Here is a 137,626-nt window from a genome sequence, read left to right on the forward strand (position 1 = left end):
CAGAGATTTTACCCAAGTCACAAATGATTGAAGCTGAGCAAGAACAAAATGAACCTACCAAGTCACGAATAGTGCAACCTGAGTCACAAATAATTCAACCCCAAGTTGCAGTCAGGTTAGACATAGAAACCTAAGTCATAGGCAAAGGAACCTAAGTCACAAAAAAGGAACCCGAGTCATAGACAGAGGAACCTGAGCAAATGGCAAAAGATCACAAGCATGGAGAACCAAGTGAACCTAGTTTAGAAACAAGAAGGAAAGAGCCTAACCTTGCAAAATATGTTAGAAGACATCATGTGCTTGAACAAATAATTGGAGGAGAGATAGATGGAATGCTAACAAGGAACATGCTTGCTTAGTGAGTTCGAACCTAGATCTATAAAATATGCTTTATAAAATGAAGGTTGAATAGAGGCAATGAATGAAAAAATTGAGCAAATAGAAAAGAATAATACATGGTCTCTTGTACCTAGACCTAAGGATAAGAATGTGATTGGTATAAAATGGATAGTTAAAAATAAATTAAATGAGAAAGGAGCAATAACAAGGAACAAGGCAAGGCTAGTATGCAAAGGATATGCACAAGAAGAAGGTATTGACTATGGAAAAACATTTTCCACTGTTGGGAGGATTGAAGGAAACAAAATACTACTACCATATATTGCACATAATGGATTCAAAGCATATCAGATGGATGTAAAATCAACTTTCTTAAATGGAATCCTGGAAGAAAAAGTCTACATTGAATAGCCTAAAGGTTTCATCGATCCAAACAAAAGAGACATGGTATGTAAACTACAAAAAATACTATATGGACTTAAACAAGCTCCTAGAGCATGGTATGAAAGGCTGCATGGATATGTGGAAAGAATTGGTTTTGAAAGAATAAATGATAATAGTAATTTGTATATAAAAGAAGGACCACATGACAAGATATTGCTAGCTGAAATATTTGTGGATGATATCATATTTAGAGGTCATGAGATGTTATGCAAGACATTTGCTGAAGAAATGAGAAAAGAATTTGAAATGTCTATGTTTGGAGAGATATAATTCTTTGTTGGCCTTCAAGTTCATCAAATAAAGGATGACATATACATCACTCAATCAAAATACATAAAAGAAACATTGAAAGCATTTGGAATGGAAGATTCCAAACCAGTTGGAACACCTATGTCTATTGGACATAAACTGTCAAATAATGATGATTCAAAGGAGGTAAATCAGACTACCTACATATCAATGATTGGAAGCTTCAGTTTGTGGTACACACCAAACTTGATATTGCATTAGCAATCGACATAGTTGCAAGGTTTTTTGCAAATCCTAAAGAAAATCACATGATGGTAGTAAAAAGGATTATGAGGTACCTTTAAAATGAATTGAAGAATATGGTTTATGATATAAGAAAGGAGGAAATCTTGTCTTAAGAACCTTTACTAATGTAGATTGGGCAGAAAGCATTTATGACAGAAAGAGGACCAGTGGAGTAGCTGTTAGAAATTTGTTCAGCACTCCCCTTAGGATTCATGACAAGGGCTTAACTACCTCCTTGTACTATAAATTGAGTGTTTGTATTAGGCATTGATAGATCTATTAGCATGAATGTTGATGCTATGGGGGAGCAGTGCAGAATAGTGTTATGACTGTGTTTGTCATTGATGACAACATAGTAAAATTGACAGAGCAATAGACTGAGATTTGTGAATTAAGGACACCAAATTGCATATTTTCCTATGCACAGTTAACAAAAGGTACTACAACATGTATTTGACATGTGGTCAAGTACGTAGAACCTGAATCAACATTGTACAAAAGATATCAGTGATTTACAGAGAATAGTAGGAAATAGAGCATTAGGGAAGCCGTTTCTATTGTATGATCAATATAATACTATATGTTTGGAATGAAAAGTTCTGTAGTTAACTAGAGGAAGAATACTAACAATTAATGACATTAGCAAATGTGCAGGTACAGAAGCTACACGTGTGAAAGTTTGTGAACAACCGAGAGCTGACAACGTTAATTAAATGTGTATTTCGTTTAATTAAATATGGAGCTGACTCAAAATAAAGTTAAGTATGTGGAGCCAACTCAAAGGGTTAATAATTCAGTATGGTATAAAGGAAAAGTGTTTTCCAAGTTCTAAAAAAAATATCAAGGATGAAAAAGAAGCAGAGAAAACTTGCAAATTGCTAAGGAGGAAAGCAAAGTAATTTGTTGTGTGTGTAAGTGACCTTAAGGGTTACTAATGAGTTCCAGATCTATTTGAATGATCTGAAGGAGAAGAGGTTTGATGTACTGGATAGAGAAAAAGGAAAGAGATTGTTTATTCTGACTGAATACACCAAAATCAATTAGATAGTAGGTTCGTTGGTCTGATCCTAAAACTATTTGGACAGTGGGTTTAGCTACCTTCCTCAACTCCTAATAGGGTTGGAATCTCCTAACAGGGATTCAAAGTCTCCTAATAGGGACTTTTTTTACTAAACATTGTAACAAACTCCTAATAGGGTCTTTCTTCTAAAAAGAAAAATTCATATTAGTACAATATTCTGTGGGCATCATTCCCACCAGAGTGTTCGCTCTAATCAAGGGTTTCCCTAGTCAACATATATGGTGTATTTGAGTGTGTGTGCATGTATGTCTGCTATTTACTTTGGTTGATAAAGTAAGAATTGAATTGAGATTGTTATATAGCTAATTCACCCCTGCCCCCCTTAGTTATATTGGTGAACTATTACTTCTAACAATTGGTATCAGAGTATCAGGTCCTTAAAAGAAAGTTTAACAACTTTGGGAGATCCATGGTGAATATGTTCAAAAAGGTCAAAAGTCCTAGATTTGATGGCACAAACTACGATGGTTGGAAGGATAAAATGAAGACTCATCTCTTGTGCATGGGACTAGGATATTGGCTTGTGACCAAGACATCCAAAAATATTGCAGAAGAAGACAATCTTGAAACTTGCACCGAAGAACAAAGAGAAGTGTTAGTGCAACATAAGGGCAAGAGAAGCAATACTATCAACATTACCTAAAAGTGAGTACAATCAGGTAAAACTACTTAAAACATCTCATGAAATTTGGAAAACTTTAGAAGCTAATTATGAAGGTGATACACATGCAAAAAGAGTTAGATTACAAAACTTGTATTGTGCATTTCAAGATGCTAAAATGATGGAAGATAAATCTGTAAGAAGCTATGTTGGGAGAATATCTGAGATTGTTGCAAGAATCACATCTCATGATGGAAAGAAATCTGATGATGAAGTAATATAGAAGATCTTGAAAATTTTGACACCACCTTTCAAGTTAGTAGCACAAATGATTCAACTAATGATACTTGCACTACTAATTTCACCAAAGAGACATTGCTTGGTAGATTGGAACCTACAGAATTTGATTTGAAACAGTCTAGAGAATTGGCAAAAGTTGAGACAACATTCAGTGCATTAAACATCAAACCTGGTTTAGAAAGGAGCATAAAAACACAGGGAGACATTGCTAGCAGTAGCAAATCCATTGAAGAAAAGATCCAAGAAGGAGTGGCTCTTCTCGTGGAAAGAGAAAAGGATGGTAAGAGTATCTTTAAATGTTGGACTTGTAATGAATATGGTCATTATGCATCTAAGTGTCCTAAAAGAGAAAGGAAGTTTAAGGGTAGATTCAAATCTAGAAGATCTAGAAATTGTTTATACACTAATGAAGAAGAAAATGAGGAAGAATCTGATCAAAGAAAAAGTGAAGATGAATTAGGATTTGTAGCTATAAAAGAGGATGATCTTGACAGAGAAATCAGAGGAGAAAGTGCGCTGATTTCACAAGTTGAAAAGAAAGATTGGATCATTGATAGTGGTTGTTCACATCACATGACTGGTGATATGAGCAAGTTTGTCAAATTCAAAAGTTATGATGGAGGAATCGTCAAAGTAGGGAATAATGCAGTCTATCATATTACAAGAATTGGATCTATAACACTTGATGGTAAAACATATACTGATGATGTTTATTTTGTTGATGGACTTAAGCATAACTTGTTGAGTGTTGGATAGCTTATGGACAAAGGCTATCAACTAAAATTTGGTAATGGTACATGCATTATCAAGAACAAGGAAGGAAAACTACTTGGTACTGGCACAAAAACTAGAGGTAATGTACTTCAGTTAAACTCCACTGAAATAACATGTTTAGTAGCAAGGATTGACAACATTTGGTTATGGTACAAAAGATTTTGTCACATTAACTTTGATAACATTGTGAAGGCCAGTAATACACTTGCTATGAGAGATTTGCCCAAAATCTCTAAGCCCACTGACACTATTTGTAAGGAATGCATTTTGGCTAAGCAGAAAAGAGTCTTATTTCCTAGCAAGTAGTTTTGTACTACACAAAAGTTGGAATTGGTACATACAAATCTGAGTGGTCCTACAAGAACAAGAGGATTCTATGGAGAAAGGTACTTTATGATTTTTGTTGATGATTTCACTAGGATGATGTGGGTAGCTTTTCTTAAAGAGAAATTCAAGATATTTAAGAATAAAGTTGAGAATGAATCTGGATTTACGATCAAAAGCTTAAGATCAGACAGAGGAGGAGAATTCACCTCTAGAGAATTCAATATCTATTGTGAAGAACATGGCATCAAGAGACAATTATCATCACCCCATACACCTGAGTAGAATGAGATTGCTGAAAGGAGAAACAAATCAATTGTTGAAGCAATAAGAGCCATGCTATTTGAGAATGATGTACCAAAGACCTTTTGGAGAGAATCAATCAATACAGTAGTATAAACACTAAATAGAGTACATATTAGAAAAGGTATGGACAAAACACCCTATGAATTATGGTTTGGTCATTCACCATCAGTCAAATACTTCAAGATATTTGGAAGCAAATGTTACATTAGAAGAGATGATGATATTGGTAAGTTTGATCCAAGGAGCGATGAAGGTATGTTTCTTGGGTATTCATTAAAAAGTAAAGCCTACAGATGTTTTAACTATAGAACAAAAACTATAGTAGAGTGCATAAATGTTAAAATTGATGAAAAGTTTGGTACCAAGGAAAAGATAATGGACTATAACTCTAATGGAGATGATTACTCTGGAATGGCTAAGAGAAGTAATGAGTTACCTTTTAAGACTAACAATGACTTGCAGAATAATGTGCAATTTGAAAATTTGAGAGAAGAACAGAGCGCAATACCTGAGATAAGAATTGAAGTAGCAAATCCTACCCCAAATAGGAACTTGATAAAGAATCATCCTCCAGATCAGATAATAGGTAGTAAGGAAAAAAGGGTGATGATAAGGAGAAGAATTAATGAAGAACTATGTCTGATATCTCAAGTAGAACCAACAAGCACAGATGTAGCAATCAAAGATGATCACTAGATAAAAGCAATGGAGGAAGAACTCCAGCAGATAATCAAGAATGACACATGGGAATTGGTTCCTAGACCAAAGGACAAAAATGTGATTGGCACAAAATATGTATTCAAAAATAAAATGAATGAACTAGGAGAAGTGATAAGAAACAAAGCAAGACTTGTATGCAAAGGTTATTCTCAGCAAGAAGGAATTGATTATGATGAGGCGTATGCACCTGTAGCAAGAATGGAAGCAATCATAATGTTCCTAGCATATGTAGCAAACAATAATTTTAAGGTATATTAGATGGATGTTAAGTTAGCATTCTTAAATGGAGAACTTGAAGAAGAAGTTTACATTGAGCAACCAGAGGATTTTCCTTTAACAGAAGAAAAGGATATGGTTTGCAGATTAAAGAAAGCATTGTATGGATTAAAACAAGCAGCAAGAACTTGTTATGCAAGGTTGCGCAAATACTTAGAAAAGCTTGGATTTACTAAAGGAATAGCAGATGGTAACTTGTACTTAAGAAAATAGAAGATTGTTTGCTAATAATCATTGTATTTGTTGATGACATCATTTTTGGTGGAAATGATGAAACCAGTAACAAATTCTTAGAAGACATGAAGAATGAGTTTGAAATGAGCATGATAGGTGAAATGAAATTTTTCTTGGGATTGCAGATTGTTCAAAACAAAGAAGGTATCTTTATTTCTCAAACCAAGTATTTAAAGGATTTACTGAAAAGATTTGGTTTAGAAAGTTGTAAACCTGTTGGAACTCCTATGGTAACTGGTCATAAATTATCTAGCAAAGATGAGACGCCTACTGTTGAACAAAAGAAGTACAGATCTATGATTCGAGGATTGCAGTATCTGACTCATAGTAGACCAAATATAGCCAATGCAGTTGGAATTGTGGCAATATTTCAAGTTGATCCTAAGGAATATCACTATACAACAGTGAAAAGAATATTTATATATCTGAAAGGAACATTAGATTATGGTAATTGGTATGACAAAAATAGTGACTTTACTCTCTACACGTATACAAATGTTGATTGGGCAGGAGATGGGTATGGTAGTAAAAGCACTAGTGGAGGAGCATTTTTTCTTGGAGTAAGATTAGTTTTTTGGCTTAGCAAGAAGCAAGATTGTACCTCACAAACTACTATAGAGGCAAAGTATGTTGTAGTAGCAAACAACTGTAATTAAGTCATATGGATGAAGCAGATGATGAAGGACATTGGAATCATATTCACAGAACCTGTTATTATTTATTGTGATAACAGAAGTATAGTCAACATGTCTAAGAGCCTTGTTTTGCATTCTAAGACTAAGCACATTGCTATAAAATATCATGTGCTGAAAGAAAAAGTTGCAGAGAAAGAAATCAGATTGGAATACATCAATACTAAGGAACAGATTGCAGACATTTTCACAAAGGCCTTACCAAAGGATACATTTGAGTACCTGAGAGGTATGCTTGGCGTTATGCCCCTACCTAGCTTAGAGTAGGAGATGCAGAAGTGCATCAGTCCAAGGTACACAACACCATTGTTAGACTAGATTGAATGCTGATGCTTCTCCAATGGGAGAGTATCTAAGATGAACAGAGTCAGTCAAGGACTCTTGGAATAGGTAATTGGTATACAACAGTATCTTTAGATACTAGTAGTGTTTATAAAAGAATTGTAAAGCAACAGACTGACTTGTGGTCATGCTAATAGGTTGATTTTTGTACTACCTTTGACATTGATGTCAATGGGGGAGAGTGATTGATATGAAAAACATTAAAATGGGAGAGAGAGTAAACATTAGAATAGAGTGATTACATTAAAGTGAACTTGCATTATGGGGGAGCAGTAAGCAAGATTTGATTGATTGGTATTCTTGGAACTAGATGTTTTTCATCTATGTTGCCATCAATGCCAAAGGAGGAGATTGTTAGCATGAATGCTGATGCTATGGGGGAGCAGTGCAGAATAGTGTTATGACTGTATTTTTCATTGATGACAACATAGTAAAACTGACAGAGTAGCAGACTGAGATTTGTGAATTAAGGACACCACATTGCATATCTACCTATGTGCAGTTAACAGAAGGTACTATAGCATGTATTTGACATGTGGTCAAGTGCGCAGAACCTAAATTGACATCGTACGAAAGATATCAATGATTTACAGAGAATCACAAGAAATAAAGCATTAGGGAAACAATTTCTATTGTATGATCAATATAATACTATATGTTTGGAATGAAGAGTTACACAATTAACTGGAGGAAGAATACTAACAACTGATGACATCAGCAAGTGCACAGGTATAGAAGCCACACATGTGAAAGTTTGTGAACAACTGAGAGCCGACAGTGTTAATTAAATGTGTATTTCATTTAATTAAATATGGAAACAAATCAAAATAATGTTAAGTATGTGGAGCTTACTCAAAGGGTTAATAATTCAGTATGGTATAAAGGAAACATGTTTTCCAAGTTCTAAAAAAAATCAAGGATGAAAAAGAAGCAGAGAAAACTTGAGAATTGCTAAGGAGGAAAGCAGAGTAATCTGCTATGCGTGTAAGTGACCTTAAGGGTTACTGATGAGTTCCAGATCTGTTTGAATGATCTAAAGGAGAAGAGGTCTGACATACTGGATAGAGAAAAAGGAAAGAGATTGTTTATTCTGATTGAATAACACCAAGATCAATTGGATAGTGGATTCGTTGGTCTGATCCTGAAACTTTTTGGACAGTGGGTTCAACTGTCTTCCTCAACTCCTAACAGGGTTGGAATCTCCTAATAGGGATTCAAAGTCTCCTAAAAAGAACTCCTTGTACTAAACATTGTAACAAACTCCTAACAGGGTCTTTCCTCTAACAAGGAATATTTAGATTAGGACATTATTCTATGGGCATCATTCCCATTGGGGTTTTCCCTCTGATCAAGGGTTTCCCTAGTCAACATATCTAGTGTATTTGTGTGTGTGCATTTATTTTTTCTATTTACTTTGGTTGATAAAGTAAGAATTGAATTGAGATTGTTATATAACAGATTCAACACCCCCCCCCCCCCCCCCCCCTCTCAGTTATATTGGTGAGCTATTACTTCTAACAAGATCATTATTTTGGTGCAATGGCAACCCAACTCTAACAAGTGGTATCAGAGCTTGGTCACAAGTTCAAATCCTCATACCCTCGAGTAATGTTGAGGGGGAGATTATTAGAAATTTGTTTAGCGCTCCCCTCAGGATTTGTAACATGGGCTTAACCACCTCCTGTGTACTATAAGTTGAGTGGTTGTATTAGGAATTGACAGATTAGTCTTTTGGTACAATGACAACCCCACTCTAATAGGAGAATTGTTTCTTGGAAAGAGATTAGTATCCTAGACAAACAAGAAGCAAAATTGTATTTCTCAGTCAACAATAGAGGCATAATATGTTGCTACAACACTTAACTATTATAACATAATATGGATCAAGCAATTATTGTCAGGAATGAAGGAGGAAATCAATGAACTAGTGGTTATATATTGTGATAACACAAGTGAATTCAATATATCCAAAAACTTTGTGATAAACACAAAGACAAAACACACTGCAATCGAGTATCATTACCTAAGGGAATTGGTTCAAGACAAAGAAGCAAGATTGGAATATGTGAACACTAAGGAGTAGATAGAAGACATATTCACTAAGGCATTACCTAAGGATGCATTTATGTATCTAAGAGGTAAACTGGGGTTATTCCCCTTGTTAGAGTTTTTTTTGGTAAGGAACATATTAGGTAGATTTAAACCCAATACCAGGATGTACAAGACAAAGACCAAGCCTAAGGAATAGCTAAAACCTATATTTAGCTAGGTTTGTCTTAACAATGGGCCAACTTCAAAAGAGTCATCAGGACTCCCTTCACTTTAGGCTCTATAGGGCCAATGTGGGAAAACCTTAGGGATTGATATGACAAATTGTATGATATTCTTCTCCTCCAAATTATCCCCTATAGAAAAAAATGGTCAATGTACTTTTGTAATTTGCTTATAAACTTCCTGATCACAGTAGCTAACTATAACCAAAAGGTAGATGCAAATAAGTAACGACCAGCAGTTTTAGTTCTTCATTACATAAAGTGGTAAATTAATTTTGATTGATAAATATATATTTTGCAACTGTATAAACCATCAACTTGCAACTGAAATTAATTGATTTATGCCTTATCCGTTGTTATATAGAGTCAAAACCAACAATCTTTAGACCTATTTAATTGACTTGCAATTAAATTTGTCAATAGTGGACTATGAATCTCATTCTTATCATATCCTCCTTATATACCCAGCACCCTACTAATTACTTAAAGAAATTACTTAATTCTTTGAACCAAGAGCAATCAATAAGAGATATACAACTTATATGAATTGTATTAAACTGAAAGAACATTGCTCATTTCAATCTCAAGATAACATATATGCAAGGGAGGAGACAAAATTCAAATACACCGATATACATAATTTCCTTTTGTATTATTTTCTTTGAAAATGAACACAACTATGATATAGACTCACAATATAACTAAAAACTTGGCAATTTGATCAGTCATATTCATTGTATTCTTAAGTATACAAGACTAAACACATTCATAAAATCACAAAATTGGATGGACTGTAAAATAACATAAGACTGAAAATTATATAGACTTCCAACTTCAACTACAAGTCCTGGAAATCCTTATATAGGATTGTAACAAGCCATAAATGAGTGGAGGACACATGTCAAAACCTTAGTGGAAAAGAAAAGCAAGAAAAGACATAAACAAAAAGATATTCAAAAAAATTCCTATGTGCTTGATCCAAAATTAGGAAGGTAGTTGAAAAGTCAGCAAGTGGCACTTTATTGCAACAACTTTAACTTTACTCTACTTTGTCTTCTTATGCCCTCTGTTTCCTCAAAAGTCTCAAAATTTTATAAGCATATTTATGAGAGATATATCCTTCTGATGAATGGTTCAGTATATTTGATCTTATCCTTTAATCTCTTATTACCTTTAACCTTAATTATTTCTCAGTTGCTTCCTACTGGTAAGGCCTTTATTTCTCCCACTGCTTCCCAAACATAAATTTCTCTCTTGGTGGGCTGCTCTGTGGTTTTGACCTCTTCTAGGTCCTTCATGGCTTTTTTCCACTTGGCATCCATTATGGCTTTAGAATCCACTGTGAATTTTTTCAAGTCTATTTCTGCTTTAAACAGGGAGTCAATCAAATTATGGAAAGGGGCATCACTGATGTCTTCAAAATTTTCCACTGTTTCCTCTTGAGTCAATATTGCACTGAAGGCCTCAGACCAACTATCTCATTCTTTTAATACATTACTATCATCCAAAATTGGTGGTATACAGGGCTCAATTCCTTGAGATAAAACCTTTAGCTTACCTTGTATGATTTGCAATTTCCTAGTGAAGATACTAATTGAATCTTTAACTACTTCCAAGCTCTCCTTCATTGTGATTATCTTATCAGGAAAAATTTTCTTTTTAGCCATCATCATAATAAGCCTCTCTAAAAACTGAGCATATGGCCCCCACAAATTGAATGTAGGTGATAGCCATGAAAGTGCCTCATTGTAAAATTGCTCAGCACCTTGTAAAAAACATAGAATGTATGAACCTGTTGTGATATACTCTTTAGAGTTTTAACCCTATGGCCAATGATACACCTATGGATAGATGTCCTTACCTTATCTCCTTGCTAAGTTGGTGAAGCATCAATGCTCATTCTACTAGGCTTTGTTATATCCTCTGCCTCCAACTCATCTATTTGTGTTGTGTCCTTAGATTGTTGCTCTTGATTGTCTTGTTCTTTGCTCTATTTTGCACTAACCACTTGTTCTGCATTTGTAAGTTTCTCTCTAAGAGATGCAACCTCAACCTCTAGTACTTGGACCTTGGCCTCAAGCTCTTCAATCTTCTCCTTGTAGACATGGCTTTTCCTAAGCTCATCCTCATAGAGCTTCCTCACATCAATTTAGTCATGCACAGACTTGGAAAGCCTTGTCTCTATCTCCTCTACCTTGGCCTCATTCATGAATTAAAAATGTTTCATGGTCTTTGAGATCTATGTACCTAAATTTCCTTACAAAGTCCACACAACCATGTTACCCTATTAAATGCTCTGCACATCCATCAGCTTAGGTTTATTTGATACAAGATCCATGTTCCAAACTACCAGAGACTTGGTGTTAATGATGAACCTTTGTAGTCCATCAGCACCATATTCTTCATATGAAATGGAACCTTCATGTGTTCTGATCTGATCAAGCATAAATGCTTGCTCCAAATCCCACTCAGGTACCAACAACATCCCACTCCTCTATACAAGATATCTTGCCTCCTCCAAAGCCATGACTTCACTCTTAGGATCATAGGCTTGCAACTTCTCAACCAGTTCTAGCTTTTTCTCATCTGATTCTCCCAGTTTCATCTTGAGCATCAATTCACTCTGTTTTATTTTATACAAAAACTTTTGATCTCTACTAACTTAATGAAGTCATCATCCTCCATAAACTGTTGGGCTTGGACGATCCTATCATCCAACCTTGTTCTAGCTAGTTCTAAGTCAATGAGTGTGCTCTCAAGTGCATTGATCATGTCTTGTAGATAACTTTGCCTTAAGTTAGCAAAGTACTGACTCTTACCGGGTAGTATTTGTAGTATCCTCTTTTTTACCTGTATAGGGATATGGACAACCCTTTATCTCCTATTTCCCCTGGTGACCCATGATGTCTTAGCATGCTCATCTTCCTCTTCTTCATCATCTAGAGTCACATAAGGTTCAAGGCTATCAAGACACACCCTCTCTTCTTCTCCTATGGGTCCCTCTGGCATTTGGGCCATAATTTTAGCATGGTCAGTGACCATCTTCCTAATCCTATGAGGATAGGGGATATCCATATAAAATCCCATGAAACTAGGATCTACTCTCTTCATTTTCCTCTCTAACCTCAATACATCATCAAGCTTGGCCACTTTCTTAGTTTCCTCCCCCTCTACAACAATATTAGGGATAACATCCTCATGGGGTAGCTCATTGGTGTTAGGAAACATATAATTCCTTATTTCTTTGAGGGTTTTCTTCACCCAATTATCAAGATCATACATCTTGTAAGGACCAGTTGATAGGTTGAAGTGGTGGAGGAAAGAATGAATTTGATCTAGGGCCTCTTCTCCAATTGAAAATTCCCCAACCCTGAAACATCTACACAAAAATGTTCCCCTATGAACCTTAGGCCCTAGATACTCCCTATTAACCATAAATAATTTCCACATAAATTCAATGATGGCCAGTCTGGGAGGGATGAATTTTGACAATATGTGGGGTGGCTGGGAAAAACCATATAGTCTCATCAAAGAAAAGATTAGAAACAGGAAGATATCTCCCCATTAATGGTCTAATCTCTTGCTCTCTAGGAGCAGGGTTGGTCTCAAAAGACTCTTTAGGGTTTCAAGTGCCCTAAAGTAACCTGGGTCTAGCATTTTTATAATAACAACACTAAAATTATTGAAGAAAGAAATAGAATTAGAAAGATGATATGAACTATCCCATACCCATGTCCACAACTAAACTAGCAACTCTCCATTTGCATCAATGGTATGATCAATGAAATTAGGGCTTATGTACCCCACATTCTTGTATAAGATTAGGTGCATCAGCAGTGAGTAGTAATGGAACTTGGAATCTTTCATTTCTCCACTCTGAGCCAATGCAATGTTTTCCTTCATCACCTCCAAGATATAATCATATTCCCCTCCATGGTATGAGTCTTGCACATCTCTAGCTATGATAAACTCTACACCCTACACCATATATGTTCCATTTTTGCCAACCACCTTGTAGACACCATACACTATTTTTACAAAATAATTCTTAAATTTATCTGAGGGCATCATTTTATCCACTTTCTTAGGGTAATTGTAGAAGTTTTGAAAACCAACTTCATAGATCACCAAGAACACCTGCATGCAAATAACCTGTGCTGAAGAGAAACCAGAGAAGTAAAAAAGTAGAGCTTGGAAAATTTTGATGGTATGAGAGAAAAATGTATTCCAATAATAATTGATGTAATTGATATCCAAATACACTAGGAGTGTCTGTATATAAAGCCCTCTAGACTGATTAGGAATCAGTACACTGATAAGTCTTACAACTAGGAACATGTCCACTAAGAGTGGATTATCCTCCATTGAGCACAGAAGTTAGTGAGATAATGAGAGGATAAGCTAACAAAGGTGTGTCACGTAAAATTATGTTGTAGACACCATGTGCTTAATTAAGAGTGTGAATAAATGTGTTGTCAACATGACAATTTAGTTAATAATGCAAACTCCAATGTTGTAGACACCATGTGCTAAATTAGAGTTTCTAACTCTTGTGTTGTCAACATGACAACTCATATGAGTATGCAAACTCCTATGTGTCTAACTAATAAATAATAAAATAAAGCATTAACCTAAGTAAACTTCAGTAAAGTGTAAATAATAATTATTTACACTAACACCCCCCCCTTAAATGCAACTTAGGGGAATGCACTTAAGCTCACAAAAGCTATGAAAGCAGGAAAAATAGGTCCCAACAACAAGGCCTGATCAGGTACCCAAGACAAGGAAATCTCTTTAAACCGGAGACAAAGGAGAAAACCTAGTGGGAAAAACCCCTCTCCAAAAAGAGATAGAACAAACATGTTGAAAAACCATGAAGGAAGGAAGGCCTCAACAAGACTCCCAAAGGACAACTTCCATAACCCCAAGCATAGACCACAACTGAAGATATCATGGTGATGCAAAAGGTTTGGTGAAGATGTCAACAACCTGCACTTTAGTGGGAATGTACTCCAAAGAGAGAACACCATCCTGGATCAGCTGACGGATGAAATGCATATGAAGCTCAATGTGTTTAGTGTGTTGATGCTCCATTGGGTTGTGAGAAATATGAATAGCACTTTGATTATCGCACCACAGAACAGTGGGATGATCAAGAGGAAAACCAAACTCAGTCATCAACTACCGAAGCCATAAAATTTACTAACTAGCAAGCACTGCTGCTCTGTACTCAGCCTTTGTAGATGAAAGTGTACAAGCATGTTACTTATTGCATGACCAAGTGATAGGACAAAAGCCAAGAAAAAAAACAAAGCCAGAAGTAGACTTTTGATCATCAACATCACCGACCCAATCTAAGTCAGTGTAGCCAACAATGTGAGGAGTCCCTTATGTGTAATGAATGTCATACATAAGTGTGCCATGAATGTATCTCAAAATATGCTTGGCAGCTTGCCAATGACTCTCATGAGGCTCATGTGAAAACCAAGAGACAAGACCAACTACAAAGTAGAGATTAGGACGCGTGTGTGTCAGGTACAACAAGCTACCAACCAACTACCAATACAAAGTGGGATCCACTGAAGGTGAAGTGCAAGAGGTAGAAAAGGTTACACCTAACTGAAAAGGTGTAGGAGAAGGCTTGCAATCAAGCATGTCAAGAGCATACTTCTACTAATAAACAAAGATCCTAGAAGAGAACTGAACAATCTGGAGACCAAGAAAGTAGTGTAACAGACCAAGATCAATCATCTCAAAATGTTCCATCAATGCACGTTGAACATCCTAAAGCATAGAGGATGAGCTATCTATGAGGATAAGATCATCAACATATAGGACAAGGATCAAAACCTCGGTCTCAAGACATTGAATGTAGTCTGTAGGATCAAAATGGTAGCGTGTGAAGCCTGTAGAAAGCAGAAAGGAGTCCATCTTCTCATACCAAGCCCGAGGGGCCTATTTTAGACCATACAATGAGAGTCAAATTATGCAAACCAAGGAGGAATCCTACACAAATCCCTGAGGCTGCTCCATGTAAATCTCCTCAGTAAGATCACCATGCAAGAATGCACTCTTTACATCCATCTGAAAAATGGGTCATTCCTATGAAGCTGTGAGGGATAAGACAAGGTGAAGAGAGTTCATCTTGGTGATAGGGGAAAATGTCTCAGTGTAGTCAATACCCTCAACCTGTGAAAAACCCTTTGCAACAAGACGTGCCTTATACTTATCAATCAAACCATTAGTAGCAAACTTAGTATGATATAACCATTTGCATCACACTAACTTTCTTCCCTTAGGAACAGAGCAAAGATCCCAAGTATGATTCTTCATCAAAGAAGAATACTCCTCCTTTATTAAACTATCTCACTTAGAATGTCCCATTGTAGCTGCAAATGTTTAAGGATCATCACAAATAGCATGACTGAGAAGACTAGAACCCGTAGCATGAGATTGGGTGCGACAGGAAATGAAAGGGTCACCAGCTATAGATCCTGCAGCCTCAACTGTAGCTCAAGCCCATTTAGGCATTTGTGGAGGATCTTGTGGTGAAGGTAAGTGGGGATCACCAAGATTATAATCCTTATCATTCAGAAAAGAGACTGGAAAGGATAAGGGAGTAGTGGTAAGTAAAGTAGACTCTGGATGCAAGGTATCGGCTATAGGAAGGCTCTCATCAAACTGGACATTCCGTCGAAATAGGACCTCTCTGGAATGAGGATCAGACAACCTATATGCCTTAACATCCTCACAATAGCAAAAAAAAATGAGATGTCAGCTCTTCTGCTTCATTGCTCTCCTCTGAGCATTGGGTACAAATGCCCATACTGAACTACCAAAAATTTGAAATAAAGATACATCAGGCTTGACATGAGACCAAGGCTCCTTAAGAGTCATATGTCAAATTGCCTTGTGAGGCATCCAATTCTGAATATAGTTGGCACAATTGACTGCCTCTGCCCAAAAAGATGAATCCATGGACCTAGACTGAATCATACAATTAGCCATCTCCCAAATTGTTTTGTTCTTTCTCTCTACCACACCATTCTGTTGAGGAGTGTAGGGCACTGAAAACTTATGTTGAAGACCATGTTTAAAGAAAAAATCCCTAAAAGCTTGGTTCACATACTCCCCCCCCATTATCTATGTGTATTTTCTGAATAGAAAGACTAGACTACTTCTCCACAAATGTCTTACGAACTTGATATGAATCAAAGACATCAGACTTGTACTTCAAAAAGTACACCCATGTGTGTCTGGAGAAGTCATCAATGAAAGTAAGCACATATCTGGTGTATACACTGATCTAATATGCTAAAAAAATAGTAATTTAATGAAAACAAAAGCATTTACACATTAAACTACCATAACAAATAAGAGAGACTAAGACAAGTCCTCAATTGAGAATATGAACCATTAAGAGGTTCTCTCAATGAGGCCTTTCTTGTTTTGGGGATGAGTCTATTTGATAGATTTAGGATGTATGCTCAAATTTTCTCTATGCTTCAATGGAGATGGATTTGGGATTTTTGGTGTGGATGTATGTAAAAGCTATGGAGTTTGTTCTCAAAATGGCATGGTAACTTTAGCTTAAGGATTGTGTTAAAATGGCTTGGGAGGGGATCCAATTTATAGGCTAAGGGCTTGAGGGTTTGAGGGCTAAGATGCAAGGATGGGAAAAATCTCATGGAGGGCTCAGATTGCATGAGAGGAGAGCACATGGATTGTGTTTCCTTATAGCCAATCAGGGAGTGACACATGTCACAGGGTCATTGGTTAGAGCAAGAGGAGTTGAGGGGTCAACAAAGGAGGCTCGAACTCCGTTGATGCTTCAAAGTCGGTGAAGATGGTGGATGGGATGCCGAAGTAGCAAATAATGTGGTACAAGATGAACTTGGAGACCTGAACTCTTGTAGCTGAGACTAGGGGAACTGCTTCCACCCATTTAGTGAAATAGTCTGTAGCTGTTATTATCCATTTATGTCCATCAGATGAGAAAGGTGTGATAGTTCCAACTAGATCAAGGCCCCAACATGCAAAGGGCCAAGGTGGTGCAATAGGTTGTAGATCTTGTGCTGGAGTGTGCACAAGATTTGCGTGCTACTTACATGGGAGACACTTTCTGACAAAGTCACAAGGGTCTTCTTCGATGGTAGGCCAATAGTAGCCTGCTCTAAGGATTTGTTGCGCTAGGACAATACCACTCGTGTGGGCACCGCAAAGTCCAGAGTGTACTTCTTTTAATGCCATCGCAGCCTCATTTTGGTCTAAACACCTAGAGAGAGTATCGTGATAACCCTGACGATATAGGGTATTGGCTATGATGACATAGCAGGATGACTTTCGGATGAGGTTTTGGCATTGGGTTCGTGTGAGGTGAGGGGATATGATACCATCTTTAAGGTAAGCATGGATTTCATGGTACCAAGGGGGTTGGGGACCAACCAAGATGCAAACACGATTTGAATCCTCATTCGCATAGGCGGGTGTGAGGAGCTACTTGACTAAAAATTCATACTGCGTAGCCGCTTGGGGAATTTCCAAGAGCGAGCCAATAGTAGCCATAGCATCCGCTACTTTGTTCTGCATTCGAGGCACTTGTGTAAACTGAAGCTTTGTAAAATGTTGGGTTAACTGATCAACTAGCTCTTTTTAGGGTAATAGCTTTTCATCTTTGGTTTGATATTCATTTAGGACTTGCTTGATGATGAGCTAAGAATCGCCAAAGATTTGTAACTCAGTGATGTTCCATTCTATGGCTATCTTTAATCCTACTATGAGAGCCTCATATTCAGCTATATTGTTGGTGTTAGGGAATTGTAGCTTGAAGGCTTTTGGAATGTAATCTCCCTAAGATGTGACCAACAATATTCCTGCCCCTGATCCATGAGATGTGTATGAGCCATCAAAATAAAGTTTCCATGGGGGCTGTTCTTCAATTAGACAAATATGCTCATATGGAAATTCTGTGATCAAAGGATATGTATCTACCAGAGGCACATCAACGAGGTGATTTGCTATAGCTTACCCTTTGATTGCCTTTCTGTCCACATATTGGATGTCAAATTCACTAAGGAACATAACCCATTTGGCCAAACGGCCTGTAAGTGCTGTTCTAGAGAGCATATACTTGAGAGGATCAATTTTGGAGACTAGTTGGATGCTATGACTTAGCATGTAGTGGCGAAGCTTTTGAGTTGAGAAAACAACTACCAAACAAGTTTTTTCCATAGGAATGTAATTGAGTTCATAACCAACTAGGGTTCTACTAATATAGTAGATGGCTCTTTCTCTGCCATAGTCATAGTGTTGTGCTAGAAGTGCCCCTAGAGCAGTAGGCATTGCTGATATGTACAAGATCAAGGGACGACCAGGAACTAGTGGAACCAAGATAGGGGGATTTGCGAGATACTGCTTGAGATGATCGAAGCTGCGTTGACATAAAGGATCCCACTTGAAGTTTTCATCCTTCTTTAGTAAATGTGCAAATGGCGTACACTTATCTGCAAGCTGGGAGATGAAACGACGGATGGATTGAAACTTTCCCTGAAGAGTGTGAAGTTGTTGCAGTGTCTGGGGAGGAGGCATGTCTAAGATAGCCTTGACCTTCTTGGGGTTGATCTATATACCTCATTTAGAAATTATAAAGCCTAGAAGCTTGCCAGATGTGACCCCAAAGACACACTTCTTGGGATTCAACATGAGATGATATTTGGCTAACATATCAAAGACTTTCTCTAGGTCAGCAAGATGATCCATGAAGGTATGAGATTTGACCAAGATATCATCCCCATAATCCTCCAAAATGCTATGGATAAGATCATGGAAAATGGCTGTCATAGCTCATTGATAGGTAGCCCCAGCATTCTTTAGGCCAAAAGGCATCATGTTGTAGAAAAAGGTTCCCCAAGGAGTAGTGAATGTTGTCTTATGTTGATCTTCTGCTGCAATCTTGATTTGATTATACCCAAAAAATCCACCCATAAGGGACAGAATTTCATGTCCAGTTGTAAGATCTACAATCATATCTATGTTGGGTAAGGGAAAATCATCTTTTGGACAAGCTTTGTTAAGATCTCTGAAATCAGTGCAGATTTTGATGTCACCGGAAGGCTTAGTGACGGGGACCATGTTGGAGATCCACTCTGAGTAGTCGATAGGTCGGATAACCTTAGCAGCTAACATTCTTTCTAACTCAGCTTTGACTAGTAATGCCACCTTGGGGTGCATTTTTCTAAGCTTTTGTCTAACGGGCTTGATCTTTGGATCGACTACAAGATGATGAACTACAAGCTTTGGATCAAGTCCTCGCGTGTCCTGATATGACCATGCAAATTGGCCAATGTTCTCTCTTAAGACCTCAAAGAGGAGGTCAGCTTGGTCTTGTGATAGGGATGCAGCAATGTGAACAAGTCTGGGGATCTCTGAAGAACCGATGTTGACTTCTCTAGTATCCTCAATTAGAATAGAAGACACCTCTAGTCGATTATCTTGAGGAGGTAATGCTAAATCCTCATGTTCTACTTGTGACTCTGTATTTTCTTGCTGAGGGGCTCTCTTCGCTGCCTTAGCTAGTCTTGGATTCACCTTAGTTCCAATTTTGGGTGTATCGGAACTAGGTTGGGCATTTTCTCCAAAATATGCTTTTGGATCCAACTTGTAGATATAGGCCAAGTCTGGCTTTGTTTGCTTGTGAGGTGTTTCAGCTCCCATGAATCTCAGAAGCACTTCCTCTGATGTGAACTCATCAATGTGTATGATGCTTGGTTGGTCCCAATCTATGAGTTGTGGATGGGCAAGTGGTAGGTCAATGAAATGGATGGATAGTTCTTGGAGGATAGAGTCCCTTAAGAAGATTTGGTCTGGGATATCGTCGTAGGCTCTCTTTTCAACTTCCTCAGGAATGTCTTCAATTTCGACAAGGTCGTAGTGAATGTTCAAAAAAGCATGCCCGTTCTCATTGGTGCCCCTAGTTATGGGTATGCCAAAGCCAAGACCTGACTTCGTTTCCCACTTGTGTGCTTCGATGGGGCATTGCATGCCTCTTTCCTCTGGTCCTAGACCACCACCTTAATAGTTCCATTTGTCAGTGATGAGCTTATGTTCTTGGGGATACTTCTGGCTGAAGTGATCAAGGCATGCTTGATTTCTTGGAGGTGCATCCTTATGTAACCAATTGTTGATATCTGGAGTGAGCTCCTCATGAAGAGGGTTTTGCCGAGATACAAAGGTTGTTGGGCCAAGTTATTTGTATCGAAGAGGTGGAATCTCCTTAGCTTCGTGATATGTCAGTTGTCCATGGGTGTGTGGATCAAGTGGGAGTGCTCCGACAGTAAATGCATCTGACAGACTATACTCTCCACAGCCTTTGTTATTGATCTTAATGGTAGACAGGGTGGAGGCGAGAATGGTTTCTGGGTCATTACAAGTGTGGGATGAGCTGGCGATGGCTGTACAAATATCAATTCCAGGGCAATGGTTTGCATATGAAGCTTCAATTGCATTGCAGTAAGCAAAGGGTTTTGGATCGGTATGGATGGTTACCTCAGTGCCCTGATGCGAGAATTTGACGCACTGATGGTAAGTGGATGGAATGGCTTTCATGGCATGAATCCATGGGTGATCAAGGAGGATGTTAAATGGTAGGTTTAGATCAATAACATGGCAAAGTGTTTCTTGGACGACTGGCCCAACCTTGATTGGCAGCAAAATAGTTCCTTCTGTGGTTCTTTCCAAGTTGTCATAAGCTTTGATGGTGATAACCTCACTGATGATATCTGCCTCAGTATACCCAGCTTGTTTTATGAATTTTAGGGTGCAAATATTCACGGCTGATCCATTATCTATCATTACTCTTTTTACGGCAAAATTGGATACCATGATGGCTATGCGAGGCGAAAGGGTGTGATCTGGCTCGACCACGAGTATGTCGGTGGGTTTGAATGATAAGGCACATGAGGAGGATAGGTGTCCAACGAGATTACAAAAATCAGTAGCATTGATATCTAAAGGGACACAGAATTTTATGAGAGCACTGTCAAGGATGTCTTTATACAGAGGACTGGTATGGAGAAGGTCTAAAATGGAGATTTGGGTTGGCATGTTCCCAAGGTGTTCCAAGATATTGTATTGGCTTTTGGACGGAGCTAATGATATTGTTGGGGTTGATAGTGCTGATGGGACTGATGGGGCTACGATGTTCAATTACGCCCTTCTAGTGGTGACTGCACACTCATTGTTTGGGCCTTGGATATAGACAACATTGACAGAAGGCTCTTTTTCAGATATACAAGCAATGAGGCTACCATAGTCTATGTAGGATGAAGTGTGGTCATTTTTCTTCTCATGTTGTTGGTTTGGCTGGCAGTTGTTGGTGTTGTTGTTATTGGTTTGGATAGGTGCTTTTCTAGGATTTTGGTTGTTGTGAGGAGGAAAAGCATTTTGATAGATCTACAAGCCTGCATTGGGAGAGGTTTAGGCACCAATGGTGATTTCTTTCCGATCAATGAGGTCCTGCACATAATCTTTCAGTTTCATGCATCTAAGGGTGTTGTGACCTTTTACCCTATGAAATTTGTAGTACTCATTGTCTTTGTACCATGCAGCTTTGGATTTGCTTGGGTCAATTTGCTGGGTAGGAGGAAATTTGATGAGGTTTTCCTTAGTCAATTTCTCAAAAATGACGTCCAATGGCTCACCAAGGGGTGTATAGTTTCTAGGTGCAGGTTGGAACTTGGACTTTAGTCCTGTAGCTACATTGATGGCATTAGCTTCATTGCTAGACCTTTGAAATTTGGGCCCTGGATTGTGGCTTTGATAACTTTGGTGATTCTGCTGTTGGTAGTTGATAGCTTGTTGATTGTTTGGTTGATACGGTGGGTTGGGTTGACTATGGAAAGGACCAACAATATTCATGTCTTGTATCGATAACCCCATCGGTTGCAACGTGCTTATTTTTGTTCCAATACCTAGACTTGTCATTGGAATGTGATTGATTTTGGTTCGCCTCCTTGTAAATCTTGACCACACCATCTTTAATGAGTCCTTGCTCAAGGATCATTCCTTTCTCTTTGATATCCTTATAGGTATGCAAACAGTTCATGGTCATGTGGTGAGCCAAGCTGGGATGGGCATTATCAATAAACATTTTCACTAAATGGTGCTCTAGCAAGGTGTAGGATATGTGGGTGCTAAGGGTTTGCCATCTTTGCAGGTATTTGGGAAGGCTTTCTTCACCTTTTTGCTTAGTGTGGACAAGATCAACTACTGATAGTCCTGTTTCAACAAGATGGGCATATTGGGCTACAAATGCCTCAGATAATTCAGCAAAGTTTTTGATTGTACCATATGGGATTCTATAAAACCATTCAAGAGCTGGTCCGACCAAGCTTTTGGGAAAGAGGTGCAAGAGGAAGACGTCATTGTATGCCACTTCTTGGCAATGCATATAGAATTCTTTGATGTGGGTGACTGAATCTCCTTTTCCTCTGAATTTGTCAAACTTGGGTATCTCAAAATGCTTGGGGAATGGAGTCATAGTAATGGCTCTATCAAATGGATAAGGACACACAGTCTCAAACTTGAATGTCTTGGGATCATTCCCTTCTTGGATGGCTTTCAGAGTTGTCTTCATTTCTTCCCATTCTGAATTAATAGGTGATGGCTGGGGTGCCCCCAATGTAGGAGTGCCCTGAGGTAGGTATGTGCTAGATGGGGCTACTGAATATGGATGGTTGTGAGGGATTTGCTGATAGGGATTGTACATTGCTTGGGCAACTGAATGGTGGATGATGGGTTGCTGAGGTGGAGGTGGCACATATTGCTGCATGTGTTGCGAGGCTTGTTGCTGATATTGGATTTGAGGTTGGGATTGAGGAACATAAGCTGGTTGTGGGATAAATGGATTGCTTTGTGGAGGTAAGGTATAAGATGGTTGTGAAGCTTGGGGGAAGGATCGGGGAGCTTGTGGAATGTGACTTTGGATTTGAGGAGTTTGACCAACATATGTGGGTTGTGCCCCCATTTGGGAAGGTATCTGCATGGAAAAAGAGGCCAAGTATTTGGTGGTTGGTGGTGGTGGATTTCCTCCTAGAAGTGGCATAGAAAAATAGTTGGTAATAGGAGGCAATGGATTAGTTGGTGGTGGAGGTGGTGGGAATTGAAAGCTTGGGAATGGAACTGATGGGGTTTGATAACTTGGTGGCTGGATTTGAAAGCTTGGTAGAGTGGTGGCAGGAGCTTGGGTCACTTGAGAGCTTGGCAGAACATTGGTAGTAGCTTGTGGGGTTTGATAGCTTTGTAGAGTGAGGGTAGTAGCTTGTGGATTTGTGGTTGATGGCACTGAGCTCCAAGGACCTAGTGGAAATGATGGAATTGTGTTCTGAGCTGAGGTAAACAAGCTGGGGGTGATGAAAGGTTGATTACTTGGCCCCATGGGTGGCATCCTGGTTGTATATTGCTGAGGTTGACCAAAGATGCTAGCATTGATTTGGTAGATGGGTGGATTTGGAAGGCTAGGTTGGAGAGTAGTAGCAGCAATAGTGAAGGGAGTTAATGGTGAGGTGTTTTGGGCAAAGATAGTTTGGAGTGGAGTGGTATGGACCAATGGTGGAGTGGTGGTGGTTGGATTGGCTTGCAAAATGGAGATTTCAACTTGGGTGGAGGATGGTATGTTTGGGTGTGTTGGATCAAAAAGATTGGCTTGAGGCTCTTCTTTTGGCACATATTGAGGATAATTTGAATCATAAGAGCCTATTGGGAGTGGTAGTTGCCCATACAACAGGCGAGATGGATCTAATAAGGGAGGAGGTCTTCCAAAGTCGAAGGCTCCTATATTGTCCCTTTGAAAGTTAGCCATGATTGTTTCTTTGTTCTTGTCTATAATGGCGTTCACCAATACTGCATTTCCTGGTTGGTTCATGAAAGCTTCAATGTCAGTAGGTGATGGTATAGCTTTCTCTAGGCTGAAAGATGGTTGAGTGCTCAAGGGGAGCAATGTTGTTTGATCCAAATGATAGGGCTTCATTTTTTCCTTCTTCTTCTTGGCTAAGTGAGTGACGGGTGGCATGAAAATGTCCCTAGGGATGAGATGCAACAATGTTGATGGATGCAAAGGGGGAAGACTTTTCTATGCAAATGATTTCCTAGGTTGAGGCAAAGCTATATTACAAACCTAAGGAGGATTGGGTTGGGGATTCTAACTTCAAAGATATGTTGCCAAAGCATGAAAGGTCCATTGTCCTATGTGCAAGCTTGGTGGTGATTGTGTCAACTTAAGGATAGACTGAGGATCCTTTAGGAAAAACATGAGATTGACCACTTGTGGATCCCAAGCTTTAGCTCAAGGTGATGAGGGATGACAAGTGACAAGGCTAGATTACCCTAGACAAAGCTCTATCAAAGGGATAACCTCGGTGAGACTGGTGGATTTGCAAGATGGTAGGAATGGCAGAATTTTGGCAAGGTGACAACAATTCTGAAGACTTGGATGTGAATTTTTTGATTGTTGGCTAAATGGTTTGGTTCTAAAGAAAAGAACTAAATGAGATGGATGAGCTAAAATGCATAAAGGGATAACCTAGAATGGCTAGCTTTCCTACAATGATGACTCTAAAGTGAAACTTATGCAAGAAGATGTGGAGAAACAAGGGGGCCTAATCATAAAAATCATGCCTAGTTGGTAAGACATAAGCAGGGTTAACTCTTGGATGCTTGATAAATCTAATAGTGCAATCTAACCAGGCGTCTTGACAGGTTTCGTTGGCAGCTTTGTCTTCTGCTTTGTGGAGTTTGGCAATTCGAGGGCTTGGTGTTACTTCCTTTCTCTTGGCTGGAATTTCTTGGTATGCCTGAGATGGCTTAAGTTTGGCTTTGTGAAACTTCTATTTGGGTTTGGGTTGTTCTGACATAAATTCCTGAATCTGCTTGGCTTTGAGAGATCTTGGTTGTTTTGCTTCAACGTGTTCAACTTCTTAAACAGGCAGTGACTACGCTAAGTGTGCCCTAAGCTAGGATTGACCAAGTTCGGAAAACATTCATTCAACAAGTAAAAGATCAAGCAATAGATAAGAACAACCAGATAGAATTTTTGATTTTCAGAATGTGATACTTGCACCAAGGAGTGTGTATGTTTTTACAAATGTTTCAAGCAATCACTTCAAGCACATGAATATCCTAAATGGTTGGCTACAAAGCTGACATTTGGTTTATCTAAGGAGTCCTCAATATACCCAAGGTATGTGAGGCCCAAATTCATAGATGAAACCAAAACAATGTCACACAGCCGAGAGGAGCGGTAACCCACTTCTCCTCTTTCACTTCTCAAGGGTATAAAGTTCCTTGAGGCTTAGCCTGAGTGACAAAATCTTGATCCCAAGAGAGGTGTCTTTGGATTCACCTCTCAATCTTTATACTTCGCTGGAATGCTTGAGTTGAGGTCATCCCAAGGGGTGATGAAATCTCCAAGCAGGCCTCCTAAAAAGAAACAAAGTTTTGGATCCTAGTCTTATGCACCCAAGATAGCCTCGAAAGATGACAAGGGGAGAGAAGATTTAGATGACCTTGGGCTAAAAAACATGTTTGTTCTTTTACCAACTAATTCTTATGTGTGCTGATTTAGACTTTGCAAGCACTCATGTTTAGGATGCAAATGTTCAATTCCAACTTGAAGCGTCAACAAAAGTAAAATCGATCGAAGAATGCAAGCAAGAAGAAGAGTTAGGGTCAACAAGAAAATAAACACGCTCGCCCGAAGGCCCTCCACGTCAAATATCGATTGATTTTCTTTAAGGCATTCAAGAGTGAGTGTTTGTTCGTTTTAAAGCCAAAACAAAGATGTGTGTAAAGCTCAATTTCAAGCGCACGCCCAGAGGCCCTCCAGATCAAGATTTGTTTAATTTTTATGCCCAAGTGAAGTGTTAGCAAGACTAATGTTTATTCAAAAAAAATTCTAACTTAGAAAAACCAATAAAAACTCAAGTGAGTGGAGTTTGATTTTTGTGGAGCACTTAACACCTTCTTAGGTAGACCCATCCCCATATATGACATTGATATTGCAACCAATGGTTAGAATGATGGGTGATTAAAGAGGGTGAGTCCAACAACAAACTCACTCAAAAGTATCTTTATTTGTTTTTATAACTTAGAAAGTTTCTAAAATGTGGATTCTTTTTATGCCCCAAAAGATGAAGTGTGAGATATTGTAATGATGAATTGATCCTTTGCATTCAAGATTGTGTTTGTTGTTTTAAGCATGCATTCCAGAAAGAACTTGATTTTAATCCATGGCATTCAAGATTGATTTAAGCGACATACATTCAAAGACAAGTGTTTAAACATTCAAGTTCATTTTAGCAACATGCATTCAAAGACAAGTGTTTAAACATTCAAGTTCATTTTTCAAGAGCATTAAACCATGTAAGGAGAACCTGCAAGAAACATGGTTAGTGGTTTCATAGATGCTCCAATCTGCAAAGCTACAAAAAGTCAATTTGATTAGTCACCCAAAAATCTCAAAAATTGAAGCTTAAGTATGGAGAAATTAAAATCAACTTTTTTTGTTCTTTTTCATAGGCGTAAAAATGCTTAGAAAAACCTCTACTCTATGGAACCACCAAAAGTTAAAATTTGATTTATACTTTTTTTTTTTTTTTAAAAAAAAAAATTGCAAGGATCACTAAGCCACAGAGATGCTAAAACAGAAATGATGATGGTGCAGAGAGGCAAAAATAACCAGGCAGAGACAACAGTTAACTAGGTGGAGACGTTAAACTGCGGAGACGACAGTTAACCAGGTGAAGACGATAGTTAACCAAGCGAAGATGCTAAACTGCGGAGACGACCCTATGCGTAAATAGAACTGATGGGCGTGGTTTTTTTTCAAAAAATTTGTTTTTTTGGTTTTTTTTCTTTTAATATTTGAGGATATGTTTTCTTCCCAAATGCATCCTTCAACCTACAAAAACAAGAAAAACACCTTGCAACCCACTCAAACAAAACAAACGTTAGATGGTTAGTTTATAAGAACAAAATATGGATTGAAATAGATGAATGAATGACCCATAGTGGGATCCCACCGAGCATGCCAAAATGTATACACTAATCTAATATGCTAAAAAAATACTAATTTAATGAAAACAAAAGCATTTACACATTAAACTACCATAACGTATAAGAGAGACTAAGACAAGTCCTCAATTGAGAATATGAACCATTAAGAGGTTCTCTCAATGAGGCCTTTCTTGTTTTGGGGATGAGTATATTTGATAGATTTAGGATATGTGCTCAAATTTTCTCTATGCTTCAATGGAGATGGATTTGAGATTTTTGGTGTGGATGTATGTAAAAGCTATGGAGTTTGTTCTCAAAATGGCATGGTAACTTTAGCTTAAGGATTGTGTTAAAATGGCTTGGGAGGGGATCCAAATTATAGGCTAAAGGCTTGAGGGTTTGAGGGCTAAGTTGCAAGGATGGGGAAAAGCTCATGGAGGGCTCAGATTGCATGAGAGGAGAGCACATGGATTGTACATCCTTACAGCCAATCAGGGAGTGACACATGTCACAGGGTCATTGGTTAGAGCAAGAGGAGTTGAGGGGTCAACAAAGGAGGCTCAAGGGATAAAATCCTCATAAAGACCCTTCATAAGTGCTTGTAAGATCATTGAAGGCTTGTAAGAGTCATTTATGGCTTTGTGGGCTTCATAAAGTTTTATAGTTGGGATATTTTGAGGGGATAGACTTTGGCTTGAATTAGGAAAGTCTTAAGCTTGTTTAGGATTGTGCAAATGATTAAGAGTATGATTAGAGATGGTTTAGGATTAGATTAGGGATATTAGAGATGGGCAAGTGGATGGCATTTAATGAGGGTGGGTGAGTTAGTAGCTAAGCTTGGTTAGTATGGGTGGATGGGGTGGATTAGGCTAAATGGGGGATTAGAGATAGGCTTAGGATGAGGATGAAGACTTTCTAGAAGAGTCTAGAACTTCCTAGGATGAGGATGAATAAGGTTTTTAGGAAATAAATAAAAATTTATTTATTTCAAGAGTTTGGGTTGACGAGATATTTATTAAAATATTTTTAATAAACATGAGGATTAATATTTAATCTTAATTAAATATTTTGAGTTGGGATTAGGGGTAGGAAATGATGGGATTAGCCTTTAATCAAAATTAAAGAAGGATTTAGAAGATTTTGGAAGAGGTTAGTGGTCTTAAGGAAATTGGCCAAGTTTTGGGCAAAAAATAAATAAATTATTTATTTTGGAATTTTTGGTCAATTTATTAATTAAATAATTAATAAATAAAGAAATAATGTTTAAATAAGATTTAAACATTTTTGGGAGGGATTCCTTAATTAAATCTTTTTAATTAAGATAAAGGCATTTAATGGCATAAAAATAAATGAATTAAATAATTAATTAATGATGATGTCATCAGGAACTTTTTCAGAAAATAAAAATACTTTATTTTCTAAAAGATTTTAGGTGTCTACATCTGGCACTAGAAAAATGAGTGGGAAATGACATGAGGTCACTATGTATCAACTCCAATGGTGCCAAAGCATGAGTAGCTCGTCCATGTGGAAAAGGATCCCTATGTTTTTTGCCAAGAGCACAACCTTGACAAACACCATCTGTGCAAGAAATCTGGGGAAGCCTAAGAACAAGTGCCTGTGTGCTCATCTGCTAAAGATATATGTAATTGACATGGCCCAAATGCTCATGCCAAAGTCTGTTTACTGAATCTAAATGTGCTATAAGATAGGAACCTATGTCATCAAAAGACTCAAATCCATCAAATCTATAGAGGTGAGATGTAGAGTCAACACTCCTAGTAGCCACAATCAACTCAGAATTGTGTAAGTTTTGAATAACCGCATCATGTGGTGAGAACTCAACTGTCTTACTAGAGCCAGAGTGGAAAATATAATAAATAAACAATAGGTTCGTCGAGATGTTAGGGACAAAAAAGAACATTCTGAAGAGAACCTCCAGCTAATGCAACAGAACTAGAACCCAAGATGCAAAGATATGATGAGTTCCCAACAACAATCTGTGAAGTAGCACAAGGAGGAAGTGAGGTGACCAACTGTTGAGTGTTTGTCATATGGTGAGAGGCACCGGAATCAAGAATCCAGGTAGGCCTAGAAGTCATAGCTTGTGCAGTAAGAGTGTGACCTTTCCATGCAGGGGGGATGATGACTTAGGAGCTAAAATTTAATGCTCCTACATGGCATCCTCTAAAGCCTCCAAACATTTCCAACACCTAGAAATGGGATGTCCATCCTTTTCACAAAAACTACAGGTCTCAATTGATTTCTTCTTAGTCTTGGAGGTAGACTTAGTAGACTTTGAAGAAGATTTACCCTTGGAAGGGTTAGTTGGAGGTTTGGAATCAGTTTTTGGTGTATCTTTCTTCGGTTTGGCTTTCTATTTTGGTTTCCTTGGAGAAGACTAAGCAACCAATGCTTGGCTACAAGAGCCAAAGGCATCCACCTGTTGGATCTTTGTCTATTCCTATTTCAACTAATCATAAAATGTCACAAAAGAAGGCATCTGATGTCTGGTATTCAAGGCATTCATAGTGGAGTAGAAAGTGAAAGAAAATATCTGATACTATCCTCACAACTTTGAGAGTATTAAAAAAAATACACTCATCATCTATTTTGTTTTTTCCACATCCTTGCAAAATTGTATGTAGAGATTTGAACTTCATCAAGAAGTCCTCAATGGTGGGAAAGCTAATAGGTGTCAAAGAAGTCAACTCTACATCAAGCTGTAGTGCCCAGAACTCATTCACTATGCCAAACAAGTTGTGAAACTTGGTCCAAATAGCCTGAGGAGTGGTCAAACCATCCAGGTGAAACAAGAGACTATCAGAGATGTTTAGTGCAATCAATCCCATGGCTTCATCCATTTTGTTTCTATGTTGAAGAACCTCAAAAGGGCATTGCAGGAAAGGTTAGTTCTCATCTAGACATGACCATAAGCCACATGACATAAGAAGTCGAGTAATGTATGCTTTCCAATTGTGGTAGTTGTGTGGCATCAACTAGGTCACAGAGGGGTCCGACATTGAGAGAAGAAGACATAAGTAGAAGGGTCAATTCTGAAGTAAATTACAGAAAGGAAAATGCACCCCCCCATAATGTATAAATATATCTCTCATAAACTAAAGAAACAACTATTGAAAGCACAAAAATTAAGAAAAAAATATGGACGCTAGATGTCGAGAGGGAGGAAACTAAAGCCTATACTTCAACACCAAAAATAGGAGCTCAAATGGCCTCATAACAAAATGAAACCTACATCATCATCTTCGGCTTGGAACCAACTTTTCGGTGCTTCTTTCAGATCAAAAAAATACCTCTATATGCTCAAGTTATGGCCAAAAAATGAACTGCTTCTCCAAAATTAAGCTCTCTGGTAAAATACAATCATGGGAAAAAATTTGATGCCCATGTGACCGTCAAATGGCCATTTGTTGGAAAAAAATTTAGTGGTCGTAAAGTGACATCAGCAACCAGAGAAGTGATGTCAACCTATCGAAAAGTGACGTCAGCAATTGAAAATGTCCCTGGCTAGAATGTTAATGTTAGCTTGTCGAAAAGTGATGTCACTTATCATAAAGGTGACATCAACTTGTTGGGTGGCAAGAGGTCATTAGAAGAAATCATCAAGCGCAGCTTCACCGACAGCGATAGTCACTAGGCGGTGTTGCGCTAGAGGGCAGCCCGTCGATGGCAGCTAGGTGCGGGCTGCACCGCTAGTAGTATGTCGGCTGTGGCGAGGCGTAGGTCAGGCGTAGGCAACGTGCCAGCAATGGCGGGGTGGCACCCTGGTGGCTACCAGGTGGAGCGGTCGAAAATGAAGATTTTTAAATTTTTAAATTTTTTTCTTAGTTTTTGTGTTCATATGGCCCCTAGGAGGCCAAAACTTTTTTCCAGAGGCTACAGTGGCCAAAAATCACAAATTTTATATGAATTTTGACTATACCAAGCCTTCTGAGTGCAATGGCAGCATCCGTTTTTGCCCAAAATGCACCCAAAAAAGTGCCTCCTCTTAATAAAAAAAAAAACCTTGAAAAAACTAGGGTTTCTGTCTCCGAATCGCAACTTCAAAATCTCCAAACCAGGAAGCAATAGGGATGCTCTGATACCATGTAGAAGTTGTGAAAACCAACTTCACAAATCGCGAAGAACACTTATATGCAAATAACCTGTGTTGAAGAGAAACCAGAGAAGGAAAAAAATAAAGCTTGGAAAATCTCAACGGTGTGAGAGAAAAATGTATTCCAATAATAATTGATGTAATTGATATCCAAATACACTAGGAGTGCCTATATATTAAGGCCTCTAGACTGACTAGGAGTCAGCACACTAATAAGTTTTACAACCAGACACATGGCCACTAAGAGTGGATTATCCTCCATTGAGCACAGAAGTTAGTGTGATAATGAGAGGATAAGCTAACAAAGGTGTGTCACATAAAATTATGTTGTAGACACCATGTGCTTAATTAAGAGTGTGAATAATTGTGTTGTCAACATGACAACTTAGTTAATTATGAAAACTCTAGAGTTGTAGACACCATGTGCTAAATTAGAGTTGTTAAATCTTGTGTTGTCAACATGACAACTCGTATGAGTATGCAAACTCCTATGTGTCTAACTAGTAAATAATAAAATAAAGCATTAACCTAAGTAAACTTAAGTAAAGTGTAAATAATAATTATTTACACTATCAATAATCACCCACACTCTTTAAGTCCATGGGAATATGTTGTAGCATAGACTTCCTTGTATAAGCTTTTGTATTTCTCTCAAATTTCTTGTGCAGATCCTCCAAGTCTATAGGCTAGCCCATGACACCATCCAATCCAAAGGCTTTAATGAATGAAGCACGATCTAGTGTACAAAGAATGGTTCCATCTCTCCTATGGAATGATTTGGTGGTCGATATGTACGACTTGATTAGGGCTTTTACCAAATCAACATTAACAAAAACCTCTGGAAATTTTATTTTTGCCAAGTTCTTCTTCCGTAGATTACACATCAAGATCTTCTTCTCTTTGTTATGGTAAAATTACTTGAAAAGCTTAGAACTTGTGACCCCAAGGCACATAGCATCTCTGCATAGAGCATATGGGTCCATGAAAGCATGGTCATCTACAACATTGGCATTTGAGGATCCTGGGAAAATTTTAATCCATTCTTCAAAAAATCGATTAGGTTTCTTTTGTCTTGTTTTTCCTCTCTTAAAAGTCGAGGTCTTTGCAACTTCCATGTCTGTTGCTTGAATCTCTTCAACCTCCTTGTCAAACATTTTGAAAATAGCTTAAAAGCACTGGGCAAAACTATATCTAGGCACTGAAAGTAATAATTTGCATGCACTGGAGACTATACGATTGCTTAGATTTTCTTCTCTTTGTGATTGGTAAACTAAAACTAATCAACAGAATGTCTTTATAACTCAATGTACATCATCATTGTCCCTTTGCATTGATTTTCAACATGCTTGAGCCTTAAAACTTAGGTTATTGTTTCACCTTGGGGGAGTGTCATCATTACTATCCAACGTTATACTTTCTATATATTGCTTGAATCTGATTGGTTGAGAGCCCTTTGTCATTTCTAGCTTAGAAAATGGAAAACATATTTTCAAGTCAACTTAGGGTTTACAATCTTATGATCGACCTAGGAGTCAAACCCTTTGTAATATCTTAGGCAGGGACCATTTGTTCTACAATCTTATGATCTCATGAAATTAAAACCCTTATCGCATCATCGTAAACCTTGAAAAAAGTCTCTATGATCTTACGATACACTAGTTACTACGGCATCAAAGCTTTCCTTTAAATTACTTATGATCTTATGATAGGAAACTTACACTCACTAGCATAGCATCTTATCTCATTTTTCTTTGGCTTACAATCCTATGATCATGGTTTCAACTGACCATTTCGTGACTTCGGCAATCATCTTTCTCACCCCTATGATGTTATGAGAAACAACTATTGTTCTTTATCATAGCATCACTGGCATCTACTTTCACCTTTATGGTCTCCAAATACACTGCCTATCATAGCATTGTAACACCTTTTCATTGCCCTTCAGATATTACAAAACACTGTTTGTTGTAAGATCAGAGAATGGGATCTGTTATATTGCCATAACTTATGCAAAGACATTTTTGGCCCCACTAGCCTGATGTGGCATCCACCCTTTATGCGATGTAGTTCTGACCAATCATGATAGAACACATGTCATTTTTCTAACATTGAACTGTCACCTTGCTCTATCGTTGTTAACTTACGATCTTACGATCGTCATCCCCATAACATCATGAGCTTCAAATTCTTCTTCCCCAATCTTATGACTAGGGCCTTAGCATAACATCGAAAGACCTTACACATACTGTTATGATGCCTCGATCACACCCTTATCATAGGATCGACACCTTTAGCTTCTTCCTTACATTTTCACACTTCTATGATCCTATGACAAGCCACTTATCGCATGGTCGTGATCCTTCCTTTCTGCATCTACAATCCCATGACTACCTATTTGTTGTAACACCATAGACCATGATTTAAAACCTTCCATCAAAGCTCATGATGACACAAAACAAAGGGAAATCGTAAGATCATAGAACGTTTTCTTTTTCATTTATGATACTATGACCATATCATATCTTAAGATCAGGGAACATAATACACCACTTTATGATCCTTTGCTAGCCCTTATGTCATAACATTGAGAGAAAGAAAATGTGAGCTTGCAACTAGACGCCATAGCCATGATCATAAGATTGGAGCTCTGTGATTTGAAAGATATACAAATCTCTTGCTTGAAAATACTTAGGATAAGGGCAAAAAAGGTTGTAGTCTTAACGAAAAAAATAAAATGGCATGATAAAAACACCACCTTAGGATACCAAAATAATCCCCTAAGGAAATATTTTCATTGTTTGAACTAAGGTAAAAATATTTGGCTAGGGTTCTTTTGAAAACTGAAAATAAAAGAGACACAAAACCCTAACAATACAAAACAATTTTAGATGATTTTCACAATGAGAATCAAAAATTTAGTATAGTGAAAATGAGGGCTATCACCCCTATCTAATGCTCACTAAAGCACAAGATAGTGATACATCAACCAAGTACATAGTAAATTAAAAGTATGTACCCTTTGGAATTTGATGTCAAAGAGGGAGAGTTTAGTATCTCAAGAGGGAAAGTATAGAGATCATGAGAATATACAACAAAGAGGGAGAATAATGACAAAGTACAAAGCAAAGTGATGATAGATGTAAAGGGAGAATTCATTTGGAAACTGCTAAAACAAATCTAGGTAGAATCATAAAGGGAGTTGGTATGGATGAGAATTAGAATCAAACTAAGGATATTATCTAGTTTCTCATACTTTTATCATTATATGTTGATATGTTGTGTTGCCATCACTGTAAAAGAGTGAGATTGTTGGAAATAATTCTTCAAATTGTATGTTTTCATTGATGTTACACAAATGTTAGTGATAACTAAGCATAGTCAATATCATCTGAGCATAGTCAGTATTAACTAAGAATAGTCAGTATTAACCAAGCACAGTCGGGAAATGAAGGAACTTTAGTGTTAACCGAGCAGTCAGGCAATGAAGGAATCATAATGTTAACCAAGTAGTTGGGCAATGAAGGAATCACAGTGTTAACCAAGTGGTTAATCCTAGTATTAACCGAGTATCAGTGGATTACACTTGTTAATTACTTATTTATTTAAGGCCGACTAATTGGATGTTTATTGATTATTTGAAAAGGTATTCAAGCCAACTTGGAAAATCTTATAATATATAAGAAAGGTCAAGAGGTGTAATGAAAAGTGTGAAAGTGTGAAACAAGATGGATATGTGATTGAAGAAAAAGGAAAGAGCATAAAAGTGTGGAAGTTAAACAACAAATAATATTATGATCATCAAGGATCCAGAGGTCAAGCCAAAACAAAGATCTGAATCTACAAAACAAGTTGCTTCATAACTCAGGTCAAATTATTGTTATCTTCTAACCATTGTAGCAGTGAAGAAATCTTCTAATAGAGTTGACTTAACAGCCATATTGTAAATCCTCTAACAAGGTGACATTTCAAGATTTATGTGTTTGAAGACCTCTAACTAGGCCACTCCTAACAAGGTGAACTAAATACTCTAACAAGGTCATACTTAACAATATTTATTGTAATTTTTAACAAAGTTGGCTCGTAATAAGGTTCACTTCAAAAGAGTGAAAATATTGTAACTAGTTGCCTGGTGGTTTCTCCAAATTGGGTTTCCAAGTTAAATCTTGGTGTCATCTGTGTTCATATTATTTGCTTCATGCTTTATGTTCCTACAACTAAGTTACTAAAGGTTAAAACAGATTTATAATCATAAGATTGCTTTGTTAACAGAGTTATAACAAGAACTTAGTTTTAACCAAGTTGGATAATGAATTACATTATTAGTGAAAATTTTGATTTGGCATCTAGGGACTGAGAATTGTTTTGTGCTAACTAATTCACCCCTCCCCTCTTAGTTACTCTCTTCATTTCCAACATGTATTGTGCCTTTCCTTTCAAACAATTTTTGGTTCGTGCATTTTCATTAAGTTTTGAATAAATTATGATATTTTTTCTATTGGTTGACCTAACTCAAAACTAGAGTTTCTAGTGAGCAAGAAAACTAATTATGAGAGTTTCCACCATGGAAAAAAATAAAGAATTGGTGGAAAGCTTTGCACCAAAACTACCCACAATCCTTCAAAAGGAGAGATCTTGATTCATTCCTTTGTGAAAGTTTTTTTATTAAGAAAACAAGTTTTGAAGGGTTGTTGAAACCCTTTATAACGAAACCTTAAATATTAAGCATTGATCCCAGTAGTCAAAACAAGACAAAAAAAGATAGAGCCAACAAACGAACAAGAGCCAGCCAAAAAGGGAAACACCCCAACCAAATAACATAAAATACAAAAAAAAACACAAATAACACCAAGACACCAGGAGGAACCTAACCCATATTCTTTAGGAGCTTTGCAACTTGCATCTCGAGTTGATCCATTTTCTCTACAACATCTTTAATTTGATGAACATTAGTAGAGGCAGTTGTAGCCATCATCCTAGTACTTTCTCTGGACCTTTTACCAAGCTCATCTGTTAGGAACCTGTGTGTTCCTTCTGTTTATTTTGTTAGAGTAGTGTTGTTGGACGCATATGCTTTGTAAGTCGTCCCGTGAGTATATTTTATTATCCCACATGCATAGGTAGTATTACTTTTCTAGATCGTACTCAGTATATAAGAATAGGTTGAGGCCCTTGATGGGCACGGACGAATTTATTGTATTGAGCTTGCTCAAAGGAGGTTACCCCCTCGAAGTGGCCTGCGATCAGTAGATTCATTCTGAGTTCTGCTATCACTTTGTATTCTGTTATTTCGAGCATTCTCACGATATTGCTATAAGGAGGTTCATCACATCTGGTATCAGAGCACTCTCTTGGGCTCGCTGGGTGAAAATTACATCAAATTTTCTTTTTCTGTCGTGGCCTTCAGGTTCCTCTCACTTCTAATATCTCTTGTTATTGCAATAACTCTTTTCAGTTGTTCTGTCTGTGAGTGAATTTTTCTAAGTCGACTGTTCAAAAAAAAAAAAAAAAAAAAGAGTAAAAATTTTTCTGTTTTTTAGTCGTAGCTTCCTTGTGTGCTTTTTGTTTCTGCTCATACTTCCGCAGAACGTCTGCAATATCATTTCGCATACTTCCTTCCTTGGCGACCCCACCCCAAATTTTACATATCAAAGCCCTAAATCCCTCATTTATCTAATTTTAGGGTTTGCCCTATCTTTTTCACCTCTCATCCAATCGCCACCAAACTGAGCCACAAGATTCAATTCCTCATTTTGCTCCCTTATCCCTCTTGGACTGTTCGCCTCATTTCGCCTCCCTACCCTTGAAACCCTCATTTTTCTTTTTCCCTTGTCCCCAGATAGTCTCCCACCACCCGTCGAACACCCATTTCCTATATGAGTTTTACCCAAATCCAAGTTTGCCGTAACTAAAAAAGTTTTTGTTTCTCATCTTCTACCCATTCCAAAAAAAAAAAAAAAAAAAAAACAACCTTGCTTTATGGTTGTTACGCGTACAGGAGCAAAAATCATGGAAGAGGAAATTGCATCCCTCAAAACCAAACTTCAAGATCTGGATGACAAAATTCTGGGTCTTAACTTTCAGCAGTCAGCCATGAGTCGAAACCATTCAGGAGATACTGGGTCCTCTTCTGGCAATTTCCGTGGACCAAAGCTTGATTTTCCACGCTTCGATGGTTCTGATCCGACTGGATGGATCTATAGGGCAGAGCAGTATTTCAGCTTGCATAATACTTTGGATAACCACAAAGTCCCCCTTGCATCTTTTCATTTGGAACATGAAGCTCTTCAATGGTTCCGTTGGTACATCAAGGCTAATGTAGGCCCAACGTGGAGAGAATTGTGCACCCTCATTTTGGAGCGCTTTGGCCCTAGTTCCTTTGATGATTTCACCGGAGCACTCACTAAACTGCGTCAAACAGGCACTGTAAGAGAATACCAGACAGAGTTTGAAAAATTAGCTAATTACACAGAGGGCTTGTCTGATGAATTCTTCCGTAGTTGTTTTGTCAGTGGTCTGAAGGATGCACTTCGCTCAGAAGTCAAAATGTTTCGACCTACTACAATGATGGGAGCCCTTGGGTTGGCTAAGTTAGCGGAAGACAAGATTAGTGCTCTACAACGCTCCAGATCTAATTTTGTTCCATTCAGAAATACAGGTTCTCACAACCCTCCAGTCATACCAGCTCCCAGAACTACTCCGATCAAGCACTTGTCTGAAACAGAGATGCGAGTCAGGCGAGACAAAGGGCTTTGTTATAATTGTGATGAGAAATGGTCTCGGGGCCATAGATGTGTTCAGCAAAAGCTCTATCTCTTGGATGTGGATTCTCCACCGGAACTGGACGAATATGTAGATGCTCAGGAAACAGTGGATGATGAGGTTGAGCCTCACCAGCCTGAACCTCCTTCACCAGAAGCTCCACCAGAGATATCTGTCCATGCTTTGGCAGGAGTCACTACTCCACAAACCATGCGGGTCCAGGGTTTCTTCAAGAAGATCCCTCTTACTATACTCATTGATTCTGGTAGCACTCATAACTTCATTGATCCACGAATAGCCAAACAGGCTGATTGCTTTATCCATCCCTGCTCTAGCTTTGAAGTCATGATTGCCAATGGGGGCACTTTACCTTGTAAAGGGAAATGTCGCAATGTGCGTCTCTCTATTGGAGATTATAACATGCGCTCTGACATGTTTGCCTTACCCTTAGGTGGCTGTGATGTGGTTTTGGGTGCCCAATGGTTACGCACTCTTGGCCCCATTCTCTGGGATTTTGCTAAACTTTGGATGCAGTTTTCAGCCGAGGGGCACCAACACACTTTGAAAGGCTTACAACCAGGGTCTCTCAGCATCATCAGTTCACACCGTATGGAAAAACTTCTTAAGAAGAATTCACATGGTGTCATCGCTCAGCTCCATTCCATTCAGATGCAGCCATCAGCAGTCTCTAGCACTCCTGCCGATCTCCAACACATTTTGGACACGTATTCTGGTGTATTTGCTGAACCTGTGGGATTACCTCCTTCTCGTCCAGAGGACCACCGTATTCAGCTCCTTCCTGGCAGTGTTCCGCCCAACATCAGGCCCTACCGCTACCCATTTCATCAGAAGACCGAAATCGAGATACTTGTCCGTGACTTACTGAAGCAAGGTATTATTCGCCCTAGTACCAGTTCCTTTTCTTCTCCAGTTCTGCTTGTTCGCAAAAAAGATGGGTCATGGCGACTCTGCATTGATTTGCGAGCACTTAATCATCTCACTATAAAGGACAAGTTTCCCATTCCAATTGTTGATGAACTTCTTGATGAACTTCATGGGGCTCATTTTTTCTCCAAGTTAGATCTTCGTTCTGGGTATCATCAAATTCGGGTTAATGAGGAGGATATACCTAAAACTGCCTTCCGCACACATGATGGTCACTATGAATTTTTAGTCATGCCCTTTGGCCTCACGAATGCTCCTTCAACATTTCAGGCAGTGATGAATAACATATTTCGACCATACCTCCGGAAATTCATTCTGGTCTTCTTTGATGATATCCTCATATATAGCAAAACTTGGGCTGAGCATCTCCATCATCTGGAGCTTGTCTTGCAACTTCTCTCTGATCATCAACTCTGTGCAAAACTATCTAAATGTGTGTTTGGCCAGGAGGAAGTGGAGTATCTCGGGCATATTGTTGCACACCATGGAGTGCGGGTGGATCCTACAAAAATAGATGCCATGAAAACTTGGCCGCATCCTAAAACTCTCAAGAGCCTTCGGGGTTTTTTGGGGTTGACTGGCTACTACCGCAAGTTTGTCAAAGATTACGGGAAAATTGCAGCACCATTGACAGCTCTGTTAAAAAAGGATGCCTTCTCCTGGACTCCTGTTGCTGAGACTGCATTTGAACAACTGAAACAGGCTATGTGCAGTACACCTGTTCTCGCGATGCCAGATTTTTCCAAACCCTTCACTATTGAGAGTGATGCTTGCGGCAATGGATTGGGTGCTGTTCTCCTGCAAGATGACCATCCTATTGCGTTCACTAGCAAAGCCCTCTCTGGTAAGAATCTAGCCCTCTCTACTTATGAAAAAGAAATGATGGCTATTTTGCATGCTGTACAGAAGTGGCGGCCATACCTCTTAGGGAGTCATTTTTGCATCAGAACCGATCACCAAAGTCTGAAATACTTCCTGGAACAACGGGTATCCTCTCCTACACAACAGAAATGGGTCAGCAAACTCATGGGGTATGATTATGAGATCACCTACAAGAAGGGTAAGGAGAATATTGTGGCAGATGCTCTTTCTCGCACATTTGATAATCAAGCTTCCCTTTCCGCTATTTCTATGCCCATTCCCAATTGGTTAGCGTCTGTTTAGCAGGGCTATGACAGTGACTCTTCTTTATCTTAAATCATTCACCAGCTAGCCAATAATCCTTCTGCTATACCACATTACTCTTGGGATGGTGCTTCTCTTCGATACAAGGGTCGGCTAGTGCTTCCTCAGAACCCAGCTCTACATCAGGCTATTTTTTATGAACTCCATACTTCTCCTTCAGCAGGGCACTCAGGCTTCCTCAAAACTTATGAGCGAGCAAGGAGAAACTTCTTTTGGAAAGGGATGAAACAGACGATTCAACAGATGGTGGCTAAATGTGATACTTGCCAACGCCACAAGGGTGAAACGACCCTCCTTCCTGGCTTGCTCGAACCATTGCCCATCCCTACACGGATTTGGACTGATATTTCTATGGATTTCATTGAAGGGCTTCCTAAATCCGGTGGCAAGACAGTGATCTTGGTTGTGGTTGATCGTCTCTCGAAATATAGTCATTTTTGTGCCCTCAGCCACCCTTATACTGCCTCCTTTGTTGCACAAATCTTCATGGACCAGATATTTCGTCTTCATGGACTCCCTTCTTCCATTGTCTCTGATTGTGATGCAACTTTTACCAGTCATTTTTGGACTGAACTGTTTCAGAAAACTGGCACCAAACTGAAGATGAGTTCGGGCTATCACCCACAAACTGATGGTCAAACTGAAATTGTCAATAAATGCTTGGAAACTTATCTTCGTTGCTTCACTTCCGAACAGCAACATCAGTGGGCCAAGTGGCTCCCTTTAGCTGAATGGTGGTACAATACCTCTTACCACACTGCCTCTAAAATGACTCCATATGAAGCAGTCTATGGTCAGGCACCTCCAGTGCTCCTTCCCTACACTCCCAACAGCTCACCAGTCCAGGCAGTTGACATAGTTCTCTGCAGCAGGGATCAGATTCTTCGTACCTTACAGGATAATCTTCACATGGCCCGTAATCGGATGAAACAGCAAGCAGATCAACACCGTTCTGAGCGCTCATTTCAAGTTGGGGATATGGTTTTTCTTCGTCTACAGCCATACAAACAATCCTCCCTAAAGCTGAAAGGGCGTCATAAGCTGGCCCCAAAATTTTATGGGCCTTATAAGGTTCTGCAGAAGATTGGTTCAGTTGCTTATAAACTGGAACTTCCTCCTTCTTCCCGCATTCATCCAGTCTTTCATGTTTCTTGTCTAAAGAAAGTTCTGGGTACCACTGTCAGAGCACAAACTACTCTCCCTGAAATGGATACGGAAGGATCCATTATCCTGGAGCCGGTGGCAATCATTGACCAGCGCACTCGCCAGCTTCGCTCTCGCTCCATCTCTGAGGTCTTGATTCAGTGGCATGGCATGCAACCAGAGGATGCTACCTGGGAACCCCTTCTTCAGATTCAACAACAATTTCCACACCTTAAGCTTTGAGGACAAAGCTTTTTTCTAAGGGAGAGGGGATGTTAGGAACCTGTGTGTTCCTTCTGTTTATTTTGTTAAAGTAGTGTTGTTGGACGCATATGCTTTGTAAGTCGTCCCGTGAGTATATTTTATTATCCCACATGCATAGGTAGTATTACTTTTCTAGATCATACTCAGTATATAAGAATAGGTTGAGGCCCTTGATGGGCACGGACGAATTTATTGTATTGAGCTTGCTCAAAGGAGGTTACCCCCTCGAAGTGGCCTGCGATCAGTAGATTCATTCTGAGTTCTGCTATCACTTTGTATTCTGTTATTTCGAGCATTCTCACGATATTGCTATAAGGAGGTTCATCACATCATCTTTGCTGTCAGTAGCACCTCCTTGATCCTCATGAACAGTAACAATGATCTTTTCCCCTGCAACATTCTCCAACTTATTGATGAGAATTTTAATGTGCTCATTGAACGCCTTTAGGATTTTGCAGCTTTGGTCATCAATTCTTCTCAAACGCTCTCAATACCATTCACCTTGTTATCCAATTTCAACACCTTGGCCTCCAGTTTGTAACAAGCAACCATTCCGATCAAGGAGCCCATCATAGGACTCTCTGTCTTAGTAGAATCAGGGTTCCTTTGATTAATTGTTCTACCCTCTAGGGTACCCATCTTGTAATTCAAATCCATGATATAATGAAACAACCATTTGATGGATCTGACATTATCCAACATGTTTTTTATGACATTTTTATTTTCCTCTTTGCCATAGTCACTAAGCATCGACATCGAATGATCAATAAGCTCTCAGAGTTCAATTTTACTTGGTTTCACCTCAACAACCATAAGATTTATTTTTTCTCTAGCAATGTTGAGCCTCATAGAATTCATATTCATATTCCTCTAAATTGCCTTTCTTCCTTTGTGTGAGTTATTAATGAATGCTATTTTTGGATTTTTGTGTGACAATTTGAAAATCTAGTTCAACGGAGGTTTGGTGTTAATAATGTTTATTTTTCAAATGTTCCATCAAGGCCTCCTAAAGCATGGTGAAGAGTTTGACATGTTGGAAATATAAGAGGAATAATTAAGAGGAGAGGGATGAATTAGTTACCACTAAAACAATTCCAAATCCCTTAGATGTCAATACAAACTTCTTATTAACTCAAATCCTTGCACTTCTCAGCTATAACTATATATTACTATAACTCAGTTAACAAAGCCATCTTGAGATATTAATGTGTGTTAACCTTTAGTAACTTAGTTGTAGAAAGATAAAGTAGTAAGCAAATAACATTAACATTTGACACCAAGATTTAATGTGGAAACCCAATTTGGGAAAACCACCAATGAAACTAGTTACAACTTTTCACTCTTCTAAAGTGAGCCCTATTAGGAGCCAACCCTGTTAAAGATTACAAAACACAATGTTAGGTGTGACCCTATTAAAAGATTTGAATCACCCTGTTAGGGGTCGTAAGACACTTCAATCTAGAAATGCCTCCTTCTTAGAGGATTTACAAAAAATGACTCTTAAGTCAACTCTGTTAAGAGATTTCCTCATTGCTACAATTGTTAGAGAGTAATAATGATTGACGTGATTAATGAAGCAACTAACTTGCATATTCAGATCACTATTTTGGCTTATCTTTGGATCCTTCCTGATTAGAATACTCTTTGTAGCTCCTTGGATGTTCTGCCCTTTATCATATATCCTTCTTTATTTGTGCCTTATCTTCTTCCACAACTTCCATACTTCAATCCACAACTTGACCTTTCATAGATATGAAACCTAATGTCAAGTTAGCTTGAATACCCTTACAAATAAACAACATCCATTAAGTCAACTTGTAAAAATAAAAAATAAAATAAAATAATTCTATTGTAGGTCGGCTGATACTAAAACTGGGTCACTCAATTGCCACTAAGTTCATTGGTAACTGACCTAACTCAGTTTACACTGAACCCCTTTGGTAACCAACCTAACTCAGTTAACACTTGAATCCTTCAATGACTGACCTAGCTTGGTTAACACTTGATCATTGAACTTGGCTTGTTATGAACTTCTGCTCAGCTACTACTTGAGTCTTCTAAGCTCAGTTACTACTAGCAGTGCTCGGATAGAGTGTAGCATTTACATAACAACAATGACAATATACAATTTAACAATTATCTTCAACAATCTCCCTCTTTGGCATTGATGTCAACACAACATGCCATAAGAAAAGGAAATTTAGAGCAATCAAAATGATTTATAAGATTTTATAATATCCTTAGTTTCATTTTGATTCTTCATCCATGAGAACTCCCTCTGACATCTTAACTTCAAACTCCATTTGATCAAGTTCTTCCTCAATTCTTTTGATATGAACATGACATATTCAATATCTCCCTCTTTGACATCAAATTTTAAAGACTTCATACAATGAATTTATAATGTACCTGATATATTGATTCGTATACAATGAGCTCTCACTTCTTTGCATCAACTTGATAGATCTTCAATGTAGTTAGGTCGATGCATCACTAATCTATACTCTAGTGAGCATCAAATAGGGGAATGACCCCTAGCTTTCCTCTAAGATACAAAAATGCATCGTTAGGTAATGGTTTGGTAAATATGTCAGCAACCTGCTCCTTTGTGTTTACATATTCCAATCTAACCTCTTTATCTTGAACTAATTCTCTTAGAAAATGATACTTGATTGCAATGTGTTTTTTCTTAGAGTGCATCACTAAATTTTTAGATATGTTGATTGCACTTGTGTTGTCACAGTAGATAACCACTAGATCCTTGATTTCTTCTGTTATTCTTGATAACAATTACTTGATCCAGACTGTGTTGGAATAATTAACTGTTGCATCAACATATTTTGCCTCTGTTGTAGACTGAGAGATGCAATTTTTCTTCTTACTGGTCCATGATACTAACCTCTTTCCAACAAAGAATGCTCCTCCACTGGTTCTCTTTCAATCATCAATGCTTCCAGCCCAATTTGCATTAGTAAAGACTTTTAACTCAAGGTTTCCTCCTTTCTCATACCATAGACCATAGTCTTGAGTACCTTTTAGATATCTCATAATTCTTTTGGCTGCCATCATATGATTTTCTCTAGGATTTGCATAAAACCTTGCAACTACACCCACTTCTAATGTAATATCAGGTCTTTTGTGAACAACACGCTGAAGTTTCCCAATCATTGATCTGTAGGTAGTCTGATTTACTATTGTCACAAAAGTTTGTACCCTTGCCTAAAGTTTTTACCTAAAGGCAACCTTGTCAAACATGGAAATAACCTCCAAGTTGTGGGACTTGAACAATAAGGTTGAGTCTTCGGAGAAGGCTGACTTCCTTTTCTATCAAGGTGCACCCAAACTACACGCGGAGAGGAAAAAAGAAGAAAGCATGCATGAAATGCTTACCTAATCTACCCTAAGGGGGTGATGCACCAAAATAGAGTATTCAACCTTGTATGTACCCATACATGCACATTTAACTATCATGACATCAAAATATATAGATTTAGACTTGTTTAATCAAACAATCACATGCAGATCAGATAACCAGATAAATGACACAAGGAAGAAGAGTTTCACTATATATTTTTCATAGGCCAAAAAGAGATACAGTCATGCAAATGAAAAACAACTAGAATACATTGATGAGGTGCAAATGAATTTCACATAGTACATCAATGGATGAAAGAGATAAGATAGAATTTCATGAAGTTCAAAAGCAAAGGGAATTTACAATGTGCATGCCAAAGAAAACATAGAAGAGTCGACTATTTACTAGTGTTTGGAAATGTGCCTCTATAGTTCAAACATAACCTATGGATTGCTTCATAACTTCATCAATGCATTTAATCTTGTCAGAGGGCGATTGGATCCAATCTAGACAGTAGATTTGATCTAGTACACCTTCAGAGGCATGAAAATCATCAAACCCTGACTGGAAGAAACCTTGAAGGTGACATGAAACAGTGCCATTAATGCTAAAACTCTTCAAATGGACAATCAATCAGCAAGAAACATGTCTTTCATGTCTTTCTAGCATGACATTCATTCAGGAGTGGTTGGGATTGATCGTGGAGATCATATCGTATAGGAAAAACTACTTCCTTTCATCCTTGGCTCGACAAATCATCAAGAATCAGCAATCAACTGGGTCAAGCAACTGAAATGAGCCACGTGGACCAATGATATTATTTCCTTTTTCCATCTCACAAAGTCTTCATGAGTTGACCGCCTTATCCTTTTGACCTCGCCACCTTTTAAACTTAACTATTGTTTGTCCTGCGAAACCGTGAAATTAATCATGACTGTTTACATTTTAACTGGGCCTGCTGAGACATGTGTCCACCTATTGTTATGTCACCATGGATAATGACCTCGCATCTTTGGCTAGTGACATAATGAGGATGCTCGATCTCCATTCCACCTGATGGTCCCGAAGATCGATTAACCTATGTCAGTACCTCATCCAATGGAAACACTACCTTACACGAACTCATCTGACACCTTTTCCACCTTGCCTACGGCCCAAAAAGAAGCAAGATCCACAGGTCCACATGTCGCACTATCATTATCTCACTAACAAAAATGAACATACATTTTCTCATAGCGAGATAGCGACAACCCTTGATCACCTAGATCTGATGGTGGACAATAATTCGCTAAGAAACTGACCCACTTCTGCAAAGCGTGAATAAGACCTTGCCAATTGTATTATGTCTAACAACTCCATTAGCCGTGAAAAAACAAAGGCCCACCCTAGATATGTGGCACACTATCGCTTTGTCATTAAGACTTTGAGCCATGCAATTACTGACAACGACAAAGCAAAAACCGTAGATCTTTGGAGGATCGAACAAATGAAGGGATGCGGGCCCGCCAGAACTTAAATAGTGTGGTCACTTAAAGGACTTAGGTAATAAAACATAACCTAAGGTTTTGGCATATTTTTATATTATTCAAATGTTTGATTTTTTTAATATAATGATTGTTGGGTATGTTTAGCTTTTGAAATCCATTTTTTGGTGGGAGCGCAAATTTAGCCAACATTTACCTCTTTTGAATCATCATTCTTGGATAGCTTATGTCCAGTAGACATAGGTGTTCCAACTAGTTTGAAATCTTCTATTCCGAAGGTCTTCAATATCTCCTCTAATTGCAACTCAGCTTCCTTTATCTGAGACTCGGTTAGAACTGTTTCTAACTCAAGTTGCTTTGGCTACAACTCAGGTTGCATTGCAGACTCGGTTTCCTTTATTTGAGCTATCAAACATGTAGTTTTAGTGAAGTCTAGTTAAAACAAATTACCTTTTGTCTAATTGCCAGTTCCAACTAGGTTTCCTTTACCATCTAGAAGCCTGGTCTTCCCATTTATGAATTCTACCTTGTATCCAATATTGTTTAGTTGTGTCGCACTTAGAAGATTGTGTCTTAGTCCTTCAACCCATTAAACATTATCACATTTGAGTTCATCAGTCAATGCAATGCATCTATTTCCCTTTACATAACATGGTTCACTGTTTCCAAATTTAACACTTCCACCATCATAGTGCTTTAAGTGTTCAAACTTAGTTTTATCACTAGTCATGTGATGAGAACAACCACTATCTATTATCCATGTGTCATTCTTGTTAACATGAGAAATAAGTGTCATCTTTTCATTATCCTCATCATCTAATTCATCTTTAATAGCAATATATACCATTTCATCTTCATTATCACTATCAAAATCTTTAGAAATATAACAAGATTTCATACCTTTGTCTTTGTAGTCTTTATAGCTTTTCTAATCTTTCTTTCCTTTGAACTTGCTGAATTTTCTGTCATCTTTGTTTTCCTTGTTTGGACACCTTGCAACAATGTGACCAACTTCTTCACAAGAGAAACAAATTAATGGAATTTTGCCTTTATATTTACCTTTGCCTTTTGGTAACCTTCTTGCAAGTAAGGCTTCAATAGCTTCAAGGTCATCATCTAATTCTTCTTCTTCTTCTTCTTCATTGTCAGATTGTTTTCCTTTTGAGTTTACTCCCTTTCTACCAAGAGTTAGTTTGGCTTTGAATTTTGATTCTATGTCATGAGATCCAAGAAGATAGTTATCAAAGTTATCTGTTTCAAAAGTTGTTAACCTTCTCACTAGTGTATCCAAAGTTATATCATTTTTGGGATTACATCTCATCTCTTGAATAACTAAAACTCTAATTGCATAAATAGGAAGAAGAGTTCTTAACACCTTGCTGACTATTGTGCTATGCCCTTAATATTGGTGTATATAGGGTTATGAATAGTCAACTTGTGGCTATCTTAATCCTTAATTAAGTCATGTTATTGTTATTATATTATTATTTAGGTAGGTAGGTCAGCCTATGTGTTATGTAGGGTTGTGTCTATTCAACCTAAGCATAATTAGGTATACATAGGAGGTTGTGAGTCTTATTTCATCATCATATTGTGAAGTGTATTCTCGTTGGAGATATTTGGAGGTTGCCCCCTCGAAGTGGCCTATTACTCTTAGTTATTATTAAATATTTATATAATATTTCATATTATTTCTTCTATTGTGCAAGTTATTTCATTACAAGTGGTATCAGAGCATGATCTTGGCACCATAGAGGCAAGATTTTTTCTCAACTTTGGGGCAATTTTGGGAAGAGCATAACTTTCAAATTTTAGCGATTTCTTCAAATATTTTTAAAGGGTTTTTGAAGACCATATTAAAGAATATATAGTCCAAGATTTAGAGGAATTGGAGCAAATTTGAGAAAATTATTGCAGAATTACTATTTCTACACAATTTATTAAGATCTTCATATCTCTCACATCCTGTCGAATCAAAGTATAACTTGTATTGGGTTTTTGAATACATGGTAGAGGAGCCTAAATTCAAAGCTTGGAGAAATTGAAAAACAAAAATAAGCAAGATATTGAAAAATTAGGAAAATTCTCTCTCAAGATAGCAAATTTGCTATAAAAAAATGGGATTTTTTTCTGAGAAAGGGTATCTTGGCCCTAGTAAGTTGTAGTGAAAAATGAATAAATAAATCGAAGAATTTACATTTCATTTGTGTGATTTATTTCAAAAAAATTGGTTTCCATCATGATAGGGCCTTCAACAAGAGGCAAAAAGAATGCTACCGCACTGGGGAAATCCTTTGATCAAGATTGGGAAGCAACAGAGGATAGCAATCCCAATGAGGAACTTAGTAAGTTCAAGGAAGAGGTTAAGAGGGATATGTGTGACCTACAAGGAGATATATTATATATACGAAGCATGTTAAGCACCTATATGAATGAAACAAGGAAGGAGCTCTCAAGAAATCAAGGTGAAACCTTCAAGTCAACTAATAATGATACAAATTTTATTAATCCTATAGGATCTGGGAAATTTTTTCCAAAGGTGGATATGCGCAAATTTGATGGCAAGGATCCTCTAACATGGATAAATAAAATGGAGAATTTTTTTGAAGTACATCAAATCCCATATGGACAAAAGGTTACGATGGCTTCCTTATATCTAGAACCAGATCAATTCATTTGGTATCGTTGGCTTTGTACTCATAGGAGGAAAAAGGGTCTCACTATATCACGGTCAATTTTTATAGAAGAACTCCAAGCACAGTATAGCAATAGTGTGATAGAAAACTTCTTTAGCCAACTTGCTAAGCTTCAACAAACATGATTAGTTAAGGATTATATTCAAAAATTCCTAAATCAATCCTTAAGAGTCGATACAATTACAGAGGAGAACTTGAATGACTTATTCTTGGGTGGTCTCAAGGATCACATTCAACATGAGGTATGCATTTTTTGTCCCAGCTTAGTAAATGAGTCTTTTATATTGGCACACAGGGTAGAGGAGAAGTTCTTGATTCGTAGAAAGAAAGGAGCTAATGTGACAAGAGAAAAATGATATTCAACACCTTCTCTTCCTCAACCCACTAGGTTGACTCCACAAAAAATTGAGGAGAAAAGAGAAAAAGGGTTGTGTTTCAATTGTGATAGCAAATATAGTCGAGGACATAAATGTAGTGAAAAGAAATTGTTCTATATTGAAGGTCCAAGTGAGGAAGAAGAGGATGAGCCCATATCAGAGGAGGATAGGGAGTCAGGTGAGTAATCACATGATTCTCAACCAATCATTTCTTGTCATGCACTTTCAGGTTTCAATGCACCACAAACTCTCAAGGTAGTGGGTTTCTTAAAGAAGTAGAAAGTAACAGTGTTGATTGACTTAGGTAGTACTCATAATTTCATCAACAAAAAGTTGACAACTCTTCTAAATTGTTTTATATATCCAGCCCCAGAGTTTTAGATTCTGATTGCAGATGGGGGCATAGTTAGTTGTTCAGGGAAGTGCCATAGCATCAAATTATCCATGGGAGATTGTCAACTTGATACCCAAATGTATGCGATATCCATGGGTGCATCAAATATTGTTTTGGGAGTACAATGTCTTACTACATTGGGAACAATTGAGATGAACTTCCAAGAACTATTCATGGGATTTCAATCAAAAGGAAAGGTAGCGGAGCTAAGGGGATTGAAGGCAAAATCTCGACAAATGGTAAAGCTCTCATCAAATGCAAAAGCTTCTTAAAAAAGGTGCAGATGGATTTGTGGCCTAGTTATGTTCATTAGAAGTTTCTCAATCTAATGCTCTTACTCATCCAAATTACTAGCAATAATTGATCGCCACTTAGTGGTTCTTGGAGATATGCCTAAAGGACTTCCTCCTAAGAGGGATCATGACCATGCCATACAACTAGTTCCAGGAAGCCAACCACCATACATTAGACCTTATACGTACCCACACATACAAAAAAGTGAGATAGAAAAAATGGTTGAGGAAATGCTAGAGGCAGGAATTATCAGGCATAGCCAAAGTTCTTACTCCTCACTTGTTGTGCTGGTGCATAAGAAGGATGAAACTTGGCGCATGTGTCCAAATTATAGAGTGCTCAACAAGTACACCATTAAAGATAAGTTTCCTATTCTAGTCATCGATGATCTTCTAGATGAATTAAATGGAGCTATGTATTTTACCAAGTTAGACCTTAGATCAGGTTATCACCAAATTCGAATTAAGGAGGAAGATATTTGTAAGACAACATTTCAAACTCATGAGGGTCATTATGAATTTTTGGTGATGTCATTCGGTCTTACCAATGCACCATCTACATTCCAAAGTTTGATGAATTCCATTTTTAAGAAGTTCTTGATAAAGTTTGTGTTAGTATTTTTTGATGATATATTAATTTATAGCAAGAATCGGGAAGAACATTTGCAACATGTAGATCAAGCATTACAATTACTCGATGATCATCAACTCTGTGCCAAGCCATCCAAGTGTGCTTTTGGTCTTAAGAGGTGGAGTATTTGGGACACATAGTTTCACATGAAGGAGTAAAGGTGGACCCTAACAAAATTAAGGCTATCATGGAACGGCCTATTCCAAAAACTATTAAGAAGTTGAGGGGATTCTTGGGATTGACAAGGATACTATAGAAGATTTGTGAAGAATTATGGTCGTATAGTAGCACCCCTTACAACTCTATTGAAGAAGGATTCTTTTCATTAGAATGAATCTGCTAATGTATCATTTGAGCAATTGAAGAAGGCTATGTGTACAACTCCATTGCTTGCCACTCTAGACTTCACCAAGGAATTCATTCTAGAATGTGATGCTTTTGGAAATGGGATGGGAGCAGTTCTCATGCAAGAAGGTCGACCAATTTCTTCTGAGAGTTGTCAATCAAAAGGTAAAAATCAACTCAAACCTATTTACGAGAAGGAAATGCTAGCAATCCTTCATGCAGTTAAAAAATGGAGGCCTTATTTAATGGGTCGACACTTCAAGGTTAAGATGGATCATAATAGCCTAAAATATTTTTTGGAACAAAGAATATTGTTAGAAGAGCAACAAAAATGGGTCACGAAGATGTTGGGATGTGACTTTGAAATTGTATACAAGAAAGGGAAGGAAAATATTGTGGCCGATGTACTTTCTAGGAAGGATGAAAAAGATGAAGCCTTATTGTGTGCCCTTTCAATAGTACAAGAAAATTGGGTGGTAGAAGCCAAAGAAGAGTGGCAAAATGATGTTGCAACAAGTAATCTCATCCAACAAATAAAAAGTGACCCTAGTAGTTTAGATAAGTTTTGTTTAAAGGGGGATATTCTTTGGTATAGAGAGTGCTTATATCTCTGCAAGAATTCCACTCTTAAACACAAGATTCTCAAAGAACTGCATGAGTCCCCAATTGGTGGTCATTCAGGATTTTTGAAGACATATCATTGAGTCAAGCAAGAATTTTTTTGGAAGGGTTAAAAGGTGATGTTCAAATTTTTGTGGCTTAATGTTTGGTTTGTCAAAGAAATAAGGGGGAAACAATTAAGACACTAGGTCTCTTGCAACCTTTATCTATTCCTAGCCAACGTTGGGAAGAGGTATCCATGGACTTCATCACTAGGCTTCACAAATCTAAAGGTCATAATGTCATCATGGTAGTAGTTGATTGCCTCACTAAATATGCACATTTCATTGCATTATCACATCCTTTTACAACAAGTATAGTGGCAAAAGTTTTATTGGAGAATATCCAAAAGCTACATGGTACACCTAAGGTTATTGTTAGTCATCGTGATCCTATCTTTACTAGTCACTTAAATTGGAAAGATTTATTCTCATGTTTGGGTACTCAATTGGCTCATAGTTCTTCATACCATCCTTAATTAGATGGTCAAACTGAGGTGGTTAATAAATATTTGGAAGGATATCTACGTTGTTTCACTTTTAAAAAAAATCCCAATGGGTAGATTGGCTCCCTCTTGTAGAATGGTGGTACAATACTTCTTTTCATAGCTCATAAACAATGTCTCCATTTTTGGCACTTTATGGATATCATCATCCTTCCATCACATCATTATTAAAGGTGTCACCAAGAGTTCAAGCAGTAGAGGACCACTTTCTTCATCAACAATAGGTACTTTTAGGACTCAAGGAGAATTTAGTTATGGCATAAAATCAAATGAAACAACAAGCATATCGACATCGTAGTGAAAGAAATTTTGAAGTTGGGGACTGGGTCTTCTTGAGATTGCAGTCTTATAAACAAATCTCAATGAAGCAACAAAAAAATGAATAATAAGTTGTCTCCAAGATATTATGGACCATACAAAATCATGCAAAAGATTGGTAGTGTTGCCTACAAGCTTGAGCTACCACCAACAACAAAGATACATCCAATTTTTCATGTTTCTTGTTTGAAGAAGGTAATTGGGCAGAATATTCCTACTCAAATAGTACTACCCAAACTTGATGAAGAAGGAAGAATAATTTTGGAACTAGAGTGCATTCTTCAAACATGCACAAAGAAGTTGAGGAATAAAACCCTGACTCAGTATCTCATCCAATGGAATAATTTACTAGTTGAAGAGGCCACATGGGAGGATGAGGAGTTCATTCAAAAGAATCCACACTTGGTTAGCATTGAGAACAATGCTTCTATCAAGAAAGGGGGCATGCTATGCCCTTAATATTGGTGTATATACGGTTATGAATAGTCAAATTTGTTGGAAATATTTAGGACTAACAAGGTTACTGAGAGGGGAGGGGTGAATCAGTAAACTTTAAAAAATTTAAACCAATTCTGCATAATAACAAATTCACCATTCATTCATCTTCTTTACTGTACGCATGAAAAGATTAACACACTGATTTGGTGACCCATAAACCTTTCAATTTGAAAGTAAAACTGGGGTGGGAATGATGCCCACGAAATTGCAATACTGCAGTATAAAGTTGGCCAGTTAAGGCTTACAATGATCACTTCTGGTGATCTGCCCTGTTAGGAGCAAGTAGGACTGCTAGATCCACCTTGTTAGAGGATTTACAAACATACAATGAAGTATGCACTCTGTTAGGAGATTTACAAAAGACTTTTAAGTCTACCCTATTAAAGGATTTACAAACTGATTCACCTGTTAAGATGAAGCAGTGGATTTGCTTGCAACTGGTTTGTTGATTAGATCTTATGTACTGATCACTTGATGTGATGGATATATCTTTGCTGCTCCTTGATAACCTTGCTGAATACTCTGCTGCTGATTCTCTTTCAATTCGCTCAATTACATTCTTACATCACTCTATTGCAAATGGCACAATACATTACATATTATACCATTCCAATATTTACAGCAACAAGGTCGACTGAACACAAGTGGACAAAATATTACTGAGTCGGCCAGATAGTAGAAAACTCAGGTTCCTCAAACTCACTCGGTGACCTTCTGACACTCGGCATCCACTGCAATACACTGCATCGTCATGTACTCGGTAAGAGCAGGGGTACGGTCCATACTAATCATTCTGAGTAGCTTGGAACTTGGTAACCACTAGTGACTCGGTAAACATTGTGTCACTCGGTAGAAACTAACTCCGACGATTCACTTGGTAAGCACTGAATACTTCTTTTACCTTTCTGTCTTGGTAATCACTGAAACCTTCATTTACCTTCCTAACTCGGTAAACACTAAATCCTTTGTTTACCTTCCTGACTCGGTAAATACTAAATCCTTCGTTTACCTTCCTGACTCGGTAAATACTAAATCCTTCGTTTACCTTCCTGACTCGGTAAATACTAAATCCTTCGTTTACCTTCCTGACTCGGTAAACACTACTGAACATACTTGGTAACCAATGAATGCTCGGTATGAACTGTAAACTGAGTGATGAACTCGGTAAGCATTCAGAATCAAATAAGTGTTGTAACTAATGACAAATGTATCATTATTCCAACAAAATTGTAGCTATCTTAATCCTTAATTAAGTCATGTTATCATTATTATATTATTATTTAGGTAGGTAGGTCAGCCTAGGTGTTATGTAGAGTTGTGTCTATTCAACCTAAGCATAATTTGGTATATATAGGAGGTTGTGAGTCTTATTTCATCATCATATTCTGAAGTATATTCTCATTGGAGATATTTGGAGGCTGCCCCCTTGAAGTGGCCTGTTACTCTCAATTATTATCAAGTATTTATATAATATTTCATATTATTTCTTCTATTGTGCAACGTATTTCATTACATACTATCACATCATTAATTGTTCCTCTTGTAGCTCTAATTGTACTCATGCTTATTTTGCAATGTTTTCATCTTTTCTCGTCCTCATCTGATAAAATTAGCCTCTTAGACTTTCTTCTTTAGCTCTTTTACCTTGTCATATCCTCCATAGATTTTTTCCAGTTTGTTCCACATATCAAAAGCAATAGGGTAGTCTTTGACTTCATCAAATTTAGAATAGTTGAGGGAGGTGGCAATGTCAAATATCATTGTGTTGTGATTCTTTTTATCTACCATCTGATTCATAGTCAAAGGATTAGGAGGTGACACATAATGGTTCTCCAAGAAGTGTAGGCATGTATCCCCAATGGTTCCCAATTGCAACTTCATGAGTTCTTTCCATCCTTTGAAGTTGTGTCTACTCAACTTAGGAATCTCTCTTCCGTAAGACATCTTGATCTTTAACTCAGGTCCTTGAAACCTTTTTTGCAAGCACCAACAGCTCTGATACCAACTGTTGGAAATATAAGAGGAGTAAATGAGAGGGGAGGGGTGAATTAGTTACCACTAAAACAATTCCAAATCCCTTAGACATCAATAAAAAATTCTTATTAACTCAAATCCTTGCACAACTCAGTTAGAACTAGACATTTACTATAACTTAGTTAACAGAGAAATCTTGAGATATTAGTGTGTGTTAACCTTTAGAAACTTTGTCACAGAAAGATAAAGTAGTAAGCAAATAACATGAACACATGAGACACCAAGATTTAACGTGGAAACCCAATTTGGGAAAACCACCAATGCATCTAGTTACAAATTTTCACTCTTCTAAAGTGAGCCCTATTAGGAGCCAACCTTGTCAAAGGTTACAAAACACAATGTTAGGTGTGACCCTATTAAAGGATTTGAATCACCCTATTAGGAATGGCCTTGTTAGGGGTCTTGAGAAACTTCAATCTAGAAATGCCACCTTGTTAGAGGATTAACAAAAAATGACTATTTTGATTAGGTAAAAGTAGGTTTGAAGGGGACCCGGAACCCCAAACAAAAAGTAACAAAGACAGGAACTAGTTTTGCAGGGACCAGTAACCTAAAGTTTTAAAGAAAAATTTGAAGACTGGTTTTATAAGGACTAGCAACCAAGTCAAGCTGGTTTTATATGGACCAACAACCAACATAGTTTAACAAAAATAACAAGGGCCAAAAGACCAGAAAAAAGACTAAAAATTAAACCAATTCTTTAATAGCTCTAGTTGTAGAAGAGCCTAAAACAATAACCTCTTTGAGAGATTCATGAATGCTCTTCACAGTTATCTAGAGGTCAACTTTCTTGGTACTTGTTTAGTGCGCCTACTCGGACCACCATCCAACATCAGAGGATGATCAGTCGAAGTCGCTTCATCCAGAGAGGCTTTCCCTATTGACGCAACAACAACTAGGATGGACGAAATAACACCCTGCATTCCCATTTCACTATCCTTTATCAACTTCTTGGGGGAGGCTTTGTACTCCTGAAGTTTAGTTGGAATGTTTCCAAAAAGAGCTTCCAACTCTATTTGCTTCTTGCATTCCTCAACTAGCTTTTCTTGTAAACTTAATGTCTTTTCCTGCAAGGAAGAAACATAAAAATGGAGTTTTTTGATTTCACTGTAGAAACAATTGTCCAGATCCATCTCAATATTGGCTCTATTTTTGGTTTTGTTCAGAAATTCTAGTACATTGTCATCATCTTTTAAATCCTGGGCCTCCTTAGAAATCACATTCAGTTGAGGCATTTCCTTGAGTTCCTAGGTGTGGGCAGTGGCTTTTCCAGGATTAGTATCATAATGGTCACTATTGGCCAAAGGAGTATTAGTAGACACAAGATCAAGGGTAAGGGTAGTAATAATAGGGGACACAATAGTTTCTCTTTCCTAGGCATGGGAGGATTGGTTGAAGGCCCCATCTATGCCTTTAGTGTTGGTATCCTTCGAATCATTCATACCCTTCATTTTCACCAAAGTTTCACCATCCTCATTGATGGTAGCCTCTTTAGTCTTCAAACTAGAGATAACCTTTTTAATTCTTTTATGCTTTGAGGAGGGAATATCCTTACCCTTATAAGAGGAGTGCTTACCATGCTTGCTGATAGTGCTTGGGGAAGAAAGCAGAGAATCAAGAGTCAAGGTATCCTCCAGACTTAAAGAGACATCCTTGTTCTCAGAGGAGCACCCATCACTCACGATTTGGACCGTGTCATCATCCAAGGGAGCTTTGACCTCCTCCATATCTTCTGAGCTGTGCTCAGATTTTTTTTCCATAGCCAGGGCATGTTGACAGCTACTTTTATTTTTTAGCAAATAATCACCATCAATTTCCTTTTTGCTTGTCAAACCTTCCACTTCCCTCTTCTGTTTGCTACTAGAAATAGAAATAGAGTGAGTAGGGGTGTTATCATGACAAAACTCAGTGATAAGCATGATGAGACCCTCATGGATAATAGGTATAAAATCCTTTTGCTTATGGGCTTTAAGCCCAGAAATGAGAGAATTCGCCAAGTAGTAAGGGAATGAAATTATTTTCTTCTAGCAGAAATGATTTAAAAAAACAAATTGATAGAGATGAACTCTGGAAACCCTACCATCTAGAATGAAATACATCCACACACAAGTGAGAACCTCCTACCAGATATCCTTAATTTGAGTAAGGCCATAAAAATTACCAACCTTGACCAATTTTGCATCCTCCTATTCATTTTTGGACAAATGTTTGACTACCTCTTCAGAAGCTTTTTTCTACTTAAAGATTTTCATTCCTTCATTTGGCAGGCCAATTACTTCAGCAATGAACTCAACATTATTGATGAACTGTCTGCCATAGAGGATAACCCTATCTCTATCCCAAGCTTTGTAGAAGTTTTCCATCACATGATGTTTGTAACCATGAAGTTTCTCAATGAAATTGGTCACCTTTCCTTTCTTGAGCTGATGCCACACTTCTTTCTTCTTTTTCCAATAGTGGCACTTGTCAGGTTCCAATTTTTTTGCTTTCCCACCCATATTCATAGAGAGTTTCTTGCAAAATGTTGTGACTGAAAAAATGTAGAGAGAAGGGCCAAGAAAAGATCTGCGTATTACTTCTTGAAAGCCCAAAAAGCACCCATAATTTGTGTGAGGTTCTAACAGACATGCAAGCACAAAAACCATCCCATTTAAAATAATAAATGGAAGCAATAATGATTTGATAAGTGGAGGTCATCAGTGTATCAAATATTAATTTTCCCTTCTTGAGATATGTTTATGTCATAATTACCTTTTGCAATTAATACATCATCCATGCTTAGTTGGTTAGTCCACGTGACAATATTGTTACTTTGAACTGCTAGGTTGGCCATCGAATCTGCTAGCGTGTTCATCTCACAATAGTTATGAGAAATGAACACATTATGAAAAAAGTTGAGGTTTTCTTTACTTTCGCTGAGGATATCAGAAATATTCCAAGTAGGGTCCTGTTTATTATTTAGGATATTGACAATATTCCTAAAGTCACCTTCCAGCTAGAGGTTCTTGCATCTAGTATCCTTAGCCAGCTTGATCATGTAATGGGCCCCTGCCATCTCAGCTTTATGAATTGAAGTTATACCAAGGGGAATTGCCTAAGCCCTTATGAAATTGCAATTACAATCCCTTATGACACCCCCATAGCCAAGCTTGCCAGGGTTCCCTTAGGAGGCCTCGTCAAAATTAGCCTTAATCCAACCATGGGGGGAGATAACTAGATGGCATTTCCCCTCAAATTGTCCATTTTAACTATGCAATTTTGACTATATGTTGAGATTAGTTGAGGGACCAAAATGAGATATAAAATTATCCTTTAAGTTTGTAATAATCTTTTTACCTATGACCTAGGAGGGGGTGTTGGTATCTCTAAAAATTTTGTCATTCCTTTCTTCCCATAAGCCCCAACATATGTGGGGGAAAGAGTACCACCAGAGGGTGCTAACAAGTTCATCTCTAAGGGACTACACCAGCTTAGAAAACTGTCAGAAAGATTCTCCTACGAGGTCCATTGAATTTTCCAGATATTTAAGATTTCCTTCCAAATATCCCTACCATAACAACAATGAAGAAAAATTTGGTTGACAGATTCCATATCCTTCCTGCAAAGAGAACACCAATTGGTAATGATCATCCCTCTTTTTCTAAGATTGTCTATCATGAGGATTTTGTTCTGTAGAGAAATCTAAAAGAAAATCTCAATCTTAGGAGTTAAACCTTTGGTCCAGGCTTAAACCCATAGGAGATCAATTTTCTTTTCAAAAAAAGGGAGGAAACTTTGAAGTTACCACTTGGATGAAGAGCCCATATGACCTTGTCTTGGGAATTGGGATCAATACAAGTGGAGAAAAGAAAATTTTGGATTTGATGAAGATTGACATCTAGAGTAGTGAGGTCCACCCATCTTTTGTTATCCTAGTAATCAAAAACTTAACCTTTGAAGTTGTCTTAACAAAAAATGATTGTTAAGTCAACTCTGTTAAGAGATTTTTTGACTAGTACAATTGTTAGAGAGAAACAATAATTGACTCAATTAATGAAGCAACTAACTTGCAGATTCAAATAAATGTTGTGGCTTATCCTCTGGATCCTTCCTGTTCAGAATATTCTTTGCAACTCCTTGGATGTTCTGCCCTTTATCAAATATCCTTCTTTATTTGCATCTTATCTTCTTCCGCAACTTCCATATTTCAATCCACAAATTGACCTTTCATATATATGAAACCCATGTCAAGTCAGTTTGAATACCCTTAAAAATAAACAATAACATCCATTAAGTTGGCTTATAAAAACAAAATAATAAACAAAATTGTTCAGCTATCTGCTGATACTAAAACTGGGTCACTCGGTTACCATTGAGTTCGTTGGTAAACGACCCAACTCGGTTTACACTAAACCCCTTTGGTAACCGACCTGACTTGGTTTACACTGAACCCCTTTGGTAACCAACCTGACTTGGTTTATACTAAATTCCTTTGGTAATCGACCTAACTTGGTTAACACTTGAATCCTTCATCGACCAACCTATCTTGGTTAACACTTGATCACTAAACTTGGCTTCTTCCGAACTTTTGCTCGATTGCTAGTGGAGTGTTTTGAGCTTGGTCACTAGTGACAGTGCTTGGTTAGAGTGTAGCATTTGTGTAACATCAATGACAATATACAATTGAATAATTGTCTTTAAGCAAGCCTAAAATTATTTGGAGTGCAATCAATAGGCTTAAGGGCAACATGCCCAAGGTTGTAATCTAGAATGCATCTAGGTTGGATTAATGAGTTTTATGCAACAATGTACTATTGAGTTGTTTGATACATTAATGCATTGTATGTCATCAAGAGACATGGTTGGAGGCTATATGTAGTCAAAGAATATGTTTCCTTAGACAAGGTTGAGTGTTGTTTATCAAATAGGCCAAAGAACTATATAAATAAATAAATAAATAAATAAATAAATAAATAAATAAATAAATAAATAAATTTCTTTGGCCTATTTGATAAACAATAGTTCTTTGGTTAGAATGCACCTAAAGTGCATTAGAATAACACTTGTATGTTTGATTGTTGCAATCCCCCCTCTACATTAATTGTCAACAAATCTCTTTGTCGTTTATCTCTACAACTTGAGCTTGCATAGTAGGGGAGAAAGGGTTGGCAACTAGTGCCTCCATGCCATGGTGAGATTTGAGGTGGTAGCCTATATGTTTGCATCTATTAAAAATGACTATTTGAAAACCATAGATGTACAAAAAGAGAGGTGTGTTGGATAACTCTATTCCATTGCATAACCCATAGTTAAAAATCTCGTTCTCTATCACTTCTTGACAAGACATTTTTTTTCTTAGCAAATATCAAAGATAAATCGACAACTTCTTAGGAAAATATCATAATTTTTAAAAATGACTTAAATCACGAACAATCACTCTAAATCCACTAGCAAACACCTATTTTTCTCCTCCCAAACCTTTCTCTCATACCTAACAAGCTCAACACTGCAAAAAGGAAATAATAAACTCACTTTTGGGTGTGTTTGTTGTTTTATTGACAAACTCACACAGTTGCGAGAAGCCAAGATATTGCTGATATTTCAACAAGATTTTGAACTATGGCATAACCTACCCAATTAATCATGTATGAAAATATTCAAGATTTCAAATTCTCTAAGTATGAGCCTAAGTATTCAGAGAGGCATTAACAAATACTTGAGATTTGCAAGGTTATGACAAGCCTATTTTTTATTCAATAATACAGTGATAAACTCAAATAATTGTTTTGGACTATACAACTATTTAGATGACAATTTTCTGATATCACACTTTTTAAAGCCCGAGCTTGGTTTATTATTTACAATACCCCTCATTGAGTCTCTTTGTATTTTATTATTGCTTCTTTCAATATTTTTATAGAAAATTTAAATTATCCTTTGGCATTAGTACATATTAAACAAACCAAAATAATAAATTAAACGATGTTGGTGTAATTAAGACATTTACCTTGGTTAATTCACACATAAGTACTAATTATACTTACTTAGGGACCACATATGATCTTTTACGAGCATTTCCACTTTAGGCGATGTTATCATCTTATCACATTCCATTTTATTTGTTAACTCAACCTTTAGTGCACTTATCACTTTACTTCTCTCCGCATTTGTTGCACGTGGTACCATACTTTATTGCATACTGGAGGATGATCTACCTTTAGTGGACATGTGATTCCATCTTGGATGGGTGATAAGTTGTCTTTTGATTATCATGTAATGAGAAAATGACATTTATCATTGCGTCGTTCACTCATTTCTACTCACCTTGGCTTATAACCAAGGGTCTCTTGTGTAATATCTATTTAAGTTGATTCCAATTGAGTCAAACTATTATTCTTGTCATATTCCTTCTCTCTTGTTATTGTGCTTTCCATTTGCTTCCAAACCTTGGGTGGTTACCTTCATAGCCAAATTTTATAAGAACAATTTTTATTGGTATTGAGAATGTTGAGGCAGTTTGAATGTACTAAAACAAATTATGAAAATTGCTACCACCCTTTTTCACTAACTAGTCTTTAGGTGGCTTATCTGTTAGAGGCAAATTTCAGGATTTTAAAACTATCTAAATTCATTTTGATCCTCTAGTGCACCCAATTGTGCTTTATGGATGTGAATTGTGGACTAACAATACTTCCATTTCAAAGTGGGTCCAAATTGAACAAAAAAATAAAAAAAATACTTAAGATTAAAAGTTCACTTATCATTCCCCAGTGAATCAATTGCTATGATGCATCTCAGTGGTTACTTTAAAATAATTAAAAAATAAAAACTAATTAGATGGCCAAATGTTGTTTTCAATGATAGTTTGAGCAAAAGAAAGAAGAATTGGATGAGAGAAAACAAGAGATGGCTTAGTAAATGGAATTAATATTTAAATGCATGTCTTATAGGCAACAAAGAGATTTTTTTTGTTCTAGATAAATATAACAATTATACTTGGGAGAACAAATAAATACTCCATTAAGGGGTTTAATCCCACTTGCGATCTTTTTAGTAAGTGCATTCTTATTGCTCAAAGACTGACTAACTCTAATAAACTTTGATGTGAAATTAGGCTATGGAAATGGCTGAAAGAAACTTGAGAATAAAGGTTGTGTTAGATGCTCTTATGCAATAGTTCAATTTGAAAGACACTTCATTTTAATATCCTATAGACCATTTAATGTTTAGCTTTAGATATTAAAATATAATTTTTAAGCCGATAGGCTTTATGTGGGAGCTTTGCTCCCGAATTTTCCCTTTATAACAGAAAAGTTGTAAGACCAATCAAATTTTTAATTTTCTAATTGATTTTTCGATGATAATCTTAAAAATCTAAATTTTAGAATTAAAAAAAAAAAATCAAGTGCAACTTTCTATTATGTTAAAAATCTAAAATTTAGGATTAAAAAAAAAAAAGAATGCAAGTGCAACTTTCTATTATGTTAAAATTCTAAATTTTAGGTTTTTAAAAAAAAAAAAATGCAAGTGCAACTTTCTATTATGTTAAGATCAACAATTGGTGTTAACATTGTTGCTTCTCTGGCATTGATATGCATTGTTATGTACCTACAAAGAAGACACCAAATGAATTCACACCCATTAGGTACTAAGAGAGATTCATTCAAAACAATGTTCTTTTGCAGATTTTCTTTTGATACATACATCGTCACCTATCTTTATTATGTTTTGTCAACAACACTGTAGATGGAAATTTAATATTGGTCATGGTAGTAGACCCTTAAGTTGCAGGTCATTTAGTGTGCTGGAGATGAAGACAACCACATCCAATTTCAGCCAAAAGATTCAATTTCGGCTTCAATTCCTTAATCTTTTCTTTGACTTTTGATTGCTTCTTGTATAATATTCTTGAGTTTTTACTATCTAATGAGGGGGCTTAAATACTTTTCGAATGAAAATTGTTGCTCTTTCAAGCCAAATGTAACCAGTTCGACTAGTGATTGAGGAAAAAATGGTAGCGATCAGAAATCAAAAATATTCATTTTACTTCAAACTTTTGTTCCTGTATAATGATTCTTAAGAGATTAAAAAGATTTATCTTTATATGAATAGCTTCCTTAAATATTTCCTTTTGTTTTTGTTTCTTGTGAAAAATTATTCAGTTTTTACTATTTGATGGCGATACTTATATGCTTCACAAATTCAGCAAATATAACCAATCTGTATGACATTAAGTTAATTTTTTGCTACATATATAAATGATAGATTTTGACAAATAATTTAATGATTTTGAATTATGTAAACTTGCACTTACTTAAGCTATTAAATTGTAAAAGCTTGAATTTCAAACATAAAAACTTTTAGATATTAAAGTGACATATTGAAGCTTATAATTATTTATAGGTAACAATCTTTTAAAGCTATGAATGGTTGAAGCTTTAGTTTTTTTAAAGTGTGATTCTTGAAAAAATGTATTTTATATATGAATTTGTATACATTATTCAACTATTCTTTGAAGATTGTAATTTATTTTACATAGCAATTATATTTTAAATAAGTAATGTGATCTTAAATGTTGATGACACAGACTTTATACATTTAAATTATTATAATTTTTGAATGGGAAAATTGTGAATTTATAATTGTTGAATGGGAAAATTGTGAATAGCTTGTCTTAATTTTATTTTTTAATCATGTAGCGTTTTTTGTTTTTTTAATCAAATTTTTTATGCTATGGAAATGAAATATTTTCAAGATTTGCATACTATTTTACAAGTTAAAATTCTATTATAAAATAGATTACTCCTATCGCTTATCGTTGCGTGAAGAGAAACTTGCAACTGCTAGTTATTATTATTTAAAAGAATGAATTAAGATATTGAATACATAGTCTCATCCATAAATAATAGAAGTGGTGCTTATATTGCCTTAAAATGTCTTAATCCATCCAAAAGGAAAGATGGATATCCATTGATACCTCACGATCCTTATCCCTTAAAAGGGTCACAAATAGGAGAACCGAAAAAAATTGAAGAACAAAATCTTTGTTGGAGAGCTTTTCGCAGGTACGCTCGAAATTGAATTTGGAGACAAATTTATGATAAAATAATAAATAGTTCTCAAAGATTGAAATAATACAAATTTTAAAGGCAGATAGATTATCTCGAACATTTTTTCCAACTGTCGGCCTTAATCCACCCGGCACATTGATTTGCTCCTCCTCAATAAATATCTTTCATGTAGTCTTAGAGAAATCTGGACAGATTGATGAGATGTGACCGTGATCTAAAGAGAAAGGGGTGTTAAAGTTTCAGTATCGTTCAATACCCATTTTTAATAGGTTAGAGAGATAAAAATAAAATGAAAAGTGGCATAGGCCTCACAGGATTATGTCTAGAAAGGAATATAAATTTTCCCTCGAGATGGGTGTACTTGGCTATTTGGGCATCTGAGCAGGTTCAATTTACCTGCATTTTTGCTTAAGATAGGTGTTCAATCAGGGAAAAAAACATCCAAAATTTGTGTTCAGCATATTAGGTGGGTGTTGACAATTGAATATATATGGGCCTGGAATCCCCTGTAAATAAGTGGGTCTCATTTTATCGTAGACAAAATTCTTGGGTGTCATTTTTGCGGAGAAATTAACAGATCTTGGATCACAAATAGGTGGTAACACAATGACAAATGATGGTGAGAGCACAGAAAATAACAGTATAGTGGAACAAATTGGGAGGCTTGTAGAGCAGGCTAAGGGGTTGCAGGATTCGGCCAGTGCATTTTGTTCGAAGATCAAGTTGGAGGAGGAGGCAATCAGGCAGAGAGCAGTTTCACTCGAATCTGAAATTAAGAAACTTAGATTCGCTCTCAACTCTGCCGATGATATTGATCACAGAGAGGCCGAAAAGGTAGGGAATCTCTTCTTTAGTTTTTTCATGCTTACTGGATTTGCTTGCAGATAAAAATGTGCTCTTGGTTTGGAAAAAAAGAAGCAAACAACAAAAGAAGACGATTGTATCGCAATTCTACGACTCGGGAAGACATATGATAATCTGATTCGTTTTATGTGCTGTTTCTGTGCCAAATATAATGCCCTTACCTACGTGTGCACGTGGGTGAACAGATTATTTAATTGAGGTTTCTATTGCTGACTGCAGTAGACCATGGTTTCAATATGGATTGGTCATGAACTGGGTTTTTAACTTGTATTCCTCAGTAGACTTGTGCGGCGATAGCCTGTGCTCCCATGCAATTCAATCATTTCCAGAAATGTTTTTGGGGAGGGTCCATCCATGTTTATAACATACTTAGGGCTCACAATTGGGTTTTTAATCTGGCGAATCAAAATTTTTGAAGAGAATTTTTCAAGGTAAATAGGGAAACACTGTGCTGTCAAGTGCTGGAAACGTATTGGCTCTGAAATAATGTGTCAGTATCTTTTCTGTTAGTATTTGGCATGGACTTGCGTTTGCCTCATCTGATTCCTCTCGGCTAAATATCCATGCTCGAGAATTTTTTCATCCATCTAATGGTGGTCCCTGTAATTATCCAGCCATTTAATCGACTGGGAACCAAGCTTAATGGGTTGTGAATTGTGGTGATCACCATGGTTGTTGCTACAACTCTTTAGACGAAGCCCTGCTGGATGGTATTTGTCTCGGCTTGATGATTTTGTTGCGTCGCTCCACTTTGGAGAGTGATTGGGTTTTTAAAAGTTTGTTATAGGAATAACTGACATTTCTTTTAGTTTTCATCGTTTAGTTTGCATTGATTTGTCTTGTAATTGGAGTAAGTTAATGCACCCCAGTATGAGAATTCTGATATTTTGTTCAATTGTTGTTGTTTCCTCTGTGTTGTGTTTCAGTTAGAAGAGGAACTATTTAGAGCCCGCTGTATGATTAGTGAAGGCGATGTTTCTGCTCTTAATCCAAACAAGCCTAAGGGTACTGATATCTTCACAAGCGCAAATTTATTTGATGCCTTCATTTAGGTGAACTGAAAAGACCTAGTCAATGCGTGCTTCAATGTTAAGTAGGACAAAGATATTATTGGAGAGGTGGTGTTCGATATATTTATATGACAAGTGAACCATCATTTATTGTGTTTCAGGTTGGTTTCTTAAAATGTTTCTCGGCCCCATCAATGTTCGTGCTTTGAGAAACGATGTCCGATTGAAAGTCAAGGAGGAATACAACAGTTACAGGGTAATTGTTTTTCTTTACTATTAACTTTCTTCATGGGTACCCTTTTAATTTTCTTTTCAAGTTCGACAATCAAATTATGTTGTTTAACAGCTTTGTGTATTGAAGAACTTTGAATGAAATGTATTTTGCTCATGGCATGTTGTACAATAGCTTTTACAGCATGGCAAAAGGTTCTATGGAAGTTTAAACTTGCTGCTCTCAGTTCTGTTCTTGAAGAGCTGGTTTCAGTTTTTGGGTTTTGCCTTCCTCCTTATTATTTTTTGATCTATGAACACCAAATGCAATTTTTTTAGCCTGGCCTTCACCATGTGAGGCCACAACTGGGGGGCCTCATCCACAACAAGAGAACACAGAACTGTCCAAGCCCGTGATGGCGGTAGCCCAGCAATGGCACAAAGCCCATGAGCACATCGCCCCAGCGAGAAACTAGACAACAGGATGAAGGCCTGTTAATTTACTAAGCACGAATGCTTTCTAAGTCACCTGACATGAATGTATGCTAAGTCATCTGGCATGAATGCCAGCAACATCAACAGTAAGGGTCAAATCTATGGGTGCATTGGATCAGTGAAGGCACTAGTTTGTCATCACAATTTCCCAAATGGGGGTTTGAACCTTGGTGACATCAACAATGCCACAACTTAACCATACCAAATATAGAATGAACCCCTTTTGTGGTGATTTTGTATATTTTTCTTATTAGCAGAGAAATGAGGGTTTAATTTGAGGCTATTTTTATGAAATTTAAGAAAAAGATATTTAGTATTCATCAACAGTCAGCCTGTAAGAAAATCTAGGATAGGCATTATCTGCAAAAATAAGGCTGTGAAAACGAAGTATTGGGGTCCAGTCCATCAGCGTGTACAAGAAGACATAATTTTTTCTTGTTCATGTTTCCCACTTTCCCTGAGGTTAATAGTTGTATATTTGAAGAGAAGACAAGGTGGACCCGAATACACCTTTTGAGAAGACAAACACTTGGAATCCACGGAGACTTAGGCAGAGAGAGAGTCCAGATTTCATTGTGTAATGTTTTCAGGCTTGGTATCTATGGCACATATAGGTCAGATGTATTCTCTTGGCTGCTTCGAATCCCCTCCTTGAATGCCATCACCAGTGCTAAACACAACATCCTTGTAGCTCTCAGCTTCATACAAGTTATCCTCACCATATGTGGTACTTGAAGCTGGGAGGATACATAATCTCGAATAATCATTCTTGGCATAATCTGTCTTCAGATACAAGGTTTTGTTATTTTATGGCATTATGGATTGACAGCGTATGCTGTAAACCATGTCTATCTAATGATTAAATTTTAAATAAATGGGATTCATCTCATGATCTCCTAGAGAAAAGGGTCAACATCAACCAATGGCATAAGGGTCTCCTAGTCATCCAAAAGTTCAACTACTAAACTATTTTACCCGGGACATGTTTCGACCCCTAAACCCCAGGTTTGGGAAACTGTCCTGGATTTAGGGATGGACGGACAGCAGCCCAGACAAGAAAATTGGGGACACATCCCTGAAACACAGGAAATTATCAACTCGTCTCCAGTAGGTGTTGATCATCCCAATCTGTCCCTGACTGTCCCCGGGACTAATTAAAGTTTCCGGTGGCAAAATGAAATTAAATAAAAAAAAAGTTATTACAATTTTTTTTGCTCGTTTGCGTGCTCCACACACAATGGAAGCAGGTTAATGTTGAGTACAAAGGGATGTATATTTGAACAGAATATCAGATGCGATCACAAGCATGCTAAAATGAAAAAAGATGTTATAGAAATAACAGCACACCAATTTACTGTGTTCTTGAGCATCACTTAGCACTTTCTCAAAATCCTTAAGGCTTTGCATTTCCTGCATGCAATGAATTGGATAGCTAATATCCGCCTCTGCTTCAATTGCTTCTGCTATGTGCCATTTCTCTAAGAAATGAGTATTAGACATTTAACAAATACAGAAAATACAAAGAATTTGAATTTTTCCAGTGCCAAGGAAAATTATTTGGACAGAAGTTAAGCACTTAATGAGAATTAATGATCAAATAGTCTGAAATTCTGAGTGATTGTCTTGAAAACCAAAAACAGTCATTCAAGTGAAGATGATTCAATTTGATGTTATGTTCTGATGATGATATGTTCTTATGACAATTCAACTTAATGCTATGTTCTATGATGATTTGATGAATGGAATTGATAAATTCAAATTATAATGCTATGATGAATGCTACACTTACATTGTTATGAAATTCTGAAATTCATGAATATATTTGAACATTCAGACACACACACACACACACACACATAGCCATCCCTGCTCTGGCCAAAAAAAAAAAAATCCGGAAACCTGTTTTGACATCCCTTTTTCCCAGAAGCTCAGCGTAACTTGGCTCCTAGAGGATACCGAGGGACTACATTGGCACAGTTTTTTGCAAGAAAGTTTGCCAGTTTGTTATCTTTACTAAATAGCATTTAAACCTGATGTATCATATATCTTGTAACAGGAGAAGTGAATGATGCTACTAAGCTTTCAATTGGAGATTGCTTGGATTTCTTGAACCATCTTCGAGAAATTGAAATTTCTACACAGAATTTTTCTCAACCTGGAACAAAAAGCATTCTTCTTCTCTTCCTTGTTCATAGCATGAGAAACAGCTAGGGCATGATCACTTAGAAATTACTGTTGTGGTCTCTGGCTCCAGCAATAGTTGAGGTCCTTTTAATTGCAGTTGCAAAAAATAATTTGGCATTCTTAATTGCCTGTCACTTATCTTGGGTCCATGAATTATTGACATGGACCCAATTGGTGCTATGTTGACTATACATGGTACTGTTACAAGCTAAGATTGCTGTTGCACCAAAAGTTCGACCTATCAATGCCCGATACAACCACTAGACTTATAGAACACAGGAGGCAGTTAAGCCATGTCACGAATCTTGAAGGGGAACTAAGTCACAAGGTTCGAGTTCGAGTTCGAGTTCGACGACTATAAAATTCGGATGAAATTCGACAAGGCCAAAAAAATCGAAAAAAAATCAACTTTAAATTCGCTTTATAGAATTTTTTTAGTATTTTAAACAATATAAGTATGTCCAATAAATTATCAAGATAGTTTAACATTACAACATAGATTTGAAATCTTTATAAAAGAATCACATTTTGAAAATAAATACAAATACAAGTAGTTTATAATTTTTAAAACATTAAACTTATAGAACAAATTATAGTAATTTAACTTTATCATTTTATAACATAAATTCAAAATATATTGATATTTTATTTTAATTTTTCTAAACAAAATTAAAAATTAAAAATTAAAAAATACTTTGATTTACTACATTTAAGATTACACATAAACAATAAATAACTATTAAAAAAAATTTAATATTTTAATAAAAAAATTATACACTTGAAAAATAATAAATTTTCTTTCATATTACTAAAAAAATAAAAAAATTATAAGACACAAATTAAAAATTAAAACAAAACAAGATGCAAAATTATAAAATTAAACATTAAACAAAAACTTAAATGTCAAATGTTGAACACTAGCGATAAGCAGGTATTCGGCGGCAATTTATTCGACGGCAGGAGCTCGACAGTCGCCATGATACTGGATCATTTGCTGTGAACACTTTTCTATCGATGGACTGCCCTAGCTGGACTTAATTTTTTTAAACTATGGAACGATTAAAATGAAAAGCCGGTCAATGGTTCTGTACGAATTAGAGGACGAATTTAAACGAATTTTTTAGATTATGCTGAAATTCGGAAAATTTCGAACTTCATGCATGAAGTTCGCCGAATCCTGTGACACAGAAGGGGAACGTTGATGGTTAGTCCAACAATCCTCCCCTCAGCGTTAACCGAGGAGATTTGAACCTGTGACCAAGCTTTGATACCACTTGTTACAAGCTAAGATTGCCGTTGCACCAAAAGATCGACCTGTCAATGCTCGATACAACCACTAGACTTATAAAACACAGGAGGCGGTTAAGTCATGTCACGAATCCTGAAGGGGAACATTGGTGGTTAGTCCAACAGGTACTTGGTCTTGAATGTGAAGTTTTTGCCTAATGCTGAGGTGTTGATATTTTGTGTTAATTATCAGAAACATTTCAAATACTTGGCATTGCTTCCATGTATTGAAAAAGACATTAGTACAATTAAGTCTAGCTCTCCAATTACTACCATCGTTCTTAGCTTTTCTGGTAATAGAGTGAGTTTAAACTGCTTAACTAGCACTTCTACTGATAGCATGAGTATTCCTTGCATATTTAGTGCTGCTGGCATAATGAGACAACCTTTCTTTTACATGAGGCAACATTTGAATCTGGCTTTTGGTTTAAAAGATTGGATTTCTCATTCACTTATTTATTTTCATGCAAACATACCCATCTTTTAATCTAATGTCGTGTAATACCCTAAGGTAGAGTACGTAGGGTGATCCTTCCAGTATCTAGGGGACATTGAAAGATTAAACCCCCCACAGGTCAATTAGTAAGTATGCATTTGTGACGTGTACATGACCAATGAGTAAGCCAATAAATTATATGAATTAGATGTAGCATAATGGATGACTGATACATTTACTGTGTATTGCATCCGTAATTATCAGTGTTTTTTGTCCTCGGAAATTTGAAATCATTTGTATAATATATCCCCATCTTTATTAATGTTCTATTCTAAAGGTTTAAATAACTTAATCTTCAGTTGGCTTGAATATGTGCTAACTCCTAATCTTCAATTCCAGCATCAGAAGTACAATTCTTTGACTTGTTTTGAGCTGGAATATGGGTAAGTTATTACCATTGAAATGTCATATTTTTCTATAGCTGATAAATTATTAAGGAACAAAAAGGATAATTGCTTTTTAGTATTGAGAGATTGTATAACAACCCATGATCAGTTTTGCAACCCATTTGTAATGGAAGTACAAATTGAAGTGCCATGAATAAATAATCTCTTTCAAGTTTCGACTAATAAGAGACAAGGACTAGGGGATGTTGATTTTGTCAAAGTTGCTTAGGCCATAATTACAGTTTTATCTTTTTGAAGTGTAATATGCCTTGAACTCACAAGACTTGATCCCTGTTGGACTCTTTGTGAGCCATTCAACTTTTCCAGCAGACCAAGAGTGACCTGACAAAAATTAAATTACAGATAGAGATTAATTTGAGTCATTATCAACATATTAATATGCTTAAAACTTGAGAAGCAACATTTACAAGCAAGACGGTCCTCTTATAGTTAAACTGTAAAATTTCTGTTACTTTCCTTTTAAATTAATTTGACAGGGAGAGGAATTTTTTCTGGCAAATAGTTCCAATGTTTTCTGATTAGCACCAAATTCCAAGCAAGCTTTGTATGATACTGAACACGAAATGAATGAGAACCTATTTGACTGCACTTTTGCTTTGAGCAACTATTGTTTTCAAATGCCATAAATGACAACAGTATTTAAAGGTCTTGGAACTTAGATACTATTGAATGTACAAATATTATGAAGAGATAGGTCTAAGAAATAAATCATTGTGTTATTGGATGTAGGTTAGCAGTAAAATTATCTAAATGGCCATGATCCTTTAGTCTGACTCTGTATTAATAGAAGAGAGAAGATTTTTGCAAAGGGTTGGGGAATAAACAGGCAATCAAGGGTTGGGGGTTAATTACAAAGAAGAGAATAAATAGTTATAGCCAACACGGTCATCATATTTATCCTTGATTCTTGACTTAACAGCTTTGCTTTGAAGGTATAGCTAGGTCTCATGCAACTGAGATACATTTAAATTATTTCTTTTCTTGATCCGAGAAAGTGGGCACTTCACCACATAATAGTTTTGTTAAAATAACAAAAGCACAAATGCTGTTTATTGTATACCTTTTTCCTTCTATAGTCCACTTCTCTCCAGATGGTCAAGTTAGGAAGTGTACAACTTTGGTGGTTAGTGGTGCTGAGTATTTCTTGCAAGTTCTGGATCGATGATCTGTTTAGCTCAGCTAGATTATAGGTAATAAATGTGATCTCAGCTTGGTAACTTTTTTTTGGCATCCTGTACAATAGTAAAGGAATATCAGATATCTGATTAGGAAAAGGTAGTCTATTCATTAGGCAGCTAGTATATTGATTTTCCATGTTTTGTCCTTTGAAACTTAGCTCCATCTCACATCAATGATGCTTTAATTCTGTCAGTTACTGGGTTCAAAATATTTGTAGGATTGAAGGAAGACAAATTGCATAAAGTTTATAATATTTGGAGGTGGTTGGAAAAATCTTGGAATAAGGTTTTGGAGTGGAAATTGAAAAAATATATAGAATTTGCATAAACCACAGAATGGTGATAATCATATAGTTAAATTTTACGCAACAAGATAAAGAAAATAATAATATACTGGGATATTGTGCGCTGTTCTAAGTTTATACATCATATCACTTCAAAATTTGTTTTATGTAAATTGCAGCATTCTAGTTTAAGTTATTTTTTTCCTTTGTTACCGATTTGGATCTGGAAGGGGGTGCGGTATTTTTTTTTGGGGGATGCAGATGTGTATGTATATATATGCAATAAATATAATCTAATTTAATAATCTTAATACAATTAATATAATATGTCTCTATAATACAATATAATATAATAATATATTCTTAATATAATAAATAATAACCATAATAATAATATAGAAAGTTAAATATATTATAATACCAAGGAAACTGAATATGGGCTGCCATCCAATAAGAAAGAACATGACAAGAAGAAAAACCATGCCATTACACATGATTGCTATCCACCTTCAATCATAAGGAAAAGCGTTGACCACAAGAATGAGCTCAGAACAGTTAAGAAAGTGCCACTCCAGCAAATGAAGAGGCATATATATGATGCCAAGTCAGAGTGTAATATGAAGATGCACAGTGCATATGATGCCAAGTTGGTGTGTAATATGAAGACACATGGTGCCAAGAAAACACGATGCCAATCATAAAGAAAGTGCCAAGAAATCATTGAAGATGCCAGATATGACTTCCACGAACATGAAGGAACAGGATGAGTTTAATTGGTGACCCCAACGCAACCACAGAGCTCCCCCCCACATCAGACTCTGATTCCACCTCCCCGCCTCTGCATCCGGATCCCAACAGTCAGCAATCGCATCAGTATCCAAGTTTTTCTCTAATCAGTAAAAAATGAAAACTAGATTTGGTGTTCAGTCTTGGCCTCTGATTATCAGTTACTGCTGTGAAGAGTTTTAAATTGATAAGTAGGAAATATTTTCCAAAGCAAGTCAAATTTTGATATTGCTAACAGGATTCAACTATGTAGTTTCTTGAGTCAAAGTCATTGACCCCATGTTTCATGAGTAGTGGTTCACAGAACCCATCTCTCATTACAGTGAATGGAACACTTAACATTCATTGGATCTAGGTGATGCTCACAGAGGTGAAGCAACGGGACTTCCTGGTAGGTCAGTACTACTCCAGCTTGAGTGCACTTAAACCACCCTGCTTGCAACCCCATTTGTAAAACTCCGTGGTTAAGCGCACTCAAGCTGAAGTAGTATTGAGATGGGTGACCTCCTGGGAAGTCCCGTTGCTTCAACTCTGTGAACATCACCTAGATCCAATGTCTGTTAAGTGTTCCATTCATTGTCGTGAGAAATAGGTTTTGTAAACCACTACTCATGAAACATGGGGTTCACTGAGTTTGACTCAAAAAACTACACAGTTGAATTCTGATAGCAATATCATGAGTTTTAAACTTTCATGCATACTAGGTTGGTCTACATATTGGTTCTTTATGATTGAAAAATGAAATTGAAATTCCTTTGGAGTGATAAGTACGAGAGATGTTTCCCAGGAAGTCAAATTGTGATATTGCTATCAGGAGTCAACAGTGTAGTTATTGAGTCAAACTCATTGACCCATGTTGACTCATGAAACATGGGTCAATGACTCAAAAACTACACAGTTGAATCCTGATAGCAATATCACATTTCTTTTGGATGTCAAAAGGATTTGGAAGTTTCATAAATTTCTGCATTCTAGATTTTCTGTTTTTTTTTTCTAATCAGTAAAAATCGAAAGCTAGATTTGGTGCTCAGTCTTGGCCTCTGATTATCAGTTACTGCTGTGTAGAGTTTTAAACTTTTATGCATACTAGGCTGGTCTACATATTGGTTCTTTATGGTTGAAAAATGAAATTGAAATTCTTTTGGAGTGATAAGTACAAGAGATGTTTCCCAGCAAGTCAAATTGTGATATTGCTATCAGGATATAACAGTGTAGTTATTGAGTCAAACTCATTTATCCATGTTGACTCATGAAACATGGGTCAATGACTCAAAAACTACACAGTTGAATTCTGATAGCAATATTACAATTCTTTTGGATGTCAAAAGAATTTGGAAATTTCAAAAAGATCCTGCAAAAGCTTCTGTGGGTATTGGAAATTCCAGTCCGAGTTGTAAAAATCTGGCCAATTTAAAAGACGTGCATCAGGCCAGATGTCATAATTATTGTAAATAAGCTGTTTACTTGGGGTCCTGACTGGGTGTGGCCTGGGTTCATATGTGTGCAGGATCCACAGGACTGTGGTTGTACATTGTTACCCACGATGGCCTTTAAAAAATGAATTTGGGGTGTTCTGTTTAGGATTTAAAAAGTAATATTAAAATATTTCAATAAAAAAATGAAAATACATAAAACCTATTCTAAACCTAAAAACAACTTCCAAACTACATAAAAAACATTTAACAGTAACAATGCCAGAAAACAAAACAACATTATCTGTATGTCAAGTGCAATACAATGATTTGTATTGAGCTTCTGTGTGCTGTTCTATGTTTAACCACTGATTATTGCTCTATTTTAAACATAACTGTAAATGTAAACTATTTTAATTTATCTATAACATATAGCATTGACATATCAGTGATCGGTGGCAAATATGTTTTGTGCAAAATATGACTATGATTTGTATTTTTAATATTATAAATGTTTTGTTTAATTTTTCTAATGGCGTACTCATGCTTTGTTAAAAAATTGGCAACATTAATACCCAAATCCCAGAGGTGAACCCCAAGTCAGCACCTTAGCTCCAGCTAGTTTGGGCCAGTCCAAAATTGGCTTTAAATTGGACCTCTTCCAGTTCTGACTGAACCTTGTAGCAATGTTGCCAATCATTCTGTGTATTTTCAATTACATTCTTCTGGTCCTCCTCTCAAGCTTTCTTGGGATTCAATGGAATAACATATTTTTGTGTTTCTACTTTGTGTATCTTTAAATGAAGGAAAGTTTATTTCATAGCTTGTCTAACAACTTCTATTGTTGTCATTTCCAGGATAGAACAGCAATTCTGTTTCTTCTATTTCCATGTGTTTTACTGCTACTGAAGACTTGGATTTGGGAGGGTTGCTTCCCAGCATTGCCAGTTCAGTTATACCAGGTAATTTCTCTTCTGTCCCTGTCTGCACTATGTAAATTAAATGATTTGGTAAATGAAGATTGTTGAGTTGGATAAACATTAAATGCAATTAAAGATTATACAAAATTAATAATTTAAACATTCTGTGCAGGCATGGTTGTTATTTTTTTACACAAGCTTGGCTTTGCGAGAAAACATTTTGAAGGTTAATGGGAGTGATATCCGGCCATGGTAAAGTAGAGTCAACAAATCAACTGATGCTGCCCTTCGCAGTGTGTTTTTCTCTTAAATTATTTGAAAGGATTAGGGTTGAGCATTGCAGGAAGCTAATATATGGACGCAGCTGCTCCTTGACCCTTTTGCTGTATAATTTTCTATTTGAGTTGGATTTGAAAAAGTTCTTTTAGTTTTCACTTAAAGAAACTCCTAGTTTGATATTCAAACGATATAGTGTGCAATATTTTTGTTCTACAATTCCAGGTAAATGTACCAAAAATATAGAAATCCAAAGTATTCTTCAGAGATCAAATACCCTTCTATAAACTTACTAGAAATACCATGCTCTCTATATTCAGACTTAACATACCTTGACTTTTGTTTGTTCTATGAGATGCACTTAAATGCTTAAAAGTAACCATAGTAGAAAATGAACAACACAAACAGAACCATTCATGTAAAGAATTACATTCAAGTCAACAAAAACAAAACGAGAAGCTTACAGATTTCCCCCATCATTATCCCTAAGTAAGCAGTGTTCAGGTATATGAGACTTCTCTGCACTTAACTTGGTTAATGATGTATTACTATTCCCTTGTTGTTCATTCCTGCCACACTGCTACTATCCCTACTGGCATGGTTTTTCTTTAGTATGTTGGGGATATTTCCAAGCATCTTCTTTTTATATTGCATCCCTTGGCTGCTCATCCCCACCACACTGTTCCTGTCCCCGACACCATGCTATTTTTCATATTAAATTGCCGTGTCTAGAATTTAGGGGATACCTCTTGACTGTTCTATTTTTATGCATTTCCTTTCTTTATTACCATGTCTCCATGCTTCACTATAATGATTTTGTGATAGATTTGTAATACACAGAGAAAGTGCAGTAGGTACTGAAATATCTGAAACATTATTTCTTTTTATGTTATAAATATAGTAGAAATATTTCAAATATAGATCTGGTGAGCAGTACAAATCATAACCAGCAAACTGAATCTACTAACAAGAACAACAGTTTGTAAGAACATTACAAAAGATTAGCCTAGAAGAGATTGTATAGCAGAGCTAGTAAAAATAACTACATATCAGAAATTTCCAACAATCAAAGAACAAAGTGCATCAGCATCCTTGATACTTTTCTGTTGGCAGTAGCGTGCTTCTCAAGATGGGATGACACAGTCTGAACTATTTTGATTTTACTGTTAAGCTTAAAAGTCCATGCAGTCTTTATTCCTTGACCATATCTCTGAAAAAGTGGAATGAAAGAGATAGGATGTAAGGCTAATATGCTTTTTTCTTCAGGCTAGAGGGTTTTATGATTTCTGGCTAAGTTAGCAATGCTGGTTCTGATGCTGGTGCGGGGTGCTGATGCGTGGATTTTTTTTTTTTGGGGATTTTGGATGTGTTTGGGTGTGTCCATATATATATATATATATATATATATATATTATAATTTATGTATGCAAACAAAATGAGAAGAGAGCCTAGTTGCAAACAAAATGAGAAGAATGAGCAATGAATAGCCTCTTTTAGGGCTGTTTTAGGGTTTTGAGGCAAATAGGAGAAAAAATATAATTAAAAAAACAATTAAACACATGTTTAAGTAAGTTTGGAATCACCCGGATGCTCTATCGATTCTCTTTGGATTCTCTCCCAAGCATCCCGCGCCTGTAGGAAAGAATCGTGCTTCCTGACAGCACACATGCAGCATCCTAACGCATCCGATCACCACACGTCAGCACCTGCATCCGGCTTGAGACCAGACGCATTGGTATCTTAGTTTTTTGGTTGAATATAGAGACTAAATAATTGTGACTTACAACGAATGAATAGACTTAAACCTAAGGTATCAAACACTTAGGTAAATTGAATTAAGGAATCATGCACTGTGACGTCCCTAACCTGAATTTCTAAGGAAAATAACAGTTTTGCAACAAACGGCAATCTTTATCAGAGTTGAAACTTAAACAACTGTCTTAATCCAACTTTTTTCGAACAACTACAATTAATCATACTGAATTAGCGTAGATGTACTAGCTAATCTGCAAAATGGAATCAAACTCCAACACAATTGATATTGCTTTTGATGAAATCTCTAAAACCAAAGAACTTTAAAGATATTCTAACATCAAGAAGCGGCTCTTACAAATCTGCAGCAATTTATGTCCTTATGGAAAGACTGAACTGTACTATAACTTGGAGCTTCAGGGCACACCTTAAGTGAGAATGCCCATAAGAAAAAGGTGTTTTGGTCCTTTGATTCCAGGAACAAATCAGTTTTTTGAAGAGTGCCCTGGAAATACTTAAGTGGGGGCAGCGGTGGTAAATCAGTATTTCAAATTTTAGAAGTAGTGATTTGAAAAGATGCACTAAATCACAATGAATTACAAGGCCTCAAACACTAAGATGAATTGAATTATGGAGTTATGCACTGTAATGTCCTTTCTCTGAATTTCTAAGGAAAATAACAATTTTGCAACAAATGACAATCTTTGTCAGAGTTGAAACTTAAACACCTGTCTCAATCCAACTATTTCCAAACAACAACAATTAATCATACTGAATTAGCACAGATGTACTAGTTAATATACAAAATGAATCGAACTGCAACAACAATTGATATTGCTTTTGATGAAATCTTCAAAACCAAATAACTATTACGACATTCTAACAACAAGAAGCGGTTTTTACAAATCTGCAACAACTTAGCTACTTATGAAAGACTGAACTGTTCTATTCTAATAGCAAGAAGCGGTTCTTACAAATTTGCAACAACTTATTTACTTATGGGAAGACTGAACTGTTCTATAGCTTAAAGTATTCAGTGCAATCCCTAAGTGAGAATGCCCATAAGAAGAAAGCGTTTTCATTGCCTGATTCCAGGAACCAATGCGTTTCTGTCTACCGATCATGGCCTCCTATGGCGTTTTTGAAGAGTGCCTGGGAAGTACTCAGTGTAGGGTCCGGGGGGGGGGGGGGGGGGGTGTCGGGGGCGGTAAATCAGCATTTCAAATTTTAAACTTTTAAAACAAGAAATCTCATTAAACTTAAAGAAAGCATTCAACGATACACCAGGTTTCTTGTGGAAAACAGTTTTGGGTAAAAAACCACAGCATACAAAACTTTCATTATAAAAAGTGGGCACCAACACAGATTACAAATGAGACCACCGACTCTTAACAGATGAGGCATCAATCTCAGACTGCTCCAACTCAGATGCAACTTTAGAAAATCTTAGAACTCACAGCTTCTACACAATTCAGTGACAGCACCAGGAGAACTCAGAGTTACTGTATTTTTATCTCAATCTCTATAAAGATTATCCTTTTTGAATGATACATAACTGGTATCTTCAGCAAACACTACTCATAAATTTCACAGCAAGTAATTGTTCACCCACATCAAAATAATCCAGCTACAATATTTTTTCAAATTTGATTCATATGCAACACAAGTTCAGAGATCTGTCTTCTCAAAGGCACTACACACACAGCAAGGTTGTATGCTTTGTGAGAGCTCGATATCAATACAATCAGGTACCAAGTTGAGACTGTAGCTGTAGATGTTTTCTTCAGAAAAATAGAACAATCCCAGTAGCCTGAGACATCCTGACTTCTTAGCGAACCTTCAACTTTTTCCACCAATAAACATACCATTTACTCAACTCTGCTTCAGAAAATTTCAGAAGGAAAAACAAACAAACACCTTAAATGAACAACTGCCATAATCAAAAACATGATTTCCCCTTTTCTTTACACATCAAGGAAACACTGCCCTGTCATATCTCAATGTTCCGCACAAAAAAAATACACACCATCCTTCAATGAACATGACTCTGTCAAAAAGAAATGTCCAACACACACCACCCAATTTTAGAAAGCGATATAACAATATATTTGTGCAATAGGAATAACTGATTTGATTGCCAGAATCAAGTCATTGAATCTGCAGCCAATATTCTCTGCCTACATACCCACGTTTCTCACAGAATTTGTCATATTCCCTTTTGAGCTTCCATTACAATTTTACAAATTACTTAAGCTACCATTCTCAAGGCACATAGGCTCTGTCATTAAAGACAGTTCCATGAAGAAAACGGCTCCAGCATAGTCAATGAGTAAGAACATCTTGGCAGTAGCAATATTGCTTTTGATAATGGCATTTTTCTCCACCCATATAGAAATAACACCCAGCAAAGAAATCTGAAGCCATATAATCTTAATCCAAGGCGTTCCCAAAATTTGAAGCCATGTCACATGCTTGAATATGAAGCCATATTTAAAACTTCATATAAATCGATTCGAAGACTCTTCAAATTCTAGACTATTCAAAGCCTGACATGGCAAGTAATTTGATCTGGCATATTAGCTGACTTAGCAGCTGATGCAGACACACAAGAAAGCTGCTCAACCAGGCAGGCAGGTAAGCAGCTCAACTGAGCAAGTAGCTGGGTAGCTCATCAAGCAGGCAAGCGAGTAGCTCAATTAAATTTCTATAACTTAAGCAATACTTTGGTATTTATATGATTTGAATCAATGACCTTTGACATCGGTGACAACATAACATTTTGTCTGTAGAAGATCACTTAAATAGAGAGTGCCTACAAGATGTAATAACAAACATGAATACAAAAGTATGTTGAAGTTGATGAAAGATCAACCCCACAGCTCCTAAGAATCCCCTGCATGCAAACACCTACCACAAAAAGAGAGAAGCTAAAAGCTATGGAGGCTGGAATTCCCAAATCCACAAATGAGATATTCTTGATGAGCAAAAAGAAAAATTGCTATTATCAAAAGTGAATTAGTAAACTTACAAAGAGATCAATCCTTATAAAAGGAGATCAAAACCCTAACAGGTAAAACCTAGGTTGCATGATAATAATTAATAATTAATTAATTATTATATGCTTAAAGTTTAGCTTAAGTAAACTAGAGATAATAAGTGACTTAATAATTAAATCAAAATGATTTAATTAATAAGGCAATATTTTATTACTCTAACACCCCCCTTTAAGATAAACTTAGGGAGTAGCTTAAAACCTATTAACTACTATTGAAAGTAAATTTGGGTTCTGACAACAAGGGCTGATGAGGTACCCAAGCACAACCAAATCTCTAAAAAGAGGAGAAATAGAGAAAACCACATAGGGAAAACCCTATTCCAAAAAGAGATGGAAATAAAATGTTCCAAAAGATAGGAACAAAAGGATGATCATGAAGAACAACACTGAAGAACGAAGTTGCAAACACTGCCAAATTGCTGATCTGAAGAACCTCCACTATATAGAACATGACCAGGTAGAGAAGACTAAGGCTGAAGAGTTGATCAATCGAAGATGGAAGGTATCTTCATGGCCTTCAAAAATAGGAATCCAGCCACTGCAATTGCCTAGTACATAGCATCAAATACTGAATACATAGCACACTCCATCAAATTAAGAAAGCAATAGAACCAACATAACTCCCCTATAGTGCTGAGATGTAAGACATAAACATTGAAACTCAATGCAATATCTCTTGCAAAAAGAACCAGAAAGATCGAGAGTGCAGAAGAAGATCGAGGCTAATGTCGTGGAAGGAACACTCACTTGACAAAAGAAGATGATGAATATGACCAACATGAAACCCCTCAAGGCACTTTATAATGTAGTGCGAGTACAATACAACACGAAGATGTCCAAGATCCCGAAATGCAATAGAGTGACACTTTATCACAGTGTGTTTGCAAAAATAATACAAAAGGATGTCAACAAAGATTAAAAGAGACATAAGGCTGATACAAGAGATAGTACAACCCATGAAAAATCATCTGAAGAAACATAATTGATCCCCGAACCTAAAACAACCAAGATATCCACTAGAATGCAAAAAACAAAAAATTGAATGGGATGTGCGTGGAGCAAAATCTGGAAAAATAGAATGTCTCAAAATATGTCTCCCGGAGTGCAAAATAGGACCTTTGACTTTGACTGCATAAATCGACAACCAAACAACATAAAAAATCCAAATAAATTGCAGCATTACGACAGGCTCGGAGCCAGCTTTTTGACAAGATTTCATTTGCAAAAAATGGAGTTTGGATGATCAAGTTACGACCAAAAAACCATAGGTAGGTCAAAAAAGCATTGGAAAAGCAAAAAAAATGCTACCTTGGGATTTGTGCAAGATAAACTAGGAAGTGTGACCACTAGCACCAGAAATTATCTCGGGAAGTGTGATAGTTTTGTGCCAAAACTGTCTCGATTTGCATACCAAAATTTTGGACAGCGTGCTAAATCTTGATTTGCGCACCAAAAAACCTTGATTTTTGTCAAAAATAGAAAATTGTCGTCTTGGGAAACATGCCCAACCTGGAAGCAATATTATTTTGCTTCAAATTCCAACTGTGTCCAAATTGGACAAATTTTATATGAAAATAGGGGTTTTTTGGGTGCTCTGAGCTCAACGGTGATGTCAGTTTGGGCTCAAAGTGACTTGAAAATCAATGACCCACCTAGATTCAATACAAAATAACTCAGAAAAATGAAACCCTCTGAAAGAATAGACACAGAACTGGAAGCCAAGCCAGACCATTCATAAATAGAACAGGGGCATGAAGATCTGAAGCTCTGATACCATGTTGAAGTTGATGAAAGATTAACCCCACAACTCCCAAGAATCACCTGCATGCAAACACTTGTCACAGAAAGAGAGAAGCTAAAAGCTATGGAGGTTGGAATTCCTAGATCCACAGATGAGACATTATTGATGAGCAAAAAGAGAAATTGCTATTATCAAAAGTGAATTAATAAAATTACAAAATGATCAATCCTTATAAAAGGAAATCAAAACCCTAACAGGTAAAACCTAGGTTGCATTATAATAATTAATAATTAATAAATAATTATATGCCTAAAGTTTAGCTTAAGTAAACTAGAGATAACAAGTGACTTAATAATTAAATTAAAATGATTTAATTAATAAGACAATATCTGATTATTCTATCAAAGTATAGTTCTACATTCTACATCACATGGTGACCTTATAGGTCTTACAAATTTTCTTGTTGCAGGTCTAGAGTTTCTTGTTCCTTTCAACTTGGAATGTATTAGGCCTCAACTCTAATTCTTGATTTCTAATAGCTCCTTGGCATGGGCTGAGTAGCAATTTTGATCCTTGGCAAGCCCGTGGCTTGAAGTGGCATTGCCATCCCCTTGCTGTCCCCAAACATTTTAGAAAGATTTTTTGTGCCGAAAACTCATCCCCCAATCCCGTGTCGTCCCCATCTTGGAAACTTGGGGTAATATTGTTTTTCACCCATTGGGTTTTTCCAAAGGATATCCACAACCTATGCAGTTTTGTCCATTGTGTGCCCTAGTGTTTTGTTTTCCTTTCTCTTATCAATTTCTTACAATTAATATTGTTGCGAGATAATTAAATGCACGATGGTAGTTTACCAAAAGTAGTGTCAAACATGGTAACATAGGAGAATCTATTGTTGGATAAACTCTAGGGTTATTGGTCGAAAGGTTTATGGATCATGTGCAGTAGAGTTGCCTTTGGAGTTAGAAGGGTAAACTCTTTAAAACATTAATTTCAACTTTCTTAATTTGAACATGGATCTTAATTTGAACATTCAATACTTGCAACTTACAATTTATACACCCGTTTCTTCAAGAAAAAATTAAGGAACACAATACAAACTTAAAATAAATACATGTCCTTTTGTTTCTCAAACTAGGTCTAAAGACTGATATTCACATCAACTCAAGGCAAGAGGTTTTTATGCATTTTAATTGATAATAAACAATTAGATGTTCACTTTTTCTAGCTAAATGTGCACAGTTGGACACAAGCGCTTAAGCAAGTTGAATTGAGAAATCATGTACAGAGCCACAATCTTCATCTTAGATAAAACTTACAATAGAAGCAGTTTAATTTATCTTAGAACACATACACAAGATGTTATATGCTAAACATGATTGTTGCATTCAAAACCACAATAACTAACACTAACTGCAATTAAGTGCTTTCAATAAATGCTATGTCATATTCAATTCATTAAAACACAATGACACAACATCTCAACATTAATATAGACACAATGTAGCCATTACTAAAACCTTTTAAATATTGGGTCCCTAAAGTAATTGCCTAGAGCATTTATTTATTATAGTTCACAAAACAATGCAAGAAAAATAAATAAAACAAACCAACACTATGCTAGAAGCAGACTGCTTTCATGCAAAGCGAGCTCATTACATGATTTAGTCCACAACTATTAAACCCTAAATTGGCAATCTTTACATACGTCTTGATAAAAGTAACTAGCCACTAGTAATAGATGGTTTTAAAGTAGCTTCTAAAAATAGACTTATTAGAATATGTCATTTTATTTCAAAGCAGTGATGACTAAAACTAATATAAGCCAAAAATAGCATGGTAAATAAGGGATTTTCCAAGGGTTGCAGATGACATGATAAATTTGCAATGTCTAGATAAATTCTTGGTAAGGATAATTAGCGGCTAATAATAGATAGTTAACTATCAATTAATAATAGATAGTTAACTATCAATTAATAATAGACAGTCCAGAAGTAGAGTCTCAAAATAGAGTTCTCAGAATATGTTGTTTTCTTTGAATTCAATTATGACTAAAACTAATATAAACTAAAAATAGCATGGCCATTTTTTATAGTGGTCGTCAATGATGATTTTGATGAAGCTTTTAATTCAATAGCGCAAATCCTTCCAGTGAAGCTCGAAAATTGTGATAATTCACCAATCACAGTGACTCAGATACATTCTTGCTGAGTCAGATACATTCTTTAAAAACATATAATGTTGTAGAAAGAACCATATGATTTTGATTAAGGGAGTCACACCGTCCATAAGTTTATTTGCTGTTCATACTTATCTAGAGTTATTGTTCATGAATCACGCTTGTGTGCTGCTCATTGTTTTCAAACCATTTAATGTAACTGTTGTTTATATGTTCCTTTGTTATATGTTCGATTTCCTTTGTACTTTGATGGATGCTCAGCTAAATTTATTCATTGCTATGATCACTGATCTGTAATATATATTCTCATGTGTTCTTCATTCCATTTAATTTAATCTCTTTGACCATCTTTGACATCAATGCCAATATATCCAACAATCTCCCCCTTTGTCATTGATTGCAATACCAAATCTTCTGAAGCTCATCCTTTCAATTTCTTTCCCCCTTTGACATCAATGGCAAAGGGATAATTATCAAAACTAATAGTCAAATGCTCCTCCTGTGAAAGTTATCTCGTACTTCCCCAAAGAAAGATTCCTCAATGCTCCTACAAGTTATAGTGCTACCAGCATTGTATAATTGTGTACTCTTCAATTGATATTAGAGTGGTTCCTTCCATAAAGCCTAACTGCTTGAAGGTAGATCTAGTGAGCACACATGGGAAAAAGAAAAGGAAATAAGAGAAAATGAATCTCGAAGAAGATAAATTAACAATGCACCAAGTACTAGAGATGAAGTAATCCATATTGAATTCTTTGAAAGAGGAGTTGACTCTATATGCAGTGAAGATTGTATTGACTCTATATAAAGGACATATTCAGATGTAGGTGTGGAGAATATTATAATCAAACTAAAAGAAAATTGTGGAAAAATATTATGGAGTTGTGAAAACTATAAGAAGATTGTGGTTTCAAATTAGTGGAAGAAATATAGCAGATTTGGTGAAGAGACTTATAAAGGATTCATCATTAGTTGGGTAAGCAACATTGGCAAGGTGGAAAAGAAGTTTGTTTGCAGTCAGTCAATGCTCACGAAGATAAAAGTGGGTGTTGGTGTTTCCAATAGGTTGGTGCCTGCGAAGTGTGGGAGTTGGAGCTTCCAGTGAGTTGGTGCTCATACACATACATCTTGGAGTGTCTAGTAGCCTGTAGTCTACAAAACATGGTAAAAGAACAATTTATATAAGCAAACATTTATTTGCCATGGTTTTTTCCCTCATTGGGTTTCCACGCAAATCTTGTGTCATTGTGTTCAAATGCATAATTGTTTATTTCACTATTTGAAGTTATTGTTTGGATAAAAGCTTTTAAATTGGCAAAGTTATTATTACACCGATTCATTGGACTCCCTAGAATTGCCCGAAAACTGAACCAACTGCTAATAGGAATTTAGTGAAATAATTTGCATCCAACTCTTAATTTCTCCATTAAATGTTTAAACCCTTTTATGGCTCCGGAAATAAAATTTTTGTTTGTTTTTATGTCTTTGCGTGGATTTGAAACCACATAACATGAACAAGAAGGAATTTATATTAATGTGCAAACTGAAGATTGAACTACTGCTGAAATAATATTAATTTTCAACTAATAAAATCAAATACATAGTGTTGGTTATCAAAATCACTGATTAGAAACCTACGAGCCTTGCCTGCTCGATGCTGGGTATCTAATTGATTTTGGCCAACGTAACAGGAAAAACCTCTGTGCTTTAGGTTCCGCTGGATGAGGGCTTGTTTACCCAATTCAAAACTCGGATGCAAGATGTATTATAGCGGATTGCAAAACAAATTCCTTCAACTGGCAAGCGTTAAGGAAAACTTCTAGATTTGTGATATATAACTTCAAATTTGGATTGTTTGTTAGAATTTTATTTTGCTGAAAGAAAAAATGTTAAAATGATTGTTTAATAAAAGGTCTTTAAAGAAAGAAGATGAAAAAATTGCCAGGACTCGATTTATGCAACTTTGAACAAATTCATGACCAGTGTCAAATTCCAATTGGGTAATAGAGTTAAATATATATATATATTTTTACATACAATTTAATAATATTGATAATGTAAACTTTGCTTAAGAATTCACTAATTATGATGCCACAAGCTGTTATATTTTAACATATCTCAGGCCTGTCTATTATGCTTTAACCATTGACGGACACAATAGATATAAATAACAGGAAAGAACTTATATCTTATGCTATTTTTATTTGTCAAATCTGAAGAACAATAAACAATTTAGTGTGCTTATCAAATTAGAGAATTATAAACAAATAAATGATCAACATTACAAAGGACGAACTATATGTATTCCAACTCTAAAACAATAGAAATCCTTACTATTTTTATTTGATGGATAAACTATACTGAAGAGACTTAGCTTCCTGGAACTCTATTCAGCACAATAAGGTCCACCAAATGTCTGAATTAGTGCTCAAAGGATTACAATCTCTATGCTTGGTTCAGAAATCCAACTTCTCCTTTAAAATAAAATGAATTTCAAACATGTATGCATAATGATGACAAAGCTCTTGCTTTTTCCTTTTGAAAATGAATCTTGTATATTCTATATCTTTTTTTTTAATTACATCTTATATTTATAAGGCAAAAAGGGGTATCAGTTTCCTTCCAAAAATCGCACCTCTTCATAACAATTAACTAACCTATGATAAACACAAAACTTTAACATAATTTAATCTTTCCAAAAATCAACTGGCGGTGTCTATAGTTTCCATGGCGCATTCAGCTTGAAAATTTTTAGTCTTCAAACCTTTGGCGTAGCCTTTACTCCTTGCGTTTTCCTTTCTTTCAACTTCATTCCGAATAATAGCAAGGCGCAAGTATTCTGATGTTGTGAATGAGAATGAATCGCTTTGGTGGAAGCTTCCTTCACACATGTACTCCCCGTCGCTAAAATATTGGGCAAGCCGAGTATGAAGATCCCTACCCTAAAGCGATGACCAAACTGCTGGATCCCGCAAACATGCCAATATTTCCAGCGGTGCCATCCATAAGAATGTGAAAGCTCCCAGGATGCTACCAAATACGTTTTATACAGCAACTTCATTCGCATAAGTCTATGAATTTCCATGCGTGTTCACTGATTATATTCTCCAAATAGTATAACACTCGGCCCAGTGATTTCGTGGCTCCAAACTGGAAGGGCTTTTCTGCTGCTACATGGTCCTGCAGTCTCAACACTCCAGGTTTGGATAGACTTCTCAAACTGCCTCTCAGAAATCTGCGAGGATCACTCTATGCATTAATTACTATCCTTCGATGGGACTGTATCATCCTTCCTCTTGTGAACCCTGTATACCTGCAACCAAAACATAATAACATTAAACATGTAAAATATATTAATCAAATCTCCTATCATTGCAAATCTCCTTGCTCCAGCATCTCAATTTTATCCCCTGACTTTGGCTGGAAATGTACCACCACACAATACAGAAATTTCAGCATCTTGCTCCCATTTACCATATGAAAGATCTTATATCAAAATGTTTGCTTTTGACAGAAAAGAATAAACTCATGGTTGGATGATAAATATTATGCAGAGTATTAATAGTGTCTTTCCCTTTTCAACTGCCACTTATGAGAGCATCCAACCTGTTACCTCCGCATGAATAGGTAACAAGATGAGGAAGATGAAAGAATCAGAAAAGAGAATATCACTGTAGATGTCTATGACATATTATTATGACTGTCCAGAAATAAGAAGGCTTCAACATCTTGGAGATGCGACTTGGTTGAACTAAGGCAGTGCAAGAATTTGCAGAAGGCAATAATCTCCCTACTAATACCTCTGGTGGCTGATCATCCAAATCTTTCAAAATTCTGTTCAGAATATCTCACATAGAAGAATATTCAAGGTTTAGAAAATATAAGTTCTGAGTTATATAAACTTCCAAACTTTCCCATCATCATATTTATTATTTTTTGCTCAGCAAATTCCTGTCTGCTCCTGATTTTCTATCTGCTATGTCATGCTCACTTCCTGATAATTTCATTCCATATTATATTGATCATATGTAGAGGCATCTCCATTGGCGTACAACAATGTGCACGAGGCAGATATTCATGAAGAAATATACTCAAACAAATGGAGATTCTGATTTTGTAAATCAGGGTTCCATCACATAGTAGACTTTTCAACTCACTAATTACTCCAGCATAATAACATAATTTTCCAGTAATGACTTCCCATCTTGCTGCTACCGTAATATGAATAGTGCCGGGCTACAGTGCTGCTATGGTAAAATCTACCTTCAATCAGCCCAAGACCCTCATGAAATCATCCCTTCACAATTGCATAAGCATCGGACAAGAAGCGAGAATGATATGAGCAAACACCCAATCCACCTGTCGCTGGAAATGTGCCCAATCTGCCTATTAATGAAGCTGTTAGCAATGAATTCCAAAGGCCAAACCCCAAGGACATGATGTCTAGAATGTCAAAAGAGAGGATAGATGTCCTCTAATGGCAAGAACGGATCTGCAACTCCCACATCAATTTTCTTCTCATATTCCACCTTGCGAATGAAGCCATTAACACTCCCTTTTATTCTTTCTCTAAGGGTCCATTCCACTCACATGAGCAATGTGGGATAAAAGATGTGTGATATAAAACATATTAAAATAATCACTTATGTCTCCCTTAGGTGCCCCTTTTGATTTGCACACATCCCCATAAAATTTAATATTAAAGTAACACTTTAATATTTTACAACTAAATTAATTGTTACTTTAATAATACTTTAGGCATAAAAATATATTAGCTATCGGACTTCGAATAGCACGAGTGATAGCTCGTTGGAAATCTTTCGCCACGGAGTATCAAATTCAAACACCAAAACTAGCCTCCCCTGTGTCTTGCTGACTTTTTAAAAATAGTAAGTATGCTTGAAATTAAGAAATCAATTCCGTTTTGGCTCAAACTGGCGATGACTAGGCCAAAACACTCTAAGATCTCTTTAAACCCTTCGTTAGCCCTCGGGACCATGTAGAACTAGGCTAACGCACACACACTTGGTCGATTGCTAAAGTGGGGACATTACATTCACCCCCCACTCTTAGTATAACCGTGTGCTCTTCAATAAGCCCTGCTGATATCAAACAATCTCTAATGAAGATATGCTCTTAGTAACTCAATCTATCCATTGTGGACAAGCTGATATATGTTCACTAATTGGGCGGATGATCCAGTGATCTCTATAGAGACTGAAATCACTTCATTGGGCTGATGATCGAATAGGAACAACCTAACTCTTTGTCTTTTCCATCTGTACATAAAGGTTAAAGTGACTGTGAGCAAGTTTTGTAAATATCCTTAGGCGTAGACGTCAAAATAGGTCTCCTTATGTAAGTATACATCCTGCCTATAAGCTTCAGAGCATGTCACAGTTTATCACCTATTCTGATTTAAACCTCATCCTTGCATATTTTGATTTGCCATTATCTTTGACTCAAATATTTCCAATCAATATACCAATGCATTTCAAACAAATAGGATAAACTGCCTCTGAAATAAAGTCTTGAATCCCACTTACTTATTGGTTGTAAAATTTGCATATCCAAGGAATGTGCAGAATTCAAACCATGTTAAACTTTAGTATCTATTTGCAATCCTGTAAAAGAAATTTGGTGTTCTTCATTAAGGTGACACAAACTGAAATACAAAAAATGCATCTATTTGAGCAATTCAATTGTCAGAGTTTTTAACCTTATATATCTTGGTCTCCACTCTAGTACTTGGTGATATTGTGATGCTCTTTCTCAGGCTCTTGTGTCTCTGACTTTTCATTTTCATTTGACATCTCTATAGGCACTCGTAGTTTGTTTATAAGAACCCACGGAGTGAGTGATGTTTGTTTCATGACTATCCAACTAGAGTAATTTTTTTTCACCATCAAGTCCATTTTCCTACAAGATCTGCCATGCTTCTGATATGCCTATTACACATTCTCATGGAAGTTTCCTGATGGAAAGGAAACAAGACACCTTCCCCATAGCACCAGTTAATCTGATGAGGGGCATATAATGGCAAATCTGTCAATATGCACACTACAAAATGCCAAATAAAAAGCAATACAAAGCCATCCTTGATACCAGTTTGATTGGTAATATATTAATGAGTGTTTATGTGCCACTACATAATATACCATCATGAATCTTAACCATTGAATGCTACTATGACTGGTTTAGTTGCTGATTCTTATGCAAAAGTGCAGGAAAAAGTGTACTCATGTCTCCCATTTTTTGTTGTCAAGTGCAAGCACATATGAAGGAAAATCATATGATTTGATGAGTAATATATGGATTAACAGCAAGCATAAAATTGGAGTATACACAACCTTTGACTTGGAGAAGTTTTGATGCGAGAAAGCTTTAGAAGAGGGAGGGATTTTCTGTTAGACTTGGCTTGTGATTGGCATTGATTGTCATTGATGTTAAAACATCCATACTCGCACTTTGATGGTATCGTTTGTTTGGTGACAGGTTTTGGAGTTGGTATATTCCATGGTCTGTTAGAAACGACAACCTAGCAGAAGTTTTGGGTATGTACAGGAATGTTCCAGAATGCAGATATCTCTCACTTACTAGTTTTGTTGTGGGCGTGTGTGTGTGTGTATCCGGTTCAACCAGTACTCTTGGTGTTGTTGGTGATTGTTGTGGCTACAATATGATCACTCGGATCTTTTCTCTTAAACTGGGAACTTGTGCAAATCATTGATTTTTGTTTTAGTCCTTAGCCACAACATATGATGGTTTCTGGTTTCTCTGGTTGGAGTGAGATCTTTTGATTTCCATCTTGTGGTCTTGGTTGTGGCTTTCAGTGGTGTCGGTAGTTGCGATAGACAGTACAATATCTTATGTGTGACCCATATTCATAACGTAATGACATGGTAAAATATTTTTCAGATTTAGGTCTGATGCTTGGAATCAAATGTAATACATTCATAAATGTTGTCACACATTTTGTTATGAAGTCGACATATATATGCTTGAATACCAATATAAATAGAGAACTTTTGGTATCTGATGTATGGTGAGTAGTGGTGTATCAATGTAATTGCTGTTGTTGCAAGCAAGGCAACATATGATTCGATTGTGAAGCTGTGTATGTGATGCAAGTGGGAACTTACTCAGATAGCTGATTCAAGGAGGTGCAAACAACAACATACAATATCTGCATAGACTCGACAACTATACTCTATGTCAGTTCTACATTCATCTTGTTAGGAGTGAGCCTTATTGTATTTTTGGGGCCTGACCATCTTGGCTGTGAAGCCTACTAGCAAATGCCTTTAATATTGCAGTGAGCATTTCTAACAGCTAGGCATGTGCAAAATTGTGTGTTAGCTGTGTTGGTGTTTCCGTGCTTTCATGTTTATCTTTATATTGGTGATTTACTGTGCTATAATTGACAGATCTTGAGTGGTGGTTGTTGATTGTTAAATATTAACCAACATATCATTTTTTTTTTAAAGTGTGTTATTTGACTTGTTCATCATATACCCGTTTTGTCAATCTGTTTTCTGGGTTTGATTGCATAAGCAATTTTTCTCATCAACGTTTCGGATCACACTACGTGATCCATCATCAGGATGTCATTGCAATAGAAGAGGGGAGAAATTGATTGACACTTTTCCTCTCTTCTTTTTCATTGACATCCTGATGATGTATCATGTAGGCTGATCCGAAATGTTGATGAGAAAAGTTGCTTATGCAATCAAATCCAGAAAACAGAATAACAATACAGATGGATTGTGGAAATCTGATAGCTTTAATATACACGTCTTTTGATTACCTCCATGCTGTTTTACAAATGTTTACTACCCTCGGCAGACCTTCACGGACATCTTACACATATGGAAGAATGCCCAAACAGCTATACAACTCTTCAACTTTCTCAATTTCTCCACAGTGTCTATGCTGCTATTTTTCTGAAGCAAATAAGTACAATACAATCAAATACAACCTAAATGAACCCCTTTAAAATATCTGTCAATGGCTAAACTAGCTTAGCAATTACCAGTGAGCTTTGAATGAATGCCCAAAAACCTTTTGAACCCTTAAAGACAAATCCCAAACAGTATCTTCTTTGTCTGCGGGGCCTATTTTCTTGGCCCATGTGGAACATTTTTTGGCTGTACATGAAAACTGCCCCGTAGGTGCAGACATTAATGATAACGTTTTTGACTGCAGCCAAAACTCTATGATATTTTTGGTTGTAGCCAAAAGTAATTTGGTGCTCCAAATCTATCATTTTATGAGTCCCTCGAATGTTTAGATCACTCAAATGAATTTCTGTACATTTTTTGACTTGCTAAATTCTCCGCAACCCTGTTTTTGATAGTGACCTTAAGGATATGAGCCTTACGAGTGGCTTGTGAATGAAAGTGTCTTGAAGCAAATGTTTCATAGTGATGTTTGCCAGATTGATTAACATGTCTCATCCATTTTGGTCATTGGATCATCTTACTAATGAACAGTGGCACATGCTAGAACATTCTATGGACTGATCTTCTTTGTAAAAGTTTTAGTCTTATAAGCTTTTTGTCAGGAAGGATGCGCAACACACCAAATTACTCTGTTAATCCACGTGAATTAGTATAACAGAATTAAGTATCTTATATGTTCTGGATTTTCCAGGTGGGTCTATCACCATTATTGTGCAATGACTATGGCTCTTGTAAGTCTTACTTGGGAGATCAGAGGGCAACCTAGCTGTGTCCAGAAGCAGGTCTCTATTGTTGTTGTGCCCTTCATTTTACTGAGTTCACCACAAGAATATTGTTATTTCTTTTGAATATCATACTCTTGATGCTTTATTTTCTGATCCTATAATGGCTAATTTATAAGTGCAGCAAGGAGTGCGGCTCTTTCTGACATGGGCTATTATGCAAGGTGTTGCCATGCTACTTCAAAATAGATACCAGCGTCAGCGGTTATACACGCGCATTGCACTTGGAAAGGTATTTTTAAATTGTGATATTGCTATCAGGATTTAACTGTGTAGTTTTTGAGTCAATCTCATTGACCCATTTATCATGAGTAATAATTCACACATGATTTCATCTCTCATGAGAATAAATGGGACAGTCAGCACTATTTTTAAATTATCATCTTATTTTTATTTTTACAATGCAACATGATGGTCCAAAGTGTATTGATTTTTTCAATAGAGCTGAGAATTATTGATGTAAGTATTACTTAGGATTTTAATTTGTCCATTTTCTGTGCAGTCTTTGTCTTGAGTATTTCATCCCATCTCTAGGAACAGGCATTTTTGTATCCAAGAGAAGCTTTTGTTGTTTGATTGCTCTGCGGTAGGAGAATTGAGAAACTGAACATAGGAATGAAAGTTTTTCTTATTAATGATTTTATGTATCCAGTATGTTTTAGTTAATAAATTGTAATAATATGAATAAGTTTAGGTCACGTTTCATGTAGATTACATATATTTGTTTATCTCAATGATTGTTCAGTTGGTAAATTTCAACTCCCATAGGGGTTTGCCTTTGACTTTTAAGATAAATGGTTGAAGGTTGATGGTATATTGCCCATAATAGGAGGTAAGTCTTATCATTTTACTGGGATATTAAAAAGTGCCAATGATTTTCATTAATTGAAAAAAGCACTTTCTAAAAACCTTTATAAATAACACAATGGTCCTTCAATTGTCCTTGTAAGTCCAAGACAACAATGAAAGTACAATTTCTGATGCATTAATCAGAGCCTTTTAATGGCATATGCACCTCAAAAATTAGCTGCAAAGTATATGGTTGATGCAGTGCAAGGTAGGAGAATCCCCAAAGGACATGTCCTAGCCCCCGGCTAATAATCACACAACGAAAGATAAATAACAATGCAAGATTTGAAGCTGAGTCACAATAGTTTATCCATAGATATAACTGAGTACATGCAATGTCCCGTGTTGTAAGGCCTTCCCAGTTACGGCCAAATACAAAGCAAGTAATAGTTCTGTAAGATCCCTCAAGATCCAATCCAAACCCTAGCTAGTCCAAATCCACACTTAGGTAGAAACCTCCAAGGAAGATCCAACTGGTACTCGCAAAAGTAATCTCCTTGTTTCCCTAGCCTCAGCTACTAACTCTCTTCAAAATTCGCTCCTCTACCACCTCTTCTTCTCCAAGATGGATGAATCATCACAATCCTGCTGTAAGCTGCCTCACATTCAACACTCTGTCCACAGACTTAGGAAAAACTTGTTCTTCAGCTACTCTCCACACTCACTCCTCCTCCTCCGAATGAATAATGACTAAAGACTTCACCACAACCCCTACTTATACCAATCTAAGCCACAAGTTGGCCCAGTATGCTACAAATTAAATATCCCTTACATTAACTATTTGAAGAGGCACAAGTCGGCCTCCAATAGGAATTAAATACCAAATGCCTTTAAAGGTTTACAATAATTATTAAATACATAAAAATTAACTAGCCAAGACCCAAATAGGTCCACTCAACCCCACCAAAATCCCTTAATCATGCAGGATAGCAAACTACCCTAGGTGCGAAAAAAATAGTGTGTCCCACACTTTGATGCCCAATGAAAAAAATCCACAACCATCTTCATCTTCACCAAAGGCTTCCACTCCAGCAGGGACAAGAAAACCAACAAGCGAATCATCCATATCTGCATCATTCTGTCAAACACTAGAATCTCAACAATCCAATCAACATGCTCACTCCGAGGAACAAAATGAACATAATGCTCCATCAGCAATCCCTCATCCACAACAACAACTAGTGAATCTACACCAGCAGCAACAAACTCCATATCAACAGCAATATGTAGATCTCCATCAACATATTCCAAACTCACAATACCAACGGTCTCATTGCTCACAAGATGCTCAATATACAAGTCACAACCAACAGCAACTAGATCATCCCCGACCGAGTGCTCTGCAATCTCCATGTCAGACTCAACCAGCTGATCATGAAAACCAATCTGCATCCCACCACCAACAAGATTAGGAATATCCTCAGCAACAACCTCTAGTTGCTCTATAGGTTCTGAATCAGGCTCCACAAACTAATCAACAAAACCAACCTCTTCCACCTCAACCTTGCTATGCCATCTTCTCTTTCGAACAAGTTTTCTAATCGGTTAGATAACTCTCTTCCGGATTGGTAGACTCTAGCTCCAATAGCATATAACTTCCTTCTTTTGTTTCTCAACTCTTTTAGAAAAAGCAACATCCACAACAACATCCATCCGAGCTATTGTCTCATTAATCCTTCTCTCCATAATATCACGGAGACTCGCAATCATCCCAGGGTCCAATCCTCTCGGAGCCATCTTCCAAGATTTCACAAACCCTCTGTAATAAATCACCAACAGATCAATCTTTCCGAACAAGATCAACCTTCCGTCTTCACAACCATAGATCCATTTGCATGTCCTCCCAAGGTCCTGGTGCAAACTACCTCAACTTCGGCGCTCGGTTTACACACTCAAGAACTACCTTCGCTTTGATATCACTTGATGCAGTGCAAGGCGAGAGAATCCACAAATGAGATGTCTTAACCCCTACCTAATAACCACACAACGGAAGATAAATAACAATGCAAGATTTGAAGCCAAGTCACAATAATTTATCCATAGATATAACTGATTACATGCAATGTGCCGGGCTGTAAGGCCTTCCCAGTTACAACCAAATACAAAGCAAGTAATAGTATTGCAAGATCCCTCAAGATCCAATCCAAACCCTATCTAGTGCAGATCCACACTCTAGTAGAAACCTCCAAGGAAGATCCAATTGGTACTCGCAAGCCCGCCAAGCAATCTCCTTGTTTCCCAAGGCTCAACTACTAACTCTCTTCAAAATTTGCTCCTCTACTGTGTCTTCTTCTCCAAGATGGATGAATAATCACAATCCTGTTGTAAACTGCCTCACATTCAGCGCTCTGTCCACAAACTCAGGAAAAAATCGCTCTTTAGCTACTCTCCACACTCACTCCTCCTCCTCCAAATGAATAATGACTAAAGACTTCACCACAACCCCTACTTATACGAATCTAAGCCACAAGTCGGCCTAGTATGGTACAAATTAAATATCCCTTACATTAACTATTTGAAGAGGCACAAGTCGGCCTCCAATAGGAATTAAATACCAAATGCCTTTAAAGGTTTACAATAATTATTAAATACATAAAAATTAACTACCCAAGACCCAAATAGGTCCACTAGACCCCACCAAAATCCCTTAATCATGCAGGATAGCAAACTACCCCGTAAAGCTCCTACATCAATGGTAGCATATGTTGGGGGGCCTTTTTTGACCAAATTTTACATAATGTACTAATCTTGCATTGTAACAACAGGATTATACAAATAATGAGCAGTTAAATAAAGTGTTTATTGTAGCTTCACCTTAAAATAAAAAAAACCCATAATAGGGTCAAATCAGATTGGCTTCCCATCCCCTTTCTAAATGAATAAGGGTTTTATCATTTATGGGTTAGGAGGGGAGGTGTTTGTGTATGCTCTAACTTCAAAGATCTTGGCTAATATTGCATAATTTCATAATGTTGAGACCAGCTGTTGTGACTGAACGTATTTGGGAGTCCTACATACGTTGGTCCCTTTTGGTCGTTAATATTAATTTCTTTTGTTTTATTTCCTCCATTCTTTTTGATAGTTTCACCTGCAGTATCTCTTTCTCACTCAGGAAATCCAGAGAAGCACAAAGAGAGAAGCAAAAATATATATCCAGGATTGATACTCATATTTGAATGGACCTTGAAATTGTATTTTCTTATCCATGGTAGTAGTAATACAAACATTTGGACAGGTTATTCTTTTACATTTTCCCACTCTGGAATGAGAAATGCATGTTTCTCCATACATCACAACTAATATACTGAAAGTTCAAGCAAAAGTGATTATGCAAAAAGCAGGTCAAGTTTCCTGTTTCAAAGGCATTTGTTGGATCCAAGGTTCTTCAAGACCATGAATGCTCTTCTAGTGCATCATTTAATCCTTCTGTCTTTAATTTGGCTTTTACGCCTGGTTATTGAATTTGCCATCTTAAGGATCTAAGTTTGTACTAGTATCTTTTAGTTAATCTTGAGGACCATTTTTTAGTTTAGGAGAAAATCACCTTATTTGTGTAATAAAGTTTGGTGAACAGGTGTTTTAATCCAAATTCTTTCTTTTTTGTAAATGGTTTTTTCAAAGTTGTATAGCCCTCTACTTAATTGTCTCTTGAATATGTAGGCACGGAGAATGGATGTAGTATGGGGAGAAACTTCCGGTGTGGAAGGTCAACTATGGTTGTTGTACCCGATTCTATTCATTTTGCAGGCAAGTACATAGTTTTATTTCTCTAATTTCCTTGATTTCACATATATAGCTAATAATAGGTCATTTTTATAATTTAATTTCACTTTTCAATGTTTAGAGCCAAGAAACGAGTAAGAGCTGAGATTTGATGTAAATATGGTGGTTTTTTTAACAAAGTTGCATGGAATGGATACATATACAAATGAAGATAAAGTATTGGATATGGATATGGCCATTTTAAGATCCCCAGTGTGGATACAGCTGGATAAATATTCATACAGAACACACACATATGTTTAAAACAATTTTCAGAATTATTAGAAGAGATTTTGTCACTTTAAATATAATATAGACATATAATTGCTGCATGAATAATTATAAATTAATAAGTTGATTTAACAATTTAAAATATGCATAAAAATAGAGTTGCATTGCAAGATAACCCCAAAAGATGGGTTGCTGAAATAGAAAAACATTTGATTTGTCTTCCTCATTTTGTTTATACCAAAAAATTTAAAATAATTGCATGATTGGATTGTTTTTAAGATCAAGTTTAAAAAACATTTGATTTATCTTCCTCATTTTGTTTATACCAAAAAATTTAAAATAATTGCATGATTGGATTGTTTAGGAAGATTTAATGTAAAGTTTAAAAAATCAAATTCCATAGTATCTGAGACGGCTGGAAAAATAGGCTTTTCATTCTTATGTGGGTATGGTAGCCAACGTGCTTCCACACAGTATCATATCCATATCCGTATCTGCACCCGTACCGGATATGGAGATATGCGCACCTGTAGACAGGCACAGGCATACCTGGCTACTCTAGTTTTTTTAACCCTATTTTCTACATTTTTCAATTCACTCTAACTTTACAAAATAAAATTGAAATTTTAAAAGTTGCACTTGAGCTGGCTATACATTTATTTATAAAGGAACATTTGGAAGGTTATACTGTGTTGATTGTCTTACTATTTTGAAATGTTTTCATCTTACCTTCCTTCAACAATGTGACTTCTAAAGCTAGCTTTCTGTTAAATCCCTCTTAATACTTTACAAAAATATTAAAATCTCAAAAAGGAATCCCATGGCAGCTGGTTTGCCTATTACAATTTCAATATTATCCACACACAATTTCATGGTAAAACCCTACCTAAATGTACTTACTAGAATGTCCTTTTATAGTTTGTTTCATTTCTCAGACTTAAGAAAGTCACCATACCTAAATCTACTTTCTAGTATTATTGAGAAGTAATTGGTAAACAAATAATACTAGTACAAACTTATTCACAAATGATCGAAAGAGATCATTATAAAGAATCTACAATAGGTACAAAATAGAAACTGAAGAAAATTGTAGAAATGATCTTATCTACCTAATTTACATAATATAGAAAAGATGATCACTAAAGTAATATAATAATATTCTAATACTCTTTCTTAGTGGTCAATCTGTCAACAACACCAAGCTGCCCCCTGAATTTAGGTGGACCAAGAGGCTTGGTGAGAATTTGCAGTCTGATCTGCCGTTGGAACATACTGTAACTGAACTGTCTTGTCTTCAGCCAATTGCTGAATGTAATGACACTGACTATCCACGTGTTGTTCTTTCATGGAAAACCAAATTTACCTAATAATTAGAGAGCAAGGGAGTCGAAACTACTTGAGATAAATGCATGTCCTCAAGCATCCGACAAAGCCAAACTGCCTCACAAGCCGCATTAGTAGCTCTTCAATACTTTGCTTCTCTGGAGGCGAGTGAGGCTCTATGCTGCTATTAATTAGTCTAGGTGACTGTACTAGATCCTAATTTGAACACATCCAGAGGTTGGTGTCTTATCATTAACCGATTCTGCCTGACTTGAATCTGCGAACCTTCTGAATCTTGAATCATGACTCCTAGTATAAAGATGCCTAGCATCAGAGGCGCCCTTCACATAACACAACACATGCTTCACTACTCCCGAATGATCATCCATGGGGGTTGTCATGAAGGGTGAAATGTAGCTCACTACAAAACTGAGATCAAGTCTAGTGGTAGTGAGATAGATGAGACTGCCCACTAGTTATCAGTATGTAGTTTCATCAATAGGAGGAGAATCATACTTGGCTTACAACTTTAGTCCTTTTTCCATAGGTGTGGAAGCAAGTTTACAATCTTGCATTCAAAATCTAGGAAGCAAGTTCCTAGCATACTTAGCCAACATGGATGACACCCCTCCCCATCGATTCAAGAAAGATGAGGAAGTGAAATACAAGGAACTAAGTATAGAAAAAATTAACTTGGAAAAGAGGAAGATTTGAAGGTGTTCCTGATTTGGGATGACTAGGACTCCGTATTGAAGGCAACCACATTTAAAATCTTTTTGGAATATAAAGATGTATTCGCATGGACATATAAAAACTCGAAGGGTGTGCGGTTGGAATTGTTTGTTCATAGAATACCTTTAGGCCCAAGTGCAAGACCAATACACAAGATGCTGTGCCATGAAGGTGCTGGAAGAAATTAGAAAGTTCAAACAAGCGAGTGGGTGTCACCAATTGTCATCTCACTCAAGCCCATAAGATTAGGATTTTCGTGGACTTTTGACGCCTCAGTGTGGTCACAATCAAAGATTCCTTCCCAATTTCATTCGCCGATTGTATATTGGAGGAGGTGGTTGGGCATGAGATATAATCGTTTATGGATGGATTTTTGGGCTACAACTAGATCAGTATTGCTGAGGTGGTTGAAGGTGATACCTTGGGGGACACAGAGATGGCACAAAAGGAAATGGATCCATACATGCAGTGTCCAGTGTGGGTTTGTAGAATATGTGATGCCCCCTTCTTGTAGACGGTCTTCCATCTCATTGCTTGACCACCCTTGCTCTATAAGGAACTCCCTGATGACCGTAGAAATGCCTGAGCTGCTAGAACTATGGATCCCATGTCCAACCCCTTTGCCCGATCAATCATGTCTTGCTTGGCACATGTCATAGCTATCTACTATGCCACCTTCAATGGCTCCAACTTCCTGCTCCCTTACATGCTACCTTTCTACCTGCATTCCCCCAATCTTGGGTTGGTGAATAGGGTCCTCGTGTTGTCTCATCATCAATGTGGGCGAGGGTAGGGGCGTGCCCTCCGCCCCCATCTAAAATTTGGCCAACAAACTATCAACTTCAACATCCATTCCAACTATGTACTCCCCCTAATCTCCTCCTGTAAGAGTGACTGTGGAGGGGACTATCGACGCAGAGGTAACAATAGTGGATAATATACTAATTGAAGCAAGCAATGGTATTGTTGGTGCAACTAAAAGCACAATAGGTTGTGGTATATCTATTCCTTGGAAGTGGTAATCCTGATCGTATGGACCACATTCTTATGTTATCTAAGGTCTATAGGAATGAGATGCGCTATTGATGTCAACTGAGATGGGAGTAAATTCTATCCTCTTCACACACCAATCTGGGAAACATGGTATGCTCCCAACTCCCATGTTAGCCATACTCCAATGGTAACCATACCAGTTGTCCAATAGTAGTGCCTATTGTACTGCCAGATGTAGAGACAAATGTTGTACTGCTAGTTGTACAAGTTGTATTAACTATCATGCTGACTTCTACAATCGGTACCATAGTACTCTTGACTCCAGTGCTATCATGCCAAGTGCTCCACTACCAAGTTCTATACCAAATCCATTGCCAAGTCTTGTGCCAAATCTGCCAGCAACCTTTTGTAAGGCATTTAGGACACTCTTGTGGATATTGGTTGTGGGAGACTTTCGTATTATCAATGAAAATAATATTTTGCCATTTGAATGTGTTGTGTATTTCTGTGTTTCTATATGACATTAGTGAACGATTTTAATTAGTTGTATTATTTACATATTTGGTATATAACATAGTAGAATCAGGATGATGCAACTACTCAAATAAAAACTTAAAACTTCCTAATAATTAAACATTTATTAATTATTGCCTTAAGTAAACTTAAGCAAATAAATAAGTGAAGCCTTATTGATTCCAATGCTCCTTGCTATGTGCAACTTAAGGAATTCTTTTTTTCCAAGACCAATTTGAGAGTAGAATATATGAGTCTCGACAACTAGGCTATGTTGGTACTCATGCACGACGGATCATGCAACTAAATCTCGTAGAATCGGAGAAAAGGAAAACCTTATAGAACAAAACTCCTCTACATAAAACAATAGTCAAACGAAGAAAAGTGAAAATGTAAATTATATCCCCCCATAGTAGGAAAGATGAGAGACTATGTAGAACCCCCATGATGAATTGTCTCTTGCAAGAATGGTAAGTGTTTAATGATGATGCATATAAACAACTTGTCTCCCATATGAAGAAACAAACCCATGTAGAAATGTAGGAATGCCTCTCAATCTAGATAGGAAATGGTAGGAAGTTGTAAATGATGTCATTGAACTTCTCTTGTCTCCTTTTCCATGTTGATGAAGGCACAATTCAATCAGGCACATGCTTAATCAATGAAGAAGGTGACAACTTGGAACTGATGTAGAACAAGCTCCAAAGATGTATTGACAAGTGGATTAAGTCATCAAAAAATAAGGTGACTTGACTTGAGAGATAGTGAAAACAATTAGATTAAGTTGTTCCATTGCAAAGGAAAATCGCCAATATGAAATCTAATAAATGAAAGAAGGGAGATGGATTCCATTGTAGGGCAGATTGACCTTGTATGACATACGTGGTCAATAAGGATGGACAAAGATTGTTCAAAAATCAAAATTGTTTTAGTACCTCGTGTTGGCTCCCTAGATGCCCATGTGACCCTCAAAGCTAATGGGAGGCAAAATATTAGCACGACAAGGTAGAAAGTAGTGTGAGATACCAATGAGGTGGCAGGTGGCCTACTCCAAATAAGATGCTCAACATACGTTCCTACACAAGGCTGGACAAACTAGGCCATAGATCTTGCACATTTATGCACAAGGGAGAGCCTATTGCAATACTCAATTCTTTGTATTGACGCCAAACTATATAACATGCCAAGTAACACACCATAGGTTGAATATTGGATTAAGATCCCAGAAATAACTCCTCAATATTGTGCGTGGGCCCACTTGAGAAGTCTTTCAAACAATAAAATCCTCATCAAACATTTGTTCTTAGTTACTATATAATATTATAAGTATGCACCAACAAGAAAACTGTCTTGAGAGATGAGTTTGTGCTATTGCAGCTAGCAATGAAGGGCTCATACAATGAGAATGCTGCTTGTTCAACCCATGGCAGAGATGAGCCATTGTGCGTAACAATTAATATCCCAAAATGTGTAGAGAGTTGGTACATAAAGAAGCCCAACCCACAAAATGACAAATAAAGAGGATTTGGGCAAGTGAGTAATGTAGGTGTTGGTTTGGCTCCACAAAAGAATGCACATAGGTCCGATTAGTTTGAGCAAGGTAGGTGCAATGGTTTTTTGTAGAGGACTCAAGTGTGCCAAAGAGTGCTCACGAGAGGATGCATAATGAGTGGAGAAAACACAAGAAGTGACAAGCGATTGGGCTAGAACAAGGGCTTTTGAGAGACGAGGATTGCCATTGCTAGAGGAACAAGGGACCCAAACTTGTAGAAGGGGATGTTGGTGCTGGCTAAAACAAGGCAATGAACACAAGCTTGATTAGATTGAGCAAGACAGGTGCGATGGTTAACCATTAGAGGACTCAAGCGTGCCAAAGATGTTGGTCTGGCTCGACAAAAGAATGCACACATGCACGATTAGATTAAGCAAGGTAGGTGCAATGGTTTTTTGTAGAGGACTCAATTGCGTCAAAGAGTGCTCGTGAGAGGATGTTTGTGTTGCTAAAAACAAGGAAATGCACACATGCTCGATTAGATTGAGCAAAGAAATTGTGATGGTTTTTTGTAGAGGACTCAAGTGTGTCAAAGATGTTGGTCTGGCTCCACAAAAGAATGCACACAGGCCCGGTTAGATTGAGCAAGGCAGGGGTGATAGGTTTTTGTAGAGAACTCAAGTGTGCCAAAGAGTGTTCATGAAACGATGCACAATGAGTGGAGAAAACACAAGAAGAGACAAGCAATGGGCTAGAACAAGAGCTTTTGAGAGACGAGGATTGCCATTGCTAGAGGAACAAGGGATCCAAACTTGTCGAAGAGGATGTCAGTGTTGGAAAAAACAAGGAGCCTGCATGAGATAGAAAACAATGCCACAAAAAAGAAATATGCCTTGCACAATAAATGTGTTTTACCAATGACAAATTGCTCCAACTAGTAAGAAGAAATGCTACCATGAAAGTCTAGAACAGAGTAAGTGTTTGCACAACCGAATGATATAAAGTTATAAACAGTATGGATGTGGATCCAATCCTGCCAAGAATAAATTGTTATCAACTGCAGACTAATTATTCTGCAAATCTATAACAATAAGGCTCAAGTAGAGCTAATATATATGTTGCAGAGAGAAGTACTTTTAATATATATGTTGCAGAGAGAAGTACTTTTACAAAATGAGAATTTGAAATTTGTTACATTTGGAAAAAGGAACGAGTCATCAGTTCAATTGAGGTGAGCATCGTGTCTTCTCGCGATCATGAACAATTGGTCTTTGAGGATATGCACTCCAACCTACATATGACAAAGTATTATTTCTATTCAGCAACACTTTAAGTCTTCTTGACAACATAACCTTTTCACGATCTTATGCAATTGTATGGCATTTTTTGAATGATCACATGTAACATTTAATGTACTTAATGCATATATCTGTATCTTCTCTGAATTTGTAAGAATTAAGATATTTCAGCATCTCATTTTCTACGAATTTGTAAGAATTAAGACATGTCATAGTATTGAATGAGAAAGTTGAATCCATCCATACATTCTTTGTACTCCTGGTACCTTTCCGAACACAATATTCTTGTAACAAGACTCTAAATCATGTAGAATCATTCTGTAAGACACGGTCAGCAATACTGTTATATGACTGAATTTACATTTCTAAAGAATATGTTGGAGACTCTCAAAGATTTCTAAGAAATCATTTTGTGTATTTTGTAAAATCTTCTCATTTCATTCATTCTGATGACATCTCTTTGAAACATTACGTCGAATAATTCTGCTGCACTGTCCATTACTTCACATTTTGAATTGAAAGTCTTTGCGGGTGTTTATAATCGTAATATTTTTCAAGAAGCTCCTTTAATGTTCTTTCATGGACATTCATAACCTGTTCCAAAGTACTGGAATTCATTCTGCAATATAACTGCCCAAGCATTCTGTCAAACAGTTCACACGGTCTGTCCATGCTCTCCACTTTGTGATTTCTTGACTGTTTTAAAGCTATTTCACCAAATCCTTTTTGACAAATCTTTTTTTTTTCGATAAGTGATAACCTTTTCAACAAATCTTGCTACCATTGTATGCGATGAGATGAAATGTTGTTGCTATTTTCTGTTAAACAGGCTGCAAGCCTTGAATGTGGTCAACATTTTCTATGCACGTCTAGCAGGATAGACATAAGTTGCAGCATTGTTAAGATTTCATTAAAAATATGTGTCAGAAATACTCAGCCTGTCTTCATGTACGATCTGCATGTACTGACAACTGGCACTTACACAACCACCGCAGCTTTAAATGGACTTTTTCTCAATTATGCATTCCATGAGCTGATGCTTCTTTAATGTATTTAGAAGAAAATGTTCCACATGCTCTATTCATAAGAGCATTTCCAGCCATAACTATGCAGGAGGATCTTGGGTGTAAGAGTAATCTTGTCTTATCCAAAAATATTATCTGGCGTGTCAATAAGGCTATCTCAGTGCAGAGTTACTGTTTATGGAAGTTTACTATTTTTACTAAGTTGGTCATTAGAGCTCAAAATTTTCTAATTTCTCCTCTGGAGGTCCACTTTGGATATGAGCCTGCTAGTAAAGTTTTATTGCAAGATAGAGTCTAGTTTTAAAGATATTGAGAATTTTTGTTACTGGCAGGCATGGTACAAAAACTTTGAACTCATTTAAGGATACTCGGCCTCTATTCATGTACGATCTGCATGTACTGACAACTGGCGCTTACACAACCACCACAGCTTTAAATGGACTTTTTCTCAATTATGCATTCCATGAGGTGATGCTTCTTAAATGTATTTAGAAGAAAATGTTCCACATGCTCTATTCATAAGAGCATTTCCAGCCATAACTATGCAGGAGGATCTTGGGTGTAAGAATAATCTGGTCTTATCCAAAAATATTATCTGGTGTGTCAATAAGGCTATCTCAGTGCAGAGCTGCTGTTTATGGAAGTTTACTATTTTTACTAAGTTGGTCATTAGAGCTCAAAATTTTCTAATTTCTTTTCTGGAGGTCCACTTTGGATGTGAGCCTGCTAGTAAAGTTTTATTTCAAGATGGAGTCTAGTTTTAAAGATATTGAGAATTTTTGGTACTGGCAGGCATAGTACAAAAACTTCAAATTCATTTAAGGCTTCAGAGGCTCTAGAAAGGGGTCAAACCATGGTTGACTAGGCTCACCCAAGAGTACAGCACTTCGTGCCCTTTCTGGAAAGGGGTAATCTTAGCTAGTCAAGTCAATCGATGATGAGTTATGGCTCCAAAAGTTGCACTTACCAAAATTAAAGAAAATGAAATTCCTTCAAAATTTCTCTTGAGTCTCGAAAGTTGTTTGGGCCTATCCAATGTAATAACATATGAATAATGATAGTTTAGGATAGTTGGCCTCAAAGTTTAGGGTTAAAATTTCTAGAACCTTCTTGGGTGGTTAAAAATTGCCTTTGTTATGAAGGCCTGCAGGGTTGTCTAAGACAGTCATGGGGATAGATATGGTGACATTGGCTTGCGAAATATATCAAGGAAAATGCCCATGTGGCTTTGCATGTCACATTTTTTAATATTGGAATTCCATTTCATTGGAGATAATAGGTAGCAAGTTTCACGTTCTTGCAATTTGTTATTTCTCTATTTTGTTGTTTGTTTTCTGTTAATAAGGGAAGTAGCCTTCATCAAGTGATATCAAAGCAAAATTTCCTGAGTGTGTAGACAGATCTTTGAATGTGATACAATTTGCACCAACACTGTGGTTGTGGGCTTGAGAGAGAAATGAGGGTTTTCGAGCCCTCTAGAGACAAGTGCAAGCATTGCAAGAAGAGCTGCATAGAGGGATGATTATTGCAGTTGGAGATGAAAGTGAGGAGGAAAATGAAGAAAAGCAAGTTGAACAAGAAGCAGCAGAAGCACGACTAGGGATTCTGAGGAGGATATGTTTTAGGGCCATTTCTGGGATTGGGAATGAGTCAAGATTGAAGTCTCCAAATTTTGGGAAATCTTAACCTGGAGGAAATGATTGACTAGATCAATGATCTGGAAGAATGTTTTGAGTATGAAGATATCTAAGATTGTGAGAGGGTCAAATTTGCGAAGGCCAAACTGAAGGGCCATGCAAAAATTTTGTGGCAAGAGATTCGGTTGGAGAAAATCACAAGATAGAAAATGAAACAAGAATATCACAGGATGGGATCAGATGGTGGAGAAGTAAAAGAGACAATTACCCGTTGATTATCAACTTGATCTACCGAAGAAAATGCAAGGGTTTTTGTTCAGGAATATACATAACTGCATCAAATTGACAATCACATATAATTATCAAGATTCAAAATAATAATCCTCATCCAAGTTACAGCAGAACCCAATAACACAGAATCTGAATCAAGTATCACAAGAGACCATGAAAAGGGATGTTATATATGTAAACATAAGTCACACAAACCTGAAAGAGAGAATTGTGAACAGATTTGATAATTGATAATTCAGTGTCAACTGTTGAATAAAAAATGTGAAGATAAATCAAAATGTTTATGTCATGTTAGCATTACATAGACTTGGGATTTACTCAACAAACATAAGTATAAATGTAACTCAATCACTTGGATTCAATAAAAAAACTTCAGAAAAAGATACTATTTTCCATTTATCACAACAAAAGATCAGAGCGATGTTGTGGGGTGACAACTCTTGCGGGGTCAAGAGGAAGAGTCTTAGTCACCAAGCCCAAATTTAAGAACTTGAAAGATACTTTTACTCCATGGACTAGTTCTTGGGTGTGAATGTGGGCCCCTATTAAAAGTTAGGGTCTTAAATCTTAACTAACCTTTTGGCCAGGGAGTTATTGGTGTCATAGGGATGTTTGGGGTGGAAGGCTGAACCCAAAATATTCCTGCATAAGGTAAATTTTTAGGGATACATTCCCCAGCTAGGGGCAATGCCCCAGGGGTATTCCCTAGAATTTTGACAGATTAGGGATTGGCATATGTGTGTAAAACTTGGCGATGTTTTCTTAGGGTGCACTGGTATTATCATTATGCCATTATGGGATTTGAATACGGATCTCCACTATGAAAGCCTCATATTTAACACATGAGCTGGTCCCTTTTGACAATCTTCTGATGGAATTGTTCTTAGTTGCCGATTCGTGACACGAATCCGATTCGGGCACGTGAATCGGATCCGTGGATTCGGGATTTTTTTTTTTCCCAATTATGATTCGTGGAGGATTCGTGCATATATATATATATATATATATATATATATATATATATATATATATATATATATGCATTATATATACTAAAAAATAAGAGAAATATACATAATTCTAAAACTAAATCATTTCATAGTATGAATCTAGTATACTTGATCAATGACATTGATAATTAATCTATTTTCACGATTATAAAGAAAATCAACACATTCACATTGAATTATTGAAAGTGAAAGCTTGTAACATTCAAAATATAGATCATTAAACTTAAAGTTTATAACATGATTTACTCATAAAAGAGTCAAGAGTCAACACTAAAGTTTTTAATTTAATCATCAAATGGATTTTCAAGAAAATCCGCATCAGAGGGGTACTGGTGAGCTGCAAGTGCTGCATCTGTATTAGTAGAGGAACCCAAACCACTAGTAGTAGAGGGGATTGTTAACTCATAATCCTCCTCCTCATCATCCACATCAATCAAAGTGGATCTAGCAAGATCTCGGATGGTCATATCTAAATCAGGAGTCTCAGGTGCTACATCCCAAAGCTTTTCGGGCCCCTTCTTGTACTTAGGATCCTTCCGTGACAACAAGCGCAAATTGTTGTGAATGAACACAAGGTCTTCTGATTTTTTTGGAGCCAACCGGTTGCGTTTGATTGAGTGGATAAAGGAGTAAGTACTCCAATTCCGCTCAGCGGCAGAAGAGCTGGCAACCTAAAGAGAAATTAAAAATTATCAATACAACAATCAAGATAAATAAATTAAATAATAAATTCAAGGAATTGAGAATGTTAACCTTAAGCTTAATTTTACAAACTTACTTGGGATAGGACCTTTATGGCAAGAGGTTGGAGGTACGTGAAGGCTTGCCCATGAAGGTACCACCATTTGATGGCACCCATCCTGCTTTGGTCTGCTATGGCAATAGGGTCGAAATCCTCACCTGAGTTGAAAGCAGCAAATTCACTCCTCACAATTGCCCCAATCTTTGGATCTTGGAATATCTTAGCTAGTGCCCTCTTATACCCATCTGCAACCTCTGCATCTCTAAATGGTGGCACTCTACCTGGGAGGCGAAGTACATCTGCACTATAGTACTTGGGGATAACAAAAGACAATTGAACACTATCAAATATCAATAGCACAAACATTGGATAAAATAAGCACAAACATTTGATAAGAACTACAGTACCTCGGGGATAGAGCATATGCAAGGAGGTGCAAAGGTGTGGTCATCTTGTTCCATCGATGATGAACAATTTTTTCCACCTTCTTGTAAAGGGTGTCCTCAGGATCATTCTCCCTCCTCTGTATGACCTAAGATATGAAATATGAATAATAATTATAATTAGTGAATATGTCAATTTAAACTTTAGAATCTAGATATCTCTCAAATAAAAAATTGTTGTAAAAGAGCGTAAAACTTACCATTTTAATTTTTTCCAGCATACTATCCATGGAATCATAAATATCCCCAAGGCATGGCTCATCACTATCTGCGAAGCGAAGCATTGCCATTATTGGATCGGTGATTTCCAACACATAACTCACAAGACCCCACCAATCCTCATCTAGTATCATTCTTCTCACATTTAAAGCCCTTGCTGTATTGGAATTCTTCCAAATGCCCCATTGGGGGCTAATGACCATATGCTTCAATGCTTCTTTTACCTTCACAAGTCGTCTCAAGACGATTGTGTGAGAGGCAAAGCGGGTTTCAGCAACCTAAGAACATGTTAAACTCAAGTTAGTAAAACATTTAAAAATTAAAACATGTTAATGTAAACAACAACAAAAATTAATAATTGTGGAATCCAATAATATTCAATTATATATTAAATATAAAAATTTACCTTCAATATCTCCAAGTCCGAGAAACTCCTAAAAATTGCTTGTGACATGTGGTGATTTGTCACAAACATTTGAATCTCTTCAGCTTCCTCATATATCCTTTTCACCCAATCTATTTCGGTGCCAATTGCTTTCATCACTAAATTGAGAGAGTGGACGGTGCATGGTGTCCAAAAGATATGATCATATCTAGACTCTACAATTATCCCTGCAGCCCTGCAAACTTTTGCATTGTCCGTGACCACTTGAACAACATTATCAGGACCCACTGACTCTATGGTATAAATGAGAATGCGTGAAATAAATTCTGCATCTTTCACTTGCCCTTCACAATCAACTGCCTTCAAGAACATTGCCCCCTTAGGGCATACAGCAATAACATTGATCAATGGACGGTTTCTACAATCTTTCCAACCATCCGAAATAATAGACACACCCGATTGAATCCAAAAATCTCTTATTGGTTGAAGTTGAGCCTCTACATTTTTGCTCTCATCATGTAATATGGTAGTGCGCAACTTCTCATAACCAGGCGGTTTGTAACCATGGGGTGCATCATTTATTGCTTCCACCATCTCCCTAAAATAAGGTGATCTAGCAAAATTAAATGAAACACCATTTGCAATTAAACAACGTACAATTTTGTGATCAGCAATGTCTCTCTTTTCAATTTGGAATGCCCTATCTAGTGGGCCTCTCTTGCAGGTGAGTGGAGATGGGTCTTCATCTTCATCATTTGTAGTTGGCATAGGCAAAAAAGGATGTGTTCTTGTGTTTGTTTGATCAAATGATGGTGTTGGTATATTTGTTTTTTGGGAAGCACCACGTTTTGCTTTTGCAACTGCTCTATCAGCATCATCTTGCTCTTTTGCTAATGCTGCTATTTGTGCAGCTGGTAATCCCTTCTTATCACTACCTTGACACATGTGAATTCCTTCACCCGCAGGGCCCAAAAAATGTAGTTTCACTCGGGAATAGGAGCTTCTATGTTGTATGTTGCAAAAATTACATTTCCATATGTATGCCCCACCCCCAGGACATTGTGCAACTCTTGTTGTGTGTTTCCATAAAGGAGATCCCTTATCAATTTTGAAGCTTGGTGATGCAGCCCCACCCCCACCCACTGAGCCTTGACTACTCATTGTTCTATTCTTGCAATCTAGAAAAAGTGAAAGAAAACCATGCTTCACACTTGCACAAAAACTTGAAAATTTGGAAAACTAAAAATAAATCAATAATCTATGAAAGAATTTAAAAATATGGTTGAAATGCATACCTTAAACACTTCTTGCAAGGTATTTGAAGCTCCACAACCGATCTCCTTCGAATCCAAGCACTTCACTTCAAACTAGCAAGTATGAGAGAGCAAAATAGAGAGCAAAATAGAGAGCAAATGAACTTGCATTGTGATTTAGAGGGTCGTTTTTAGGGTTTAGGGCCTTTAGGGCAAAAAAAAACATTAAAAAATGATAATGGGCCCACGTTTTTGCATACTCCTCCTGTCATTGCCGCGGATTCACGCGGATCCGCGCGTGGATCCTCGAGGATTCGTAATCCTGCCTGTGGATCCGTAAGGATCCGCGGCCCGCGGATCCTTACGGATCCACAGGCAGGATTAGGAATCCTGCCCGGATCCATACGTGGATCCGGATCCGAATCGGACCCGAGCCCGGATCCGGCCTTTTCCAGGCGAATCCGGTAACTAAGGAATTGTTAAATAAATTGTACATTGATGTATGTAGGCAAGACATTCACCAATGTTAATGACAGACTGAGTGGTTGACTAGTTCTTTAATCTACCAGGATTGTTGATAACTTGATATATATAAAGATGCAGTGGATGACTTACATTCTATTAAATTAGATTCTTAGTTGATTAGTATCACAACGGATACATAATTTTATTCTTAACCTGTCAGAAGTATTTTCTTTAAATTCACAGGGCTTCGAAGGATACATTGGTGTACTTTTGCTTCGGACTGTGATTGTTGGCAGTGCTTCCGAGTGGCAGGTATGTTTATTGAAGTTTTTGCTTCCTCATTGTTCCAATGTCTACCCTTCTAATTTGTTATAACTCAGTTTTGTTAGTGCTCTTTGTTTCTTCATTCACACTACTATGACTATTTTTTAATTTTGTGACTTTTCTGTTAGATGCCAGCAGGATCACTATATATATTTTCAAGCCATTTCTGAGATATTTGGCTGCTGTTATATGTGACAGGTAGTTGTATGTGGGATCTTATTGTTGATAATGGCTGTGGGGAACTTTGCAAATACTGTGGAAACTCTAATTACAAAATCGAGAGTAAAAGCAAGGATTAAGAGGACTAAGAGTAAGCAAAACATGAATTCAACACTGCAGAATTTTCAGGGTTCAAAGGAGTTGTAAAGCAAAAGTATATTTGTTTTTGGCACCTGTGGTTTGTGTCCACTTCCGTTGCCAGTGCTCTATAATATCCAAAATGATCAACCAGAAGTTTGTATTGCTAGTGTTTAGATTCTAAAATGCAAGTTGTTCAATAACATTTTATTTGACGTTACTTGTGAATGGGTGTATTAAATGAGTGCATTTTTTATGGATTTGTAAATCCACTTGGATGGGTTGTTAGCAGCGAGAAATCATCTCGTGTTCTCATGTCTATCAGCTGTTTTGGCATAAGCTTCACAGATGAGAAATTAGATTTAGCATTGTGGTCCTACAATTTTGAAAATTAATTTTAGTGATGAATTTCAATAAACATGCAAATATGTTCTATAAGTGGCTAGTCAGAAGGATCACAAGCACCGAAACAGATTTTTATTGAGTATGAGATCTACAATATGATTTTAGTATGTAGATTTAGGACGGCTGTAAGGAGCAAATGCTTACATCTTCTGCTAATTAACAATTTGTGTATTCTCTTTAAGTATGGTTTGATTGACATCAATAAGGAGGTGCATAAATTATTTGTCTTAATACCATCATTTGCCCTTCAGAAAGAGAATATAGAACTATGGTCATCGAATAGAATAGAAAGTGTTAAGAGGCCAAAGACAGCCTATGGGATAGTATTTTAAACCTTCTGCATTCCTGATCTTCTGCTATTTATTTTAGCGATAAATTCCCTTGTCTTCTCAACCTTCTCTTCAAATAGGTCCTGTAAATCTCTGACTCAACCACTCCAATTGTATGAGAGACACATACCCTCCTATTCTTTTGTCCCCTTCAACATAGTACTTCGAGTTTCACACGGATAATGGGAGTTAAATCTTCAATTAGGCTATCCAAGTAATATTTGCCCCTACATATGCCACTTGATGATGATGATGATGATGATGATTATAATGGGTTTAAATTCCTTATGATTATATTCTCTCTTTCCTCAAACTTCTCGCCATAGTCCTTTGAGTTTGTCTATATTATTATTGGGACATTTATTCAAGTTGATATTCCATATTTTTATTCATTTCATCGAAGTCACCTTTCTCTTGTTTAAATCGTCTTTGTTGACAACCGCTAGCTCTCTGTTTGGTTACTTTTTTTCTTTTGTTAATGCTCCCTTTTCTGCTTAGATGGCCTCAGAAGAATCTAAAGTTTTTATGTTTACTTGTTTGCGATCAGGTGTTTTTTAATCTTCCATCGTTTTCTTTCATTTATTCGGTTAAGTGTTGGTAATGCACATTCATATCCATGTAGTGCCCACTGAAATTACTAATAATCTGAATAGAATTAAGATAGTTCTCCAATCCCATAACTCAGCCTCAACCTCTGCTTCTATTTTATGGTGCATGAAGTGTAGTCGAACCTGCCTTCCCACCAAGTCCCTTTTCCAACTCTAACTCAAGTTAATTGTACTCCATAACTTTTTTCGGAATAAACCTTTCCAAAATAGAAGTCATCTTTTTTGTTTGATTTAAAAATAACACATTCTTGGTCTTGGGAGAGGCAAATGACATTTACCCCTCGTGCAAACGTGCTCATAAGGCAATTTTTTGTTGTTCTTGGAGGTTCAGAACCTCATTGGCTGAGAGCCAATGACTGAGCAGGTATCTATCCCAACACCATGTGTCTGGAGCATGATCCCGGTCTCATCTCTTATGAAGTCGGTGTTTTTGCACGTAACAAAACTTGATCCTTGGTTAATTTAGAACCATTCAATTTCACGAATAAACCAAGAGCCTATTGACCATAAGACATTATTTTAATGTTGATCAAAGCAAACATTTTATGAATGTAAAAAAACCAGGTATGTAATATGATATATGAAAACCGATAGACATATAAGTTTATAATCTTAGCAGCCAAACAAAACTTAAGTTGCCCACCACCAAAATGTATATGGAAAGGTAGACGTGCAAAAGAGTACTAACAAATTAAGATTTGCAGCCAAACAATTCGGTGAAGGGAAACAACAATTAGAAGTAGAGAAAATAGCAGCAGTATAAGGCAACATCTAAAATTACGGAAAGATGACAACACAAGCAACTGAGTAGAATTAATTGTCAAGCTTGTGGCAATTTTTGGAATAAAAACTAGTAATTAACTACGAATAAAAAACTCTCTACTAGCAATCAAATTAAGCTGAACAGAGAGATTCAGCAAGGCGGGTATTGTAGATTAGTCGTAGCTGGTAAAATGCACTAGAATATCGGCTCTTGAAAATGATTGATGACAAGGATGGAATGAAGATTGTAGAATTCGTTTCTGGTTTGATCCGATTGTGGTAACATCAGTAACTCGGATCATAGAGAAGCTATTTGGATAACGAGATAACGAGATTGTAGTTTTGTGATTTTTTGTTTGTTTTTCGCAGGGGTACGAAGTTTAACATGTCTCACATAATAACATTCTTGATTAAACCGAGAGACCAAGAAGAGTTGCGTTTCAATTCATGTGAGTCCAAAAAAGGCAGGAGCACCTCTCAACGCTGATAATGCTTCTTTAGCAATAATGTAATACCCAAATGAACCTTGCATGGTTTCTTTAGCATGATAAGAGGCATTTATTTCTCATCATTTGACAGTTTACTGTAATTGATTTCCTGGCACTCATGTGAGCATCAATATTCGCTTTGGATTTCTAGATTTGAGCACTCAACTTTATCTAAAATGTTAAATCTTCAGTTCCTTTTGATATTGAGCCGGAGAATTATAGAGGGAAAGCTGAGAATTAATGAGGAGATAATCAACAAAAATCCTTGAAGAAGTTGCTTGCAATTGAAGTTTATAGATTCATAGCTGGATCAAAAAGTTCTATGGATTGCACAAGAACAGCAAATGCTTCTAAACAGTGCAAATTTGTCTATAATGTCTGTTCCACCATGAAGAAATTGCATAGAGAAAAAGTTTTAGAAATATAGACTTTTAAGAATTTATTATTCAATAAACAATTAGCTGGTCTATGAATCACGAGTACAAATGAATCTCTGAGAAATTAAATGTGCTTGTTCTAGCTAATAAAGATGCAAGATTATATACATGTTATAATGAGTCTTTCTAACAGCGAAGAAGGGAATCTGCCACCCTCTGGTTTGATGGAACCCAAAGGAACAAATCGTCCCTTGCACCACCTCTCTTATACTAGTGTCCTAGTGAGCTAGACTGATCAAGAAAACTAGATTGAAGCAAGATTTGTTCTAATATTAACAAGAAATATCATGTGAAATGCAAGAATTAAATTAACTAAATAAGATAAAATTGCATGGAACGAATCAACCTTTATGCCTCTTCACTTTTATTAGCACTTTGGTGAGCCCTAGATCAACAGAACTAGCTTGATACAAGATCTGATTTAAGGTTTAAAACTTGCGTGAAATGCAATAAATAAATTAACTAAACAAGATCAATATATACAAATGTTTTGACTATCATAAGTGAAAGAGCTAACTATGAAGATCGATTGTCAAGCTCTACAAACCCACGACCTTGGACACCCATGCACGCTTGGGACAAAAATGCAGTTGCAGAGCATTCACATATATGCTTTAATTGTGTATGAGCAATAAACAAACCTAAATTGTAAAACTTGAATCGAATAAATAACTGATGAAAAGCAAACTATACTAATAACATAACATGAGCAATACAATTATTCAATGGAAACAACAAATATGAAAGGATCAAAGGCAATATAAGATGCTCGTGGTGAAGGACGTAGAAGAATCCCATGAGTTCCTCTCCATTCCCATTCTCCAAAAACTTGCACTCATGGAATAAAGGAAAAATGTTGGGGGTTGTTTGGAGAATTGCCTTAGTCAAGTCCCTCCTTTAGTATTTCACCTCTTCAATAGCTAGCTAACTAGACAATTGATGATATGTAATTAAGAAGTAATATACAACAATAAATAATGAATATAACAAGAATAATATGATATGCTAAAAAAAATTGGAATAAAATGAAATGGAAGACTCCCCTTAAACGCCATAAAGTTGAAGCTTAATGGAGTAAAGTGATAATGGTGACACAGTTGATATGATGCGAGGACCAAAGGAAGTTCAAAGATCAATATTAAAGTCATTTGAATGATTCTTGAAGTTAATGGGTGGTGGTAAGAGGCATCACACTGCAAGATTGACAGTTGTAACATCTTAATGGCTAAATACACGTCTACAATTCAGAGGCTGGGTGAATGTCATGCGAATGTATCTACATCGTGCATGTGTCCTATGCTAATTAGGTTGCATGGTCAAGAATCATTGCAAAAAAAGAGGAAAGATAGAGAGAATAAGAGACTAATGTTGGCCCGTGGCTATACAGCCACGAAAATGCACTTCCTTTACATTGCTTTTTCTAACTTTAAAAAAAATTGATTAAGTCCTCTCTTTCGTATGAAAGTGCATTTTCGTGGCTGTATAGACGTTGCCCTAATGTTGAGTTTTATCTTTTTGGCTAAGTTAGAAGCATCACATAATGGTAAATCATGCTATGTGCTATTTAATGACACCACATTAGCCTTCAAAATTGATGATTTTTTTAGCCATGCCTTTCAAATATATTTAACATCAAAATAAGATTTAATTTGTACAATTAGGAGTAAAGAGATTTAATTCAACTAATTAGCCTTTTGTTGTTAATGCAAGAGCATTCGAGTATGAGCAACCTTGCACATTCAAAAACATAATTTTTAATTTTGCTTTTTTTTGTTTTGTTTTGTTTTGCCTTTGCTTTTTTGTCTCATAAAAATGTTTTCATTCAACTTATTCTCTCCTTCAACTTCATTGAATATTTTACAAAAAATAAGGCTCAATATTGTAAAGTTCAAGGATAGTTTAAAGTTAAAAGTTGTAATTTTTACTAATATTTTCTAAAATTGTGAGGGAGCCAAAATATCCGGCCTAATAAAGGTTGCAAATTAACTATATGTTATGGGAGCTTAAATTAAAACTTCTTCATCCAAAATTGGGACGAAAGACCCCCACAACAATGAGATAGTGGAGAATCTAGAAAAATGGGCAAATTGGCATAATGGTGCTAGAGAAAAAATGAACAAAGGAGTGCTATCTAAAAAGAGGATATTCACACGCCCATGGAGATATACTAATACAAAAGCTTCTTGATTATAGAGGGGAATCAAATGCACATGCCTAAGAAAAAATTATCAAATCGTTTGAACTGAAAATATGAGATTAAATTGATGTGACAAGGAAGATAGTGTTCATTGAGAGTAATTGGAAAAATATTCATACTTATTGCAAGTATTTAATGTATTCTTGTCATGTTTAGAGGCTTTTGATGATAATTCCTATAACTAGTCCTAATGTTCATCTTTAGGAAAGTGCATCTTTTAGATTTACTTAAGTAAAGAGAGCTATGAATAAAAAAGTTCTTTTTTCATGCCTTTTGTTGCAAATCATTTAATTTAAAAGTTAAAAAGGTGCCATTTTTGAATTTGTTGCAATCGATTGATTTCTCATTTAGGATTCAAAGTCAAACTATTTGCTGGGAAGTTTAAGTATGTGAAATAAATATTTGAACAATGTCTAGAAAACAAAGATTATGTTGTATAATGAGCAAAGTACTCTAAGCACACAAAAAGGGAAGCACAAGCCTATCCAAATAAGTAATTTATTTAAAACCAGATGCAAGTTAGGTGAAAACTCTTGTAATATGATGTTGGATAGTTGCCGTATAAATAACTTGGTATGTTGAGAAATGGTTGACAAGTTGAGATTGCAAACAAAGAAGCACCCTAAACTTGATGGTATTTCACGGTTGCAAGGAGATCATCAAGTTTGGTTAAGTGAGAAATGTATTTTCAAATTTCATTTTGATAATCATAGAGAAGAGATTGTTTGTGATGTAGTACCTATGAATGCATGCCACATTCTTTTGGGTCAACCTTGGATTTGGGATAGAGAAGCAACATATGATGGAAGAAAGAACACCTATTCAAAAATAAAAGATGGATAGAGGTTTGTTATGAATCCATTGCAAGATACACAAGAGGAAGTGACAAATGAAGTAGCAGAAAATGAGGAGAAAGGAAGAGATATAAAGATTTGACAAAGAGGACAACAAAAAGAAGAAAGAGAAAATGCAAAGCTATAACCCTGTGATGGAAATGACATGAAAAGAACTATAATTTGGAGCATCATACATAGTTATTGATGAAATAAAGCAAGAAAAGGAAAGAAAGGAATGTAGATATAAAGAGAGAAGGAAGGGAAATTGGACTATGAGAGTCTTAAATTTGACAAAGAAATATATGAAAAATGAAGATATGTTATTGAAAGAGGAGATAATAAAGATAGAGAAACATTTTGAAGAAATTTCAAAGAAGGTTATGGAAAAATATTTTGAAGACATCTGACTTTTATAATCCTTTTTATGACATCTTTTGTTTGCAACTAAAAGAGAAGTAACAAGATGTCATGCACATGGTATTGAAGACGAGATACTCATGCAATAAGATAAAAGAGGAAATGATGGCCAAAAGTAAATTTTCATATCACTGTGAAGGCATAAAAGAGGCAAATATTAAGATTGCAAAATAGATAAAAGAAAGAGATGACAATATGAATAATGTGGAATGATTACTTTATGTCAAAGGAACACTTGAGGAGAAAGAAAGAAGTAAGAAAACATATATGTAAAAGGTATTTTTTATGATATTTTTGAAAATGAGATTGATGTAATGTTTCTTGAAAATGAATTTGATGAATAAATGAATATGGAAATGAGTTTAAGGGATGGTATTATTGTAGAAGAAATTAGTGAAGTTGCATAGATAGAAAATGTTCACATTGTAGAAGAGTTCAATATTATTAAGCGGTTATAAACAATCAAATACTTGGGACAATTGTGTGAAGGAAAGTGCATCTAAAATATAAAAAAATAAAAAGAGTGAAGAGGCAATTGCAAATGCAGTAGATTACATATTACTTTAAAATGTAGCAATTAAGTAGTGGCTTGCATTAAATGGAGTTTGAGGAGAAGTTACAATAGAAAATGGAGGTTAATTCTTAAATTTTGTGCTCTTACATGGGTTTTGTTCACATACAAATGAAATGGTTAATGTGGAAGGATATGAGGATTTTGAAAAGAATGTTATAGTTGAAGAAAAAGAGTGGATTCAAGAGGAAATTGTTAATTCTTCTAATTTTATTGAAGATGATATTGGAGCTAATTTTGGTTTCTGAAATGGTTGATATACATGAAGAGTAAAAATTGAAGAGTGCAACAATAAGAAGCTACAAGAAATTGAGGTAGAAGTGGAAGAGTGAAATGATAAGAAGCTATAATAAGTTGAGGTAGAAGTGGAAGCGTGGAACAATAAGAAGCTACAAGAGGTTGATGTAGAAGTAGAAGAGTGCAACAATAAGAAGCTATAGGAAGGTGAGAAAGGTGAAAAGATTGAATCAATTAATTCCTATGAGATTTCTACTCTTTATTTAATGTAAATGATGAGATAAACTGGGAAGATGAACCATAGTATATTGAGGTAAATTTTATTAGACAAAGAAAGGGAAGAAAGAAGAAGAAAATAAGAGACATAAAGTTTTAGAGTAGGGTAAAGAAGAAGAAACTTCGAGTGAATAAGGAAGAATTGTGGATCAAGATCAAGAAAATAATCTTCAAATGTTCGCAAGATTCAACTTATTAAACATTTTTACTTACCTTGTGTATTTGATGCAAGATCATCCGAGTGCATGAGCAATCCTGCACATCCAAATGATTTTATTTGACTTATCCTCTCCTCTAGCTTCATTGAATTTATTTTAAAAATCAGAGGTCTATATTGTAATGTTGGAGAATGGTTTGAAGTTTTGATGTTGCAATTTTTTATTAACAATTTTTCTAATATTACAAGGGATCCAAAATCCCACACCTTTAAAAGGTTGGAAATTAATTACAAATTGAGGGAGTTCAAATTTTGGAATTCTTTAATCCAAAATTAGGACAAGAAATCCCTAGAAAAAAAGAGAGATTGTGGAGAATCTAGAAAATGAGAAAATTGGCATAATGGTTTTGGAGAAATGACAGATGAAGAGGAGAGCTATCTAAATAGAGGATATTCTCATGCCATGGAGAGATTTGATTAGAAAAATCTTTCTAGTTGAAGTGAAGATAAGAGAGTATATTGTTGCAAGAAGGGAGAAGGGATACAATTTTTCTTGAGTGTGATTGAAGAAGTTTAAACAATGATTTTGGGATGGAATATTCATAATTGTAGTTATTATTCAACATATTTCCTTCATATTTACAAAGGTTTTGAATGATAATTTAAAAACACTCAAATATAGAGTATGTACTAGAACTTGATTCTTGTAACCACTCTTAACATTCATCTTTAGGAAAGTGTGGCTTTCATATTTCTTTAAGTAAGGAGAGTCATGATTAAAAGTTCTACTTTTGTATGTCTTTCATTACAAATTATATATTTTTGAAAGTTAAAAGAAGCACAGCTTGTTGGAATGATAACAATCCTTTTTGGATTCTAAATCATTTATCGACATTGCATTTTTTGTTAATGCTAGCAATAAATCTATGCCTTATTAATATTTTCTTTCATGGTTCTTCCCCTTTAGTTGTAATAATGATGCATATTAATGGTAAGGGTCACTTTGTACTCTTAGTGTTGAAATTGTTAGCTTTGTTTGAGGATGCCCTTTCTTTACAAAGATAGATATCCTTAGACAAAGATCCCCTCACTCTTTTCCTTTTTTAGGTATTCCTAATAAGGACCCCTTTACCCTTGTTGCAAGATGTTCCTTTTACAATAATCTCTTCCTTTCTTGAATGCTTGTATACTTAAAAGGATTTTCCCTTCTTATCTTGAGCACATTCATACTTGCCATATCCTTGGCATTGAACGTGTTTATCCTTGATGTGGATCTCTGTTTTCCTTAAGATCAACATATCAATATGTCTACATATAGGGCGGTGAAGTATATAGGTATCCTTGTTTCTTGTTATGTATGTACCTCCAAATTTGTGTTGTGTTGCATAATTATCCCTCAAAGTGTGCTTATCAATCCTTCAACAACTTTGCTAGCATATAGCCTTTGTCTTGATCCCCTAGGATAACACAACTAGCTAACATGACCCTTCCTTATGTCCCTCAAAGGGTTGACAATCACCTAGCATAAGTGAATTTGCTAGTTAATGACATCCATGTTGATTTTTGATAGCTTCAATTGGATGAACCATATATATATATATATATATACTATAATTCATAGCCAAGTGCACTTCACTTGAGTGGTTCTCTCATTTAATTTTTCAAGTTATTTTATCCATAGAACTCATGGACTCCTCATATCCCTAATTTCTATAGTCAATTTTTATATGTGAAAAAAAGGAAAGTTATAAATTTAGGTTATGAGTTTTTAAAATAATTTCTTTAGAGCCCACAACATATACAATACCAAGTTGTTATGTATTAGTACAGATAACACCTACCATCGTGATAGGTTTTCTTTTGCATGTTTTTATATATGTCTCTAAACAATAGTGATTATGTAAAGATCTTGGTCTAAAGAGTGTATCCTATATTTTGAAGTAGATATAAGTTTAATTGTTAAATCTTTTAAATTTTTCCTCATATAAATAAAATAGAAATTTTAATACACAAAATACTAAACTAAGAATTCTTAAATCTTTAAATAATATCTTTAAAAGTTACATATATGTAAACTAAAGTTACAAATATAAATGATGTGAAATAATTAAATTTAAATAAAATTAAAAACCTTATATATATTATATTTTATTCAACCATCATGCCAATAAACAAATATTAATTAATTCATTTTATAAAATAATTGTAGTGGCCTATACTTATGTGTATGCAAACATGTCAAACTTTGTAAGCATTATATTTTATATTTTACTTTTAAAATCCCATTTGTAAAGTAGTGGACTCCTAGTGGAGCTTCTCTCCTATATTTTAATATTGAATATCCATTTGGACTTTAAGGGCATTATCTCCTTTTGACGAATGTGCCAAGATTTTGTTTGGTTGAAGATACCTGTTTTGAATTCGAATGAATAATCTATGTGTATTTGGTGGTGTTCAAGATTGACCATTAGATAATATATTTTTATAAATTTAGGCTCGACTTTTGACAAAGCCGTTTATTTTAATTTATTCGGAAAAATTGCAGCTTAACATTTGACTTGAGATTGAGAATTTTCTTTATTTATTTAATGGACAATTGATATTTTATCTTTTTTTATCAAAGAATGATTAAAGAGTATACGTTGAACACAAATATCTAGCTTTTGAATTGCTTGTGAAAGGAAAAGTTATTTGGTCGATTGAGTTTATTTTCTTTTCAAACTTTGGATTTAATAAATAAGAGATTGTTTTTAGTTTGTTGAAGTATAATAATACTTATTCTTATTTCTTTTAAAGAATATTAATTTATATTATTATTATTTAAATTTTTATAAAAGTCAAATATTTCAATGATATATTTGAAAAATAAATTAGATTTAAATATAACTAAACATTTTATTTTTATGCATTCTTTAATTATTATTTATTTATAAATTTGACCATCTTCATTTAATATGGAAAATAAATTATGTAGTTTAAAGAGTTGTTAAAATAATGACTAATTTTCAAAAGGAAGATATAATTAATTGAAAGTTTTTTAATCATTATATTATATTTATAATTTAGTTAAAAGTATAACTTTTGAAAGGAAATTGTACTTGTGTACTATATAAATAAATATTTAAGAAGTATTTGAATAATGATCTTTGTTTGAAGAAGGGTCAAACAAAGGCAGTTGTGGAAGAGCTAGGTGATAGTATTTTGGTAGTTGTTATGTGCAATGTATCTTGGTAACAATAACTTATTGTTTTGGACACCACATTACCACTTAAGTGTGGGAGTTGGTTTTGGAAATCATGGACACCTATCCTTTATGCATTGAGCTCTCTAAATATGTGGTGATTTAGTGTATTTTTGACTTAGTGTATTTTTTCATGACGAGTTAGAGATTTTCTCAGATATTGTTACTCTGGTAAAGCATTGGCTCTACACATTGCATTTTAACCATGTGTTGTTAGTAATACAATTGAGCTCTATGTTTTAGATTGTAGGGCCTTTCTCATAAGGGTTTATCAACATAACTCTTGTGTTGTAGTTTGAATTGTTTTTATTTTGTAAGCTATTTTAATGTGCATCCAAATTGTAACTTTTTAAGGATTTGTAAGATATTTTGTGTTCACCCTCCTACTCTTGTTAGTGTTCGAAGCATTATTCCACATTTAGCTTCCCTTCAATATTAACTAAAATATAGATCTAGTATTGGTTTATTTATGTTAGATTTAACGATTTTCTATGTTGGAGTTATTGATGTTTCTCATATTGTTGTTGTGCCAAAGGTTATTTCCATCTCTACTATTGGAAGAAGAGTTATTTCACCAAATGTTGGCCTTTCTTCTATCATTGGTTCTTTAGGGGCCACTGCACCTATCTTGGTGGGGTTTGGCTGTTAGGTAGGCATGGTCTCTTGGCATGCTGAGGTTTCCAAGGTGGAAGATAGATGGATTACAGTTAAAGGAAAATACTCTAAGAAATCCTCTCCTTCTTTTGACATGGAAATGTGTTAGTTTAAGTGTTTGATCTTTTTTCACCTCACCTTTATAAACTTGTGTTGAAGTGTTGTGGACCTTCTCTAAATTTTGTGTTAGCCCCAATTGATAATGTTTTAAATGTATGTGAAAGAAACATATCGGTTGTTATGTTGTTATTGATGTCAATACTTAGTTTATTAGGCATTAGGCTAATTTAGTAGAGTGCCATATCATTTGATTGATGAAGAGGATTTGAAGAAAGTGTGATGATGTAAGTGTTGGCAAGTGTATGGTATTCAATGGTCACTTGAATGAGTTAGACCTTGAAAGTATAATGTTGGTTTGATTTTTTTACAAGATTTCATTAAGTGTTGAGATCATGTATAAGAAAGACATTTTGGTTGGTGAATGAAGAACCACACTATTAACTAAGCTACTATAGTTCTCATCAAGCACCTATTGAAGAAGTAAATAATTTGCAGCTCCAACTAAGAAATTTTAGTGTTAACTGAGCAAGATGTAATGTTAATTGAGCATTAAAAGGAAGAACAACTTAGAAAAGATTTAATTTGAGGCCAACATTTGATGAAAATAAAGATTGTTTGAGAAGTTTCAAAGACAAGGAATTTTTTTTATGAGATCAATAGATGGAGAAATTCAAAGAGATTTGATAAACAAGATTTAACAATTGGAAATGAGGCACAAAGTTCAAGGTAGAAGTATATTTTATGAGCGTCTAGATTCAATGAATATGGACTTGATGAAGATATGATGATTGTGATTAAGCAACAAAATCCAGAAGGCTAGAGGAATAACTAAAGTTTTCTATTTAAAGGATGAACAAAATGTTTATTATTGTTGATTGTATTGTTCATGATTATGCTAAAGAAGTTGAAGTAAATGAGAACTGGGAAAAATGCATTGTGAATATCAAGTAAGTGAAGTGCTAAATTGATGTGTGAAGTGTGTGAATCACCTAGAAGGGATCATAAGTTGAAAGAGGAAAGAGATTGAGTGACACATAGATTTGAACAAGCAAGTAGCAAAAAAAATCTTAATCAAGTGGACCAGTCTTTTGAAATTCTATATGATGACCTTCTGTTGAATATTTTTTAAGTCCTTTAGAGTAGGCCAAACGTCTTTAGAAGTTTCAAGGAATGACCAAGGTCTAGATGATCTTTGGTAAAAATCCTCTAAGGTCACATTAACAATGTGTACATAACCTTTAACAAGGTTGGCTCCTAATAGAGCTCACTTCGAAAGAGTGAAAATTTTGGGTTGTCAATTCCGAGGTGGTTTTTCTCTTAATAAGGTTTTCACATTAAATACTTGTGTCAAATTGTGTGAATGCTTATTATGTTACAATTTTATTTCATGTTTACTATTTATTGTTGCAACTTAGTATAAGCGTGAAGATTACTCTAATTCTTGGTATATAAAGTTGACAGTTTATTACAATGTTTATATTAGTTTATATTTTGACATTAGATCTTGTTACTGAGCTAATGATCTAAAAGATTAAAGTGTTTGAGTTGGTGAAAAGTATTTTTTATGGCCTATAGGATAATTGGTTATAACTAATTCACCTCTCCCTCTTAGTTATCTAACAATTGGTATCAGAGATGAATGTTTGATGCAATACAAAGCATGAGAATACCTAAAGGAGATGTCCTAGGCACCAAAAAACAACCACACATCAATAGTATAACAATAACACATAGATTTAGATCCAAAACAACACCACTTCTCATAATAGAGTCATAAGATTTACATCCAACATACACGACCATAAGGCCTTCCAGATTATGTCAAAATACATTAGCAATTACAGTAAGAGTTATACAATACCTTGCAAGATCCAAACACTAGCTAGCCCAAATCCACAATCTGGTAGGAAACCCCAAGAATAATATAAACTTGTGCTCACAAGCCACCAAGCAACCTTCTTGTTTTCCAAGCACACACTTAGCCACTAGCTATGCTAAACTTCGCTGCTCTCAGCTACTCCATGTTGAATGAATATGACTGAAGACATCACAAGACCCTCTAATTATACTAAAACAAGCCACATGTTGGCCTATCAAGTTACATTAAATAAATACTCACATTAAATAAACTCTCAAGCCACAAGTCGGCTTAGAAACAAACATTAAATACATAAAATAACTAAATACTTAGGACAAGCCCTAAGTTTACAATGCATAACTAACTTGTATGACAACATAAAGTATGCACCCTTAGGCATAGGTCCGCGTGCCATATTAGAGCCCAAGTTTCTACATTGGGAGCTCTGGGTATTTTGGAACAACTAGAACTTTGAACTGTTAAGTGTATCTCTTCAACTTGAAACTAGGTGAACTGAAACAGAACTTGAACTGTTACTTGTATATATTTTTTTTAATACTTCAACACTTAGTTTTCAAAATTGGAAATTTTACTTAAACCTAAACATAGAATTGACTTAGTCTATAGCAAACATGTGTCTTTTGATTGTAATAGTACTTTGTACTTTTGTAGGATGGTATCTGGGACTAGGTCTTCTGTTAGAGGCTATGGTAGAGGCCATGGTTGTGGCAGAGCTATCAGTGTCCATGAGTCTACCCATGAGGGATCAACTCATGAAGAGAGCAGAGGAGAGCACGCTAGTAGGCAGCAGGAAGAGAGCTGTAGAGAGGACCAAGCTGAGTCTGAAGAGGTTGGTTTGAGACAGATGATGCAGACTATTCTTGAACGTCTACCTCCTATTCAAGAACAACCCAAAGCACACCAGACAGAACAAGAGCATAGACCTAGATCTAGGAGTCCTCGGAAGGATCGTCAGAGGTCCATTGTGTCCACTCAAATGAAGGATCTTTCGAGATCCAAGGTCAGGCCTTTCAATGGGCAAGGTTCTGGTAATGTGGCCAAACAATGGCTTATTTCCCTTGACAGGATTTTTGCCATGCAAGATTTTGACAGAAATGTTAAGGCAAGATTTGTGATCACTAATTTAGAGAATTTTGGGGCCACTTGGTGGACAATTGAGGAGAAGAAGCTGGGAATCGATATGAGCAGTGTCACGTGGGAACTATTCTTAGAGAGTTTCTGTGAACGATTCCTACCAGAGGAATGGAAACAGCAAGGGCAGATGAATTTCATAATCTCAGACAGTAGACTATGTCAGTGACCGAGTATGAGCGTAAGTTTTATGAGCTCATGTCTTTTTCAGGATTCAATGAAAATTCAGCTCAGTTGACACAACACTTTATTAGGGGTTTGAACAACCGTATAATTGGGGGTGTCAAGGTATTTGAGCCAAAAACCCTCAAGGATGTAGTATGTCAAGCTATTCTTGTTGAGAAAAGTGTCAACCTTGGTCAAGGAGGTTTTGTAGGAGCGCCAACAGCATCAGGATCTAAAGGCAACTACAATTCAGGTGGTAACAAGAAGTCTTCTTTCTCTAAGGGGAAACAGTATCAGCAACAGTCTCAGTAGACACAGCAACAGAAGGGATCAAATTCTCAGGCTCAAGGTGGTGGCAAAGGTTCTAATTCCAAGAACAACCACAATGCTCAATGCAATAAAAAAAATTAGCCCAATCAGCTAGCTCAGAGTAGCTAGTCTTTTGTTAGCAGGAACAGTCATCAGCAATCAAATGTACCACCTATGGGTAGAGGATCTGGTAGAAATACAGAATGTTTTTCATGTGGTCAAATTGGACATTATGCAGCTCAGTGTCCACATCAAGCACCTCAGTTTTCAGGACCTAGGCCTACAGTTGGTGATGTAGGTAGAGCTCATAGAGTATTTGCAGCAGTTGATCACCGTCAAGCAAATCATCAGGGAACAGTGGTAGAGACCACAGGTGCTATTCAAGGTATATCTCTTTCAGTATTGTTTGATTCAGGAGCTACAGATTCATTTATTTCACCATCTATAGTTTCTAAGTGTAAGCTGGATGCGGTGAAGCAAGAACATGGTTGGCAAGTGGAACTAGCCTCAGGCATTAAGGTCTCCACAGATTCTATAGTTCATAAGTGTGGGCTTAGCTTAGGAAGCTTTGATACTGCAGTGGATCTTCGAGTCATACCCCTTGGTTCCTATGATGTGGTTTTAGGCATGGACTGGCTTGGATCTCATAGAGCCAGTATAGATTGTAGGAAGAAGATTATTATGTGCCAAGATGACCATGGGAATGATGTGAAGATAGTTGGGATATCAAGGCCTATATCTCTACAGATGATTTCTGCTATGCAATTGAAGCGAAGTTTCCATAAGGGATGTCAAATATTTGCTGTTATGGTAAATGATCTTGATGAGAAAGATCTTGTAAGGAAGACTCTAGATCACCCAATTTTACAGGAGTACGCAGATGTTTTTCCAAGTGAGATTCCAAGAATGCCTCCAAAGAGGGACATCGATTTTAGTATTGATCTGATTCCTAGAGCGGAGCCTATCTCTAAAGCTCCTTATCGCATGACTACATAGGAATTGGGTGAGCTACGTCTTCAGCTAGAGGAACTTTTGGCCAAAGGGAGCATTCGACCTAGCGTATCACCTTGGAGAGCTCCAGTGCTCTTTGTGAAGAAGAAAGATGGTTCTTTGCACCTTTGTATTGATTACAGACAATTGAATAAGGTGACTATTAAGAACAGGTATTTTCTGCCTAGGATTGATGACTTATTTGATTAGATCAAGGGAGCTACAGTATTCTCCAAGATTGACCTTAAGTCAGGATACCACCAACTTCGCATTAAGGAAGTCAATATTCACAAGACTACTTTTCAAACTCGCTATGGGCATTATGAGTTCACAGTGGTACCTTTTGGGTTGACTAATGCTCCATCGATTTTCATGAGTTTGATGAATGGTGTGTTTCGATCTTATCTGGATAGGTTTGTACTTATGTTTCTTGATGACATATTGATATATTCTAAGACTCAGAAGGAGCATGAGGAACACCTGCGGTTGGTATTGCAATGTTTGAGAGACAATCAACTTTATGCCAATGCAGCTAAGTGTGAATTCGTCAAATCGAAGATTCAGTATTTAGGGCATGTCATTTCAGGCGATGGTATTTCAGTGGATCCTGCAAAGATTCAGGAGATAATAGATTGGCCTACACTGACTAATGTGTTAGAGATCCATAGTTTCATGGGTTTAGCTTGTTATTATCGCAGATTTGTCCAGAACTTCTCTAGGATAGCACATCCTATCACTTCTCTTCAGAGGAAAGGAAAGAAGTTCGTGTGGACAAATAAATGTGAGGAAGCTTTTCAGAAGCTCAAGGAGCTTTTAACCAGTGCACCGATTTTAGCCGTACATGATCTAGAAGGTGATTTCATGTTGTGTTCAGATGCTTCTCTTGAAGGGATTGGGGCAGTGTTGATGCAGAATGGATGGGTGATTGCGTATGAATCACGCAAGCTCAAGGATCACGAGCTAAACTACCCTACGCATGATCTTGAGTTAGCAATAGTAGTTCATGCTTTGACAAGGTGGAGACACTTCTTGTTGGGGCACAGATTTGAGCTACATAGCGATCATCGTAGTCTTCAGTACATTTTCACTCGGCCTAATTTGAATGCTCGCCAGAGGCGATGGATGGAGTTTCTATGCGAGTATGATTTTGAGGTTAAGTACATTCAAGGTAAGGAGAATGTGGTGGTGGATGCTTTGAGTCGTAGGAGACATGTGGTATCATCTGTGACTCTTAGTGTGGATTTGAGGAGTCAGATTCTTCAAGCACTTCCTACAGATTCTTGGTATTAGGAAGTGTGCAAAGAGATGGATTCAGGAAGACCTTTGGAAGGTAAGTTTGCAGGTTACGTTCGAGAATTGGATGGTCTTTTGAGACATTTGGGGAGGATTTATGTGCCATTTTTGGATGAGCTTCACACTTTGATTCTAGCAGAAGCCCATCATACACCTTACTCAGCACATCCAGGTGTCAAGAAGATGCATGCCGATTTGAGATGTTTGTTCTTTTGGTCTGGGATGAAGTGAGACATTGCTGATTTTGTGGCTAGGTGTCTTGAGTATCAGAGAGTCCAGGCAGAACACCAGCACCCGGCTGGACTTTTGCAGCCAAATCTCATTCCTTCTTGGAAGTGGGATATCATCTCCATGGACTTCATAGTAGGATTACCTATGACTGTTCGTCATCATGATGCTATCATGGTCACCATTGATCGGTTGACTAAGGTGGCACATTTTTCACCGATCAGGTCTTCCTACACTGCAACTTCTGTAGCTAATGTCTTCATGCATGACATTATGAGATTACATGGTATTCCTAGAAAGATCATTTCTGACAGGGATCCTGTATTCACATCCACATTCTGGACATTGTTGCAGCATGAGCTTGGAGCGCAGTAAAACTTCAGTTCGGCATATCATCCAAAGACTGATGGTTAGACAGAGAGGGTGAATCAGGTTTTGGAGGATATGTTATAGATGTATGTGATGGATAGGCAGACACATTGGGAGGACTATCTCTACCTAGTGGAGTTTGCTTACAACAATGAGTATCATAGTTCTATTAGCATGACACCATTTCAGGCATTATATGGATGTCCTTGTCGTACACCATTGAGTTGAGACAACCTTGAGGATCGCATCCTATTGGGTCCTGAGATGCTTTGTGATATGGAGCAACAGGTAGTGCGTATCCGTGAACACTTGTCTACGGCATAGGATAGGCAAAAGAAGTATGCTGATGCTCATAGGATTGATAAGCAGTTTGCTGTGGGTGATAAGGTTTTCTTGAGAGTGCGTCCGCGAAAGAGTCTAATCCGATACGAAAAGGGTTCTAAGCTAGCACCTCACTTTGTGGGACCATTCGAGATTCTAGAGAGGATTGGTCCGGTTGCTTACCGCCTTGCTCTACCGCCCAGCCTAGCTCGCATTCACGATGTTTTTCACATTTCAATACTTCGACAGTATATTCCTGATATTGTACATGTTCTTGATTGGAATGCATTGCAAGTAGAGGATGGGCAGCTGGCTTTGGAGCCGGTTCGTATTCTGGAGTAGCGGGAGTTGACCCTCAGGGGTCGAACCGTCGAGCAAGTAAGGGTCCAATGGGACCCTACTGATGATTCTTCAGCTACTTGGGAGGATGCAGCTGAATTACGAGAGTTATATCCCTACTTGTTTGTAGGCTTCCAGGAGTAAGTCTAATCCAAGGGGGGGTGGATGTAGTGCCTGCCCTCGTTCACATCTTTTCTGGACATTGTTGTTGTTATTATCAGACTATATTTGACTAGCTTCATGTTGATGGATTAGTGGTATTGTTTTGAGACTATCAGACATTATGTTATGGATTCAGTGGATATATGATGAGATCATTTAGACTTTACATTTCATGTATGCATGATGATCATTACATTGCTTCAGTTATTGATGATGATTAGTTAGATGGTTTATTATCTCATGTGTTTTTATTATGGATACTTACCCCATACTTGCATGTGTATGGTGTGCGTGTTTTCTTATTGTATGGCATTTCTGATGTGGTTAAGGAAGGGAGTCGTAGTCACCTACTTAGTCGGGATCTACACGATGCACCACTTCCTGTCATTGTCTGTTTAGCTTAGCATTATATATATATTGTATGTACATGCATGGTTTTTCTGTAGGTTGCAGGTACTGGGTATCGACTTCCCTGAATTGCCAGGATGAGCGTACCCTATTATACTATCTCAATGATAAGAGAAGGGAGATAAATTCTCAAGTCCAAATCCCAAACCCTTAAACCAATTGTCCTAGTGAGGTAGGACAAGTATCGGGATATTTTACCCACCGAATGTGTCGGATGATATAATTCGTGATTTTTAACCCTTTAGACTGATTTTGTGTGAATTGCTCTATGATGGGTTTTCATGTTTTATCTTGGAGGTCTATGGTGAATTTTCTATTAATTAAGTCTTAATAAATAGATTTAATTAATGAATTAATTATTTGAAAAAATTAATATAAAATATCATGATCTTTGATATTTTGATTATAATTGATTAAATGAGAATTAATTGAGCAAAAAGAATTAAATAAAAGAAAATTAGAAATTAAAATTAATAATAATTATAAAATAATAATAAAGTAATAAATAAATAATAATAATAAAAGTTATAAAAATTAAAATGAAAGTTATAAAGATTTAAATAGAAATTATATAAAAAGTAAATTGGTGTTATAAGCTTGCCTAGGAGTTAACACACCTTTTCATTTCTCATATGTCAACAACACGAGGGTTAGTGCATCAATTAAGCACATGGTGTCTACAACCCTATGACTCATCTAGAAGGTTAGAAAAGACACGTGCTTAGTTGGTGACACCTTCTAGCTGTTTCTAGAAGCATTCTAGGTGTTTCCTGAGAGCTCTTTATATTCAGGCATTCCTAGAATCTTAGACATGGCGTTGGGAGAGCATTTGGAGCATTGGAGGACTCGAGAACTCTGAAGAAGGGAGGAACTTGCTCTGCGGATTTTTGAGGAAGAGCGAATTAGCATCAGAATTCGGGTAGATTCTTGTGATTTTATTTATGCTATTTCCGCATCTTGCATTCCATGTCTTCTTCGTGTCTTCCATATGTCTTCTGAGGTTTTTCCTATTTTAATTGTATGCATTCTCAATATGGAAAGTTAATATTTATTTGAGAATCTTTATATGCATAGATCTGAAGAGAACACGGGGCTAGGGTTCAAATTGTAGCTAAACCCGTTAGATGAAGTATTGGGTAAACTTAGAGATCAAATAGTTTATAGGAAAATTCTGAAAAATTGGAATTTTTAAATAAATTGTGTATTTGCTCATTGTAAAATATACATGTTTATAATTTACGCATCTACATATATATATATATATATATATATATATATATATATATATATATATATGTTGTGATATTCGATTAAATTCTGCAAGTATATATATATATATAAATACACATATACATATATATATATATATGTAATGGGCACCCCTGGATGTCCCAAAAAACTAAACCAAATTGCTGAAAGGAATTATGTCAAACAGTTTGCATTCAACTTCTTAAAACCCCTTATAACTCCGAAAATCAAACGTTTATTTGTTTGTTGTGTTTCATGTATGGAATTGGTATCATACAACATAAACAAGAAAGGAACTACAATAATATGCAAAGTGGAAATGAACTGCTGCTAATAAAATGTTATTTTCAGAATTCATAAAACCAAATACATGGCAGATTTATCAACTCACTGATTACTTCAGCAATATTGTCATAATACTCCAGCCCATGCTTACGAACTTGTTGCTACAATACTTTGTCCTTCAATCAGTCCACTACCTTCATAATACCATTCCCTCAAAGCGGCATAAGTGTCGGACAAGTAGTGAAGAAGATATGAGCAAAATACCAAATCTGCCTGTAGCCGGAAATGCAACTAAACTGCCTGATAATGAAGCCAAAAACAAAGAATTCCAAAGGCCAAACCCCAAGGGAATGACGTCTAGAATGTTACAAGAGAGGATAGACGTCCTCAAATGCCAAGAACTGAGCTGCAACTCACATACCAATTTCTTCTCATATTCAACCTACCTAATGAAGCCACAGATGCTTCCTTTTATTCTATTCCCACGGGTCCGCTCAACTCATATGGGCAATGTGGGATAAAAGATGTGTAATATAAAACATATATTAAAATACCCCTTATGTCTCCCTTGGGTACACATCATCATAAAATAAATATTAAAGTAACACTTTAATATTTTACAATTAAATTAGACGTTACTTTAATAAAACTTCAGGCATTAAAATGTATTAGCAATCGAACTCCGAATAATGCGAGTGATAGCTCATCGGAAAGCTCTCACCGAGGAGTATCGAATCCAATCACCAAAATTGACCTGCACTGTGTCCTGCCGACTTACTAAAAATAGTAAGTATGCCTGAAACTGAGTAAATTAACTTCGTTTTGGCCCAAACTGGAAATGACTAGGCCAAAACACTCCAAGATCCCATTAAACCCTTCGTTAGCCCTCGGGACCATGTAGAACAAGGCTAACGCACACACACTTGGTCAACTGCTAAAATGGGGACATTACAGTCCGCCCCCCTTGAAATTGCTTGTCCTCAAGCAATCTCAGTCCAGCCTGCTGAATAACCTGCTCACTCTCCCATGTAGAATCTTCCTCCGGCAGGTCTTTCCATCTGACCAGATACTCCTTCACTATCCTGCTTCTAAGCTTCCTCTCTCTGGTATCCAGAATAGCCTCAGGTACTAACACAAGCTTCCCCTCCTCATCCAAAGGGGGTAAATCTGCAGAAGGCACTACACTCCGACCAATGGCTTTCTTAAGCCTAGACACAAGAAAAACATTGTGCACTCGATTGCCTTCTGGAATCTCAAGCTCATAGGCGACTTTTCCCACTTTGCGAATCACCCTGTATGGACCATAAAATCTAGGTTTCAACTTTTCAGCTCCGCTCTTCTTGAGCGATGACTATCTATATGGTTGTAGCCTCAAGTAAACCATATCCCCTACCTCGAAGCTGCGCTCTATTCGGTGCTGATCAACATACAATTTTGTTGATTCTGGGCCTGTTGTATATTCTCTTTGAGCACTTTCAGGATGTCCTGACTATCCTGCAATAAGTTTTTGGCTTTGGGCACTCTACTGTCCCCCAAAACTAAATCCATGAAGCTAGGTGCTTCATAACCATAGAGTGCCATGGAAGGAGTCATCTTGATGGACATATGATAAGTGGTGTTATAACAATACTCTCCCATATGCAACCATCTGATCCAAGCCTTTTGTTGTGTAGTTACATAGTTCCTCAAATATCCTTCCGCCCATTTATTCACAATCTCTGTTTGCCCATCTGTTTGCAGATGATAACTAGTGCTAGGTGTAAGATCTGTACCACACAACCTAAACAACTCTTGCCAAAAAACACTCATAAACTTACTATCCCGGTCGCTGACAATGAATCTGGGCAACCCATGTAACCTGAATATCTCTTTAAAGAAAAGCTCTGCGACCTGTGCTACTGTGTAAGTGGACGGAATAGCAATGAAGTGAGCAAACTTCGTCAAGCGGTCCACCACCACATAGATGCAATCTCTTCCCTGTACTCGTGGTAAACCAGTGATGAAGTCCATCGAAATACTTTCCCATTTCCTATCAGGAATGGGCAAGGGCTGTAATAAACCTGCAGGAAATGTGTGTTCTCCCTTATTCTGTTGACAAACCACACACTCCCTGACATACCTTTGAACATCATCCTTGAGCCCTTTCCATGAAAACCGCTCTCGAATCTGCCTGTAGGTCTTGAAGACCCCCGGATGTCCAGCTGTGGGTGCATCATGAAATGCCTTCAGTATCGCCTCTCTCAAATGTGATGATGGAATCAAATAAACCCTGTCCTGAACTCTGATCAATCCATCGATCACCTCATAGCGATCATCCTGTATGGTACCTGAAATCAATCCAGAAGCCCAAGCATCTCTGACATACTCTGCTATAATCTGATCTCTCAAATCTCCTGAAATCTCTGCCAGAGCACATAAGTGAGGTCTCCGAGATAAGGCATCAGCCACCACATTTTTCTTACCTTTGACAAACTCTATGTCAAAGTCATAAGCCTGCAATTTAGTCACCCATTTTTGTTGCCGGTCATTAAGATCACGCTGGCTCATGAAGTATTTAATACTGTTGTGATCAGTCTTGATCACAAAACGTCCACCTACCAAATATGATCGAAATTTGGCCAATGCATGCATTATGGCCAACATCTCCCGGTCATAGACAGAATAACTTTTCTCAACTCCTCGGAGCTTCCTACTCTCGAATGCAATGGGATGCTTCTCCTGCATCAATACTGCTCCAATCCCATCACCAGATGCATCACAATGAAGCTCAAAAGGCTTCGTGAAATCCGGTAGAGCTAGAACTGGACATGAAGACATTACCTGCTTGAAATGCTCAAAACACCTCTGTGCTGCCCCTGTCCACACGAAGGCTCCTTTCCTGGTAAGATCTGTCAAGGGTGTAGCAATCTGTGAGAATCCCTTAACAAAACTCCTATAAAAATCACATAAACCAAAGAATTCCTTAAGCTGTGTAAGGTTTGTGGGAGTAGGCCATTCTACAATAGCTCTAATCTTTTCGGGATCAACCCGAACGCCATCTGCACTAATGATATGCCCCAGGTAAAGGAGCTCAGTCATGCCAAACTCACATTTAGATTCCTTGGCATACAATGACTCTCTCTCCAGAATAGATAACACCTCCTCTAGATGATGTAAGTGCTCCTCCCAGGTCTTACTGAAGACCAAGATGTCATCAAAGAAGATCAAGACAAATCTCCTCAGCTGCTTCCTGAATACCTGGTTCATACAACTTTGAAATGTAGCAGGTGCATTGGTTAGACCAAATGGCATAACCATGAACTCAAAGTGGCCATAGTGACATCGGAAGGCTGTTTTCTCAATGTCCTTTGCTCTCATCTTGATCTGATGGTATCCGGATCGCAAATCAATTTTGGTGAAGAAGCATGCCCCATGCAACTCATCAATTAGCTCATCAATCCTAGGAATGGGATACCTGTTTTTAGTTGTTTTCTTATTCAGTGCCCTATAATCGATGCACATGCGCATCGTCCCATCCTTCTTCTTTACCAATACTACTGCTGAAGCAAAAGGGCTCTTACTGGGCCTGATATGCCCCATCTCCAACAAATCCTTAATCGCCTTCTCTATCTCATCCTTGTGTTTCTTAGGATGACGATAGGGAGTAATCATAACTGGTTTGGCTCCCTCCTCGAGCTCAATAACATGTTCCATCCCTCTGTCAGGAGGAACCCTATGAGGAATATCACTAAATACTTTAGCGTGTCTATCGAGTATCTTCTGGACATCTAGTGGATGACTCTTTTCTTGTGGCTCTGGTGAAGTTGGCATAATGTGGCACTCTGCCGCCCACTCTATGTCATCATGACGAAAAAGTCTCTGCATTCTTCTCAAGGACACTATTCTGCAACCTCCATCTGAAAGCCCTCTAAGTACCACAG

General features: G+C 36.6%; 2 protein-coding genes across 2 annotated transcripts; one reads left to right on the plus strand and one right to left on the minus strand.

Moving 5' to 3' along the window:
- The first annotated feature begins 64,286 nt into the window (after positions 1-64,286).
- On the plus strand, positions 64,287-113,203 carry LOC149532208 (uncharacterized). The gene is made up of 10 exons (XM_089811286.1): positions 64,287-65,175; positions 66,132-66,210; positions 66,377-66,471; positions 75,812-75,916; positions 76,047-76,126; positions 93,530-93,620; positions 93,745-93,852; positions 98,130-98,216; positions 112,527-112,595; positions 112,806-113,203. Exons 1-10 carry the CDS (start codon positions 64,948-64,950, stop codon positions 112,971-112,973), a joined length of 1,110 nt encoding a protein of 369 aa, XP_089667412.1. The 5' UTR covers positions 64,287-64,947; the 3' UTR covers positions 112,974-113,203.
- Positions 108,970-109,941, minus strand: LOC149532209 (uncharacterized). Its single transcript, XM_089810981.1, has 2 exons — positions 109,555-109,941; positions 108,970-109,447 (listed from the first exon to the last, which is right to left on the minus strand). The coding sequence occupies exons 1-2, from the start codon at positions 109,939-109,941 to the stop codon at positions 109,061-109,063; spliced, it is 774 nt and encodes a 257-aa protein (XP_089667107.1). The 3' UTR covers positions 108,970-109,060.
- Positions 113,204-137,626: the final 24,423 nt, after the last annotated feature.

This window comes from Cupressus sempervirens, chromosome 11, assembly GCF_028749045.1.
Source record: "Cupressus sempervirens isolate cs-2001-9-10 chromosome 11, ASM2874904v1, whole genome shotgun sequence".
Taxonomy (NCBI): domain Eukaryota; kingdom Viridiplantae; phylum Streptophyta; class Pinopsida; order Cupressales; family Cupressaceae; genus Cupressus; species Cupressus sempervirens.

Coding starts and splice junctions, on each gene's coding strand:
- LOC149532208 (XM_089811286.1), top strand. CDS start 64,948: ATGACAAATGATGGTGAGAGCACAGAAAATAACAGTATAGTGGAACAA. Junction 76,127..93,529: donor GGGAGTGATATCCGGCCATG/GTAAAGTAGAGT, acceptor TGGATTTTCCAG/GTGGGTCTATCACCATTATT. Junction 93,621..93,744: donor CTAGCTGTGTCCAGAAGCAG/GTCTCTATTGTT, acceptor TTATAAGTGCAG/CAAGGAGTGCGGCTCTTTCT.
- LOC149532209 (XM_089810981.1), bottom strand. CDS start 109,941: ATGCTCTATCCCCGAGGTACTGTAGTTCTTATCAAATGTTTGTGCTTA. Junction 109,448..109,554: donor CCATAAAGGTCCTATCCCAA/GTAAGTTTGTAA, acceptor ATTTCTCTTTAG/GTTGCCAGCTCTTCTGCCGC.